Consider the following 129204-nt stretch of genomic DNA (forward strand, 5'->3'; position numbering starts at 1 on the left):
TAAGGGTGTGGTCACTTTCAATGACTGTTCAAAATGAGCCAGACTTGCACATATTCGATCATGGATGATCAGTGCACCATGCGTGCTGTTTAGATTTTTGTCTGACTCGATTCTGACTTGATCTGATATCACAATGTCATAAGCAATGTAACATTGTGAGATCAAGGCGGCTGCAGATATTGGAGACAGTCGCACAGTTGCTCTCCAGCGACTGCTTGGCCTCAGGGCATGATGGGAAACGTATGGCTCTCACCTGATCTAACGGCTAATCAGTTTACATGTTGGCTTAACAATATGGCTTTGATATAAAGCCTTCATTTTAGTTGAATTGGAAGAATTTAGATTTTAAACTTGTTTTTGAAGGTGTAGTCTGGTTACGGAATAAATCTTCAAAAATATATCTAAAATCTAAATCCCTGTCAAGCAATATTTAACACTCAGAGACTAAATACATTTGTACCATAAACTGTAGACAATATATCAGTTTTTCTCTATTGCGTATTAATGTTGGAAACACCAGAAGTTCCGACAAGGAATGTGAGGATTTTTAAAATAACATCTGCAGTGATATGAAGCCATGACAATTTGAAAATCTTGCAGATCCATAATGAAAGTTATTGTTTTCTATGTTTTTTCCTCTGTATGTGACTGTTTCTTAATGTTTAGTTTCTTTATGCAGTTTTAGAGACAGATCTGCTCAGCTGATTTCTATACACTGACAAACTGATAAAATGCAGATTTTCATGACAATTCATAAATTGGAAAATGGATTGTGAACCATGAACAGAGAGCACAGATCACCCGTATGGCATTTTACAAGGCTGCCTTGTCAAAATCAAAACTGTCATAGACTTTTACAGACTGATTTATCTCCACTCATGCTCCACCTTTGTGGTCATATTTCGATTGGGTTTTAAATTTTTGGTGTTAGGAGGAGCTAAGCATTGCTGACATGGTGAATACCCGAGCCACCACATTGAATTTTAAAACCTGCGGGGTGACGTTACTGAAGGTTAGCCCATTTTTTTGTATAAACAGTCAATGAGAAACATGGACGTAAGGAAGGAAATGCAGTCAGCATGATTGTTAAGTCTGAATGACGGACACAGTGCGGTTTGATGAGAAACAATGAAGGTAAACATTACTTTGTTAGTTCACACGAAACTTCCAAAGAGTACTTTAAACTTGGTTTTTAAATATGTAGGCTTCCCTTCCTTGACTGCTACTAGACATCTATTTACCAAAGAAACATTATACTGGAGGTTGCTGTACTTCAATTTATATGTTGAGGCATGTTTAAAAAAAAATGCATGCACCACTAATCTGACTATGTAAACCAGATAAATTCCCCTTTACAATTCATCAGCTGCCACTTGATAAACTCAAGTACCCCAGACTACACAATACTATAAGTTTGTTAGCAGAATTAAGGGCCCTTTACTTTTATCTCCTCAAATCCCCTTATTTGGGTTTATATAAAGCAAACTTAGAATCAGGCATTGCAGGGGGTTGTGGGAAGGGGTTGGTTGGTGGGTGGGGTGGGGGGATGGGAGGCACTTAAAGAACTTAGTATTTAAATCCCTCAACATATGTAGTCTGGACCTCAGATCTGTGTCAGAGTTTGTTTGAATGCATTTAACTGATTAGCTCTTTGGTAATGTTATTAGCTCAGCATTACCATGTTGGCGGCTACAGTAAAGAGGTTTGGGTGCCCTGGTGCACCCAAATGGTGCAGTACATTCTATCCATTTCCACCTAGAGCCTTCTGAGGTCAACCGACTGGGACGGATTTAGAGGAAAACCAGGACAAACACTTAAACAGAAAGACTTTTTAATTACAGTTCAGGTTTCACTGTACATCTGTCACTACAATATCAGGAAAAGCCTCTCTGGTGAACCAATATAGCGTGGTGCCTGTGAGGACGTGTGTTGGCATGTTATACTGTTGTTTGTTTCTTAATAGGAAGTCAGTGAAGTCAACTAAGGTACTTCGGTGACCTCACTTTACCCTGTTCCTGTTCCTAGTATTAATACAGGTAATTAGAGTCACTTAACCACAGTCTGACCACGTGGTTGCGGGGTATTATGCCGTACATGAAATAGGATTGCAGATTTAAGATTTGTCATCATGATTCTCACATTGAGCGCTAGAACAAAAATACTGATAAGGACGGATGTGGAAAACCGAAGAACAGCCACTCCAAATCTATAAATGACCTTGTCTGTGAGAGGAGAGAAGGTAATATTCAAATAGCGACGGGAAATGACAGAGTGGGAACAACAGGACATTTAAAGGAGAAACGAGATGGGGAAAAAGTCGGGGGGTGTAAAGGGTGTGAGAGAAAGGCTTGCTTATTATCCCAATCATTGAGCGGAATAATAGGACAACAAAAAGCCTGAGTGTGCCCAAACCTACCAGCCAGCCTGCCTGCCAGTCGGCCCTGATGTGGTTAAAAAGAGTTTGGCTAATCGACTAAGCTCTTGCCGTTCCCACCCCAGTGACCCAGAACAGCCATCTTCCTCTCCCCACGAGACCCCTACAGAGCAAACACTGCAGGGACATTAAACACTCATACACATTTTTAACCATTATCCTAAATGGCAAGGACTGTTCTTTTCTCCTTCCATAAGGTTTGAGCCATTGAATAAACTCAAATGATAATCCATCAATTTATTTCTACTTAGGTTGGTGAATAATGGCGCAATATCAGTCCTGGAAGGAGCATTGGGGAGTACAGATAAGTTCCTGAAAAATTGACATCATTTGTTTCAGTAGGATTTTCTTTTTTAAACCTTTATAGCTTAAAAAAAAAAGAAAAACCAAGGATCTTAAATACTGTCTGGTAGCTACTTCTGCACTCTGGTTGTGTGTTTTCCTGCAGCCCCATTTCGCCCTCCTATAAACACTCACACATGGCTGCGTGGCACTGACATGCACCATGCCAGACCCATTGTTAGAGTAAATACTCAAGGGCTAGTGTTTCCCCCAGAGGAATATCATTTGAATTGTAGCTATATCTTAACCACCTGTAACATGTGAACTAAGTTTGATCCCTCAAACACTTCCTGTCCCACAAGAGAACATAAGCCTCGGTGGTGAAAGGAGGGTAAAATCCCCGTGTGTGGATTTCCTTCAATTACAATAACACTTGCAGTTAATTATATACAAAGTATTTTAACAGCACAGGTTGCTCGACCTTCTGTGTCATAAATTATTTAAGGACATGGAGCAAGTTAGAATAGTACATGGAGATAAAACAGAGTTGAATACACTACAGTAAAAATAGATGTGAACATGAGGAAGTGAATCGAATAGGAAAGCCACCACAATGTTACATCTCCAAAAAATACCACTGTGAAGGTTTGCTTGAGTATTTTCATTTTCTACTCATGACGTACCACATTTCAGATGTAAGTACTGTGCTCTGTACCTCACTACAGTTATATTGTTATCCTACGCATTAAAATTTTAGCAATTAATCTTCCACTGGCTACAACAACATAACTCAGACACAAAATACCATTTTCTCTGTAATAAGTATTTTTTTTATATTGCAATATTGCTTAAGTTAAAGGGTACATTGTGGATATTTGACCTCTGGCAGTGTTGTTGAAGAATGTTTATTTAGTGGAGCCTTTGCATGTAAGAACTGATTCCTGTTACAAACATAATTACTATAACTTTGACTTGTTTATAATTTACAAAACAGACAGAAAAAACCCCTATGCATCGCTTACATAAAAAATCTGTCCGTCAACGACTGCATGTCAAGTTGAAGGTAAATGGTTTTATCAACCCTGTCTTGCCAAAATGAAGTTTCTGCGCAACTAAATTGCATTCTCAGTTACATTTTTGAAGGAGTGTATTTTCTGCAATATCACTTGCTGTATCTTACAATTCTTTCATTGCTGTATTATTGTTCTGTTTCAGTCAACTTATACAATAGATGGAGTGGGATTTGTTACCCTGATGGCCCAAGAAATGGATGAAAAGCTTTTGTGTCTTAACCCAACCTAAAGAATGAGTGAAAACAAGAATTAAATGAATGAATATGAAACTTGAGCATAAAACTAATTGTCCCGTGCAGGACAAGAATCGTAGTCGTTTATATGACAATATTGTGCCAGCTTATGCCTCCATCCTCACCTCCTGCCTGACTTTATGGATTTTGTGATGCTTTCAAACTGTCACGGATGAGAAAATATGTTTCAGAGCAAAAATTCTTTTCACATGTGAATAAGAATGCAGTTTAGTTGGATAAGAATGTCATTTTTGGAGACAGGGTTCCAATCCAGTAATCTCCTCCACGAGCTGATTGTTGTTGTGCAAGAAAAGTAAAATCGGTATTTCTTATCCATGGTAACTATCCACATTGGCTAACTAAATATTCTAACTAACTGAATATCCACGGTTCTTCTCCAAAATCTGAAATTCCACTTCAACAGCTGAATTATCTTGAACTTAAAAGTTCTACCAAGCAGCTAAGAAAGTGGCCCAATTTCATCAGATGCTCCTCTCATTCCCTATTGGCTCCAAGCATTGGGAGCGAGTTGGCATGCCGACATCCTCCATGCGTTTGTGTGAGAAAGACTGTGTGTGCGAACAAGTTGGTGATAGCGAGGTGATTGTTAATTTACATCCGTTCATTGCCATCCCCTGGTTTTAATTCTGCCATTAGAGCATTAAAAGCGCGGCTGCCAGAGGCCCCATTACTCCGTTGCGGCGGGATGTTGGAATGAAACAGTGTTATTATATAAATACCATTGCACTTTTGACTCCAGGAAGCTACTTCCTGAGGTGTAACCCTTAGTCATTCAGGGACCTGATTTACAGTAACTGGCCAGGGGTGGACATGCTTCTCCAACACTTTATTTCACCCCTCTGCACTCCTTCCCTCCTTCTCCCTCCATCTCCTTCCCACCCTTCACAGACACCCAGGTTTCTCATCTAATTTTAGGAGTGGAAGTCTCACTCTTTGACATGTCCTGGGGTTGATTTTCACCTCGACCACCGGCACAGCTGTCCATCCATGTGACATCCAGAGGCGAGATGTTCTGCTTTATTAAAAAGTGTGAATATAAAAAAAAAAGAAACCTAGAGCAAGAGGAAAGCGAGTGAGACATGCATGCACAAAAAGAGGTACGATGGCAGAGACTGTTAACATACATCTGTCCAATTTGTGCGTGCAGAGATGCAGCCTCGCACAGGCTGGGGCCGAGTTTTGTTTGTTTGAATTATAACTGGCCGGCATGCGTGTTCTGTAGCGTACAAATCCATAGAAGAAAGGGTGCTGTTGTGGAGCCATTCATCTGACAAACTTCTCAGGCAATTTGAGGTAAAAGACAATAACAATTTACATGACAGAGAGAGAGAGAGTGGAGGGAGAGAGAGAGAGCGAGTGGAGGGAGGGAAAAAAAAGGATGCAAACTCCCCGCCAATCAAACTTGCTTTTGTGTACAGCACAGCAGATAAAAAAAGAACCTGACTTTGGAATCAAAAGATTAAAACAAAAGCTCCCTTGTCGAGTGTCTGTAATAGCAGCAACTCTCTGGCTACTGATTATATAGAAAACAACTGCAATTACATTTCTGGGCTCGCAAGAGAGAGGCGAAGAAGCAAAACCAGGCCCAGGAGAGATGATTAATATTCTTACTTTTATTCAGACGCAGCCAATGCACTGACAGCCACACCGTCTCACCAGTTCCCTCATCAGCTAAGCATGGCTACCAGGAACACACAGGAAAAAAAAAAGGCTGTGTTTTTTCTTGAACACAATGTCTAAAAAACACATAGGCATCCCACTCTTTTCCGTCTAGTCTCACATTTGATGAGAGAGCAACAGTAGTGTTTTAATTTAAATGTGAAAATCCCAGTTCTCTGAAGGAGAATGATGCTATTTCCCCCCTAGTGAGTCTTTGGAGAAATCCTCAGCTCCCCTGCGCCTCTGTAACTCCTAATTTATTTCAAGAGTGTGTGTGATTAGAAAACCCACCCCCCCACCCCCCTAAATTACTGTATCGCATAAAACGGTATAATTAAATTAATATTGGATGTAATAATTACTTTGTGGATTCTCATTTTTCATACACACAGCTGCTTTGTTGCCTGAACCATTAGCATTTGTCTGCTGCAATTAACAAAGGCTCTAATGAGATTTCGGCGTATGCATGTGTGTGTACGTGAGCGTGACTTTATGGGGCCTTGTTTGAGTGTGTGTGCGTGTCTGAGTGCTTATGCATGCAGATTTGACTGTACAGTGTGCCGGCGCACGTGCAAATATATAACAGCTCTGCATTTCATGACACGTTAAAAGGGTTTTGTCATCGCAGGTTTTTTACGAGTATCTCAGGACGGAGTAATTTAGCTTCAATGAGAACATGAACTTTAAGGAAAAGGTGGAAAAGTTCCCACTTTTTAATGACTAAAGGTTGAAGAATCTCTGTGGTGCCAAGAAAGGTACATTACTCTCAATCTCAACTGTAATGTATTCCACTACTTGTGAAAAATAGCTACATTTGTCTAATGCATGTCATGGAACTGACTTAATTCTGAGTGATGACCCTGTCCACCGATTTCAGTCTCATTCTCACACTTACCAAGGACATGAGTCATTTTCTTTCAACTACGGAGCTAGAATTTTATATTAATGGCTACTTGTACAAAGAGTTTAACGCTGGTATTAAGGCTCAGTTTGGAGGATCAAATTCAGATACACTCTCAGAGTTTCAAGTCTGCAACAAATAAATTCCGTTACATTAATAAAACTTCTAAAAATGCCAGTTAGTCAATAACTGTCACATGCTGTTGGCAGGTTTGGGACCTGCTCAGTCTCCTCCAACGGTCTTTGAGATAACTCTGTCCATTTGTAATGACTACAGCGGGTGTCACAGTTGTCTCTGTGTATTCTGACTGGCAGGTGAACCTCTCTTTTCTTCAAACAGGACAACAGTCTCCTTCTCCCTCCCTGCGTCTCTCTCTCTCTCTCTCTCTCTTCTTCTGTCTACAACAGACACACTTCTGTGCCAGTACTGTCACCACGGATGAAAATGTCCCCTAGTTATCTGCCTGTGTAATTGCTGTCTTGTTTGGTTAGGAGATTAGAGGGCTGAAACTCTTTGTGTGGTCTTGCAGATTGAACAAACAGGCACCAGTAAGAACCCCTGTCCAAAAACCACAAGACAGACTCTTGTCTGTGTGACGATAGCGAGCCAGATGGACTGGCGCAGGTGATAATTGTGGTGGTTGGTGTGTTGATGGGCCATGTTAGGATTTGACGATGTAGCCTCATTTGAAAGCCATTCTGCTTCGTGCTATAATGTTTCCAGATGAGAGCTGAAGTTTTTTTGTTTTTTGTTTTGCCTGCAGGAGCGAGGAAGAGTATTTGGATTACTCTGCTCATGAAAGCATACACATTACACCTACTGATTTTGATCTATTTAGCAAAAGAGGAAGAAATTGTGGCATGGTTTAACCCTCGTTTTGTCCTGCGGGTCAAAATTGACCCATTTTAATGTTTGAATATGTAGAAAAAAATATTTTCACAGTGAAACTTCTGATGTCCACATTTTCAACATTTTTGGGAAATCTTTGAACATTTTTTGGTGGGAAAAAAAGAAATGTTAAAAATGTTTCTTAAGAACATTCATAAAAAAAATCGCTGAATTTTGGTGGATTTTTTGAGAATGTTCTTAAACAAAATATTAGAAGTTTTACTGATATGTATGAAATAATTTCAGATATTTATTAGGATTTTTTGGAAGATTTTTACTCATTTTTTGAAAATATTTATTAGAATTTTTTAAATAAAACTTTTAAGGGAAACTTTTAAGGAATTATTGAAATTTTCTTTCTGAAGGTTTTGCAAATTTTCAGAAATTTGGGGAATTTTTTTGCTGAATTTTTTGATTTTTTTTTTTTCCAAACAGAGAAACAATATTTTTTGGTGCCTCTTAATGAAGACAACAGGAGCGTTAAATTCGTCAAACCATCTTTTGAATTCCCACAGGGCCAAAGTGACACTTTTAGCTGCCCTGCTGTCTTTAGGGTACCGTATACAACTGGTGCACCTCTGCAAGTGGTGAAGTCTGGTTTGGTCTTTTGTGCGCCGTCGCTAGTCAGAAGTGACAGCTTATATTTCAGCAGCCTGCACTTTTCCTCTCTGTCTCTGAGGGTGGTATCCCATCACCAGCACAGCCTCAGCCTCAGCCCTGTACAATACTACACTCAGGTCGTCACTATTAAGGCAAATTTCCATCCCAAGCCCTCCAATCTTCTTTGGCCCGCACGCTTTTATTTCCCTCCGCTCGCTCCTTTTTTGCTTTTTCTTTTCGGCTGTCCTCCCTCCCATGAAAAGCGAAGGGAACGTCAGGCTCCTCTTGTCACGGTGGTTCCAATCAGTGGGGCAAAGCTCAGGGATCATGTTTGATACTGTCAGATGGCCTGGAAAATTAAAAACCCAATTAAAGTGGCAGTCCAGAGGTCAGCTCTTCTGCATATCAAAAGCTCTCCTCTGGCTATTCTGCACAAATTATATCCGTTAACAGCTCACTTTGCTTAGGCTGCAACAGCACAGCACTTAGGGAGTAATAAGTGCTTTCCCCTCTCGCTGTTCCATTTCAAATGTAAACCTCTGTGCCGGCACCACCAGAGGAAATAGAGATGAACAAATCATTACCAAATAATTTTTCAATTTTTTTTTATTCCCTTTTCTTTGAGCAAGACACAAAGGTCTGTCATGGGTGTGTTATTAATGTAGCCAGAGAAAGAGAACTACAAGCAGGAGTTTATTTTTAGATATGTTGCCACCTTACTCTTATTCTCCTCCTTCTCCTTTTGTCCACACATGACACGCTACGTTTCGGCTCATATTTATCTTTCACTTTTGAGAAATAGCCACCAAGCAAGCTCCCCATTTCTCTTTCACTTTCTCTATCTCTCTTGTTCTTTTGTGTACCCTGTTTTACCCACGATTCATTAATTCCTGTACAGTGGTAGGGAAAGGACAGAGAGAAATGGCCAACCAAGCTTAATGGCATGCGTCTCGGGCCAGGCCATTAATATTCAGCTTAATGTTTCTGATAACAGGGCTGGGGGCCATGAGGAGCTGCTGGCCCAGACAGCCTTATTAAGCAGCTGGAGTGGAATGATGCTCGCTCACGTCGGGGATCAAATGCAAGAGTAAACACAAATGCACGCACACATTCGTGCGCACACACACACCCACTCGCAGTCAAGACGGTTGTCTTTGGGACTTCAGACAGCATCAGGATCTTCCCACTAATCGCTCCCACCATCCGCCCTCTCTTTATCTGCGTGTCAGTCGCAGCCTCAAAGGTTTGGTAAGTTACTGTTTGTAAATGTATCACAGCATCATGTGACAGCGTTCTGGTTCATTGTCATAGGTTGGTCAGCTTATTAAATGTTTATGTTCCAACAAATGAACATAGCCTTGATAGCCTTGACATTTTTCTTCTTTTTTTTATCACGTTTTTTTTTCTTTCTCCCCCCCTCTTTTCTCTCTTTTTGTACAGCAAGCCACAAGTCCTCCGCATTGGGTCTTTTAGCTCCATCTCATTTACATTTAATGACATGATAATACACATTAGCAGACTATTTCAAATAATTACAGCCTTTCAATCGCTTTTTACCCTCACCTCTCTCCCCCAAATGTTCTTCTACATCCTACGTGATCTTTTCTCTTTTTTTCTCCTCTAAACTTTCATATTTCTAATGGAAATAAAAGGAAATGCTTTTGCTCAAAAACAATGTATAATAATATGTCACAGGGACAGGAGGAAAAAAGAAAGATTGGGCAATTTTCAAAGGGGTGCAGGGCAGAGGGGTGAATAGGACATTAAGTTCTTTTCTCTGCTGGGAGTCGTGGTGTTTCTTTTTTTTTTTTCCTTGTCATGGTGACGGCGTCTTGCATTGAAGCTAACAGCAGCCAGTTTGACAGGAAAGTATCAGCTCTCCTGTCAGGTTAGCAGTGGTCGATACTAAGTAAAATTACCTGTATTTCTGCCTTAAGTTGAAAGAAAACGTGCTAAAGATGCATTGTGTTGTGTCGTCTTATAGCTTTCCTTGTTTCATAGTTGTCCTTAATTTGGTCACATAGCGTACAGAAAGTCCTGCCTGCTTTGGACTCGTAGAGAGGCTGAAAAAAATAAAGAGTTGAGAGATGTATCTGATGAGATTCTGACTAACAAACATGTTCTGTGAATTTACGAAATAAATAAATGGATAATGGTAAAATCCCCATGTCATTAAAAGCTCAAAAACAATAAAGGAAAGCGTTTTTGGTTCAGTAAATACAATGTTGGACACTCGCTGTTCCGAGACATTAATGAATGAGACCCCAAACACAGTTTTTGTAACCCAAATTTTTTCCAGCTGAGATCCAAACACTCTCCTCTTCCTCGTGATAATAATCTGCTGCAGTAGCTACGATGACCCATGAGTTAAAGGTCAAGCACTCTTTTAATTGATAATTAACATTTGCAAGTTGTCCCGAATCACATTTTATTGGATACATTTAGCCTCGAGTTCAAGATGTGCCATTAAGTATATTGGAATATTCTGAAGACACAAAAGCGAGGCTCTTTGATATTGAAACAATGAAGAGATAACTGATTGAAGCTGAATCTCCTCTCATTGTTCCTAAATGTCCAGCGTTTTTCATCAAAAAACCCAAAATACCGGCATTCTTACATCCAGAAGTGTTAATCTTGAATGATGTTTTTCATCCTGGCATCGAAAAAGCTGACTTCAAATCCGTTAAGCTGGGTGTTTGAGGGCCTTATCGGTTCTGGAAACATAATGAGGGAATAGTGTTGGCACCCACCGTTCCCTCTAGTCCTGTAAAATGGCCTCCGATTCCTTTGCAGTTATGGTACCCTGCAGAGTGATCACCGAAGCTAATGACTCTGAAATGTTGGCTGACCATATCGTTCCACTCGTACACCCTGTTTAACAGATGACAACACTCATTGTGGGCCGAGCCACAAGTCCTTTGGATTTACATATAGTGCCTATAGACACAATACAGGTGGTTTCAGGCAATGTCACTTTTTGTTTTTGTTTGGCAGGTTTCGTCATCATTTCTCAGACTGCTGCTTGTCACAGTGGAGTTATTTTGCCGGCTTTTTTTGTGACTTGACGCATCAGCATTTTGCCATCAGGTGTGTTCAGTCTTTTGTTTCTTTGAAAGTGTGCAAATCAAAGTGATGATTGTCAGATGTTCTTGAGACACACGAATAACTGACATTCAGCTTAATGCGACCCATCTGTGAAAGTGCCTTTGTGATTGGGGAAGATTTTTTCATTTAACATGCACTGTTGTGTGCACCATCTCTGTAAATGTTCCAGCACCACATGTCACTGTGACCCGAAGACTTTCCAAACTACAAATCTGTACTTGCAGCATGTCTGGTTGTTGATATTTTAATGCAAACCGGAGTCTGAACTCTCAACTTTATGTAGAACTACATCATCAAATAGATTCATGTGAGCGTCTTTGTAGTAATGTGCGCCGGAGTGGGGATGAAGAGAATGAAATCACGTTTTCTATACGTAGTGTCTCTATTGTTTTTTCCCATAATATTGTGTGAAGGAATTAGCCATGTGGAAGAACAAGCAGAGCTCCCTCGTGGTGCCTGTATGAATCTATTCCTCGCACTGTACTGGTCAAAAAAATTAAATTACTACACCAGTATGTAAGTAATTTTATGTAAATTATGATGTTAATGTTCTGTATCGTGCTGCTGCTGATGGGCTGGTGTGTTCCTTGACTGGTGGCTCTTGTCTACAGGCCTGGCTGGAAATGAACATATACATTTGCGAGGAAGAGTCAACAGTCTGCCCTATATATATATATATATATATATATGTATATGTGTATGTATATATGTATATATATATTTTTTTTTTTCCTTTCGGCGCTTGCAAAAGAATTTAACATATCTTAGTTGGCTGGAGGCTAGAGCAGAAGTAGTTCTTTTTAAAATATAACTGGCTGGGTGGAGATGATGCACATGCAGGCCTGTTGTTATTAAAGGATGTGTGCATTTTGATATTATTTTTTATAATATAGATGAACGTTTGTGTAGATACACATACGTTGTCGTCATCCATCATATTGTAGATGTTTGTGCACAATAAATATTACATATAACGCGTCATAATATAAAGCAGCATATCTTAATACCACATGTTTTTAAGACTGAACTTTCAACACATTTTTGGACTTTTCAAGCTGAGGGTGCACCTAAACTCCATCTCCGTTCTACCTCTACTCAAGTTCCTTCCTGCTGGCAACCACCCGCCTCCTCTCCCTCCCTCCCTCACGTTTCCTCTCCTGGCTGCTACAATTTATGCAGCTGCAGAGGAGTGCAGGATTTACACTGGATTTTTGTTTCAGCCATCTATGGAATTAAGAAGTGTATCCTTGCATTTCATTAAATCCTGCCTAATGAGATGACTGTCTCTCCCCAAAGAGCAGATGATAAAGTACCCTATGCCATGGTGCATAAATTAGTATGGTGAGGTTAAATGCTGGAACTGACTCATGTTTCACAAGAGGACCCTATCCAGCAGTTAAATCAACTCGCATAAATACTGCCAACTGCAGGCTGAATTCACTTGCCTGCTCAGAGCTTCCATCCAAACTAATGGATCATTTGTTGGGTCATAATGAAATGAAAATGCAAAAGAATGAAGTTAAGTAGAAATTAGTAGCTTTCCCTGTGCAGTACTTTGGAAACCCGCATAGTATTGTGTATTTTGTTAAGTAGATGTGTACTGCAAGGCGTAGTAACACATCTGCAACCTTATTAAGCATTTTTGTTAGATGCAGAATGAAAAAAAAACAAGTCTAACATCAGACACAATGTCTAATATTGTAAGAAACTAATTTTAACCACACGAAAAAAGTGCATTCAGGCAGAATTTGCAAATAGTTTTCACCTCAAACTTGATATCTTGAGAACTGCTCTTCTAGTATCCCGAAACTGACACTTTGGCAGTTGTTTTTTGTTGGAAAATGATTTGACATGATCTCAGTGCACTGGCAGATTTTGTCACCTCTTTGAAAAAAAAAATTGACTCATAACTCCACATTAAGAATTGCTCGCTGAGGTTGATAATTTTGCAGCATGTGCAGTTTTTTAAGTCTTAATGTGGCAAATAGTTTCCATAGCTGCCAGTTAAAAGCATAAAGAAGTAATTTCTCTTGTGTAGCATAAAATGGGAATTCCTCAATAAAGCACCTGAAAATTTCACTGATTACGCTAAAGTGTTCCTATAGGATGTAATATAAATATTATGCTAGTTCAATTTATTGCATTTTCCACTGTTCCATCCCCTCTGCTTTTTCTGTGTACATGGCCTTGAGAATACAGAATGAGTGGTGATAATCACTTTGATATATTTCAGCCTAAATTGTATTACTGTAATGAGGTGCCACACATGGCTCATGCACTTTGATGGAGGCATTTCGGATGTATTAGTATAATTACCAGTGATGAGAAAACTAACCAAATTTCCTTTCATGAGTTCATCTGAGCTGCAGCTACACGGCACACACACTCGTTCATTCACGCTCGGGTTTAAGGCAGAGGGAGGAAAACAGGGAGAACTGTTGGAGGAACTCAAGAGTGGTGCTCGTGTCTGATTTGATCATCACGTCTAATTGGAGGATAATTTTCATAAAGCCTTTCAAATAGCTGACAGCTTGTGCCCTCCGTTCCCGTCTATCTCTACAACTCTTTCACCACATTTTTCCATGCCTTCGGCGGAGGGAGAGTGATTTGAGGGGATGCTGGGAGTTTGCTGATATTCCAGGTATTTTAAGCTTTTGGGTCCACATGGGTGTAATGGACTTATTCTCAAGCAGTTCTTGTCTCTCTAATTAGTGGTCCCCCCTCGAGCCGTAACAAGGGCACTGACGAGAGAGGCTTTTTCCCAATGATAATGTGAATGGATACCTGCAGGGGGAGATTTCTGCACTGTTCCTCATCCTGTCAGCCACTCTGGGTAACACTGGGGCTTAATGAACCTGAAAACAAGACACTGTGTGTGGTGAGGGGAGTGTGTGTGTGTGTCTGCGAGTGTGTGTGTGTGTGCGCGTAAATCCACATGGGTACAGAATAGTACCTTAGAGTTGCTCTGGTACAGTGTATTTTTTAAAATTCAGGTGCATTTGTGGTGAGATACGGGCCGTCTGTGTTACGACGATGAAGTCAATTATTTGTCTGTGTGTTTTGGATTTAGGTCAGCTGAAAAGGTGAAGCAGGCACTGGCAGCTCGCCACCCTCGCAGAGACACAGTTTACCTTGTACGAAAGTGCAAGAATCTGAGTCCGACCGCACCGCAACACCAGAGCTGCTGAACATGTATTGTGATATGTATGTCCTGCCTGTGAGATGGCCTGACTGATAAGTTGACACCGCGGAGATGCATATCTGGGATGCATGCGATGTCACAAATGTCACGTGTGATCGATCGGACGGCGCACTTGTCTGAGTGAGAGGTCATTGCTCTCCATATACAGCCGGGGGGGAGGAACAGGACAGAGTGCCTGGTCAGCACATGGTCACATTTTGGATGCACCATTTTCCCCTCCGTGCCCTCCTGGGTGTGTAATGAGCTGAGTTGTTGTTGGTGGAGCACACGTCACTCTGTGTGACATTAGGCTCAGTCAGGGCTGCCAGAGCGGACCCTGATGCTTTATCGCGGACACTCGGCCCTTCCAATGAGGGGCTGCGACTACCCTCTCAAGCTTGCTGACATTGAATGATGTGTTTGTTTATTATGGCAGATAGGTGTCATGTTAGACATGCATTAAGTCCCTGCAAAGTCAGCTTTGCAATTTTTTTTCTCCGGTAATAGCGCCGTCGACCAAAGTGAGAATGAAGTGATTGGGAAAGTCTGTGACAGACTATAGACAATGTAAAAAAAAACTGTATGGAATAAAGGATGAGCAAGAGAATCATAGACAGGTTGCATGTGAAGGAGGTAGAAAAACAGAAAAGAGGGAAAGACGGAGAGACAGAGATGGAGGAAGGGAGCCACAGATGTGGCGGGGCCTCGGGCAATACAAGTCATTATGGTGTAAACTGCTCCAGTGGTGATGTTGTGGAGAGAGCACGGAGGTCACCATCTCGGGGTGTGTCAGAAAATACATGCATACACATAAGTAGACATACACACACTTGCACACAGAGGAAATTGAGAGAACATCTGGATATGTGCCACCTGCCTAGAGGAAGTCATCTAGTTTACACGCAGTACAGGAGGGGGTTTGTCCCTTCCTGGATGTGCAACCTTCATGCTATCCTGCACCACTGGGAGAGGATGGAGGACAAAGTGGAGAGTGAAGAGCGTGCAAACCGAGTGACACACTTTGCAGGGATTAAGTGTTAAAGTAAACACGGATATCGTGAGTTTGGACAGGAAACGGGGAGAAATGCACACCGCCGTCTCCTCTGCAGACACGTATCATGTCACCGTAGTTGCTTGTTTTACTCAGCTGCAAATCCCTGGTCAGTGGTGCCGGATGGATGCTTACTGACAGGTGACCACATCCACCGGCATATCAATGCAGAAATATGTTGAGGAAATTATTTAACAAAACAGAAAAGGTAAAATTGCAATTAGAATATGATTTTGTTTGAAGGTTTTTCTTTACTTCTGGAGCATAAATTCACGAAAGAAAAGTAAGACAAGAGCCACAAAATCCAAAGCACTAAGTATTGACCATCTGGCTCCAACCCAAGCTAGCGTGCCACAAAACAATTGCATTCATTAGCTTAATTTATCATGGTGGTAAGCTCAATTTACTTTTGCTTGCGCGAGTGTGGCTCATTAAGATTCAGTCTGCCGTTTCCTCGGGCCGTCTTGTGATCATTCACACAGGGTTCACGCATTTTGGACCAGATAGGAAGCACTCCGGGGTTATCTGCCAGACCTAAACTGTTTAAATAAAGGCAGCAAAAGAAGAGGTGGAGAGAGGGATTATGGTGGCAAATGAGAGAATGAGAAAGGGATGGGGGGGGAGTGTCAGCGGAGGAGTGATCTGACGAAGAATGCCGTTGAAGAGAAGTGGGGAGAAAGAAAGGCTCAGCTCTCAGTTGACAGAATGGATGTTGCAGGGCCGTGATGGAAGAGGAATGGAGAAAGAGCGAGGGAAGGGAGGCACGTGACTAAATGTATTCTGATAACTGAACAGCAGATGTCTCGCATGGAGCTCCTTTGTTGCCTGAACAGCAGGACCCTGCACTTCAGTGGGCTCACTTCACACCGCATTCATTTGCCTGCCAGCTGCCAATTTGGGGTAGAGAGAGTGAAAAAGAAGGAGAAAGAGGGCGAGAGAGAGAGAGAAGGGAGGGTGGCTCACACCAGTCCGTCCCTCCCCTCCCTCGGCATGTCTTGCAGAGAGGCTGCCATTCCGTTCTCTCTTTCCCCGGTGGCCTGTACAATTAGTGATCTGCATAACCACCCACACCTCCACGCACCGCTCTCACAGAGCAGAGGGGGAGCTGCCTTTGTCTTTTGGCTGCTCTACAATGGGTCGCTTTGGACTTGGCTGGAAGCCAGAAGCCGTGGCACAAAACTGCATGTTCTTGATGGATGACGAATACTCCCGGAGTCTTGTTTCCTCGCGCAGCTGATTTGGCAGGTCAGAGATGAACTGCAGCAGTGGCAACAGCCCTTTTGTTAAGACACCATCCAAGCTGTGGCGAGGGAGAAGTTTGTGAATTGTGAGCTCTTATTATACTCCCAGGTACCTTTTCTCAATAGAAGCACACTCTCATTAAGCTCGCAAAGCCCACAGTTCATTAACGCCTCGGTGAAAACAAATTCACACCCCTCTGCTAAGTGCTGCTGGCCAAGGCGTGATGGCACCTCCATTTAAAAAGTCTACTCTTGATCCAGGTGTTTTAGCCACCTCTACACTTATATTCAACCTCGCCTTTACTTCTCCAGTCCTTGCAAAAGCTGTCACAAATCTAATATGTGACCATTTGCACAGGAATGCTTTGTTTGCAGAGTTTCAGTCAGGAATTAGAAACATGAAAGCAGCTCTGGTGAAAGTCACCAACAATATTCAAAGACTCCTCTCCATCTCCACATGTTTTGCTAGATCTCAATGCTTCATCACAACATTTGTCATTGAGGCTGAAGTATGTCAGAGGGATTAAAGGAAACACATTGGTCCAAAATCATATTTCTCAAATAGACCCCAGTTTGTTTCTTTCTGGGATGAATTTTCAAGTTCACAAAAGTTAATTGCGAGGTTTCTCAGGCTTCTCTGCTGAGCGATGCTTTTCACTTTTTGCATTCTTCTACTAAAAATGTGAGGAACCTTGATTTTTGACCCGAGTATGTCCTTTTAGGGTGCTTTCACATATACGCCTTTTGGTCCGCTTAAAGCGGACTGGAGTCCGCAACACCAGCAAGTACGGTTCGTTTGGGCTGGTGTGAAAGCAGACCAGATGTTTTTGGTGCGGACTAAAGAACCGGACCTATGTGAGCTTCTATGTGAACTCCAGTTCGGTTCGCTCCTGATGAGAACACAAACCTGTCTCCATTCGGACTGGCTTGATGGCGCAGCAGACTTTTTGGTCTACGGGAGTTTCCATAGCCAAAAACGACTGTGTAATGTTCTCGTACCGAATGCGAGCTTCATGCTGGAACAACAGCAGTATTTGTGCTTGTTGCATAAAGCAATGATACGAATATATGGCAACAAGAACGAACAGGAGAGCATAGTTCATTGTTTACGAATAAACCTCGATCCATGGAATGTTTTCTTCCGGGATTTTTCCCTCTTCACATGCTGCGCCAATCAGCGTTCACCTCCGTCATCTAAAACACCTTATTTTGTGAACAGCGCCGCCAAACGACTAGGGGGAGATATAACATTCATCGTAGTTGGTTCAACTATGAAAACACTGGTGTGAATGCGAATCGAACCAGTTGAAATTAGCAACATTGTAACAACCTTTGGGTCCAAACGAACTACTCTAACGGACTAACAGGTGTGAAAGCACCCTAAGTCACACATACAAGCCACTGCTTTGTTTGACTAGTGCATGCGTTTTGTGGCTCTAATATTGTAATGCCTTATTATTGGGAAATCCAAATAACTCTCTGCAAAGCCTCCAGTTGATCCACAATGTTGCAGCCAGAGCACTGACAGGCACTAGCAAGGGAGATCATGTTTCTCCCTTATTATCTTCTTTTCATTGGTTCCTTGTAAAATCCAGAATAAAATTTTAAATCCTTGTACTTACATGCAAAGCCCTTAATGACCAATCTTCGTCATATCTCAAAGACCTTGTAGCACCATTTTATCCCAACAGAAAACTTCTCTCTGAGAGTGCAGGCTTACTTGTGGTTCCTAGAGTTTCCAGAAGTAGAACTGGAGGCAGAACTTTTAGCTGTGAGGCTTCTCTGTGTCACCAGCTCCTCGTTTGGGTTCAGGAGGCAGCGTCCTCTCTACTCTAAAGATTAGGTGACCCTGTACCGTCCCACAGGTATGCAGCTCTAGCCTAAGGCTGCTGGGGACTTCATAGGATGCACTGAGCACCTTTTCCTCTCCTCTCTTTCTGTCATCATGCATTTATATGCCACTATTTCATGTCATTAAGTTTGTGTCTTCGCTCTCCTGTAGTTTGTAATTCTTTCTTTCTGTCCTTTTTCTACCTTTTTGAAGTTATTTTTGGCTCGGAGCTGTATAATCCTGATCTGCATTTACTTGCCCCATCAACCTCTCACTGTTTGTTGTTACTCATCTTTTACCCTCTGCTCCCCCACCCCCACCCCCCCCACCCCAGCTGGTTCAGGCAGATTGCCACCCACCCTGAGCCTGGTTCTGTATACTCTGCTTTTTTCTTTTTCTTTTCCCCACTGTCACCAAGTGTTGTTTCTCTCTATTATACTATTAGGTCTTAACCTTAACATGTGAAGTGCCCCTAGATGACCTATGTTATGATTTGACAGTACGTAAACAGACTTGAATTGAATTTAATGGAATTAGGGCTTTGGTGATCCTGGATTTGTTAGGCGTGACTCAAGAGATTACAACTTCACAGCTCACCTGATGCTTGTGATCCCACTGAGAGCCAAATTACATCTCACTTTGCGCTTCATATTTCCACCTTATGAGCAAGAGTAATAAAAGCAGTGTGAAGTTATGTTTAGGTAAAATAATCAGTTCTGGACACCTGAGCCACAAAGCCTTATTTTCTACAAACTCCACTTACACTGCAGGACCATGAACTTCTGCTCTGTTCGATGCTTACCGTGTTATTACCTTAATTTTAAAGGCCATTCAGAGATAAGGATGCAATGAGAGCTTTGTAGGGATTGCTAACCCCATTATTAAGCCTTGTGTGTTGCCCCATATATGAGATAATACATGTATTGATCGACGACCACCAGCTCATCTAAATTGTACTCAGTTGTTACAGTACAAAAGACAGCAAGAGCAGATCCCTCTCATCACCCACCTCAATGTCAATTCGCAGGACGAGCAATGGAAAGAGCATTATCCCCACTTCCTGAGTTGGAGGGGGGAGATGATAAAAACTTTTTGATTAAGGGAAGAGAATCTTCTATTTCATTCTGATTCAGGAAGCAGGAAAAAGAGCGGAGGATTAATCTTAAGGCCGTCGTTTTACTGCCTATCCCCACTCCTGTCTCGGAGCTGAAGAAGCACGAGTGAATAATGGGGTGTCCATCAGCCGTGGGCTCAAGCCCAGATTGGGATTTTCTCTGGGGATAATACAAAGCAGGGCGACAATTGATGATTCATAATGTACAGTTTTAGCCTGGCGATAGCGCCAGCTATTGTGGTGGGGCTGGCATTAGTATTACAGTATCTACCAGTGAGGTGTTCCCGTCTGACAGCAATCTTTGCAAGTGTTCTTCTGCTGAGGATGGGAGAATCGTGAGTTTATAAATATGGATAGAGAAAATCATGTATTCTGTAATTCAGATGACAGATTGCACTTTTAAGTTGTCTGAAGAAACATCCTCATTCAGTCACACATGCACAGTGTAATATTTAAGAATCCTTTGAAAGAAAGGGAGGATCCAGCTATGGCAGGAACCAGTGACGAATAATGGAGCCTTGTTGCGTTCACTTGCTTTCTTCCCTCATTTTGTACACAGCAGCTTTTACACGGAACCAAGAATAATCCTGCTAACAAAGTTGTCTGGCTCTCCAGTCATGTGAGCAGCACCTGTCGTGTCAGGGAGTGGAGGCTGAGGCGGTGCTGGGGATCCATGGAAGGGACGCTATCCATCAGTGGTTCCATTTGATATTTAATTTAGACTTTTATGAGCCTTAGAGGATGGGCCATGTCATTTTTCTCTCCCAGCCTCTCTCTATAGGGATGGAGGATAAATTCCTTCCATCCGTGCAGCAGCCTAACCAAGGCTCCTACAGATTTATAACTGTATGTGGTGCTGGTGATGTGGGTGGCGGACAATGAGTGGCCTACATACAGCACCTAGCACACGGGTCTCTGTCCATGTCATACCTGCTCTAACTCCTGGAAAATCTGCTCCAACGTGAATAGAAAGTCTGCAAAAGGTGAGCTGATTCATAGAACAGTTTAATAGTTGCCATAAAAGTTGAGCATAGACATTATTACATTGGCATTATATTAGTAAGAAGGAGCTGTTATGATGATGTCATATCTGGCATCTTGAGAAGAACAATATTCCCATTTTAAAGCAGCAGAACAAAATCAATCAATTAATTTAGCATTAATCAACTCAGTTAGTGATATTATGCATACATGTTTTTGCCATGAGTTATGGATGAGGAAAAATAGTCGCTATTCTGAGAGGGTAATTTTACGGAGCAGCAACGAGTTTTATAAACTAATTCTCCCCTAATGGTCTGTTTTAGTGTAATTTATAGCTTCATTCATTACCCCTTTTGTATTAGTAATTATTTCTAAAATACCAAAGAGCCATCTTTTCATTCCTGCTTCTTCTCGGGCTCTGATTTATCGCCACAGCTCTGGCCTGATGCTGTCTTCCCAAGGTGTGACATTTCAAAATATTTATAGCTCTGGCACATTAAAGGCCTTCCTTTGAAGGTGACCGACCGCTCTTCCACACCAGTGTAATTAATAGAATCCCAGCTTGTTCGCCTTGTGTTATTTATCCACTGCATTCTGTTGAAACACTATGGAAAACGCCAAGCTGTTGGCTCAGCTACTTCAGCTCATAAACAGGCATTTTATACCCGCCGGTACCAGGATGCATTGCACCGGGGGCGACAGGGAGATCATTCCACGTCAAAGCCCCAAAAGTTTAATATTTTATTGATTAGATCTAAACCCTCTGTCCAAAGCGGCAATTAAAATTCAATTAAACTGACTGAAAGCATCATATTAAATTTCATCTCTTTATGAGCTCCAAGATAATGCTGGAGGACAAGACTTGGAATATAATCACACCTTTTTAGATTATATTAGCCTGTTCGTTCACTATAAAAGTGACATTTTTAGGTATACTTTCAATATTTCTTAACTATAACCTTCTAATGAACACTTTTTATAGCCATTAAATCAACTATTATTGGGCGTTGCAATAAAGAGAGATGGCTGATTTTTGTTCTTCACTCCGCATTAGAAATGAGTGAATTGCGCCCACTTCTTGCATAGGTAAATTAAATGTCAACCAACCTGTAAAATCTACACAATTTGATTTAGCTCATTTATTAAAACTTCCATAATGCTTACTACCATTGCACACAGTGGTAATCAAGTACATTTAATATCGGTGTTCGTAGATCAATAATCAGTGTTGTTTTATTCTAATGCACACATCAATATTATAAATAATATGCTTTGCTTCAAGTCCGCTGTCACAGAATTGTTTCATTTTTACACGCAAATTACTGTGCAAATGCACCTGTGCTAGCAGCTATATAAAGTCCTACTTAAACTAAATCCAGCATGATAACGTGCTCATAGCAAAGCCCCAACTTGCTGATTTTTAATGTTGGCAAAGTCTGACTTTTGTGTGTTAGCATGTTAACATTTGCTATTTTAGCACAAAATACGTATTTTAAAAAGTCATTACTGTTGCTGGTGTCAAAGTGTTGTCAAGTGGTGGCACTGGAATTCACAGGAAAACCAAAATAGTTGCAGTATTTACCCCAAGGAAATATATTTTAACCTCTTGGTGCCTATTGTCGCAAATTCGCAACATACTACTTTCATTACACTACGGTCGAGATAGCTTATCCATTCCCCCAATGCTGGTTTCTGCATATTCAATACATACCTCAAAATCTTTTGCAAGCACCGGTTTCTTGTAGGACCGGTCAGAGTGGGACCTAATTATTATCTTATTGTTATTATACATCTGTTCTATGTGTAATAGACAAATTAGCAATCTCCACTTATTTTAGCATCAACTGAAAAGCAAAAACACATACAAAAAAATGTGTTTAATTTTAAATAAATTCAGTCATCAAGGGGTTAAAAATGTGTACAGCAGTTTTTATGGCAGTACATCTAGTAGTTGTTGAATTATTTCACTCTAAGACAAAAATGTCAACCTCATCGCTGCACAAGAGGAAGAGTCAAAGTATCACCCAAATCATATTTGCAATCCATGCAGTTATCGTTGAGGTATTTCACTTCAAAAAGGAGAAAAGGCAACTTCATTGTGATACGAAAAGACAAATCAGGGTACTACAAATGTCATAGGATGTTTGTACCAAATTTTATTGTAATCTCTCCAGTAGTTCTTGAAGTATTTCTTTCTGAACCAAAATGACAGACTCAAGCTGCTAATTGTAACAAAAAACATTTACACTTGTGTTTTATTTGTTGATCAAAAATCATTTCAGGGCTCTTGTCATCACTTCACTACATCCCTTCTCCTGTGTTCTCACCAAAGGTCTCAGGTCAGCAGTAAGCCACAGCAAAGCCATTGATCCCGCAGCATCCACCGCAGTAAGCAGGCTATTTAGATGTACACAGAGAGCAGTGTGAGAGACTGAGAGAGGTTGTTATTACTGAGTGCCTCTCTGTTTCCCCCAAGACTGTTTGCTCTGTGTGATTATTCTCTCCAGCTCCCCGAGCATCCCGGCTCCTGCCTCTGTGATAAAGATATTCATTTACCTGATATGAAAATCTTGTATATGCCGATCCCAAATGACTCTCGATAGAAGAGGAGGAAAGTGGGGAGGTGAGAGACAGCGGAGGTGGATGGAGGAGGTGATAGGCTGGGAGGGAGGGTGGCTCAAAAGAATGACATAAAATATTAATATAATACGAGCCGATGTGACACCCAGAGCTTGCGTGATAACAAAAATAACGGTTTGCCTCAAATGTGGACGTTGATTTGTGGAGAAACTATTGCCAAGTCATGCAAGTCGGTTAAAGTGGATGTCTGTTAGTGATTCTGGAAAATGCATGAATGAATGGTGGCAGTGTGTAGATGCGTGTTTGCACAGGCTTATATTTTAGGTGTGAATGTGCATTTCTGTGTGTTGCGTGTTCTTGATAATGCCGAGGAGCGTCTCGGATTGCCTCCCCTTTGTGCTAACGATGAGATTCATCTGAATGAGGATTCTTTGCATGCAGTGAGAGGCTAGATATTACAGTGAGAGAAAACTAAATGCGTCCTCATGGTTAAAAGGGTAAAAATGAGATGTCGGGGTGTGATAGTCACTTCCCCCTCATCATGTTGCCAGCCCATCTTCCCTTCCTTTATTTTGTTTGAGTATATGGCTCTCTCATCTCGGGTTTTATTGTCTCTATCTCGGGAGTGCTGCTTTTCCCTATAACACGGTCACCATCCGCAGCACATCAGGCAAGTTCTTGATTCTGTACTCAGTAATTTAAAGCCTTTATGGAATTGCAATTTCAGGGCTCAGTGCTTGTTTTTCTAAAATGTACTCAAGGAATTAGCTACTCCAGCCACAAATCAGTTGAATTTATGCCCAGTTGTAATACACTTTATGGGCTCATGGTACATTGCTTCAAAAACAGCAGATGTGAAATTATGATAAATATAATGAGGGTTTTTTTTCCTCCTCTCTCGCTTCTTTCTGTCCCTCACCCTCCTTCCTTCACTCTCTCCTTCCACTGCGAGAGAAGGATGTGAAGCGTGTTTACTTACCCCATACAATACATTTAATGTCTTAGTAAGGGCCGCCAACAAAACCTGATTAATGTCCTCATCTCTTTTATTAAAGATAAGAGTGGCACTGCAGTCAGGAGATAGAGAGAGTGCCATAAATCTCAGGCAAAATGAGCAGTCAAATAATCACTCATCAGAAATGAAATCTACATACATTAACACTCGCAGACATTCTGCTGTGAATATAAACACGGGGCTACGGGCGATGAAGCCGCCTCCATTTATCCACATACTCGCAGTTAGGGGGAGGTAAAGGTGTCTGAAGAGGGTAAGCTCTCAGCTGGTGATGATGTTGAAGGGGGTCCTGTCCTGCTAAGCTACAGTCCGCCAGACTAACCATGTGTCCACGGAAGCAGACACACAATCATTAGGGCAATGGATGAGGTGGATGGCGGAGGCAATTAAGCATCTCCCTGAATAGGACATAATGTTGATCCATCCCTGCGATTAATCAAGGCATGCATTAGACAGTGATGGGCGACCCTGTGCCTTTGTGACAAAATGATTCTTCATCCCGTGTTTGGGGATTGGGATCCTGAGGTCCCTAATGCGCCTTAGAGGTGCCCCAATGAAATCCCATCATCTATTTTGTTTCTGTCCCTGACAGCTATCAACCTGTCTTCTGCCAGCCAAGGAACATTATCTGAACTCCCAAGGCGGTTAGCGACAGGGACTAAGCTTATGAGTGGTGCTAGCAGACGGGCAGATATGTAAAGCAGTGATAATGCTACCTTGCTTTTGTCCTATCAGCATCAACCCAGGTACATGTCCCCATACGTACCGCCAACAGGAATAAAGACCTCATATACATACACGCATGTATTCACATACACACATGCACACATGTGCAGGCGGCTGTATGCACACATGCACAAAGTCATATATAAACTCGTTGTTTTGCATCCATCACAAACAGAGCCACATGTGCGTTTTCCATCTGACTCATATCACAGAGGCCTCCCTGTGACAGATGTCACATGTTGTGATTAAAAACTTGCGGAAAATTAAAAACAAATGCACAATGCACTATGACTGCGCTTTGTTTTGGTGTCAATCATATCTTAATAATCAAAATGAGTTCTTTTTTTCCCTCTTCACTCATTCGCCACTACAGTGGCATCTGCTAGGGACAGGCTGACAAGGTGTCTTTACAGTGGAAATTACAAGAAATGGATTTTCAGTGCCTGATAAAAGTCACACACAATTAGTGGGAGTGTCAAACCACTTCATATGGAGTTGTGCAAAGTACTGAAGCTCCACTCAAAATATTGACAGGGATGCGTAACAGCGTCAGTGGTCTTACTGTGATAATGACTTGCTTGCAAGCTGATACTGTACATGTGCCTCATAGACACAATGAGAAAGCACATTTATGATAGTTAATTACTTGCTATTAGTCACTCCTGATCTAAATATCACATCTTATGTGTTTTTTTGTTAACATTGTAGTTTCTGTTTAACTGTGCACCCTTTAAAATATTTACCATATAAAAATCTTGTGTCATTTAATGCAATTTAGGACTATATCACTTAATTCCAATCAAAATGCACCTTTGCACATTATTTGAATGCATTAATTGTTCAATTGTTCTGCTGTGCATATTTTTTGCCCTCGTCTTCCCTCTTTGCCCATATGGCTACCTATTCACCTGTATTGCTGGATCATGAGATCATTACCTCCGTCATTGAGCCCAGGCATCTGAGAGCCTGTTAACCTGGAACAGGCCTGGCTGTGCAGCCCTGCGCTGATGATACAATATGCTCCTTGTTATTCTAGGATCATTGACGCTAAATCCCTGGCAATCAAGTCAGTTTTGTTGAAGCTCATTGGCTCAGTGGGGTCTCATCTCATCTGCGAGCTTGGAATGAAGAAAGGAGTGTTCGGGCTGGTTGGGTCGTTAGGTAGAAATTCTTTGATAATGGCGCATGTTACATTAGACCCTTACAAACCAAGGATAAGTGTTTCCGAGTCTGTGTAATGTAATTTACGGAATGGTTATGGTAGATAAGAAATACTCCTGAGGTGTGAAGTGTGGAGATGAATAGTTCCTTATTAATCTAAACTCATCACATGCCATACGGTCAATACACACTAGTTGTAGATTAATCTGAGGCACTTTTATTGAAGATGATACACAGCTTTAAATGTCTTTTTAAACTTCAGATCCAACACAGTTAGGAGGCGGCTGTGCTTGTCGGTGCTATCATCTTGTGGGTTTATAACAATAGTCTAAATAAATGGCCAATTTCATGTAGCATTAATAAGACATTCATAAATGGCCATTAGTTGTGAGCAATCTTTCAGCATTAACAGCCTGATGAAATTTACACCCGTGATGAAATGGAAACAGCTGAAGCAGCCACGAGATTCTCCTCAGATGAAACAATGTGTCATGCGACAGTTTTTCATTTGTGCTCAGTCAGACCAACATCATGGGAAGCTGTTTTGTGCAACTTCCTGCAGCCAAAGTTGCACTGTAATATAATGCTATTACAAGGATGCAATCACACATTGCAATATTTCTGTTGTAATTTATATTTAGACGTACATATTTACAATATTTATATAATAATGGCATTAATGTTTTTGTTACATTCAATTTTTTTTTAAATTTGTGAATACTTGCTTTTCATACTACCCTGAAAAGTTAAAGATATAGATATTTTCCGCAATATAGATATTATTTTAAAGCCTCTATAGTATGCATTTGACTGTCTGTATTTTCCACTCCTACTTTTAGATTACCTTAAATGTTACATGCATCTTATTTTTTCCATATTCAGAGTTACCATATTCTTCCCACAATGGCACATATTAAATTACTCCAATATAATTTTATATAAATATGCATTTTTGTTATACTTCACATTTTAAATGATTCCCAAATGAACCACATCTTTAAATTCCTGCATGTAACATTTACAGTGAAAGACAAGAAAAAAAACAAACTACAGTAAAGAGAACACTTATCTTAGCCTACATAAAAGTGTTGTTTTTAGTGTTATCCTACTTGAAATTGAATGTTTATTGCACATCAGCTTCAAACATCAGCTAACCACCACCATCAGGTTGTTATACAATGTTACCTTCTAACTACAGCATATTATCAGCTCCATGCCATGTCGCTCAGACTGTAATTGCGAGGAACTGAGTTGGAAAAGTGTTCGCGCCAGCTTCTGAGTTGCAATTCTGGGCCAGAGATATGTGGAATTTCTGACAGCGATGATGATATCTCCCACTTGGTGAGAAGAATTTGCAGAAGTGTCAACAAACCTGTAGCAAAAATGGCTGCAAAGTCACAATCGCTGGCCAGTAATCTAAATAAAATCCAACATTACCACCAATGTAATGGATTCAGCCAATCTGAAAGAAGGTGTGCATAGTTGGGTTTTGTCTGCTTTCACTTGCTAATGAACTGCTTGAAATGTAGCACAGCAAAAGTAGCTAATTTACAGAAATGATACACGAGAACAAACGCTGGATATGCTCACAAATCATAACTTCTACAAGTAAAATAAGGTCAGTACTCTACAATGATTATTAGTATTCAGTGCTGGGCTGCCCTGAACTCTTGATCTTGCACAATTTCCCCTCAGAAGATTCTCAGAAGCATCTCCAGTTTATCCCTCTCCCTTTGGGATGTCAGCCTTTCAGAGGAAGAGCAGGCCATCTTTGAGGAGGTGGCGTCACACATCTGCCATAGCCCAGCAAAGCTCCTCGAGGAAAGACACGTTGTCAGTGCGCATTAATCATCGCGGCCCACCATCGGAAACAGATTCCCCTCATAAGCAATTTCACTCATTAGAGTTACGGTGCTGATTTGCTGATTGGAGTTACGCTGAGGCTACTGCACTGCGAGGGAAAGGAGAGGAGAGGGAAGGGGAGGAGGGGAGAGAGGGAGAGAGGGTCTGACACATTTACAGTGATGTGAAAGCTGAGATGTTGATTAATGTGCATTGTTCCTGTCACATAAACTGAATAAATAAATATCAAACAAAAGCAGAGGGAGAGACTCATTTACAAACCAGGAAATGAAAGTTCCATTTAGTTAGGGAGCGAGACAGACTGGGCTGACAGTCTGTAGACAGGACTGTAAACAAGAAATCACCACAGTGCAAGTCAAGGCTGCACACATAGTCAGAGCACCTGGTGTGGCTGCTCCAAGCATTCCTTCAACCGATGCAGTTCACGTCTTGTGTCATAGACAAAACATTAGGAGGAGAGCCCCACAGCCCTGCCAGCTCCTCTGAAGTCCACCCCTGTGATAAGTGGCCTTCCTGGTTAGCATTACACGCTGCTCTCGAAAGCCCCTCAGGCCGTGATTGGTCTCAAAACAATCTAACGGCTCGCAGTTGTAGCGGGGTATAAAATAAATACATTTTACAGAATTTAAAAGCCCATCCTACACGCTGCAAGTGATGCATGATGATAACAGAATATTCCGCGGCAGCACATCCCTGTTTAGGTCATTTAGGAGAGGCTGTTTATATTGATCTCCATATCCCATCCACAAACATCCTTGTTTACATAAATAAACAATATTATGTTTGCTGCCATGGAAACGGAGTTTGCGCAGGCCACAAAATCATCATTTAATGGAGTAAGATGTTTACATGCCTGGGAATGCCGGCTAATAATGGCATATCTCAGCTGTCGTATCCTGGTCTCTCATAACTGGGTATATCCAAGCCGTTCAGAGTGGATTTTCAAGCAGGAACTCTTAAACTTAACACTAAGAATTTTCAGCATATTAATGTAAGCATCACTTCTCTGTTAATCTCCTTGCAGGATTAAATTTAGATTTTAGAAGACTGCATTTTTCATTTTTATTCTAAATTCTATTTCAGTTTATTTGGAGCAATATGTAGATACAACAGCTGCAGAGACGAATTAATGCAAACTTTTTGAGACCCGGCGACAGACTGGATTCATTGTTAAACGTTGCCAACGCTGCGGCGAGTTTTGATTTGATCCCATCCATTACATCTTCTCAGTCAGCTCTCTGCGTGACCCATTTACCAGTCATTAGATCATTACTTCGTTTTAGGGAGCAGCAAACATCCGAGGCCGTCTGAACTTTTCCCATGGAGCCGAGCCAAGAACCACACGGCTTAATAAACGGTGACAAACATAAGCCAGTGCTCACATCACCAACAATACTTTATAAAAGAGACATGAGGCGAGTTCAGCCAAATCAAGTCACTGCAGGTTGTGTGTGTGTGTGTGTGTGTGTGTGTGTGTGTGTGTGTGTGTGTGTGTGTGTGTGTGTGTGTGTGTGTGTGTGTGTGTGTGTGTGTGTGTGTGGATATTAGCTCCTTCCTTTAAACTCAGCGTCATATTTGCACTTTATTAAATTTCAAGTCATCTTTGACACATGATTCTCCTCTGAACGTGTGCCGATGCGCTCTCGGTGCTAATTAGCAATTATTTTTGTCAGGTCAATGACGGCTACTGAAACACCCCTCCGTCATTTTCTTCATGAGAAAACGCAGTCATGCAGGAATTCCTCCGCTTGCTTCCCTCAGCTCCTTTTTCTCCTTGCTTTTGCAGATTCCTCCCTTCTTCCCAGGCATCTTGGGAGAAGTCGTTTTACAGTTCAATCAGGAATTCTAATAAACTGACCTGTGCTTTAATGACTAATTCATTGTCTCCTTTACTACCTTCATGGATATAAAGCAGATTAATGACTTGAGCAAGGTTAAAAACAGTACCACTGTGCTTTTCCTTCAACTGTTATCAATCATCCTTTAGATTCTTAAGTGAGCAACGGAAATTGAAGGAAAATTAGTAATCCTTTTGATGGATGATCGCATAGGTAGGAGTGTACACGTAAGATATAAGCATGGCTATAGCATTAAATGAAAATCGGCTGAGAAGTCGCATCAAACGAGGAGCTTGCATTTCAGGATATGCCATATATATATATATGGAACAAACTGTAATGCTGTATGACAGGAGAATTATCATTCTGTGACAACAAAGCCACCACAGTTTTAGTTTAACCCAAGCCACGAGAAGAAAGCATATTTTTTGATTATCCTCTCAACAGTGGGCTCCTAAATACCTGTTATCAAAATGGTCCAGAGGCTTAATCTCATATATTGCACCGCACATTTCCTTCCCAATGTTTACAACAAAGGGCTTTTAGGAAAAACTCCAAGGAAAAACTCCACGGCTGTTTGGAGAGTGAAGGCTGAGAATTTCACGTGAGTTGCTAAACTTCTTTGACAGTTTCTTTACTTTTACCTCATACTGTACTTATTTTTTGTTCAGAAATCCCATGGAAGAGGAAAGAAGTGAGGGGGAAAAAAACAAAAACTAAACAAAGAGGAGGCAAAGGGGAATGGCAAGGAAAAGGGAAGACCGGGTATAAGGCTGCGTCTTTGTTTACCATTCTATATTCCCATCACACGTACGTACGCCTCTGCTGCATCTCTGGGCTCTTCCCACTCTTGGCCCAGTCATTTCTGACAATGTTAATGATTTAGTGGAGAGCCCTCCACAACGGATGATTTGTGACATGTAGGAAGGCTGGAAACGGGGGAGGACTAGGCAGGTTTCTGTGGGGAGTGTTTGGGATCCAGGGATGCCTTGAAGATAGTGATTCATTATATTTAAGACAAGTGTGACATCCTACTTCAAGGAAGCAGCACACATATGTATGGAGGGGGAGATTTTCGGGTGGCCAAAGTGGGGAGGGGTAGGTAAGTACAAAGGAATGCCTTAGTGTTTTTGGAGATGACATAGGAATAGGAGGCAGGCATATGGAGACGGCAGACTGGAAAATAATGGGTAATGGAGGAATTTAGCCTCAGGCTATATGCCTGCTTTGCCTACTTCTGTATAACTAGTATATTTATAATTCAAATACATACCTTTAATAATTAACCACCAGTGAATATTAAAGGAGAATGTGGGATATCTTTTCTACGGGTGGAGTCAGGTGAAAACAGTATTAAATTTCAGATTTGACAACAACACAGAACAAAGGACCGGAGAGCGAAAACAAAAAAAAGTTGTCTGCCATTTTTGGGCCAATTTCTTATTTTGCAGGTTCACGCAAATAAACAAAAAGCAATCTTGTATAAGTGCGACTTTTATTTTTTATGCATGTTGCTGGGGTTCTGTGTACATGATTTATATTGGTGTTTCTGGGTTAAAAAAATACTTTATTCACCACGCTTACATTTTAGTTAAAGGGCTCTCAGTCGCCGTCTGCTTGTACAGCACAGTAGGCTTATTGTTTCTTGGTTTCGTACTGTAAGTTAGCCGAAGGGCAACTCCCTGGAAACATAAGTGTACAATTACACAAGCAAACATCGCACTGATTTTCCTGGAGTGTGTCATTCAGTGTTTGATTGTTGTCTGTAGTCGCTGTGAACTTTTGCTCTGCTCTAATCATCGACATAGCAGCGCCAGAAGTGTTGACACCCTTTTGTCTGGGCAAAATATGAAACTGCAGCCTGACAAACACACGTCGCATATGACATCCATGTGACTGAGTGATAATCATTGCCTCGCGTTAAACACGCACCCTGCTTTACATACAATTACGTAATTTCACACACATTTCAGCTGCTGCAATTTGGAAATGAGGAGTGCGTTGCCGAGTGCGTTGAAATTCGGCGTATTTATGCGGAGCTCTGAGTGTGCCTTTTAAAATAAAATATCCCAAAGGACAGTGTGTTTTGTAGTCTGTACACAAGTGGCACAGAAAAGCTCTCATAGACTGTGTCAACCGATGTTATGCAAACACCAGAGTTCAACAAGAACCGGCGCATTTGCATATTCTGGATCTTAAATGTGTTCCGCTTTTGTGCAAGGCCCCATTTCTATCTCTGCTCTTTGATGTAAGCTCATACATATTGACGAAGGCGCCGAAGAAACCAGCCACGTTAACTAAAGCAAGAACTCAATTTGTGCATCCACTTTAAAAAGGGGTGCATTATTTTGTCCCATTTATATTTCCAGGGTTAATTAGCAAGTGAGAGATTGGACAATTAGTTCATCCATGCTAATTGATTATAATACTACAACTTGATGATGATAGGATGAACATAGAGTCTCCGTTCCATATTCCTCCGAGGGATTTGATAATATATACAATGCTTTTGTGTAATGAGGGTTTTAAAAGAGCACATCAGCTAGGGAAATTGTTAATTCAGTTCCACTCAGATGATACAGAGTTTTTCAGGGCACAAATGAATTGAATGGCAGGGATGTGGGGATCTTACAGAATGCCAGTGTCCTTTTTGATTTTGATGATACGGATCACTGGTTAATTTCTGTCAATGACGCAGTAGGATATGAACTCTCAAAGATTTGATCGTATCGAGGTCATTTCTTTTTCTCCTGCTCATTATTGAAAAGCCGTGCGTTTCATATCTGCAGCGGAAATGTATTCCTCATGCTAGATTTTTCTTTATGCAACTAAATGTTTTCCTACAGAAGCAAATGTGGTGTCTGTGGTGTGTGTAGAGTTACTGTTTCTTTACTTCCTGTGTCCCTTCCCCAACCTGGCAGTCATACAGGACCGGCTCCCTCCTTAGTTGTCAAATGTCTGCAGTGTGGAGCTCAGGTATGGACCTCTAACCGCCTCTCGTTGGTGGCCCCACTCGAGCTCCATCACAGTGTGACAGTCTGTCATGAGCCGCAGGCCGCAAAGCCGTGCAGAAGGGGGACAAGGAAAAAAAAAAAAGGGCTGCAGGAATGTGTGCCGATGTAGTTCACCTGGAAAGTTACACAGGAAGCGCTCAAACTTCCACGATATTCATGAAATGCCAAATGGAAGTAACATTTAAATTTTTTTTTAGCCATTACTTTTGATATAAGCTTTTGTGCTCTGCTGCGACCATCAACTTCCCTTGCCTTTTAGCTCTCATCTTAATTATGCATATTCTTGCATATTGCTCACGCTCGAGTCGATAATTATTACTCGATTTTTTAAAAGTCATCATTGAGCTCATTTTTCAGCCTCGCCCTCCCAACCATTTTTCACCTCAAAATGTTCATCCTCAGGTGCGGCAAATAAAAAACAAGATTCATGCCTTAATGCTGAAGTATTCCACTTCTTTACTGTGCTTAATAATTAATAGCCCATCCCATCACTCTATGAATATTTACATGCAAAGTGTCCCTGGGAGCCATCCATATGCCAGAGGGAGGGAAGTCTGTGTGTTTATAGCATTAAACACTCAAATATCGTCGCAGACCCCATTTCGCCTCCAACCATGAAAAACACTCACTAAAGCGTTGCGAGCATTTTATTTGTTGTTGCACAATGTAACCTATTCAACTTCCATTTAGACGTGGCAAGTCAAATTACAGGTACTCCTTCTGTGCTCAACTGAAGTCCCAGGACGCCGCTTGTCTAGTTGGAACATGAAGGGATCAGAAATGAGGGCTTTTTTTTTTTCTTTGCTTTTGGGTGTTGTTTCCAGAGCAATGACACTGTTCATTGAGATCACCGTCCACTTACTGTGTCAAGGTGTCAAAGGTCTTGCTGTCAGTGGCGCTTGAATCAAGGCGTCATTACGCAGGAGGAGAAGAAACTACCCAGTGGATTAAATTATGTCAGAGGAAGCCGAGTAGCACAAGTGAAGCAGGAGGAAAAGAATGCGTTCTGATTTCAAAAGTTTATTCGAGACTGCACTTTAAGCAAGTGGAAAATCACATGCAAACGCCGCACGTTATAAATGATCGTGTGGTTTGTGCAGCTAATTTGGCTAAAGACTTGAGCTGCCAAACATTAATGCGCCACTCAATTCTAATCCTAGCTTCTCTTTATTCCTGCCTTTGTGTTTCATCTACGAATATAGCATAAACGCTGCAGGAGGAGACTCAAAACGCTGCCTGCGACTGCTCCGGGCTGCAGTCACATTCATAAATTTCCAACCTTTGACCTTTGAGAGAGACTCAGCAGGAAGCACATCAGGAGGGTCCGGGAATCTAGCAAAAAAATCCTTCTTGTTAAAGTTGCACTGTGGCCACTTTAAAGGATGCACAAGCTAATAACGGATAAGTTCGGATGTGTAATACAAATAAATATGTTGTTACTAGTGAACCTGGGCATGTTTGGCTCTGTTGCTCCCATTGGTGATATTTATCTAGGAAGGGAAGGCTGAGTGTTGTTGTTGCCTCCCTGCAGGTCTCCGAGCTCTCAGATCTCCCTCTCTGTCTCCTGTGTGGATAAGTAGTGGCTGCAAAGGCAGTGCTGGTCTTTGATATTTCACTCCTCATTTGAATCAGTGGTCGCTTTATTTGACAATGCAACGTAATTACCTGGGTACCTTGCTTGATCATGTGAACTCCTGCAGAACCAGAGCGGAGGGAGGGAGAGAGGGAGGGAGTAAAAAAAAAAAAATTGAGGGGGAGGGAGGAGAGAGAGTGAGTTGGGCTGTGGGTATCGGAGAGAAGATGGAAATGGGAACACATAAACAGCAAAAAAAAGAAAAGAAAAGCAGAGGGATGCAAACAAAACACACAAACAAAACCATCTACATTTGTTTACCTGCTTTGTTTCCTGAGAGTATTTCAAACATGGGGTGGGGGGGACTCGTGAGGAGCAGGAGTGTTGTGTCGGTGTGTTTTTAAAATGCTCTGTGGTGGTTTTTCTGCTGGGACTGTCCCATGCTGTGGAGGGAGTAAAGCATGAGGTCACACAGTGAAGGTTAGCACAGAAATACATGGCCGGGAAAGGAGATACACTAAAGTGCACGTTTATTATAATTCAAATGAATAGCTTTTGTCTCTCGGGTTGAGTCATTTGATTAACTTATAGTCACTGGTGTGTGTGTGTGTGTGTGTATGTGAGGAGAGAGAGAGAAATGCTTCAATGAAACCTTCCTCATGAGTTTGTGTGTGTGTGTTTCACTAGTGCCGGAAGAAGAAATAAATGAAAGAGAAGAAACCAAAAGACAGTTTTAAATTATTTTTAATGCATTTACATTCAAGGATTACTCAATATTACAGTAAATTTTCAGAATTAAAAAATGGAATTTTTTACAACATCCTCATGGTGCGGATTCTCTTCACTTTATGTTTAAACAGGCAAGAATAAAAACTTCTCTTCTTTTACACATATTTTGTTTAAAATCAAAAGAAAGTGCTGGTCCTCGGTGGGGTTAGGTTCAGTATTTCTAATGACTGGATATGTTTCCTTATCAATGATGTTTATTGAATAGGAGAGCAGTGTTTGCTCTGTTGTGTGACTAGAATATCAAAATCCGTCGCTCCACGTGAATGCAGCTGCGTTCAGGCTGACTAACTGAGCTCTCCTTGGAGGAAACCAGCAGACAACTGAGGCATGGACCTGAAGTTTAACTGAAACACTGTGCCAGCATTTCTAAAAAAAAAAAAATAATTATTCATCGTCTGTAGCCAAAAATAAAGCAGAATTTTACCATTAAACTTACTTATAAACGCATTTTTACGCACAAAAAAAACAACTTGAAACACTGACCTAATTAACACAGCAGATGATTTAATAGTCTGCCTATAAAGGAAGTGTATTAATTAATTAAAGTCAATCTATAAATAAAAAAGAAGTCACGTTTGATGAGCTAAATATATCTTCAAATCTTCGCAGGGTAAGTTTTGTCTCTTCCTCACCTTTGATTAAAAATTTCCCCACACTTAAAAAGCTTCCACTTGCACACATAGTTTGCGTGATATCCTCAGCATAAGTTGGGATTAGATTATAAAAAAAAGATCTATTTTTACAGCCTCCCTGAACGCCTCTGACACTTTGAGTTTTAACGCTGCGTGCATTATTCCGGATCTGGACAAGTGTGCAGGCACTCGGCGGCAGCGTTCTTTAACTATGCGCAATTTTTACTCCCTTTTTCTAATAACATTGGAAACCATGAAGACCTCCGCACTTCGATTCCTGCGGCCTTTTCGCGATGGACAAACAACGGAAGTGCAGAATTTATATTCAAAGTGGAGCGGGGGAATTAAGGCAGTTTAATAAAGGCTTAAAACCGCTGGGGTTGTCTCCGCAGCGCCTAAAGACATATTTCCTCTGATCAGCGGAGGAGGGCGACTTTATTGGACATGTTTCTATTTCCAAATCCGCATAACAGGCAACGATGCATGTATTTCCTATAATGTAGATAAGGGGAGAGAGGGTTTGATATGTAATAAAAGGTGGGTCTGTGCTGCCTGTTTAAGCCCCTTAAGCCTGATAAATGATGAGCGACAGAGGCACAGCAAGAGGGTCACTGCTATTAACTCCTCGGTTTCCCGGCCTCCACTTAAACTTCTCTCAATTACATCTGGTAATGTGGCTGGATACGGGCCTTATAGGCTTCGACCTGTTCAATCTAACCGGAATAAAAAAGAAGAAGAAGAAGAAAAAAAGAAACCATAGTTAAAATCTGCGCAGTGCTTCAGGCTGTCCCTAAAGCCACGTGTTAAGGGGGAACACAGGGATTATAGTGTGTGGCGTTCCTAACGCATGCACACCAGGTATTCTGGGACAAACACCCAATGCAAGCTCATTAAATCAGCATTTGGTGTATCTGAGCAGGCGTTAACGACGGGCTGTAATCTCGGCGGTGACCTCAAACTGTGTCACACAGCCGAGCAGCGCTGAGAGTCCGCGGAGAGCCAAGCAGGAAAAGTTTAACACCACCAGTTCGAGATTTTTGGTTCTTTCAGGCGCTAGAAAAATCCACCGGATGTTGGAATTAAATCGGAGAAAAATGCAGCAGCATGTAGTTTTACATCAGAGAGGATTTAATCGATATTTAGAGCAATGTGAAATTAGATTTCCACGCTTTAATTTATTGTAATTTTGTTGCATACTTTTACGCGCTGATTTTCGAAAATATAAATTAAATCAATGTAATGTTGTTTTATTGATTTAGGCTCCGTTTGTATTAAAACTGTAAAGGATTTAATTCCAAAACGCTTCTGATAGACAATAAAACATTTTCACATTACATCAATATTAAAATAATCATATTAACAGGAGCACATTTTGGATTCGATACATAGCTGCTTATTAATTTTAAACAGATCTTTTTAAATGCCGATTTATATTCAGAATAAAGTTAAAAAATTCGCACAAATTACCGAATTCAAAATGCATCTTGTACACTTAAATTAAAGACAAGCTACCACTAATAAAGGCCACGTTTTTCTCGTTTGTGTGACACACTCACAGTCTTGTAGCAACATCAGCTGTGAAGGGTGTAAACAGTTAAAGCGAATTTATGGCCCAAACACCGCCAGCAAATAAATTAAAAATGATAAGAAACAAATGAGAGAGATTCATTAAAAAAAAACTAAATCTGCATTTTTAGAATAAAATCACTTTTTAGATTTGTATTTCTAGGTTGGAAAAAAACGAAACAATTTGATTGGGAGGCCTTTCATCTTAATTTTCGGGCACGTTTTTGTTGTTTTTTATGAATATGTTTCGTGTGAATTTAGGTTTATTGTATTTTTGCAGGCCTTTTCTTTATCTGTGCCAAAGCTCTCCACAGCTCGGCTTCTGCTGCGGCCGCCAGGTGTCGCTAGAGGGCCGCATATTCCCCAACGAGTGCATGAAAGGAAGGAAAAAAGCCACAGTTACATTTTCTGTTGGCCTCCCCTCTCCTCTCTCTCTCTCTCTCTCTCTCTCTCTGTCTCCCTCCTCCCTTTACTAACCCTCTGACACCAGACTCTGAGAATCGGTGGAGGGGAAAATGAGGCTTTGGAGCTGAAGAATTTACAGTTAGTCGCGAAACTTTTACAAGTATTTGAGTTGCTCACTCCACTTTCTGAAACCCTATAGTCACATTTCACTCAGGGGTCAAAAAGAGTTCAGATGCAGGGGACTGGGGTAATGCTTTCTGCGAGAGGAGAAAACAGAAAAAGTCAAATTCTTAAAACAAATCTCGAATAAAATAATCTAAAATTTTGTCAAGAAATAAAGAAGTTAATTTGTGGAGCTGGAGAATAGGAATGGATTGGTTTTCTTCTTTGGCTGCATTACCTTTTCTGTGCTTAAAACTAAGAATTTAAGCGAAATTACGCACCAACGCTGATTTTATTTTACATTTGCTGCGAAAAAATGTAGAAAAAAATGAACAAGCTGCAAGGTTTTTTACTTCCAACGCCTCTCTCCTGCAGTCAGTCTATGATCCAGTCTTATCTCAGCCTCTCCATACATTAGCTTTGCTAATTTACATAATCTCAAATACTGAAGAGGGCCAAAGAAGAACAAAGTTACAAACAAGATTAGGGCGATTTTATTTGTTCCTGCGGTTGAGCGCCAATTGTTTCTCCAGGAGTGTTTAAGGTCACTAAGAGGATTTGAAGCTCGTTTCATATCAGTGATCTTTTTGAGGGAATTAAATCAACAATGCATTTCTCTCCATATTTAGCAACAGGCTTGTGTGTGTGAACAACCGAGCCCTGGAGGGCAACGGAGGGAGAGAGATGGGGGGGGAGAGCAGAAGAAGGGGATTGTAAGTCCTGCAAAGAGTAAACAGAGGAGTGGGGAGTTCAGTCGCTGGTTGCTCATGCAGGCGGTCCTGGTGCACCTTTAGGATGCGACATGCTGTGGATCTTTAAGCCTGGTGACTGTCCCAGTAGTGTTTTCCTTGAAATGGATCCACTCTCCCTCCCCTAATGAATCCAAACGCAGCTGGCCATGTCCCACACGGACACCGAGAGCTTTAACCCTAAACTGACCTCAATTTGACACCACCAGATGAAATTTTACCGCCTGTTAATGCCATCTACTGATTTTTTCCCCCTTCTTCATACGCGCAAGAGTTGCACCTGAAAAGAGCCGCTATACGTGAAGAAATATAAAACTACTTTCAAAAATTCTCTCTGATAGGTGTCCCTCCTGGAATTGTCTTCCCTTGTAAACGCGGTCAGGTTATAAGCAGAGGGAGTTTAAGTTGGCACACGTCTTGTTTATGAGGAAAATTAATTTTAATTAACTATTGAGTGAGTGATGATTAAAATGAAATTAGAAAATTAAAAACCGACTTGTGTAATGTCACATAAAAAAAGGCGGATTTAACCTAAATATTGTCACTCGTGAAGCCTCGTGTTTATTGCTCCCATTAATTACTCAAATAAATAGTTCACAAAAGAAAAAGAAATCACGTCGTTAGGAGTCGTTGCTGGAAGTTTTATAGGGAAGGATATGTTTCTGTGGAGCCGTACATTGGACACGCATAATTAGCCTCTCCTATTTTCACATGCTCCTCTGGTGTTTACATCACTCTCCTCCGGGGCAAATCGCACATTTCCATCATAAAATGCTGGAAAAAATGTCGCTAATAATCGTTAAGATCTAGAAGTACATCAAATTAAAAAATTCGCTCGATCATCTGGATTTTTTAGGACACTTCACTGTGCGCTGTAACGGAAGATTAACAATGCGTATGAAAACATTTTCTTCTTTTATTACAGACCAGCCCCAAAACTTTCCCCTCAGTGCGCAATGGAAGGACGCGCGTTCACAACAAAAGCGGTAGATACAGTATAAGGTTTATGCTACTTACCATGGTTGTCCAAAAGGAGGAGGATGAAAAAAAAAGTCAAGCGTTAGTGCACAAATCAATGGGAACGACAGTATTTAGCTTATGAAAATATCAGTCTTCAATAGCAGAGTCTGCCGGGCTGGTTGTGTTTACAGAGTGTAAGAGAGACTTGGAGACGGTGAATGCCTTGGCTCTCTGCGCACAGCTCTGCAGCTCCTTCCCGGGGTATTGCACGTTGAAATGTCCACACAGCCGTTTGTCAAACCCTGCAGTCCTACACTTCCCACCCCCCTTTATGCCAACAAACATAACTGTTGTCACGGTTTCATTTATTAAATCTATTTTTCCCACCTTTAAAAAAAACAATAACAAAACCCTCTCTGCTGTTTCTGTAATCGACCCCCTTAGCAACTCTGCTTAGTATTTTGTTTGTTGGGGGAGTTTATTGACCCTCCAACGGTAGCCACAGCCCATCTCCCTGAGCGTGTGTCTACCTTAATCCTAACCTGTGAATAATTAATTTCCACCATCAAAAATGTCACGGAGCTATAAATGGAGCCTTTATGTGAGCACCTATCAATACAGCCATGATGCCATATTAGCACTGATGGAGCTAAATATTAGAGGGGATAGATGGCCTTGCTTCTGTTTTTGTGCGTAAAAATGCTCAGGCTCCAAAAAGGGCTTCACTGCAATCGATGGCCGGAGCGTTGCTCCTCCTCTAAACTTCAATCTCCTCACATGATTGATGATCTTGGGGAGCTTTGATAATTGACTACTCTGAGGTAAGGTACGGGTTTCTATCAAGAGAGGGGATTGGACGAAAGAAACATACAAAATTACTTTCTCCACAAAAGCTTTTTTTCCCCTTGGAAAAGTTCATTCTGGGCTGTAGAGGGGTGCTGCGCGCCGTTTAATTTGCTAAAAAGACGAGAGCAATAATCAGCGGCGAGATTAGAAGGTATTACTGAGATATTAAGTATGCACACCGGCTTATAACCACAAACAGATAACAAGTAAGCGCCATGCTGACATATTAAACTCAGCATTCATAAGATGTCTTGTTATTTTTTGCTGAAGATGACTTATAATCTCTTGTTTTTCTAAGGATACGGTGCAAGTTAAAATATTCAGACATATTTATCGCAAACATTTCCCGTGCGTAAAAGTTTGGATGCGTAATGCGTAAAACTGCGTTCAAATGCACTTTTTACTCTAAATCATAATTCGTGCAGTTTACTTCAGTGCGGTGTTGTGTTTAATTCAACTCGGAGCGGTTGCAGCCGAAGTGTCCGCTCCGGTAAAACCTCGCTCATTCAACCTTTTCTGCTTTTTTTTTTCTCCTTTAGGACTCTGCTCGGCGAAAAGGAATTGGGTGGGAGTTGGAGCTGCGTTGCTTAGGCTTTTTACCCCCAGTGTGGAGTTGAAGCCGTCCCTGTGCCTCGCATATACTCTGCATATCACAAGATTTGGTCTCTCCTCTCTCTTTTCTGGAGCTGCTGTAGGACTGGCTATGGCCACCACTACTTCCGGGATCCGTCATTTCATTCGCCCACCGCTCAGCGCTGCGAACTGACTCTGTTTCTATAAGCAAGCTAGCAGCCAACCTGCCAACACTCGCTGACACTCACTCATCTCAGTCTCGCCAGATAGACGAAATACCTACGGGGGAAAGAAAGGAAAGATCCGAATCGCAATCTCTTAATTTCTACTGCTTTTTTTCTCTTTTTTTTTACAGTGATAATAAAACAAGATAGCGATCTGGAGGCATTAAAGGAGACGCGGACTTGCGGGATGAAAACGGACTAAAAAGATTCGCCCTTCTCTTGAACATCATCACCAACCGTCATTCATTCATTACCTTGACAACCTCTGGCTTTGATTGACAGCTGGAGTGGCAAAAAGCCATGAGACACGACAGTTTAGTTACATGCAGGTTGTTGATGGGCCGATTGTAACCTTCACTTTGGCGCATTTTTTTCTTTTTTTTCCGTGGAAAGAGGGAAAACAAGAAAAATTGCAAAACTCCCTGATGCTACGATTTCAACTGAACCACACTGGCGAATAGGAGAATTCGCAAAGTTGGTTGAAACAGGAATCTTTGCCACTAAATCACTTTCTAACCGGGACTGGGATATTAAATATACGACAGATTCAGGAGTTTATTGGAGCGCAGCCTGATGGCGCAAAGGGTAGGTTTTAAATCTCCTACTCTTACCTGTTCAAATCCACTGTGTAGGGAGGCCCTCGTATCGCTAACCTCTTGTCGGGTGGTGGCAAATTTACAAAGTATTCCTATCAAAGCCGCTGTATTTGACATTTTTGCAGCGCTCTCACTCTTCAAGCAAAGTGACAGCCTCTGCTTTTACCGACAAGCCTCCTCGACAGTCGTGGAGCAGTTTCACAGGAGACTCCAAACTAATTCGCTCTTTTCAGCCACCAAACTCTTCTGTCGGGGAGCAGCCAAGTTATAATGTTTTTGGTAATGTCAAACCGTGTAGCAAATATAATATATGGCACTTTTCTGCTCTGGCTGCGACGTATTTCCACAGCAGCAACAGCTTATTAGTTTCTCCTTTGCGTGTGTTCAGAATGAGACGGCATGCTTCTTCTTCTTCTTTTTTTTGTACTTTTCACATTTGTTTAAAAAAAAATAACCGGGAATTCCGCTCACTTTTGCTCTAATCTTATTCCCAGTACGATGAGCTGGCCCATTACGGTGGGATGGACGGAGTCCCGGCGTCGATGTACGGGGACCCGCATGCTCCCCGGCCGCTTCCCCAGGTCCACCACCTGAACCACGGACCGCCGCTGCACGCCAGCCAGCACTACGGAGCCCACGCTCCTCATCCAAACGTTATGCCCACCAGCATGGGCTCTGCTGTCAACGACGTTTTAAAGAGGGATAAAGATCAAATTTATGGGTAAGCTTTTGCATGAACCAAATACGCGCTCAAGTAGTTTTAAATTTTTCTAAGTTTTGTCCAGCTTTTCTCCACAGTGTGTTTTGTTGGAGTTTCTCTCCCACCACTTAATTTAAATAGTGTTTTGTGCAGGTTTGACCGCACTTTAGGAGTTCTATTGTAGGTTAGGGGAGTTTTGTTGACGTGTAATTTTACACTCATTGTACGAGGCATAGTCAAGCCTGCAGTAAGTAAGAGTATGAGGCTGAAATAGAAGCTCTAAAATAATATGGAAGCTCGCTGTTCACAGCTCAGCCTCCAACGATACAGACTACAAGGAAGTATAATTTAAAAAAATAGATTTTCAACGTCATAACAATTCTTCCGTGTTGTCAAGCTTGTCTTAAAATACTTCCTACTCTTATTTATCCAGCTTTAAAAATAGCCTTGACCCATTTAAACGCTCTTCTTCTTGCCTTCAAAAACTTCTGAAATGTTTTCCAAAAAATTGCTCTAACACACACACACACACTCACATATATACCAGGCAGAGCGCGTTAAAACGCACTGTGTCGTCATTATTGTAGCTTTATTTTATTATTCTCAAAAAACATGAGAAAACGTATGATCTCGGTGATGAGTGCCAAACTAAAAATATAATTACGCAGATTGCGCACTAATACGCACAGAGAAAGTGCTATAATCCACGCATATAATCTGGGATGTGGTGCAGAGTAAATCCATCTCATCTCTTTTCCTCACGTTTTCATATGGACTGAAGAGTTTCACCTCATTTTTAAACTGACACAAATCAAAATGTTACAAATAAAGACCCTAATGCCAGTTTTATGAAGTGATCGCTTGGGATAGAAATAAACGTTTTTCTGAAATTGTAATCCACTTTTAAAAATTATTTTAATGATTGTCTCGTGTTGTTGAGAGTTTACTTATTTGATTCCTCTCTGATTTACTGTTAAAGCAGTAGGGCCTATTAAAGAAGAAATCTAAAACTCCTCGGTGCCTCAGTCTGTGGTGTAAATCTGCAAAATAATTTATTTCATATTTTTTTTCGCCGTCTGGATAATTTCTAAAATTCCTGTGACATGTATCGGCTGTGTCACTTTTGTTTTTTGCTCGAGTTTTGTTGACTTCTCACTCGGGTTTTTTTGTTTGCACTATAAGAAATGTCAGTCTCAACAAATCGATTTATATCATATTAAGCTTGAAATGTTAAAACACCGGGATAAATAAGCAAAATATCCCCATGATCTTACTTTTAAACTAAAAAAACAGCTGCTAAAAAGAAAGAGCTTGACGTAAAAAATATAGCTTAGTTGCTGTCTGGATTTTAAGAAGCTGCACGTTGATAAAACAGACGTGCGTAAAAACTACCCAGCGTCAGGAAAAGCAGAATTCTCTCGTGTGGGTATGTTTGATTTTTTTAGTTGCATTAAGAGAAGAGTGATTTTAGGAGCAGGGTGCCGACAGATATGCAGGTTGATTGGACATTTTTTGCAGTGGGCATTGTGGAGCCGGTGTGCTGCTTGTACTCAGGCTGTGTTTCCCCTCTTGCAGTCACCCTTTATTCCCACTGCTCGCACTGGTTTTTGAGAAGTGCGAGTTGGCGACGTGTACTCCGAGGGAGCCCGGCGTAGCAGGCGGCGATGTCTGCTCCTCTGACTCCTTCAATGAGGACATTGCAGTCTTTGCCAAACAGGTCAATTTTGCCATTTCAAAAAAAAAAAAAAAAAATCAAATAGATATTTTGGATGTTGTGGCTGCGTCATGACGCATAGTTTTCTGCTTGCTTCATACTTTTTTTGCAATAAGAAAAGTTCTTCCTGATATGATTTTTTAAAAACAAATACCACTGTTCACTGTAGATTTGACACAGATATTAGAAGTTGTGTTATCCAGGATGAAAACAGACGGACATTCCACACATTTCATGCCAAACTAACTTTGACATTTGGTGTATTATTTTAGGTCCGAGCAGAAAAACCTTTATTTTCATCAAATCCAGAGTTGGACAATTTGGTAAGCGCACCTCTCTGTCTCTCAAATAATTCCTCGGTGCGGTTTTAGCCTCCGCCGATGCTCTCAAGTGTCCACAGCATCACTCAGTAAATATGTGAACATATGATTTAAACCTCCGCACAGATGTCAGATCAGTTTTGTAGTGAAGCTGTGCGACCACATTCGCCGCTGTCATTGTGCAGTCCTCCCGTCTAACTGACCCAACTGACCAGTGTGTAATTACTTATTAGATTGTGCAACTTTCTTTCTTTTTTTTAGAGTTAAAACCTACACCTATTTGTTTTCGCTCTTGCTGGCTTTAGTGCACTGATGACGGGTGGATTTTAATTTTGACAACCCTGCACACATGTAAAGAAGATAAATCCTGTCATTTTATATATTTTTTTTGCCATGTGAATTGTGCTTACTTTTGCTCTCTCTCTCTTTTCTTTTTTTTGCAGATGATACAAGCCATACAAGTATTACGGTTTCACCTCTTGGAATTAGAAAAGGTACATGTTATGAATTCTCTTTTCAAATCATGGCACCTGCACAAAAAGCAATGCATGTTACTGATATTACTAAACGTGCTGTGCTGGAGCTGTTTCCTTGAAACTGAGCCAGAATCAGCTAAGGATTTTCATAAAAATCTGCTATTTTGCTTGATGCAGGTGAAGTGACTAGTGGTAAAACAGGGGGCTTTTCAGCCTCCTTTTTTGCGCATTGTTATTGATCCGCAGATTTACTTTCAGCCGCTCATTACTTCGCCAGCTTACGGCATGCTGTTTATTTTTTTGTCGTTCAACTTGTTGCTCCGGTCTCAGGAGAATAATAAGCTCTGCAACAATTTCACTATTGTTTCCTCGCCGCCGATAATGCCTCTTAATTGAAGTTATTCTTGGACTGACTGAAGCGTTTCTTCGCCCCCCCCCCCCTCCACCACCGCCACCTTTCCATCCTGAAATAAAGGTGTTTTCTTCCTGCCTTTTTTTTTTTATTTCTCCTATAGGTGCACGAGCTCTGCGACAATTTTTGCCACCGGTACATCAGTTGTTTGAAAGGAAAAATGCCAATAGATCTAGTTATTGACGAGCGGGATGGCAGCTCAAAATCAGATCACGAAGAGCTCTCGGGATCGTCGACTAACCTCGCAGATCACGTAAGTAACTTCTTCCGTTTGCTTTGGTTTGCCTGTGTATTAAAAAAAAAGACAATGCATGTAAAAGAAAAAACAGAGAGTGCTAGGAGTGGGACTCCAAGCAATCCCACTGTTGGATGTTTCTCCCAACTTTTGGGCTCATTAGTGTGCGTGTGTGACCCTGTTGTGCCATCAGTAAATAGAGCATGCTCTGTTCTGCAAGGAAAATCTGCCGATCGATGTTCTAAGGTCAAAAGCTACATGTGATACAATAGACTGAGTTATTGTTTTAGTCTTTTGATTAGGGGCAGTCATGTGTGCATAATGCGTCCCTGCTTGCTGGGGGTTTGAGTGGGTGTGTATGTGCGTGTATTAGTGCGTGCGCGTGTGCGTAAAATCGCTGCCCTGCATTATGGAGCGCTTGGAAAGAGAGAGAGAGAAAAAAGGAGGAAAAAAAACGTGAGGCAATTATCTGTTACGCAGGTTTAACGTTAAAGCAGGGTATCAGCGGTAAGCTTTAGCTTTAGGCCAATATTTAAAAAGAAAAGGGCTTTATATTTGGGGGCTGTGGGAGCTGGATATGGCCTGTGCGTAAAGCTGTGGATTTTTATTTTTTTATTTTGCTGCAGAGGTGGAGAAAGTGGTAGCGCGCTGAAAAGAGATCTCAGAGCTAAAGGCTTACCATCAATGTCAAGTTCACAAGGCATATGATGGTTCGTCTGGAGGCCTTCTATTGCTGTTGATGTTAATGTGTTTAATTGTTTCGTATTGATTGCCATGTGGTTTGCTCTGCAGTTGCTTTCTCTCCGCTGCTTCTCCCCGCTTTATGGCTGCAGGCTCCATAACGCTGAATTCAATTATATGCACCTGAAGTACAGTAGCTTTAAATTCGAAGATCGATTCTCCGGTTTAAATCGTGCATTTTCGGCGTAATAAACACGGAATCTCTCCTCCTCCCCTTCCTCTCCTCCCTCCCCACACGCTATGGATTGAGCTGACAGTGTAGTATTGAGTTGATATCTGTGAATTACTGCGTCTTGCATGCCTGAGATAAAGCTAATGTTTTGGGTAGGGGGGGACGAGACAGAGAGAGAGAGAAATGAGCGGCTAGCCTAACAAAGTGACTAGTTAATATCAGTGCAGCACAAGGCCAAGCCTATTAGGAATTAAAGCAGATTTAAGTGTTATGCAAAGTCTCTGCGCTACATCTGTTGGGTCTGGCTATTGGCCTAATAGCAGTGGATTCCCTTTGAAAGCCCGTCGCTTTTTTTTTTTCTCTTCTGAGAGCCACGCAGCGCGCAGTACAAAGTGAACCGGTGCGTAATTTGAGCAAAAAAAAAAAATAGATCGCCGATTGTTGGTCTCAGGAAACGGTCAAAACGGCAATATTGTGGTGCTTCAACACAAGTGCAGAAATGAGGCATGCTGTTGTTTATATTGTGGAGATTAGATAAACTAGCCTGTTTAGTTTCATGGCAGATGGTTGACACTCAAGCCAATTTCCAATGGTGCCTCCAGTGCTCAGACACCAGCTTTGTCATCAAGTCCACTTGTCAGAAATATTTTGATAATTAGAAAATTAAATATGCCAATAAAGCAAATCAGGAACAGCAATAAACAAAGAAGGTTGCACGACAAGCCATTTATCTTGGATTCCTTTGGAGTGACCACCTCATTAGGCATTTAACTTTTGAGGGATTTATTTCACCTTTGTGGCACCAGTGAGCTTTTTATTATACCTAACTGCTGGGCTGAATTTCACCAAAGCAGAAGAGAGTTTTTTTTTCCCCCCTCCCTTGTTTGCTTTCAGTTGTGCTTTTGAGCTGAGAAGGGATTTTAATAATGTCTACACTTTACATGCTGCAGTTTATAGCTACATTTTAATAAATAAAAGTGTGTGAGAGCATGTGTGAGCACCTCCGGATGCTTGAGTGGAAATAATATTTGCAGAAAGGGAAACTGTTGAGGTGAAAATGTGCACAGTGCAGTCGTGATCTTTATAAATAGTTAACCAGTAATTTCCATATCTATATATAAAGAGTCCAGCTTCCCATGCCGACAAATCAGTTTGGAATATGGAAAAGAATACACAGAAATTGCAGTTGGCCTCAAAACTGCGCTGCTCGACGGAAAAAGCAAATTGTGTCCTACTTGTCTTGATTTATTTATGTCATTTATTCACTTGTATTTGGCTTTATTTTATTATTCATTTCTGTCCTCGCGTCTCATTGAGGAGAGGAAGGCGGTTTGATAGTTAGATATGCTAATTTATTTAGTTAGAATCTCTCACGTCCATTTTTCTTTGCTTTGATATGCATTTTTAATATATAGCCCTGGGCTACATCTCATTTGGTGAAAGTTGGTTTTTCTGGAGATGATGAGGCTCTTCACTGAGAAGGAGGCAGCCCGTTGAGCTTGTTTTTTCATATGTGTGTGTGTGTGTGTCTTCTTCCTTTTTTACCTCTTTCTTTGACCCTCCTCTCCCCCTCCTCTTACCTGACAGTGGAGCATAATAAGCGCAGTTTTATTTACACTTGAATGCAGCATTGTCTTAGAGATGATTGGATTATAGAATAGTGAGAGCAGGATGAGGCCTTGCTGACACTGTTGATTTCCCTTATTTGCTTGCAGTGACTATTTCAACCATGTAGCCCACCCAAGGCTTCCTTACTCATTGCTCCTCCGCACATCAACTCCATCCTATTTTAAAGAAAGGGAAAAAAGCACAGATATTGTGTTACACACAGAGGCAGATAAGGAAAGACAGAGCTGTGTAGTTTTTGCAAATGGCTGGTGTGTGTGTACTTGTCAATGGTTCGCTCTCTTGTCTTTTAATTAATGAATAAAATTTCTGTCTCTTCTGTGCTACATCCAATTAGGGAGACAAATAGAATTAACAGTGTCTGAGTATTATCTGTTCTAATGAATTAGCCTTTGTGTCTTCTTGTGCCATTGTGCCGCTTCTTCAGTCAAGCTTGCATATTAGCAGAAGGCTTTTTCATTTTCTTTATGCATATGTATAACATTGCCGGAACTGTCTTTGAATTTCTGCGTAGTTGTACAGAATGGTTATAGAAGAATTCTGTAGGATTTGCAGGTCCCGCTGCTTTGTTTTGGAGAGCTTTCCTCAGGGAGTGATAGTAGTTCCCATAGTTATGGTGCAGCTTATCTTGACTCTGCATGGCTGGAAAGAGGGAAAATAAAGGGAAACCAGCCTTTTCTGTTCAGATCTGATTCTCGTGTACAGGCTCTGGGCGCTGTAGACCACTGGTCAGATATGGTGATGTCACAGGTTCAATCAAGTAATGCAATAGTTCAGCTTGAGCCTACGCAGTGATTTAGTGTGTATTAGCGACGATGGGTGCTCGGTAATGCCCTGTCCTTTTTCTGTACATCGCTATGCACAGTGCAGGCCTCTGCCTGTGGACAGCGAGCCCTCGGGGCCGAGCTGGCCTGCTGAACCGTGGAATTTCTCAGTTTTGGAGGTGTTCTAATTCTACTAGCTTTGCTCTCCTCAGGGACCGACTACGTTTGGGTCTCATGAAAACACTGCATTGTTGACTTGGGCCGTTCTGTCTGTTCCACACAATTGTTTTGTGATGGTGGGATGTCTGGCCTTACATTTCCTATTTGATTAGTGCTCAGAGACAGGGCCCTGTTGGCAGGCATGTCTAATCATCGCTGCTGTGGCTCAAGAGAGGCCACGCTCACTTGTTGCATCTCCCACTCTCCCGTTTCTTTAACTGTGCTGTAAATGACTGCAATAAACAGTTGCTCATCAGCCCTTTTCAGCCCATGTGTGTTTACTTGCACTGAAATGCAACACACACAGGTAATGATAGTACAGACATGTAACTAAATACTGTTTTTAAAGTTAGTTATTTGTTATGAGGAATAAATACAAGCTGACTTATCCATATTGAACTGTCAGTTTTATATTGTCATTTATATGCCAAAGCCATGAATCACAAGTTTTTAATTTGAGCTTTTTCTTTCTGAAGACACATTTGCGAATATAATGTGGCATCAATGCAGTGAGTAAGATTGTTTTTGCCTCGGAGAAAGTTTTCAGGCATAAATACAATCAGTCAGTCCCGCTTGTCTGTTAAAACATGCTGTGGTGAATTATTAGCTGCTAAATTAAGGACTCTTTATATTCAGGATAATTGAGGGTGTTGTAAATACTCAGCTGTTCAATAGAGGTGCACCTACACTTTTCTAAAGGGGCTGTATATAATTACGAGCTCGACGTGACAAAAAAAAAAAACGTGCGGGGAGTTTTTCCTCTTTCTCTGTTTATGCCATGTGGCAAGATGTGTCTTGAAATGTCAGCTTGCCTTATGATTTACGGCCCTGTGTTTCTGGCGTGTCAGCGATTCTGTACATGCTCTGCACAGGATCCCTGTAGCTGCTCTTCGCAGTCGTAGTACAACACACACACAGTCATTCGCAGCCTCACCTTACACTGCTACTACACCGACAGATTTCTTCCCTTCCCTCCAGGTTTCAAGGGAATTTGAGGGAAATTCAATGATGCTGCTAAATCAATTTTATTTGAAATTCCTAGGGATGTAGGCAGAGTGCAGGGAAGGAAGTGAGATTGTGCCAGGCAGGTGTTTGTAAATGAGAAACAGGGGACAGGAGCAAAGGAGATGGCGGCATTCTCCTGCTCTCCTGTGGCCTGGCTGCACTACAAGCCTTCCTTCCCATATTGTCTCCTGCTTTTATATTAATTACAACTTGTGTTATCAGCCGCCAGTTGCTAACCCCAGCAAATAGAAAAGGCTGCCCCTAGAGATCACACTTCTTTTGTATCTTATTCTCTATCTAGTCCTATTGTGTGCATTTGTGTGTGTGTGTGTGTGCTCCCGCCTGCACATGTATGTGTATTTGCTTGCTGGCATTCTCCTCCTCCTCCTGGTAACACTGCTCTTTAACACAATTAGTGAAGAGCATGGAGTGAACCATGTTTGACTCCTAATTATGCTCAGCTTTAGGGAATAGTCACATGGGCCAGAGGCCTTTTTTTCCCTTTTGCTTCTTCCTCAATTTTTTTTCCCGAAGTCTCCTTGTGTATGTTGAAGAAGACTGTTTGGGTGACATGATTTTTTTTTACAACTTGTTTGAACTTTATCACACCCACGGGGGTTGTGACAAAATGGTTGTGTGTGTTTGTGTTGCGCAGTGCAGTGTCTGATGATGCACCCTCCATAGCTCAGAGAGGCCCACTAAATTATTCATAGGGAGGAAAGGCTGTTGCTTTTGTCGCCTTGTTGAGCGTGGAAAGTTAACACTGTTGTTTTGATATTCGTTGTCTTGTTTTGCAGACATGATTATGAATGAGTGCTGACTAACAGGTATTAAAGCAGGAGTGTGTACGCCCTTGCATATGCACTGCTCCTACTATCCACTGTAGTATTGTTATTATTATTAGGCTACATAAATTGCTGCAGCCTTATTTTTCTTCTGTAAGGGCCAAACTAACAAAGCTTTATCTATATCCTTGCATACAGGTCCATTAAATCTACAGGGTAGCAAATCACAGCAAAATATCATTCCCTTTAACACCATTAGCTGAGGTGTCTTTGAATTTAATTTAGTACCAGCACCATTAAAAATGACACATTACTCTGCAATGATAGCTAAATTAAGTCCTATCGATTCCGCTGTTGCATTAAAACCATGCTGTGGCCATAGCTGGCAAGTGTTGGAGAGAGAGATAGAATAAGAGAGCAAATGTGTGTGAGAGCAGCATAGTTTTTCAGGCCTGTCTTGCGTCTCGTCGGCAGTGGGTGTCTCATTGTGAGGAAGCAGAACCCAGTCATTTTCTTCTCTTGGAACAACAACAGCCAGTACTGAGAGTGCAGAGCCCAGCTTTGCTTAAGTACATTATACACTCTGGGCGTCTGGGTTTTTTACCTTCTCTTTCTTTCTCAGCCCCATGTGGCATATGGCAACAACAAAATTAGACTGTTTTCAGCGGGTTGATGGGCTTTTCCCACATTAGTGATTTTACTCAGCCTGTGCCGTGTTGACAATAACAGAAAATTACTATAACAACAGACCTTGTTCCCATGAAGTGTACCATGTGTTGATCAGTGGCGCAGGGAGTGAACACATCACATTCATCCATCCCTCTCAGAGCAGGGACACTTTTCCCTCCGCTCACTCAGGAGGGCTAAAACCCACGCATGGGCTATTGTTCGCCCTGTCTTCTTACCCCTCTTCTGAGTAATTCTCCGAGCTCTTTATCTGATTGCCATCCGGTGAACAGCTGACGCTGAGAGGGCCTTGAGTGGAGTGCAGGGTCTGAAGGGTCTTGTGTGTTTCTGTCTGCTGTTTTCAGCTCCGAGCTGTTTGAGAAAACAGCCCGCCTTCCCCAAAAAACTTAGCAGATAAAAGGGCCTCGCTCACAGGCATAGCAACAGCCTCGCCTCCGCAGCAGAACAAGCAGCAGCACATCAGGACTGTGTGCCCAGGGGAGCTCGGCAGCGGCTTGTCTTATAGCCTCCGTTTCCCTGCAAACCTCCATTAGTCTCCAGGCTCTATCCTGTCTGTCCTCCTCGAGTACAGCTCACTCTGACTGGGGCACCAAAGCAGGCAGGCAGGCTCCTCTGTGGCGGGAGCTGAGGGAAAAGAAGTTCATCCGGAACTCTCCTCAAGTTGGACAAAATGGTAAAAATGGTCTATTTCTTGGAATATTCTGCGGCGTGTACATTTTCCCCTCTGCTTTCGTATGTATGTATATGTGTTTATGTGTGTTTGAGGGAGAAAGAAAAAACACATAGCGGGAACTGAGAAGTGGGTTGAGGTTTGTGGGAAGCCTTGGTGCAGGCCTGTGTTTGTTTGGCTTGGGCTCTGCTCAAGGGGGCTGCTTCTCTCTGGGCCCCAGACAACGTTGGGGCTTAAGTTTGCCAACATTTTGTCATCGTGCTCAGGTGACATGTTAAATTGGGAAAGACTAGCTCGGCCTGTGTGAGCTATGACACTGTATCAACTCGGGCTGTGTGTTTGATTGAGCCTGTGTGTTTGCAGGCACAAGTGTAGTAAATGACGTGATCAGTCTGTCCCTGTATTGCCTGAATGGCAGAGGAAATTCCACCTCTAGCCTGCCTTCATGTGGCACTGATAAAGCCTTTCCTGTACAGTAGAAAATCCTGTTTCCCCGTGTGCACTGACAGGGCAGGGGGAATGACCAGGAAAGAGAGGAGGAGGAGGAGAGAGAATGAGCTGTAGGGAGGGCAGCAGAGAAGCAAGTCGCCTTAAAAGCTACAAATTTGTTTATGGGTATTTCTTTGAAGCTAGCCAGTAGAGATTTAACACTTTTTTTTCGGCATGTCTTTGTATACATGAAAATGAGCGTGTGCGCATATGTGTTTATGCTTCTTGCTCGATTATGTCATTAGCATGTGTGCACTAGTGTATTTCTGCAAGCCTCTGTGGGCGTGTGTGTGTGTCAGTGTGGGCGTGGACACATTTTTGGCAGATTAGCAGGAGAATCACTGTCATATCTTATTTTCATTTCTGACAGTGGTAATGATTAATGGTGGCTGTGGTGTGTTTGGACTTTTTACCTCTGTATTGCTCACTTGACACGGAAGTCTCAATTGGTTATGGTATGAATGAACTCCACTGGGCTCTGCCATATGTGTTTAGACGATTATTCACAAGTGCTCCACTACAGAATCAAACACCACATTAACAGTGCTGTGTCTCGCCGTCATGCATTAATGAAACATTTTGATTACAGTGTTTTGACTTATCGCCAGCTGCATTAGTGCTTTGGTTTCTTTCTATTCATCCACGGTTACTGTAGCTTCTTTGACTGTCTGCTAGCTAGATATAAGGGGCTCTCTGCCTTGCCAGGAGTCCATAAGCAGGCCAAGGACCCTCACAGTGTGTGTAGACTCTTACAGATGTCACGCTCTCGTTTTTCTACATACTCATATGTACTCTTTCTGTGTTTCTCCCTCTCTACCTTCTTCTTCTTCTTCTCCTCCCCCTTCCTGCTCTCTCTGCTCCTGGTTTGTGGTTTGGATGGGGAATGTGGTTGGATGCACGGATGGATGGATGGATCCCACGCTCGCTTTCTCCCTTTTCAAACCTCAGAACCCAGCTTCCTGGAGAGACCACGATGACGCCACATCCACACACTCGGCCGGCACACCGGGGCCCTCCAGCGGGGGACACGCTTCACAGAGCGGCGACAACAGCAGCGAACAAGGTAAGCAAGTACAGAAACGGGTGTGCACGTGCAGTCAGACACTCGTATAAACGGGTGCGCTCAAGCACCGACACATAAACATACAGAGATCCATGCAGGACATATTAATCATCACGCATGGATAGAGTTGCCAACACATCACTTTAACGCTGTCTAATGTGAGATATACAGTGAATGGGTGGCACATCTCCCCTCACACATGTCCCAGTCCTTCTTTTTTGCACTTTGGATTATCCTGTTTTTTGACTGGCGTCCATGTAAACACGGTCACACCTAAAAATGAACACGCTTATCCACTGTTACACTCACGCACAAATGCAAGCAACAAGCCACTGTAATGCACCAGCCCGGTAAAAGGCTTTCCAGAATGCTGCTATTTGGAGCACGGAACAAAAGCTGGTGATTAATAGTATATTTCTGCCAGTTCTTGCTTGAAATTTAAAACCATATTAACTTTGCCTGCACAACAGCCCCTAATTATGTCTCACTGAGCCTTGTGTTATCTAGCACACGACCTGCCAAACCCTAATAATGCATTTCAAAACAAATGTATTTAAATTTATTACAGATAGTGTGTTTAAGTCACAGCTATCTGCCTTATATTTTTGTCACGGTTAGTATCCATTTTGACATATACATTTTCAGAAGCACAATCCGCTAAGTAGATGTAAAACCAAACATTAACATACTGTGAGATAAAAGTTGGTTATGAAGTGAACTAAGAGAACAGATGATGAGCTCCTTTACTTATTTCTTGTCCTCTGCTTATTTTCAATGCACCAAGTTCTCTTTTTACTCGCGGCTGTGTGTGTGTGTGTTTCTTTCTGTATCCATATGTGCCCTCTGGCAGCGTCCAGAGTTTTTCACGAAATTTCATCACACTGTCTACACACACACAGAAATGCACTCGGTGCACGCTTCCGCCGGCTCGCTCGTAGACCGAAGCTGCTTGTTGTGTCTGTTCGAAGCTATCGTTTTGCCAATAAGCGATCAAATGTATCAATGGGATGTGTGCTCTGTGGTGGGGCTGTTTAAATCATCCTCGCATCTTTAGACCGAAGCAGCAGTTGCAGCTTCCCAACCATTACTGACCACAGACTGAGGGCCACAGCCGACCTCTGTGGTTAGCTGTCTCAGGACTAGTTGTATCGCAGGCTGTTGTCAGGGTAGTCGGAGAGAGAGGAAGACAATGACAGCTAAGAATTGGTTAAGCAACATGTACGTCTGATTGTATAAGAATAAAGGAGGAATGGTGTGACACTTAATAGCTCTTGATAGAGATAGTTCTCCTTTCTGTTTTCCCACTTTAGTGTAGCAGAGTGCAGTGCAGATGACATGTAGCTTACTCTCACACAGACTATATGCAGGGCATTTCTGTCAAATCCAAGGCATTAACGGTGAACAAGAATCACAAAAGTTTACAAAAGAAGAATCTGAGAAATTGCATGTGGATTTTTTCTGCTTTGAAGTAATCGGTTTAGTCAAAAACACAGCATAACAGCAGATCAGAAGACAAAGCACAGGTAGAGTGTTTGCACGCTTCCTTTGCGGCTGCAAGTAGCATGCCAGATGAAGAGCAACAGAAAGAGGAGGGGGGATGAGAGAAAAGAAATGCACTGCCTATTGATTATCTTACACACATAAGTACAAGTGACCTGTAATCCACAGAGCACTTATCGACTCCTTTCCCCACCGTATCCAGTAACAGCGGATCAATACGGGCCAAAGACAGTTACGGTACAGCACCATGCACTGGGCCAAGACAAACCTCAACTAGATCAGGGCCAGAGCCTGACCTACAATGAGGAGCGCTAAATGCAAGATCTACAAGCTCAGAACATTTCATGCTAAAAACAAAGTAAGCAGCTTAGAGCAGAAGCGGAGATTTACAAGAAGGTGAAGGAAGAGCCATTGAAGTACGAGAGGTGAAAGAGTGGAGAAGGTGAAAAAGTAGGCACAGCGAGAAAAAGGAGAGAGAGGGAGAAAAGGGAAAGAGACCAAGGGCAGCTGATTTAATGGTCTAATGAGGCCGTCCTCTAGCCAGTTGTTTTGTGTGAGGCATGCTCTGACCTTTCGCTTCGCTCGGGAGCCCTGCCGCCTCATTTTTCACATTCTTGCAATTACGTTAACGCTTGAAGCGCTCACTGACTCCCGACTCTGGCCCTTCCATTCTGACAGAGCCTTCTCTCGCCAACCTCTCCACCTTTTCCCTCCTCTCCTCCACTCCACTCCACTCCACGCATGAACTCGCCTCCTATCTCAATACATTTCAACATAAAATTTGTAGTCCGCACTCTGGAGTCCACAGAGAAAATGTGAAATGTGCGCTTCACTTCAGTAATGGGGTCTTTAACAGCTTGGCCCCTGTTAAAAGGGGTGACAATGTGGATCAGTTGAGGAAGACGGAATAGATGGCAGAGAGGTAGAGAGGGAGAGAGCGGGAGAGTGCATGAGACCCATGCTGATTTTTGGCCTTAGCTGCCAAGAAAAACATCAACTTTTTTCTGAAAGGTGCATTGCACCTGTGGCTTGAAAAACATTTAGCTCAAATAATGACCCAGAAGCACCCTGTGTTAAATATATGCCTCTCTCAGAAACACTGAAGCCTTACTGACAGTGACCAAGTCCAGTGTTCTTTGAGAGTAACTTTGGCTGATGTTAGGGGATGTACAAGCAACTGAATTTCATTACACCTCGTGACTTTTTTTTTCAAAAAGTTTTGTATGTGCAGTCATACAGGACTCAAGATGGTCGCTGTGCACATAGTTCACTCCAACAATCTCTGGCTTGTATCTCTGCGCCGAGCATTGTTCTGAACGTGTGCCAAAAAACAATTTAACAAGAGCGCAAATATGTGTTATCCCTCTTGTGGAATAATTTATTGTCATGCAGTCAACTAAGGTGATGCATGTTCATAGATGTCAGTAAAGATTGCCAGTCAAAGTTCTGACAAATAGGAAAAAGGTTTCACTATAATAACCAGATCTATAACCTCTCCCTCATCCCTGTTCTTAACAGACAACTTTTTTCAGAATTTCCCTCTGAAAAGAAAATATGAATTATCACCTTCAGGGCAAATTCTGCGCTCTCACTTACTGGCTCTTAGAGAGTGACTCCCTATGTTCTGACTAGATAAACAAACATCAGTGGTTAGGGGAAGACGGTTCAGAAGGTAACACACAATAACTTCGTTGGCTCTGCGTGCACATCATTTTGATTAACAGTCCTTTGGAGCTCCTCCAAGCTTATCTAGAAACATCAGAGACATCAGTTGCAGGGAGTTAAACTTGATGAATGTGCATGCCTTAAGATAGCACTCGTTTCCAAGCAGGTGTCTGTAATATGTTAAGCACCCAAAGTGTGATGGAGCAGTGTGATGAAATACTCTGCTCGTTTGCCCACACCAAACACAGTAAAGTCAAATGCACTCAGTCATGAACTGTAAATCCCCAACACTGATTCAGCATGGTAGGTAATGTTCCCCTTCTCTTGCTGTATGTGTATATGTGTGACTCTGAGTGAGTGTGTGCATGCCTCAGCTCCAGTCCACACTTGTAATTATTAGCTATGCATGAAGACCAAATCCACGTTGACATCTAGAGTGCCGAGCAAAGGGGGTTTTCTGTACAATTCTACTGTAGATGGAAAAGGCTCAACAGAAGAGAGGAGAAAGCATTTTGTACATTTTCTCAGCAATTGAACAATCCCCACACTCTGCGGATAGACAGCCTCCCTAGAGAGACCGAGAGAGGCAGAGATGGAGAGAAAGGGAGGAAGAGAGGGAGAGCTTGAGTGTTCGGCTCCAAGGGAGCATGCTGCGCTTGATGGTGTTGTGGTACATTTGTGTGCATGTGTGTGTGCATGTGTTTGTGTGGGGAGTGTGGTGGTGAGCTCCCTTGGCCCCGGCTTGGGGCCCCACTCAGCAAGGTCTTTGTGGTTGAGCTCACTGGAGGGGGTCATTCCTGTTGGGGACACGACTCCTGGTGTCCCAGCATGAACAAGGTCTGATGTATCCTGCAATTTCAGGACCGTTGGGAATGCTTTTTTTTAATTTATATTTTTACAGCTATGCTTAGCACTCGAGAAGACCCAAAAAAAAACATGTCGAGAACGAAAGAAACAAACAAACTTACAACCACAATAGACAGGAGACCACAATCTCTGCTAAACACAAGATGGAAGCCTTGTTGCATTTTAGTAGCCTATACTCCAGCTCTGGAGTGATCGGTGAGGTGTGCCTGTGTATATAAAATATACGGTTTGTGTGTGTGTGGGGGCACGCACATGCATGTGTTAGCTGGTTCCCTCTAAGTGCCTGTTAGAGTTTAATTTAGTGTAGTAATTAAAGCTGAACACTGGCCCATAAACAACAGATAAACAATAAAGCAGACCCAAGCCCTGCTGTTTCATGGCTCTCACTCCCAGCTGTTGGAGCGCTGATAATTTTTACACAGTGCCCCCACCTCACCTCACCACAACACAATACAGAAGCAACAAGGCTGTGCGTGTGTGTGTGTGTTGTAAAAGTGTGCATGGGTGTATTCTAGTGTGTGATGGCAGAGGCTGAACAAAAAAAGGCCAAAAAAACACATAAACACACAGGATATGTCCACTTCCCTTCTTTAAAGAAAACACAGAGAGCCACAGTGGAGTGATCAGAAGGTGTAAGCGGACCCTCAGCAGCCACTTCCAACTCAGAAATCACATAAACATTAAACAAAGTGTGGCTGCGATGTGCATTCAACTTATAACTCGCAATATCTTGCTCAGTAGCAGCAAGTGGAATCGCAGTTAACAGAAGACGAGCTTAGATTTTACCTGCTTAATGAGGATAACAACGCGACAGGGTTTCTCAATAAGCCACCGGGTGCAACTTTAGCATTGCCACTACATGTCAGGCCCATGTTAGTCAGGTGTCTGTTGTGGAAACAGTGCAGTATGTCTGTCTGATGGTTTGTTGGGAAGGGGCAGGGCCATTGTTGAAAGCCGAGAAGAGTTGCTGTGGAGGGGGAGAAAACATGGTACGGAGGGGATACTTTCATGATCCCATTAGCATAAAAGAGGCTAAATTATTCATGTGGAGTGCTTAATCTATGGGGAAAAGTATAGTTAATGCACATAGTTTTAAAATGGATTTCTCCCTGCCTCTGCTCTAACACCAGATTCTTGCTGGATTCAGCATTCGCGGACATTTACGGGAACGGCTGTCACTCTGGCTCGCGTACACGCCCACACACGAGTACGTGCAGGCATATGTGCACACTTGCTTGAGCACTGCTGCAAATTCAAGCTGTTTCAAGGGGCTCTGCTCTCAGGCTCATCCCCTCTCTCCCACTCTCCGTAAGTCCCTTTTCCCATCCTCTCTCTCTCTCTCTCTCTCTTTCGCTCTCCATTCATTCCTCCATCTCTCTCTTCTTCTCTCTCTCTCACCCCCCTTCCTCTGTTACCGTCTCCCTCACACTCCTCTCCTCACTCACCCCTCTCCGTCTCGCTCTCAGTACCGCAGACTACCTGGCCCTCGTCCAAAATGTGATTAAAGAGAATGATCAGCTCCCTCAGCTCCCTCTTTCCTTCCTCCCTTCCGCTCTCTCTTCCTTTTTTTTTTGGTCTCTCTGTCTTTCTTCTGACCCCGTGTTACAGCTTGAAAACAGCAAAAAGAATAGGTGCTGTAAAGGGATGAAGGCTGCCGATATATTCGACCCCACTTCCAGTAACATGGTCTCCCCACAACATCGCCACCACCCCTCACTCTTCATCCATCCAGAGTGCAGCTCAAGGTTTCCCACTTTTACTCTTATCGTCTCCTTTCCACTCCTTCTGTCTCCCCCCTCTTCTCCCTCTCTGCCTCAGCTCTTGATGGGGCCTGGTCCCTCTGGTCCATAATCATGAACAGGCCCCTGCCGCGACCTGGCCCAACCCAGCCTGGCCTAGCTTGGCCAGGAACTGGGCCCTACACAGCAGGAAAAGCACATTAACTGGGTCAGCCTAATGTGCAAACTAATGTTTGGAGAACATAGGGAAAAAATTACCCAGATTATTCTGACAGCAGCTGAGGAGAATGTCTGTTTTGCGCCATTATGGGAAAGCTTGGGGGAAATGTTTTTTTCTCCCTTTTCTTCGCTTTCTGTCGTTCTCTGAGAAGTAGATGAAGACCAGCTTATCTGGGAGGGAGTTGAGTATAGTTAAGCACAGAGGAAACGGTGTTGCAGGGAAGTAATCAGGATTGAACTACAATGAAGGGAGGCAAGTGACTTTTTCTTGCTTTTACCCAAAGGCTTCGGCCAAAAACAAAGACAGAGTGCAGTGCTGCTGTATCAGTTCATTATACGGTGGGTTTACACACCCATGTTCCACTGCTGATTACACCAGTGCATGTGTTGATGATGTGGAGTGCACAGGGGTCTGATGTAATATGGCTAAAAGGGATTTGAGCGCATGCCCCAAAGGGCATTTCCATGTCCATTAATGCTGCCGCCGCTGCATTTTCACAAGGATGACAGTGCTTCAGTTCTTTAAAGAGAGAGAGTGTTTTCCCAGGAAATTTTCTGTCTTGTTTCAGCGGCCTAGCCTGAAGGGGGTCAGCCAAGAAGTCACCCTTAAGAGGTGATAATCCAATTGCTCTAGTCCTCACCAGATTTGTTTTCCCCTCGTCTGGCAGTGTGTTGGTGTGTGTGTTTATAGGGAATGTAAGCATGCGTGTGTGTGTGTGTGTGTGTGTGTGTATATGTGTGTGTAATAGACATAGAATGGGAGGCAGAGACAGCAAGATGCCACTGGTTTCTGTGTCTAACCCCGGGCCCCATTCTAGATCAGAGAGAGGTTATGCAGGCCAAGTCTGTCAAAGGCACACCTGCAGGGAAACTCCAAAAAACCCCGACTGCCAGCTTACACAGGCCCGTTTAAGGTGTGCTTATTTGGAGTTTAACCCTGACTTCAAATGTCCTTTCCCTCTCTTCCCTTTTGTGTTTGACCAATGGGCCTTGTGCTCTTTTACTTTCTTTTCTTTCCTCTGCCTCCCTTGGCTCTTTAATCTCTTCCACCACCCCCACCCTCCCAATTCTCCTCCCTCTAATGTCCGAACCCCACATCACAGCAAAGGTCCCTCCGAAAGACAGCACGCGGTTGAGTTGGAGTGGCTTAGCAAAGCTAGCTGTAGCTTGTTCACTTGCTGTGTGGTTTTTTTCTCTTGTGTAAACCAGGGTTTACACACTGAAGCATATTTGGAACTGAGCAAAGCAGCTATACCCTACAGGTAGTGCTTTAACCATGCTGCCACCGTCCAAGAGAGTGGGAGGATGATAAAGGAAGTGTGTTACGATCCGAGTTCTTCCTCTCTGCTGCTGATTTTCACGCGCACATCTTTCACGTTTATGCAAAGCTTTTGAGGGCATTATGCAAGATAAGCTCATTTTCTAGTCTGATTCCCACTCTAGTACATGCTTTAATGACTCTTAAAGCCAAAGGCTGCTTTTTTAGGCATAATAGCAGTCCCGCGGTCTCTCAGTTTCCACGTAGCCAGGGTGCTTTTTCCACACCTGATCACTTTTGTTCACCCATTTTATGGCTATTGGGGAGCAGGCGGAGGTGAGCGATTTGACAGTGGTTAGTGCCATGAGCCCTAATGTTTATTGGAAGCAAGCGTCTAATAATTTTTGATTACCCCAGAGGAGGTATTAGCCATGTTAGTCAGCAAGGATAATTTCTTATTTACATGCCCCAAGCAGTGAACACTCTGAAGGAACACTGGGGCTAAATGCGCAACAAAACGAATCAAACATGCCAAACGAGATGCTCCATCCTGGCTGGCTGCAGGGCTGAAGCTGAGAAAACCTTTATTATGCATTTACCATAATTCATTTAGAGGGTTATCAATTTGCAGAATACAGAAGAGATGTTTGGAGGGGGAAGCAAGAGCACCATATCAAACGGAGGAAGAGAAAAAAGAACAAGGGAAAGCGAGATGAAAAGGAGGAAGATATTCAAGGATAGCTCAGCGCCCGGGTTTTTAAAATGTTGTTCCAATTACACACTTTCCCATGTTCTGAGGCAGAACTTGCATGTTAAATGGTGCAATCTCTTCTCTTTTACCACTGTCACGCTCCGCCCCCTAAAAAAGGCAGAAGCTGATTTCCCTTTAATGAAAGCTGTTTGGCTCAGGAATCCTCATGCTCTATGATTTTTGTTGAGATTGAGGCTGCACAGAGATGTTCTAGTTCAAATATTGCCTTTCTGTTCATTTAGGGTCGCTCTTTGTTTGGCTCCGACCCTGCTTACTCAAGGGTTTTTTGTATCTGTCTCTGTGTGGATTTCAGGACAGTTACTACATGTTTTCATTTTTCTCTCCTGGCAACACATACCGAGAGAAGAAAAAGACCTTTAAAAGCATCTTTCCCTTTGCCATCAGGCAAGGATGACTAAGGCCCCATTAGAACAATTGGAGGAAACTTTGGGAGACGGGGAGTGTTTAAAGGAATGAAAGCAGCAAGAAAACACCACTATCTTGTGATAACCAGTGCTTTCTTTCATTATCTCAACACAAAAACCTCCACCTCGGAAAAATTGCAGTCACTCTATTGCTTCATTCAAAAATAAAACAATGAAAACAGAAAGGTAGGAAAAAAGCGAGACAAGAAAGAAGGAAAAAAAAACATTTAACATTTTCCAAAGTGAGGGGGAAACGCTGCATTGTTTAGTACGAATGCTTACTCCCAGGGATGCAGTCCTTAGACAACTGTGTGTCTGCAGGAGACATCTGTGAAGCCTGACCTTGTGACCCCGGAAAGAATGTTCTTAAGGTGGGGGGAAAACTGCCTTTTCCACTGCATCATGGCCTACAGGACGGCCCAGCAGCAGCACAACAAACACAACCACTACAGAAAATAACAACACAACAGACAGTCAATGAAAAAAAAAGAGAATGAGCCAGAAAAAAAAGCAGTTATATTAAGGCCAGCAAACAAGTGAGGAAGTGATAAATGTAGAGAGGGGGAGAATTTAAGGGTAAGGGAAGGGTGATTATAACAAAGCAATAGAGAGAGACGAAAAAGAAGGAGTGAAAGAAAAAGGAGGCAACACACAACAGAAAACACAGACGGACTTGGTCTGAGTTTTGCCTCACAGGCCTGGCTGTCTCTTACTCCTTTGGCCTCCCATGAGATCATTTTCATCCTTTATGAGTCAAAAGGAAGCCTGGTTGAAAATGAAAGGTTACACAAGCCAGAGCCCAAGCCCTCGGAGTGAGAGAGGAGAAGATCCCTGCTGCAAGGGCCCTGCTGCTATTCAAAGCACCTGCCATTGTGTGGGCGCTCATCCAGGCCCATTGTTGTGCAGAAATTAGTCGTGCTCCCTTTGGCTCCCTTCGGCTCCAGAGGCATGCGGCAGACCCCCTTGTTGTTTCGGGTTCAGATACGTGGTTGGATAGATGCGTGGCCCTGGCTACCATCACCACTGGCTGTGGCCCTTTGCCCTCTCTCCCACAGCACAGTATCGTTCTGTTTTTCTTCTCATCCGCTCTCTGTTGTTCACCTCTCAAGAACACTTTTGGGCCAGCATTCCTATAGTTTTCTCTCTCGTCCTTTTGTACTCCTACTCTCCTTTCTCCTTTGGTGTATATGCTTATTGTTCTTTGGAGCACCCTCATTATACCCATGGTTATATTTTAAGGGCCTCTCTCTTTGATTTTGGTCTCGTGGGGAGTGAGTGGTGGGCTGGTGGGAGCTGTAGGGCTGGCCCAGCTCTCAGGGCTCCCCAGCCAGCGTCTCGGAGAGTGGGCTTGGGGGTATTGTTGTTGGGCTGGGTACCACTGTAGAAGCACTGGTGCTACCGCTAGTGCAGGGGGTGGATGTGAGGGGAAAATTGAAAAGTCAATAGCAAAGGCCGCACAAAAAAAAGAAAAGAGAGGGTGAAACAAAAGGAGATGGAGAGCTTCAAAAAGCTGAGAGCTATAGAGCGCTGCTAATTAATGGCATCAGAAGAAGAGCTGTTTTTTTTCTTGCTTCTGGAACTTTAATGCTGCATGTTAACTTGCAAGGCAGGGTGATTAGGAACTCGTACTGTGAGTTAGGTCCATCTCGCTGCCAGACCAACTTAAAGTAACTATGGTATATATGGGGAAGGACTGGTAATTTCAGCTTTAGAAAAAAAATAGACAAAGAAAATACATTGTTCAATTAAATGGAAGCACAACTTCTTACTTAAAATCACCATAAAATTAAAATGAAAAGCAAAATAGTTGATGTGTTTCTATTCTTTGGTCTCTTAGAGTAAAACTACACCACTAGTGTGTTTACATTTATTTCTTCCCATTTGTTTGGCTTTTTTTTCCACAATGGATTGCTGTTTATTCTCACTCCTTGTTTTCATGCAGCTAATCAAAAGTAAAGGTTTGAGGGCGTGATGAAATATGACTGATGGTGGGTCAGTGAGGCAGATTGGCAGTAATTTGAACCAAGGCTTTGCAATTTGTGTTTTTCACAGCAGTAATAGGCTCCTCTCTCACTGATCCTGCCATCGCAATTTCCACTGCCAACAGCTGTCAAGCCCCTAAAATCAAAATTAGTGCCATGGAATTGGGCTTTAATGAAATGACCTGCTGGATTTACCTTAAGGAGCGGGGCGGACAGTCAATACTAGCCTCGTCAAAACCCTCTCTCTGCATGCTGCAGTCCCATTAACGAAAGGAAATAGTCTCGAGTAAATGTATTAAGCACTACTTCCACCTTCTAATTATATTTTTCCCCTCTCCCTTCATAATTCATTCACTCTTTCATTAGTTCTTAATACTGAAAAAGGCTTTTAACTGTCTCTTTTGTCTTCATGGGGTCACCGATTATTTGTCACGTTGTATTACAGGAATGTCAGAGGAGGCCTTGTTATACACTGGGAATAAATGTAGCTGAGGATAGGGAAATTATATTTCTGCGTGTGTTGGGTTTTTACAGAAGAAAATGCAGCATTATTCCCCTAATAACATGTAAAATAATGTAGGATCAAGGGTGAAACAGTGGATCCAAACGCTGGGCTTACCCTTCTTCGGCCTCATATAGGAAGAGGTAAATATGTGCCAAGGCCCAGTGGAGGACACTGGTCCATGGTTATTGACTTGTAAAGGAGCGGGTAGGTGAGGGGTCTTGACAAGACAAGAGCGGCTGACTCTCTTGTAAAGCTGTATCTGATTTCTCTGCTAGTTGGCTCCCCGGAGAGACCCACTCTACCCTCTGTTGATCAGACTCGCACTCACAGCTGTATGGAAAAACGGCAGTGATAAAAAGAATGAAAGAGTAGTTTTGTGAAGAGAGACGCTCTCGTTCTGTACGGCGTGATTCCCTGTTAGGGTGAGAATGAGAGCGAGCAAAGAGGGCGAAGGAAGCAAAAGGAGTCAGCAGCTTAGGTGAAGGAGCTGCATCCATGAGTGCATGTCGTATCTCGAACAAAACAAATTAATGTTTTAGCGGGTTGTGAAATGCGAACTTGTCAATAAGGGGCATCTGCATTTGTGTAGGCACGACTGTGTAAAAATAGCAGCGAAATACACCAGCAAGAGGGCAGACAAAGCAAGTATCAGCTAAGCAAGATCCTCACTCCACACAGATCTGACTAATTTATGAGGGTAAACTGCACTGACAGAGAGAGAGCGAGAGATGCAGGTGAAGGGAGGAAGTTTTCATTGACTCTCGAGAGCAGGCCAGCCCAAAGCCCTGGAGGGATCTCTCTCAGTTTGAACTTTATCAGGGGCTACGCTTAATCAATACGCTATCGGAAAAAGAATTAATTACTAAAGCAGAATAAAACAGCTGCATTTTAAACCAAGGATTCATCAATTCTGTAATCTCTTGGTTACAGCTCAGGTGTCAGGAGGATCATTTCAGCTCCATGTAATGAGGAACTGTGGGAGTTTACCCCAACCCTCTGCTGTCCTCCTCCGCCTCTCTATCTCTGACCCCTCCTTCCAACCTTCTTTTTTCAGTCTCATTTCCTACCTTCTCAGCTGTTTGTCATATACCTATAACATATATATTTTTTCTTTCTCTTGCCCCGTTCTTAATACACCAACAGTATTCCACTCCTTTAACCCCCCGGCCCCCCGCTACATTCCCTTCCCACCAAATTCCTGTCTTTGCAGGGATGGGACGAAAGGGTATTAAACTTGAAATCTCTGGTGCGAAAGCTGACTAGAACGGGACATTCCCGCTGCTGCAGCCATCAAGCCGGACATTCCTCCGCTCAGGCTGGGACACCGCTGGTATTGCAAAATTAGGGGGGCATAGGAGACAGGGGGAGGCTGGTGTAAGACTTAGAAAACAACCCGCCATGCTCAAGTAATAAATACAAATGAATTTTTTGGTGCATAAAACCAATGGAGTGTGACAATCAAAGGATAGCATTAGTTGGAATGGAATGAGTGGTGTATGGTGAACGCATTTCTGCACTTGGGGACAGACGAGCCACGTCGGAAGGATCCCTCGTGTCAAAATAACCTTGTTGTCACGGCCACTGCCATCCACAGCCCTTGACCCCAGCCCAAAGTCTGTAAACGGACTGTCCTTGACTCCCCATAATGGGGGATTTCAAGGCAGGTTGAGAAGGGGTTATGGGTGATGAATTGGGTTTTTAGTGAGCTCATTAGGAAGCCAAACAGAGTTTAGACTGGCGGAGCGGAGCAACAGTGCAGTAATCAGTTCTGCTCGCTTTGTTCCCTGCCTCCAGGACATTTGTGTGAAAAAAAAAAAAAGAGAGCGAGGAGGAAAAAAAAAAACTTCATGGCATTTGGCTGATGAGAGGGCTGCTGAGCAGAGGCTACAATCTGATGGTTGACTTGTTGATTTATAAACCTTTTAATTCATTTACTCTAACAACCCTCCAGGTCTGTGTAGAAACCCCCAAACTCCTCTTTGATGCCACTGTCCATCAGGTGTGGCAAAGATGTCTGTAATAAATCCAAGTTGTCCTCCGCTCTCAGTAGAAAAACAGCAAGTTTGTTTGTTTGGTTTTAAATTGTAATTGAGGGTAGAGAATAACTGCTCATGCTGTTATCATACATTGCCTCAAACATTGTAAGCTGTTCTGAATCAAGAAACCGCGCTTGGTTAGAACTGGCAACCAGCATACAGCTGCTCTTTCTAGTGGTTTAGGTGGAAGACTTTGATATACAATAGTTCCTAGCGGGGATTATAAAGCCATTTTCTTGACAGATCCATATGATGCATCCACACAGTTTCCATCTCTGTATTTTCTTTCGCTCTGTCTCATCTCTTTATTCCCGGCTTTCGCAGCATTATCATTCTAAAGTAGAACAACTTCTCTCGGAAACATGTAATATGGAAGCAGCTTGTTTTCCTAATGATCATCCTCAATTCAACATAGCCCCAATTACTTTGGGAAATACCTGCTCTTTAATATTTAATGCAGAATCAAACCTCAAGATTTAGGCAATGCTTCTGTGGAAGTACCCAGCCCTGTTTTTTTTCCTTTTTTTATTCTAACAGTTATAAATTATGGAATGAGCATTGTCAATATTTGCAATTTTAACCACTAAGAATAGCTGCTTGTACTACATTAAAGGAAAAAAGAAGGGTGAAGTCATGGTAGACAGAAGTAAAAGGTTTGGACTGCTACCCTGGTAGATTTGTAAATTTGTTTATGAAGAAACACAGTGATGAAACGAGATTACCTGTGAGACCAATTAGCCCCATTCGATTGTGAATGTAAAGGATGAGCAGCAGCAGTTTCTTCTACAGTGTTCAAGTGCAGGGGGAGCAGGGTGGAGTTGTCAGGGAGGCAGAGAGTGTGAAATGTCTGGTGGAGACCCAAAGCCCTTCATTAGCCACTGATCCCTGTCTGCTGAGTGAGGGGCAGTCATGGGCATCACAACTCCCTTTTAGTTTCCCTCCACCCTCCAAAAAAAAAAAAAAAAAAAAAAAAAAAGCGGGGTGAGGGAGTGGAGGGTAGCTCCCCCAACCCCTGCAATTTAGCCCTTTGCCATTCATGCAAATTGGGTCCTGACATCTGCAACAGCCTGCCTCCTTTCTTTTATACATCTTTATTCCATCTCTTTTCTTCGGATCTTTTAACCTCCTCAAATAAAGCCCCCTTTAGATGGCAAGGCCTTGTTGCAGCTGCATTCTTTTATATGTATAATCCACATCTGTGTAAAAGCAGCACTTTTCTGCATTTTAATCTACACACATATATGTGTTATAAAACTGCAGGGAAGTATTAGAAAAATAAAGATCCCAGGAGGCAAAAGTAATCATTGTATGATCCTCAAACTCCCAATTTATAATGTAGTAAAGTAATTGTTGTTGCAGGTTGCAGGTTAATTGCGCTCGTATTTTCAGTTCTTGGCAGATTATAATCTTATGAAAAGATCAAGAGAGGTGTAAGCACTGACTCTGGAGAAAAGGCAGTAACCAGCCAGCTCACTCCCCTTCCTTCCTCCCTCTTGCTTCTGGACGAACTACTCTTCTTTGGCTCCAGGGAGAAGCTGAAAGGGGAGAGTGGCTTTGCTCCAGCCCATATTTTGGGTTAAAAGGTAAAATAGTCTAACTGGCTGTTAAAAAACAAGTTTTACCTCCAACCCTATGCCATCACCCCTCCCCTCTCTTTCTCTTCCCTCCACTCCAACCTCGCCCTCTATGGTAGGGATGTGCACAGTGGGGTCAGCACTGTGCCTGTGAGTGGAGAGAGGCCTTGTATCGGCGGAGAGGCGATAGTTATCTCCAGCATTCCAGGGATGACAGAGAGATATCTGCCTGATGGCAGGGTTAGGGGGCTTAGAGAAGGGGCGGAGAAGGGAGGGAGGAGAAGAGGTACAGGAGTTGTTGAGCAACTGCCCCCCTCCCCTCCCACGCCTCCCTCCTTCCTTCCCTTCATGCCTTTCTTGCTGCCTGACTGCCTCGCTTCCCCACACATAGAAAAAACCCATCTAATTAGAAGCTCTTATTCCACTTCATTTAAGGGAACACTTAATGATGTGTTTTTGGGGGGAGACAACTACACATTATTTCTCATGCAAAAGGAACCACTCAGTTGTAGCCCCCAGGATGCAGATACAGCTGTGTTTGAGATGGAGGTTTGTCCTCATTTCTCTGGGGTGTCATGGCTATTGGAGGAGAGAGGGGAGAAATGGTAGTTTTCTCATTCACCTTTAGCCAGTGTCCTGGTTGTAAGGAGGGGGTGGCGGTAAAGAGGAGGCGGGTAGTGACATCTGAGTTTGGCAGAGAGACTTGCTGAAGGAGAGAGTTTGTTGTAATTGCTCTGACAGGTTTTAAGGCTGTTAATGACTCCGGCCTGAACGCTACCAATTTGTCAGCATGCTTGCTGTTTACTAAGCTGTTGTTTTATGGTCCACTGCAAGGGGCTGCTGCTTGTTTAAGCACAGATCAGGAAATAATCAGCGTAAAACACTGGCTGCAGTGGTGCAGCCACACTAAAACAGTTCCGTTTAGAGCCCTCATCTACTGTATGGATCTGAATGAGTGCAGTAAACCATATGGCGTGTGGTCACACGGAGACTTACAAACACACTGATGGCTTACTTACTCTTAGAATTTGGATGCTCAAGTGTGTGTTTTATCATTAAAGGGATTATGTTCTACTCGTTAGCACTTTGCCTGTGTTGTATGTTATGGGAGTGTGAAGCATATTGCTAGCATGCGGTTATACCAAGAAGACCTGTAATCCCCAGTCGGCACAGAGCAACACAGGACTAGTCGTCCCACTAGTGTGAATAGAGCCTCTGCGTGTTTGTGTATGTGTGTATGTGAGAGAGATTGTGTGTGTGTCAAGAGCATGTGGTCCCAGAGCCGGCAAAGACCCCTTCGTAAATCCAGAGTAAATAAAAGGGGTAACCAGACGGACAAAAGAGGAGCCCCCACTGCTTCTCTCATTCGCTGCCATTTGGGGGACTGAATGTGCTAAACGCCGCTTATGTTGGCTGAAAAGTTGAGGAGAAAAAGAGGGAAAAGGGAGGCTCTAAATCCCCCCTCTTCTTTTCTCTTCATTCTCTGCGGCCAAGCCTGCAGGGATAGAGGTGGTGTAATAGGAGGGTGTTGGAGGGAGAGGTGGAGGGCCCGGTCACTATGGTGTGCTAAGGTAGAGAGAGGGCCAAAGAAGCTCTTGCAACTTCTGTTCTCCATCTATCCCCCCTTTTTTCCTTCTAACTCTCCTCACGAGTTTTTCTCTTCTCCCTTTTTTTGGGTGAGCTTGGTTGAACATGCCTGAGTAGTTTGGGCTGACAGGGGGCGTGGGGGGTCTGTTGTAATTAGTCACTTTAACCACAGCTTCCATAAGCCACTGCTTCTACACTCTTGCTTCATTACCCTGAAACAAACGCTGGGGCCTCCCAGTGCAAAATCACTGCACAGCCTTTAGAATAATACACACAATATCTAAAGCTTGTCTAGAGGCTCTTCAGTATATGTATTAAGAGTATAGGGACCAGTCTGGAGTGTTATTTGATAACTAACCATGACTGCGTTTGAATGTGTTTTCCAGCTATTGACAAGTCATTATTTATTCACGCTTGAGTATATGAGAATGGTAGAGCAGCAGAGGGAGGGCATTCTTGGTGTACTGATAGCTGTAATATGTGTTACTCGTGGTCATATCCATAATACTTCCCGGGCTGACTAGACCTTAGTGGCTCCCTTAGGGGCAGGGTACCTCCTAGACATAAAGCATGAGCTCTGGAGTCATTAAGACTCCCCTCAAGTCTCCCATACTCTCAGCAGAGACTGTAGGACACCTTGTACTAAACAATTTTTTTGTGCAAGAAATCCTGGAGCGACCCTGAATGTGCCGACATTAGATAAGCAGAGTTGCAATGTGTTTACAGTCCTATCCCAACCCGTTAATGAGCTCAGCCCTGAGACCAATTTACTCACAAGGAGATATATCTGAATGCATTTTTAATAACCACCCACTGGTGATGAGAGAGGGAATGTATGTGAGCGTAATGTGCTCTCGGACTTGTGCTTGTTTGTTTGCTAGTGCGCTCATTCACTCTCTCTCACCCTCATTGCGTTCGGTCATTGTCTTCCATCTTGCCTGATTACACCTTCTCGACTTCTGTGCATATGAAAATTTGTGCAGAAACTTTCATTGCAAGCACTTTAAGTCAAGATCGTGATAGAGTGAACGGGGAAGGAGGAGGAAAGGTTGAGGGAAGACAGAAAGAGAGTGGGGAGAGTGGGAGAGAGGAGGGGGGCTGTCTTTTTTCCGTCTCCAAGGGCGCTGCTTTTCCAAAAGTGCCTGGGGCTACACTCCAGCACCTCGGCTCCCCTAGGCCTTTAGACTGCCTCCTAATAGCCAACCCCCATCTGTGTCACATGGCCAGATGATGGGACGCTTCCCCCTGCTCTGCCCTGCACTTTTTTTCTTTCTCAATTTTTTTTTCAGAGTGCACATCCACACAGGTTAGAATGGCAGAGTTGCCAGGGAACAGTCAGAAGCCATTAGCGTTTGGGACAATTTGCCCTGCAGCGTTCCTTCTCTCGCTCATAAGAAAGGAGTGGGGGTGGATGCAAAGCACCAGCTCTCCTTTAGATGTAATGAGGTTGTGCAAGTTGGATCTTCTTTATTCTATTTCTACTCCTTCTTTATTGGCTCTGCTTCGCCTTGTTTCTGTTCTTTCTTTCTTTGTTTCTCTCTTTCTTTTCATGTTCTGTCCACATTTCATTTATCTTTTTTCTCTATTTAGAATATGTCTGCTTATATGTGCATGTATATATATATAGAGCAAATTTCAAACAATTATTAAACTTGTACACAGAATTAATGCTCAAATGCCCCACATGTCTGTTCTGTGGACACATGTCAGTATCCATGTGCATGTTAGAGCAAGAGGAGCTGAAAAGCACTGGAGTCTGGTTTCATCCTTGCGGGCTAGGGCAGGAGGCAGCGAGCATGCTGGGTAATGAAGTGACAGGTCAGTCTGTAAATACGCACGGGTCGCTCTGGCCCTGGCCAGGGGGAAGGCTATCGCATTGCAGTGAAAATGGAAACGTCAATAAAATTAATCTGCCAGCCTTTTGGCCACTGTGTGGTTCTATTGGATGAGCCTGACTGCTCACAGCAGGAGAGGGATTTGGAGACTAGCTTGAAAATCAACACAAAACCTAGCGGCATACAAACAAACACCAAACTGTGTATCAACATTATTCAGCGAAGCTCAAAAGCAGAGAAACAAAGGGGGGGTGGTTAAAATTCACAGCTCACTAGTTGTGTTTTTATTGAAGTTTGGAAGCAAACTGAGGGAGTTAGACTCAGCTTCCGTCTGGGTCGCATTTCTCAGGAAGCCCCTCACAGTCAGGGTAGGGCTACAGCCAGACCAAAGTTTATTGTTTTAGGCTTTCCTGAACAAGGATTCGTACTTAGCCTGGGATTTATGGCATTTGCCACTAATGAATGCCCATTCTACAATTACAACATCCCTAGTCTGTGTCCCCATTCCCATATGTCCTTCAGAAGGGCTGTTGCTTCTTTAACTTCACACAGGGAGCGCAAAGTCGGCACTTCTCTGTTTTCCTCTTTCGTGTGGCTCCGCACTAATGATGTGGAAGGAAAACACTGTGCACAGACAGAAAAGAAAGACAGAGAAGAAAAAGAGAGGGAAAAACAAGGGGGAGGAAAAAAGAAAGTGGGAAAAGTAGTTAGAAGTGCGGGCCCCTGCTGTCCTTGTATTCTTCATTTATTTTGCATTTGATTACGCCACCAGTCGGATCCTTTTTCTTTCCCCCTTTTTAATGTTATTAGTTCAAATATTTATGCGAGATTAAGGCTTGTATAGGTGGTTGTGATTGATGCCTCCCTAAAAACAGGAGGACATGCGAGTCTGAATTTTGAGAATGTCAGGGTCCTTCTCTTCCTTAGTGGAGGAGTTTTTCAGATACATAATTTAGATGCCCTCAAGGAAGGCTTTCAAGGCATTTGTGCCCGGGGGCAAGAAAAAATAACTATGACTGTTAAAAGTAAATCATTTTTGCTAATGCACAATTAATGCCGGGGAAGAGGAACAAGAAAAAGGCAAGGGACAAAGATGGAAACTTCAATTTAAAGGAGAAATCATGCCAGGGCATGTGCATGTTTTCCTCATGAAATCAAACGCTGATGGACATTAATGCAGGCAAAGCCGCCGCTTCCCTGTCATGCTAATTTTGTGGCGGAATGGGGGGGTGAGGGGGATGGACCGGGGGGGTGAGTGTTCAGGGTTTTGTTGAAGGGGGGGAGCAGACGACGAGTCCATTATGTGCATCGAAGTGCAACAATGAACCACCCCAAATCACATATCTGCTCTAACACTCGTGCACCTCAAACTGGATGTTGTGAATTCATGAATGTCTGTGTATTACTATACATATCTGCATAACTCTGTCCTGTCCCCTTTGGCTCTCTTCAAAAGATGAAAATATGCTCTACATTATGTCAAGCATGCAAATTTAATTGAATTAATGACATGAGTCCTTGTCTCTACTGTACTTGAAGGCTCCTTGTCCATTTTTTTCTTTCCTCCTCCTCCTAATGTAGAAATGGAATGAGGAACCTAGTGTTTCAGCGTCCAACCATAACATTAGAGTCATTAACCCCTATTCCCCTCTCTCGTGCTCTGGGGTATAAAGCAGCTCCACTCGGCCTCTTTGTAAACCCCTCACTCTGTGTACAGGCCTTCGTTTAAGGCCATCTAAATCCCCCTACCTCCACATCTTCCCTTCACAAAACTGGCTTTGCTGTAGTAGTTCTTTTGGCCTAAGTCCTGCACTTTTAAATTCCTCCATAGGTATCTGTGGTATTTGTCCATTTATCCATCTTTCATGAGCCCTAAGCTTAGCTTTGACTGTCTGTGCTCCTGTTTCAGCTTTGAGAATTTTTTACATCATTTTTCTATTGTATTCTGAGCCGGTGGTGTGGTCTGGGATGTTATTTAACCCTGGGTTTGGTTTCCGTCCAGGAGATGGCTTAGACAACAGCGTTGCATCGCCTGGCACAGGGGATGATGATGATCCAGACAAGGATAAGAAGAGGCAGAAAAAGCGTGGCATTTTCCCTAAGGTGGCCACTAACATCATGAGGGCGTGGCTGTTCCAGCATCTCACGGTAAGCTAATTTTGATGATATGCATGTACTGAAACCACCCAACATACATTATTGCACGTACACCTGACAAATAGTAAGTACTGAGGGAGCAAGTGAAGGCAGCGCTGTGATGCTCACCTGTCAGCCACCTGTCAGAGGGACACAGTGACTAGGTCAATCTAATCAGTCTGGACTGTTTACTCTGCTCAGCACACTCTGGGTAAGAAGCAAATGGCCCAACAATCCCTGATATTTACTCCAGTGTGAGCCGCTCTGTTTGTCTGGCCTGGCTTTTCAGCAGATTAGGAGAGGGAGTGATAGTTACTGGAGAATGATTGTGAGGTGTGTAAAGATTTAGGGTGCAGAAGTGGAGGCCTGCAGCTATGTCATGCGAAGACAAAATCGATTCATCTCCTGATCAGTTTCACAGTTTTAAATTCAATTGACTTGGTGCTATTCTAGCTTGAGTTTGAGGTTGAGATGGCATAATGCATATTTATTTCTGCTCCATAGCTGGGGGGAAATTGCTTGTTTGCCAAACAGCTCATTCAAGACAACTCTGACACTGGTTCATTCACTTCACTAAACACAGCGATGCTACACGACTTGGATTAAGCATTCAAATGCCACGGTAATGTTTGTGTCAGTCTGCTTCTCTGTCTGTGTGTGTGTGTCTGAGTTAAAAGGGGGTGGTCTGCATGTCCCCTCACCCTCGCTAATGTCAGGACATTATCAGAACATCAGGCCGTATTGATTTTGCAACACGGGTCAGATTTCAGAAGGAGGTGGACACGCCGGGACACATAAGCTGCCTGAGCTTGTGGCTCCCCGTCCCAAAGATGGAGGGACAATGCAGGGGGAAGGGTGAAGTGAAAGAAGAGAGAGAAAGTAGAAGAGTCTTAACTTCGAGCTCCAGTATTATAGATTGTCCACACATTTAAGAGGGTCAGGTGCCCCCTGTGCACCCTGTAGCCCCCACCGCCACCACAGTGCCCGCTCCCTGCTCAAAGCCCCCGTACCCTGATTACCTAACCAAAAGCCCAAGTAATAAGCGGCCAGCAAATACAGCCTAATTGAAAGGGCTGTAAATCCATTACATATTGGTCAGGGATAATCAGGAGTGCTTTAATCACTTTTATCTATTCAGGAGCAGTGAAGCTGCAACAGCAAAGCCCTGAGCCTCGCAGGCCTTAGCGGCTCCACCACGCCAGTCTGCACGCTTATTATTCTCATCATTATCAAAATGACTTCACAGCTGTTCACAACTCCATCGCTCCCTGACTGGAGACCTCTCACCAAACCAGACCAAGCCTCATTCAGAGGCTTAGGGCAGGAGGGAGGCCAAACGTTTCTTTTTTTATTATTATGAATTTCAGAGAACATTTTTTTCCTGCTTTTTCCTGCCCTGAGCCTAAAGAATGCTTGGTAGAATGCCTTGTTTGTTTATGAGTGGGACAAACAAAGAAGCCAAATGGTTTTATTGAAGTGGAATTTACTGTATGTTCATGCACGCGTGCACAAACTACATAAACACACCTTATGTTTAGACTAGAAATTTCCTCATGATTTGGCATTTTTCCTGGCAAAAGCCCCACACAGCTCCAGCTCTCCTTTCTGTGCAGACCTGTGGGGCGAGTTGCCAGCAATTTTCTTTAGAATTGTTTTAAAATTGAATTGAAAGACTGGTAAGGAGAGGAGAGGAGGAGGGAAAAGCCCAAAGTTGGGTGCATTTTTTCAGAGAACTGGTTAATTCAGACAGAGCAGAGCTTTCAAGGCCCTCTCTTTCTCTATCCCGCTCTCCTTTATTACATCCCTTGCTTGTAGATGTTCTCCAATCTTTATTTGTTTCTTTTGTGTAAAGCCCTGGCCAGTCTTGTACAAATAATAATCCCTCCCTTTTAACCTGCCTTCATTTCTTTGCTGAGGAAGAGGACTAATTGAATTATCCCCCTTCTCTTCTCACCATCCAGTTCTCCCACCCATAAACTCTCTCTCTCTGTCTCTCTCACACACACACACCCATTAACCATTCTCCTTTCTTTTAATTTGTTAAGCAAATGTATTTGCCATAGCTGGATGCGTTTGTGCAAGGGTGAATTCTTGGGGACTTTGGCCCCTGAATGGCCTATAGCGGCATTCTGCCATTCACGCATTCATTAACTGAGGGGTGAGGAGTGAAAGGAGCGGCCTTGTATTTTCTCAAACTGAGGGGCCAGCATGGAGCTCCTCTTCCATGAGCCACAGGGGTCTCTCTACATATGTTCTCAACATCCAGCCATTGTCACATCTTCTGAAAAGCTCAAAAGGACAGGACCCCCCTTCACACACAAAAAAAACAACACAGGCCAATGGTAACAACTGTTGGCTTTTAGATTCAGTATAACAAAATTGCCCTCTCCCCTCCCATCCTCTCTTGCTTTACTCTGACCTCACACTCTCTTGGGAGAAATCACAAGATTGTTTTTGTCGTGATTGTCACATACCGAAAGTAGCCTCACTTCAACCCATATTTACCAACCAATCCTATCACGTCGACGTTCCAGCCGAAGGGGGGAAATAGTGTTTTTTGCGCCATATTGATCTCAGCAACAACATGAAAAGACTCCACCGTGGCTCTGCGGGGAGGCTGTGATAACCCTGACCTCTTTTATGTCAGGGCCATATGCACATGCACTGGAGAGCACGTGAGCTGGCAACCTTAAATGTCCCATATGTAGTTGCCAAACGGTTAGACAGATCAGCTGGTGTTAGCTGGCAGAAGAGGGTCAGACTGTCTCTGCACTCCCGTCTTCTATCCTCACTCAAACCCCTTTCTCTCTAACACCCCCACTGCCGCCGCCACATCACCTCCCCTCCACCCCTCGCCATGAGTTTCTGGATGTCTTCCAGCCACATTAGGGGAAGGGAAATCCCAGACTGTTGGTATAAGCTTTTCAATACTACAGGGAGATTATGTTATCAGAAAGGTAAACTTCACTGTTAGGGGTAAAATGTTCTGCTGCACTTCAAAAGCATTGGAATTCAGGATAAGAGGACAGAGCAGGATAGGTAGATAGCGGAAATGTGAGTTAACGAAATAAAAAAACGACACTGATGGGAGTTTTTTTTATTTTTTGTTAGTGTGGCAAAAGAGGTGCCCTTTTGTGTTGGCCAAAAGCAAACTCTAAAATTTACAATTAGCCCCTCGGTGCCCCTGGCCTTCCTTCCCTCTCACCCCTTGCTAGCCCCCTGCTAGCCCTTACTCACCCCTGTAAAGACAAGGGTCGGCCTCGCAATGAAAACAGGAAGCACTTGGATACAAAGATACCACTCTGGGCTCATGGCCTTGTTTTTTGACTAGTGTAAACCCTCAAACACCTATGAAAATAAATAGGGGACCTCAGGAGCAAACCGGGGCCGGTTGAAGGTTTGCATAAGTGTGCGCGGGTGAGCCCGAAGGAGGGAGAGAAGGATTGTGTGCGAGAGGGAGAGTGGTCAGTCAGATGAGTAAGTAGGTAGCCTTCTCAAGCATCAAGCGTCTCAGGTTCTGTGCCGGGCCACCCTTTGGCCTGGGTGTTTGGGGAAATGCTGTTAAGCTGCTAAGCCAGGTGTATTGGTCCCCTGGGCTCCTTGAAAGGGAAGTGATATATCCTTTGGTCATTTAGAGAGTCCTTGGACTGTGAAGTAGAACTGAATGTTCAGATGAGAAATGTTTACGCGTGATTACGTGGTATTTAAATGTAGTTAATTGTATGATCAACAACTGGCTCCACTGCTTTTTGACTGGTAAGAAAATGACTGTGCACCTCATGTGTACCTGAGAGAACATGTCGCAACAGAGCTCAGAAAAGCGTCAATATGAACCCGGCTAATAAAGGCGTTCACCAACTAAAGTGAGAACCTTTGTGAGGAATTGAGTGCATTGTGTTGCAAACATCATTAGATACACGAGTGACAGTGCCTACCCCCCCAACTCCACTCACACACACATACACACACTCCCAATCCAAGCCCAACATAGCATTAGTCTCCATGACAACAGGGTGTCATCGTCAGGTCGAGCCCTCCTATGGGAGCTGCTCTCTCCACCACTCTTTATAGACGCACATAAAAGAGCCAGCTCGGGTCATTCACAAGACATGGGCGCAGGCAAGGCCAAACGCTGGCAACGGATGTTTGTTCCATATGATAAACAAGTGTACAAGTCCGTCCCTCAAAAAGAGAGGGCATGTTGTTTGAGTAGACTAAACAGTCAGCCCTGTAGTATCCCCAGTTTTGTTTAAGCTCCTCTAGTCCTTCTAATCCTTGTGTGTTGTTCCAGTACAAGCAGCATTTAACTGGTGGAGACACACATCTGCAAACAGTTTGAAATACCCAGGCCCTTCCTCCTTTTACACTCAGCTGCCGAAAGCTGTTTATTCCATATTTGTTGGTTGTGTACTTTTTCTTTCCAGTATGACACAATAGTTTTTGTTTTTTTTAAATAAATACATACTTTACTTACTTGTTCATCTGTAGATTAAAAAAAAAAGTATTTGTTTGGAAATAATTTACATTTAAAAGAAACTTTTAAAGCCAGAAACAGCATACAAAAAGTTACTTTATTCAGTGTTTCAACAAGAATTAGTTTGTTTTTTAATTTCCTTAAGTTGTTGTGAGTTCGGCTAAAGGGAGGGTAAAGACAAAGGGGGAGGCAGGGGAATGGGTTTAGGGCTACGAGCAAGGGTGAGGAGGGGGTAAACAGGGGGCTCCTAAGGGTCATAGAGGTGGAAGCCTGGAGGAGGCCCACACACTAATCTGTCATGTGCTTGTTTGCTTCAGGAGCCCAAAAGTCAGTTCTCCAGTCACCCGTAGCAACCCAGGCGACAGTTTGGTTCACTGCCGCTGCCCAAATGTGTGGCTATCAGAGAGAAGACAGGAAAAAAAGAGTCATCATGTTGCATCCGTGACAATACCTGCTGCTTTGTGACTGTTTGCGAAGCAGATGTTGGTGACAATATGACAGGATAGTTCTGTGAAATTTAGCACAGGAGTCATTGAAAGTCACTGGTAATGAGTGCAGAGGAGACCTTTGAGGGGGGTTGAGATTTGGTGCCTAGCTATTGTCTAGTCTCTGTGTTCTAACGTGGGCTGCTCAGCGACCCTGGAAAACAGAGACACAAGCCACCTCAGTCTGCCATCTGTTCCCCCCCCAGCCAGGTCACCACGGAGGGGCTACCACAGCAATGTCAGATCCTCAAAGGGAAAGACACTAAGAAAAATACACTACAGTGAAATGGCACTCCAGAAATAAAAATATTTCACGTTCCTTGTCAGAATTCATTAACAAATTACCCTTACATAGTCAGCAAGATGTTTTTTTCCTAAAAGACAATGCAGAATATTTCGAAGACGGATCCAGTGACTTCCCATTTTCACAGGCTGTATAGTTATGAGCTGCACCATCTCAATGCAGAGTAATGTTGTACTTTCCAAGTGTTAGTGTGTTACAGCTCTGACTGACAAAAAGCCTTGTTTACAGTGTGCTTTGGCATAGATGGTAGCTGTTCCAGAGATTTAGTGCTGTATTAGAATGTAATAAGCCCTAATTCGTTTCATGCTCCGACATCAGACCTTTACACTTTGCCCCCTAATCCAGATCTGTCACAGTTCCACTTCAAAGCCAACAAACCCCACGTGGAATCCAGTGACATATAAAGCATGGCACATTAACCTTGTGTACACTATGTAAAGTATGTGCAAAAACTGCTGGTGTGTTGGGTGTTTTTTTTTTTTTTTTTTTTTTTTACTGTTTATACTAATGGGCTTGTTTATCCTATGAGCATCATATTATTGTGCATTTGAAAATGCAAGGATACCTGCACAAGCCCACCATTTCTCCACCACCTTCATGTTTCCTCTCGTTCATCCCTCCCTGTTAATTTTCATCCCTGCTGTTTGCATCTTAATGCAGGTTGTTTAATGAAGTAGCAGAAATGAGTGCTTTCGCTAAGGGACTGTTTACGGCACATTCCCACTGCATGGAGGTGATTAAGCTGTGTGAAACTCAACACTGTTTGCCAAAGAGAGAGGAAAAAAAAGAGCTACCCACAACATATCCTCCACTAAGACAACAATGCATGAAAAATGAAAGAGGGGAGTTTTCCTGACGCAGTGTGCATTACTTTAAATAATGGTTTTACAATGAGGGTGTCCTCGTGGAAGACCAGGAGTGCAGCGTGAGTTTGACTGCCCCCTGCAGAGGTGACTGCACATGCCCTGACCACAGCAGACTACAAACAGAGCTGGGCCTGTGAGGGGCAGCCAGATTTATAAACTCCCAGCTCTGAGCGGTGAGAGACTCTTACAAGAACACACATGCACAAAGCTGAGGAAACTTGTTTAGGGCCCACTGAGAATACGCCCTGCCTTCAGCACTGTCCATTGCTTCTGTAGTCATAACACTGATCAAGGCTGGGACCTGACTGTATGGGAAATAGGACTTAATGACGTCATTTGTAATAAGAGACCCCATGTGGCAGTCTGTGATAGCATACTTGCCCCTGGTGAAAAAAAAAAACAGGGTTATTAAGATGATGGTAGCTGATGCTGTGCCGTTTTCCGTTTTCTACACTTTTGGGGTTATCTTACTCACAACAAAATGTGTAAGAGGATTTCGGTTTCACATCTTTGAGCTAGTTCCCTTAAATTACCCCTTACCCTTCCAGGGGTTCCACCCTGCAGGCTAGTCTCATTGCCCCCTAGGTTGATTGCAGGGTTGTGGCAAGAGCTGTTAGAACGGTGGCTGCTGCTGCTGCTTGCCGGGGACCAGGGAGGCCAATGAGATTCCGCTGCAGGCCTCCGAGCTGCCCCAGCATTGCTTTGATATTCATCTCACACCAAGAGAAGAAAATGCAAAAGGGAAAAGGAGCAGCACAAGCGTGGAAATGGCAAACCAGGCTAAAAGAAGGGAGGGAGGCAAAGGAAAGAGAAAAGGTTGAGGGATGGAAGCACTGAGTAGAAATCAAAAACAGACTACATGTTTCACTGTTTGGTTTGTCATGGGACCCAAGCTGCACCAAATCCCACTCCTGCCATTTTGTGTGATTTTTCTCCCCTCCCTTCCTACTCTTCTCAAATGCGTGCTTTTGTTTTGCTGAGCGCTCAGTCCAGGGGCAGGCAGTGGGATTCCTGCACAGTGGGGTCCTTATAACTGGGAGCCATGTCTCTTGTTCTCACCTCTCCCCCCTCACTTCCTCACCTTTTCATTTTTTCCCTATTGATATCCTCTCTCTTTCCATCCCTGAACATATGGACTGGTTTTTAAGAGAGAGCCCAGTCCACATCAAAGACTGTGGCTGAGCGGGTCAATTTGTTGCTCCTTTCCCCGACTCTTCCCCCTCTGCAAGCCACAGTGGACCCTCCCTGCACCGCAGCCATTTACCCAGAATGCTTCATTGCTCAAGCATTTCAGCCGAGTGTATATATTGAGCCATGTGTTGTCGGTGTCAGTTCTCCGCAGAGCAGACCTAGTTCAGTTCAGACCTCTGGATTTCTCCGTAGCCACATCCCCTTAAGATCATGTAAGGCTATACAAATGAGCATGTGTGAGTGATAGAAATCTCGGTTTCAAAAATAGCCGCACCACACAGTGATAAGAAAAAGCAGATGGATAGAGGAAGAGAAGAGAACCAATGAAAATCAAATGAAAAGAAAAAAAAAATATAAATCCAAATCTGAGCAGAGCAGGTCTTGGCTCCAGATGTGAATCTCTCTGAATATTGATCGTAGGGAAAGCTAGTCCCCCATATCCCCAGGGCTGCAGCGGCTGACACACAAAGCACCTCTCTAAAGCCCATAAACCGGCTTGTACAATTATTTAGATAAAGAGGGCGACAACAGCAGTGTATGCCTCCCAACCCAGAACCTCCTCTTTGGCTCTCATCCTCCTACTACCACTCCTGCTCCTCCTTTTCCTCTTTTACAGACAGCACGAAGATGAAGAAATGTAAAAGGGGGGCAAATGTGTAATTAGCCACACATTTCTGAATCCTCCTTAATGTTCATTACTGAAACCAGGGGCAATTACAAGTTCAAAGGGGTTTAGGGCACCCGCAGCCCGCATAATCAGTCACAAATTAAGCACTGCTCATTTGTCATAGCACAGCATGCACTCTGCTATATGCACACAGCAACACACATGCATGCATATTGTCAGAGTTGAGTCATAGACAGGCTGACAGGCATCAATTTCCATACAGGCACAAATCTCTGCTACCCCAAGGCACCGGGTTAGAACGCCCAATCCGCTTATGCTCTGATGCTTTGTTTTCGCTAGACAAACAGCAAACACCGCTGACACCTTCACCTTGGCTTGCTCAACATTATACTGTATCCAGCTTGCATTCATCCTCTTATAAGTGTCCTGTTTGCACTTACAATCCCTGCTACCACCTGTCTCATCCTGTCTCCATTTTACAGCTTCTATCTTTTTAAACCTCTATCTTCCTCTGTGTCTGTCTCCCCACCTGGCTGTGTCTCTGCAACACGTGACAGTGTGTGTTTCATGTCTGTCCCCGGAGGTGTATCTCAGTTACCTCTGGGGCTGGGTCACAATGGCTAATCCTGTCTTCAGGTGGCTGTTTAGCACACTGAGAGGAGAGCTTGCAGAACCGGAGGTGAGCTCCTGTTACAGGACTCCCTGACCAGGGGTCACCTCCGACACTGTCAGGATACACACAGTCACACACACAGAAACATGTACAGATAGGCCACAATGCTTGTGCATACATACATACACTCTGGTATACACACACCAGAGTTTTCACACACAAAGCCTGCTTATCTACCTCAGGTGGCTCAGCCTTCATCTCCCTCCATCCGTGTTCCTCTTTATCTGTCTACTGTACTGCTGCTCATCTAGTCTTTCTGTGTCTTCTCTCATTCCCAGATCAGTCTGAGTCTTGTTCACATTAGGATTCACTGATATGATCTCGATGAAGACTTGCTCCAGTGGCCATGCGTTGCCTGTCCTGCCCGCCACCTTTATTGTTTAAGCTGCTCTCACACAGGGACACAGTCAGGTCTCTAGTGAATTGAATGGAGCCCTATCATGTGTGGCTCTGCCTCAGCATAGTGGGAAAGAGAACTCATTTTTCACTGGGGGAACGACATCCATCTCAGCAGCCAAATGCTGGCTGTTTCATTAAGTAGCCCATCCAGGCAGACAGATGTGTTCACCACACAGCCATGTTTGCCTATGCAAGAGCGTGTATTAACCCACAATCCTTTGGGGGAGATTAATAGGCTACCAGCCCCTTTCCATTGATTATCTCCATGCCATTTTCCCCTCCTTTCCTTGGCTAGATATTAAAAACTAATGAAGCCTATTGAAAACGGGAACCGCAAGTCTCTTCACGGATCATTTTAGGTTATTTGGACTCAAACAGAGAGGGATCTCTTTAAGGCACAGTTTGAGTCGAATTAAGAAAATAAATGTGGAGAGCAGTGTTGAAGAAACAGGAGGAAAGAAGAAGAGAGAGTGTGAGACTGTAAAAAGATGTGTGTTTAAGAAACGACAACTCTACTCTGACACATGGAGCGGAGACACGGCAGATGTTAGCAATTCCAGAACATAGCAGAGCATTCCTAGTGTTGGAACCATGTCCTAATTGCCATAATGGAGGTGGTAAGCGCTGACAGTAATGGAGTCGTGGGGATCCATCCCCAGCAACCTGAATTAGGGGCCGCTTGGCAGATCCACTTCAAGATGGCCTGTGCTTTCTTGCCAAGAATGACTTGTTTTCACTATTCTGCAAACCTTTTTAATCTTGCTTTTTCTGAAAGAATTGTCTCACTTTCTCACCCCTTCCATGGTGTTAGAAGTAGGGAGCTCAGGGATCTCAGCTGGATGGAGAAGGTGGTGTGGAGTTGAGGTGCGGTGGATGGGTCCGAGAGACCTGGGCGGCGGGTGAGCAAAGAGTTAAAAGCGTCCATGTGATGGGCTCACCTCTGCACCAGGCCTGGTGAAAGGCGGCGGGGTGCTGTCGGGGAAAATGACTTCCTGAGACATTACCATCAATCACCAGACAGGTCAGGCCCCCCAATCCCGCCATGAGGATGGAGGAGAGAAGAGGGGGATGGGAATGGAGGATTAGACTAGAGGGGTCGAAAACAGAGAGGAAGACTGTTGGGGAATCGACTATTAACAATCTCTTCCTCTCACTGTCTGACTGTTTTATGTCCTTCTCTTCCCCTGCCTATCTTTCTCTTCGTGTCTTTCGCTGTTTCTATTTTCCGGTCCTCCATAAAACGGCTACCCAGGCATTCAGGAATGGCCCATGCTGGTCAGAGTCCTCTCCTCGGCTCAATTGCATCATTAATTATTCCGCAGGCAGTGGGCTAGAAGAAAATCTAAAGAGAAGAAGAGAAATAAAGAGGGAGCAAGAGTTAGATGGGGAGACGGGGGACAGCTGTCTAACACCCCCAGTTGGTCTTGCTCTCACTCTCTGTCTCTCTTTCTCTTTCTGTAAATGAAGGATGGGATAGGGGAGGGGCTTGGGTTACCTCAGTGAGCGGTTGTGTTACATTCCTGAGAAGGGACGGGGTAGGGGGGGTGGTTCAACGAGTTGTTGAAAAGAACACAGACGCTTGTCAACAGCCTCAGAGTCAGGGAGCCATCATGCCTTGCGTTAGGCCCGTAGGTCAATGACCTTCTGTTGCACCCAGACAGGGAGAGGTAGAGGGAAACAGTGCAGGACAGAAACCTAAAAAAAATAAAAAATAACTCTACCATATGGTGTGTGTCACCACTTGTCTGTGTCAAAGGTCGGTCAAAAGTCTGAAAAATCTCCGAAGCCTTTTCTTTCTCTCTTCACCCATATAACAGTGTACGTGAGCGGCAGTTGAGTGTCTGTAGACTATCTTTCTCGAGAGGCAGACGGAGAGAGAGAAAGAGAAAACGGCAAACGCTGGCAGTCGTGCTAAAATGGCCCATTAGATTTAAGGAGTAAAAGTTCATCAGCTTTATTAATGGGAAGGTATATAAATGAAGTATGAATTACCTGACTTTTATGGAGTGGCGAGAGTGAAACTGGAGTGTCTTATGATATAATGTTTTAGTGAGCTGTTCTGAGCGCTCTGATGAGCAGGCTGCAGAGAGGAGGAGGAGGAGGAGGATAGAAAGAGTGGATAGAGAGAGAGAGAGACTGAAGTGTGCTGGGGTCCCATGAGTCCAGTGGCTGGAAGGTTGCCTGATTGTTGCTAACATGCGTAGCTGATCTGGTTAGCTTGGAGACAGGGACGTTTGTAGCTTCCAGGCTTATTCTTTGCGTGTCATTAGCTAGCATAGTAAAAATTGCCAGCACCAAAAAAAAAGGGTCAGTCACATTTTTGATGTCACTTCTTTTTACACATGCAGCCACGCTCGACTCAAACATGTCTGCAGATGTACAAACACATTTATAAACGTACATGCATGCAGACATACAGTAGGTGCATAAGCGCAAACACAGAGTACAGACAGACACACACACACAAACACATGCTCCCCACCATCCTGTAATAAGCGGTAAGCTGAGCTAGCTGATGGTCATCCTCCCATGGGGCTGCTGGGTGGCTGCCAACTTCCTGCCTGCTTTGTCAGTGGATAAAGCGCCTAACAAACGAGAGGGCTGTAGCTAGGCAGGCCAGCCAGGTCAAAGGTCATGTCGGCCCCCGGGCAGGATTGAGCCTAAGAGCACTACAAGGAGAGAGAAAGAGAGAATGGAAGAATGCACTTAAAGATTGCTATTAACCAGGTCTAAAAGCTACGTAAGCCATACCAATTCTACCTCTTCTCTTCTCTTCTCTTCTCTTCTCTTCTCTTCTCTTCTCTTCTCTTCTCTTCTCTTCTCTTCTCTCTTCTCTTCTCTTCTCTTCTTCTCTTCTCTTCTCTTCTCTTCTCCTTTTCCCTTCTTCTTGGCAGCACTTCATAAAGGCATTTTAACTCCCGTCACATGCCGACTCTCCTTTGAGGAACATTAAGAAAGTGAAAGATCCTGAGGGCATTTGCCAGTCCACACAGCCCCATGCAGCTAGCTGCCCCTGGGTGTTGAGCAATGACAGGAGATATCTCCTTGACTCGTGCACTCCCAGATGAAAGGGGAGCTCAGAAGACTTGCATTTCTGAGAGGCAAAAACTGTATTTAGTTAAAGAGAAAAGAAACAACAGGTAGGGACCGGGTGGTGACTGATCAGAGCTAGGTTGGCTTTGTTCCATGAAAGTACTTGTGATCTCACATGAATGCACCTATGGTTACATACAGCCATGCTCCTCTGTCTCACTGACAGGGACATGATCTGAAGTGCCTGTCTGTCATGGACCCTAAGAGCTTCTCTCACTGGCAGAGAAAAGGGGAGATGGTGGAGGAGAGGAGAGAAAATGTTTCTTTCCACCCCAGCTGTCCATTCACAGGGGGAGAAAATTTGACATGGTTGACTTGAACACATTTAGCATCATTAGCAAACAGGAAGTGTCCCCTGCAGCTGTTTTTTAGCAGAGGAGGGGGGTGTTCCTGCCTGCGATGTAATGGACAAATGTTACCGACTGTGTTTGCCTTTGATTTTTGACCTGAAAAACAAAAAATTGACATTACAAATGTCCTATGATATCTTTCAAATTGGCTTGACATTCCATAGTTGGCCTTGGGGGCTTCTTGTTTGTCCTCTGTAAGTGGTTGTGCTCTTGTTGTTGTGTCCTGAGGCTCACTATTAGAACGTACTGGCCTTTCTCTCGAGAATGTAAAGTCTTAAAGAGACAGGGGGGAGAGACTGGAAAGAGAGAGGGAGAGAGCTAAAAGAGGTGCTGCTTGTGTATTTGAATACTTATTCTCATTAAGTTAGTGCACAATGAAAGGGAGAACCGTCAAGTGGAAACTCTCAGAAGCTTCTATTTGAAGAGCGAACAACCCCCCTTTTTCTCTTGCTCAGTCTGTCCATCTCTGCACAAATGAATCTGTTTCTATTTCAATTGAAGATCAGCCCCACTTTACTTTGACTTAGGAAGTTAAACAAAGTCGAAGGAACACAATAGAGAAAGAGGATAAACTTAGAGAGACTCTGTATGTTAATATTAAGTACTTTTTCCAACAGACTTTATCAACAGGCTCTTGGTTGTAAGTGCTTTACTGTCTTGTCATTGGTCCCCTGTGCTTCCCCAGCATTTAGAGCCGTTTGTAAGCTTCCGTATGCCTGAATAGTGCCTAATCCCCTATTTAGTACAAAAAATATCAAATTATTTGAGTAAGTATACATTTTCCAGGAAATGGAAACAATAACAAATAAAAAAGGGATTAAAAATCATGGAAAAATGTTATTTTGCTCTTTGTATTCTATTCTCTCAACTCATGTCAAAGGTTTTCTTAGGTAAAGTCTCTCAGTTTAACTTAGAAAACCACTGCTTTTTTACAATGTGTACATACGTCATTAAACCAGTGCTGCTGTTTATTCAAAGGCTTAGTTTGTTCACTACAGTTTAGCTACAGAGTGAGCTCCCAATGACTTTATGGCTGACAACAGTGACAAGTGGTGTGGCAATGCGATTGTCCCATGCAGGCAAAGTGGGTGGATCCTCTGCTTTGACAGGCCCACCAGGCCTCTAATTATTTGCTTATAGGTCTTAAAAGTAGCTCGCAAAGGCAAGACACCAATTACTTCACACTTCCAACAAGCAAAGTCGTTTTAGACAATTATTTTTTTAAAAAGGATAATGAAATCTACTCAAGACTAACTGAAATTTAATATGAACAAAGCCCTTTGTAGGAAGATGATCCCTTTTTGCCTCAGCTGTAGTTATTGCAACAAGATGTTTTAAAGAGTTCTTGAAAGCAAGTAGTGAGCGTGGCTGTGTGTTGACATCAGGCGAGTTAGAAAGGGGAGCAGAACAGAGCTGGGTGCCCCTGAGCAGGCAGTTACCACAACAAAGCCAGCAGACTGGTCTGAAAAACCAGGCCAAATTCCTGCCCTCTAGGACCTGGCTTAAAGCTTGAGCGGAAACTTTGAAAAAGGGGGACGAGATGAGATGAGAAGAGAGGAGAAGGGAAGAGGTGGAGTGAGGAGGATACGAGACGAGGGCAGAGGGGTTAGTGAGCAGTGAGAAAGGGATGGCTGCTGGGGCCTATAGAGTATGGCGGGAGAAGGAAAGATCAGCGGAAACGAGAGGGAGAGCGAGAGAGAGGAGACCAGGCCCCCACTGTAAGGATGGAGGGATCGTGTTCCTCCTCTTGAAAGCGGCGGGGCAGCCATGTGGTGAAAAAAGAAGCCATGAACTTGATCTGACGATTAAATAGGCACATCTCTATGGCTGCAGGCCACAAACGGGACCAGGTCCGCAGCACAGCACTTTTTGTAGATATAACTGTTGGCAAACTCCAATAAATCTCTAGGTTGAGCTCAACTGATACTCATTTGGGAGTCTTTTGTGGATTTCTATGTATATAATGAACAGGGTTCTTACAGTTTTATTTTCTTTATTGGATAAAAGTGATTTCTTATCATTTCATTATGCATGATAGCATTTGGAAATGTTCCCCTAAAACATCTCTCTCTTTTTGTTAGTCGATCGCTAAGTCTGGAGGTGCATTGGGATTGTGTGGGAGTGATTGCTATTTAGCCTCATGGAGCTTGGTACAATCAGATGCCTATATCTTGCACATCCTCCAGGGCTCCTTCCTCACCCTCTCCTTCCATTCATTCCTCCCTCCTTCTGACTCCCCTCACCCACTTTCCTCTTGCTGTAGCTTGGCAGGCAAGCGGGGCAGTTATGCCGTAGAGCTTCTCTACAACCTTGCACTGTCTCCAGTGAACATAAATTAATGGTGTAGAGCAAACAGGCTGCTGGCTGGGGTCCAGGAGCTAGCTTCAGGAGCCCAGCCAGCGATTGTTGTGGGGGGCCGTGGCAGCAACAGCAGTAGTAGTACTGATGCACTGCCAACCAGCCAACCAGCCAGCCAGTCAGAGAGGCAGACAGACAGACTGGGGGCCCTTTTGCTCTATAATAGATGCCGCAGGCCTCGCCAGTCCGCCTTGTATTTGCAATCATCACTGTTTTACTGTCAGAGGGCAGTCCACTGAGAGCCCTTATACTTAGTGTGGAAGCTTTGGAGTTTGGAGTGAGAGAGACAGAAGTGTAGTGGTATGTTCTGAATGCAGATCGTATGAGGTGTAGATATGGATGTGCTTTCATTTGCTGTTATCAGAGGTTGGCATGCAGTGCGTGCGGTTTGTTGTTTGGCATCATGTGAGCTCTGTTTATAAGTTGGCTGTATCCACTGTGTGTGCAATCAAGAGAGGGAGTAAAAGAGAAAAGGGGAGCAGCAGGGTTGAGTCATTGAGTCATGTGGCATTCTTGCCTGTTTTCAGACTGTTGTCAGGAAGCAATGTAGTTCCCAGTAAAATAAAACAAACAGCCAAATAACCTTGTGCTACCTCCAACCTCCACCCAACAAAAAAATCACTGAAAGAGTAGGAAAAAGACAGAGCACTGCAAAGGGAGAAAAAAGTTGAACATAGATGAAAATACAGAGATGGATAAGAATTTAGTAAAGCGATGACAATAGCATTTTTATGCAACTTTAAGTATTTTAACTCCATCCAATTTAATCGTATTTGCCATCCTTAGTTTGGGCCCAGTTAAAAGCCAAACATTAGGTAACAATCGATTAAATACAAAGCTCATCATAGCTCTAATGCAACATAGACATTTCTTTGCGGTTCATATTGATGATTTCGAAAAATTGTAGTTTGAAATAAGAAGCTTTTCTTTTTTTAATTGTCAAGTGTCAGTCTTTTTGATGTTTTGAAATGGAAGTAATTAACTGCATTCTTCAATTTAAATGACAAGATCTGTCAGAAAACCTGCAGCTAAAAAGCCAAGCATTAGGTAGGCTCTGTGCATAGTAAACACTCGTGATTGATTCAAAAACTCCAACTGGATTTATTTGTCATATCTGTTTGATCTCTCGGTAATGCCGATGTGCATCCAATCTCATTGTCATTTGTCAAAGAAGCCAATTGTAACGTTATTAGCAACGGCAACTTGATATTTAAAATGTGCCAATCTTACCCTCAGCTCAATGCAGAATCCATATTAAAATGTCATTCCTATATTTGATTGCGTTTATTCCTGACAGTGAATATTATTATCATCCTGCAGTCACTTTGATTAAAAACAAATACGATTCCAATCAATGTGTGGAAGGCGTATATGAAAGGAAATACTGGGATACAATATTTCTGTAAAATTAGTCACAAAAAAGTCACAATAAAGCCCATCACTGCTGCCAACACATAAAAGCATCACGATGAAACAAATGTTTAGCAATTTTTTTTTAAATTAAGTTTAGTATTTAAAAATGAACAAACATTCCACCTGATTGAAAAAATTGAGACAGATTGTCTAAAATCCCTATCCAAGAAACAAAATAACTAGGTCCGAATCGCACCAGTCATCCTGAGCAAATCCTTTGTGTTGCCATGGCGCTGGGGGTAAACAGCCAATGCCCTGTGATTTCCTGGGAGTCATTAGCATGGAATAGGTTTGCAAGCCACTGCAACCTTGTGACCTAGCTCTATAACTCATGTCACACACTGATGATGTAATTCATCAATGGGGTCCACCGGCAGCTTGGGCAAAAGGGGCTGCAGGTTCAGTGGGTGGAGAGGAAGCGGCAGAGCGGGAAAAAGCGGTGGGGGGATGCATGGAACAGCCGGGATAATGATCGGGCTGTGGGATTTGATGACGGCTGCAAATAGGTGTCAGGAGAGTACGAAAGTGATATATTGCAAACTGGATGTTGAATGAGTAGATAGGAGTCGGTGTGGGCGAAAGGTGTGGTGTGAAGTAAGACTGGTCCACCAGTAGTTGTGGTTATTGTGCGTGGTGAAATGCCAAGCTGGGCTCAGGGGGGGTTTAAGGACCATACGCAGCAGATGATGGAGCTACCTCAGCTTGTAATGTTCAGCCACCACAGGGGCCATTACATCCAGCGCTATCAGAGAGCAAAGAGCACATCAAACCCTGTAATTTAGCCAGCAGTCGCTCACACACACACACATGCACGCTGAGCTCGATTCCCGATAAATGGCAGAATCAAATCCACCTGTGTTTGTGTTGATGTTTGGCAGAGCTTTTTTAGGTCAGATTGTAGGAACTGGACAACACGTGTGCATCAGAATAGCGCGCCCTTCTGCCATTAACGGGTTTCACCATAATTAACGGAGCTGTTTCGATCGGGGACCGGTGCTGCCCAGACGACAAATTGAAACTGCTCATTTCGGGCTCTAATTATTTATAGACTGTTTTACGTTTTGCGGTCAATCCTCTTTTAAGGATATTGGCCTCGGTGTTTGTAACTGAACATATTGAGTGAATCCAAAGCTAGTGGGGGAGATTATCAATACCATCTTTGATCTTGGGTTGTGTTTGTGTTTCATCCATTAAATAACCATGTCGTACTGCCTCCCGAGGGCACAGAAGGACATCTCCAGGAAGAAACGCATTAGAACAACCTCAGACTGTGTGATTTTTGTTTAATATTTATTCACTTTCCCTCTTTTCATGTCAGATTTTTTGGCTGATTTACCAACATGTATGTTTTTTTTTCTTTACTGTGGCAATTAACATTAAGAGGTTACTCAGAGGTCTAAACACCCATTCTCCAATTTCACGGCTGCTGCAGCCTTGTAACCACTAGGCCCACCATGTCGGCTCACTTCTCATGTCCGTGTGTGCGGTTGTGTGTGTGGTTGTGTGTGTGTGTGTCACTATGGCCACCACACACCATTTTCTGGAGCTGGAATTTCAGAGTGCCATGCTTTTGAGAAAACTGCCACAACTTAAATTGTGGGTGGCCTACAGTCGTAGTCATAAAAAAACATGCGTGTATGTCTGGGGACGGAGGGTCAGCAAGAGAAAGAGTTGAGAACAAGGAAAGGTTATATACAGTGTATGCGTGCTTGGCTGTGCATGTGTGCAAATGCATCCTGAGGTTGCAGGGGGTGATCATCTGACACAGGGAGGCAGGGCGTAGGGGGAATGAGCGAGGGCTAGAAGAGGTATGAGCTGCACAAAATAGGATTTTTTTTAGTGTCGTGTCTATGTGGTCAGAGTAAATCTCCTTACTCAGGGGTTTTGTGTGCGAGGGGGGCTTTAACGTCCCCACTCTCCTTGATGAGACATCTTTCTTGTTTGTTCAAACCATTCATTACGTGGTGGCTGTTGGACGAGCTGTGCCGCTGGCCGGCGTATTTATCACCGGGCTAGAGCGCGCTTTGGCTGACAGTAGGCGATTGATGACCGGGTCCGGGCCTGAGAGGCTGAGGAAGCCTTAATACAATGTAAATGACCCACTCCCATTTCCAATCTAGGCTGCTCCTATCCCCACACTTCCATACCACATCATCTTCAGCCAAGTCTCTGTTTGTGTATGTTGCTGGCCTGTGTGCATGGGTTTGTGTAGTATGTGTACATGAAGAAAAAAAAAGAGTGGGAGGCAGTGTGTGTTCTGTTAAATTTGCAAGTGTGTTTTGATGGTGACCGAGGTCACGTGAAAACACAAAGGAAGCCCAGGAGTGTAAGGGGGAGGGAATGAGAGGTTTGCACTCTTACTACATGTTGTTGTCCAGAGAACATACACAAACCCACATATACACGAAGATGTAGATATGCATGCATTTTCCTTTAGACATTGTGCACACTGTGCCTTTACTGGGGCATATTTCTACACACATTCATATCTGTGTACACACACACACACACACACACACACACACACACACACACACACACACACACACACACACACACACACACACACACACACACAGAGTAACTCTGTAACTCTGTCTTCTCCAGCCAAGGAAATGTCAGCACCTGGCAATCAAAAAATGTATTTCTATGCAAGCATTATCATCTTTCCTTTGTTAATGATTTTAGCATATTAAAAGGGACTAAGTACACAAGTACAAATCTGATTAATCCTTCTCTGCAGCCGGGAGTCATTATTTGTCCAATCCTAGCCTTGTTTGTTATTAATTGTGCACATTCCTCAAACCATTTTTTCATCTCTCCTTTAATTAAAACGGACTACATTTAAACAGGCAGGCTACCTGAAAGGAGAAATCCTCCTCTCTGCTGATATGAATTCTCAATTACACCAATTATTTCAGCAGTAAATGAGAAAATGCTTCTTGAGCAACTGTTATCATTTCAAGTTAAAACTGAATTCAATTAACACAAGCCAGACGTGCATTACCAGCTATGAAATTTGCTCGCTCAATAAGTATAGGTAAGGGAAGGAGCTGAAAGCAAAAGTTTTTGAAGACTGAAGGCATTTTCCTCAGGGTGCAATGTGCTTTAACGGAGCTTGAAACCACCTGAAATAGAGGAGGATTTAACCATCGCCTTTAAAAAGGGATTTTTCTGTGTTTTGATTCACAGGTGTCACGTCTATGAATATTTCTTTACTCTGTGTGCATTTCTGTTTGCACATGCTCACAAGCATGTGCAGCTCCGTGTGCACGCATGCTCTCTGTTTTCAGCGGCTGAATGAAACACATAGTGTCTCATTTGTTTCGTTTGCGTGCGCCCCGACTCCTAATCTGGCCCTTAAAGACATCTGTCACCAGCGATCACTGTTGTTTTGTCATGCTTCATAGCAGGCCCAGGGGGAGCAAGGCAGCCCAAGGTCTGCCATTTATATCAGCCAATGTTGTCTAGATTGAACCTGACACAAATAGTATCATTGCAGTCCTTGTTGGAGAATTACATTTTAAAGGTAAAAATCTTGGCGAAGCCGCGGACGAGATTTCACAGCATTCTGTTCTTTTAGCATTAGTCTGTATTCAGCTGCTCTCTATGAAAGAGCCACCACCAGGATACATGTCAGACATTCAAGGAAAGATAAATGTATTCACTGCAAATCTGCACCCACTCATTCTGTTGCTTGGCATTATAAAAGGATTCGCAGACACCACAGTATCTGCGTTAGGCCTACTGGAAAGTCTTGTTGTCAAAGTGTACGTGATCTTAAGTGTCTTTTCTTTTCTTTTTGTGCCGCATATGCTCAGTAGGAACACTATATGCTGTTTTTGTGTGGGCGGGGTGGGGCTAGGGATGGGGGTTTTCACAGTTGACAGTTTTGACAAACTTGTTTGGCCAGCTCCGACAGGTTTAGCATTGAATTGTGTGTGTGTGTGTGGGTGGGTGGGTGGACACGTGTATGCTATGAGTGTCTATACTGTGCAAGGGAGAGGCAGGGTTGGGTGGAGGTCAGGAGAAGGTGCAGTCTTGGGTTACACAATGTAACAAACACAGGAACATATTGAATGCATACAGTAACAGGCAACAGCCAAGAACCTGACTCATAGCATGTGCTCCCTTTCCAGCGCTTCTCTTTATGAGCGTTTACACGCGTGAATATTTATGTTAATCTGCGTGTCCAAGAGTCTCATGTGTTTCTCTCTCTGTTTGCTCCTGCAGCACCCATACCCTTCTGAAGAGCAGAAGAAGCAGCTAGCCCAAGACACAGGCCTCACCATCTTACAAGTAAACAACTGGTGAGTCAAGATTTCCGCTTGCCCTATCTCAACCACCAGCATCGCTCTGCCTTTTATTTTCAAAAGCCTTCGCCTCCCTCTCCCCACCAGCCAAGACGGCTAATACTCCTAAACTGTGAAAACCGTTTATGTGCATCCCTCCCTGTCGCGTATAGACACACACGGCGGTGCACGCGTGGATGTACACACAGACAACCTTTGTAACATTATTATATGTAAGCTACCAGGATGTTCCGGTGTTATCGGTAGAGTGTTCTGCGGCTAAGTCAGTGGTCTTTGTGGTTTGATGCACATGTATTCAGTGGGATATATTTAAGGAAGACAGGCAGATATCATAAGCTACCCCTACAGCCCCCGTGCTCACCCCACCCCTTCATCCAAAAACCATACCTACTACCGCCACTGGTGTCCCCACAAAAAGCAAAAACTGCCTTCCACCCCCTCCCCGTTCTACACAAGCTATATGGTGGATTAAGGTTTCGGTGGCCTGGCCAGCAGGGCCTTTGTAGATGGCTTAGCACATAACTGGGGGTGGTGGATTAAATAAAATGATCACAGAAGCAAAGAAATGATACAGGAATTACTTATCAAAATACTAGCCCAGGTTTTATCTGCAGCTTAATTTTGTTCAGTACATTCTCAGGGTGATGTTCAGATTAATTGAACTGACAGCTTCCTTTCAAAATTCTGGGAAGGTATTTGCACGGATTTCAGGTCTTACACAAACTTAATTATATGGAACCCCATTTTATCATTCTAATTCCATGTAGCGGGGTTTCTATTTACAAATGACAAGTCTGTGCCTTTTATTCACAGCTTTCCTTAATATATTTATCAAAGCGGGTTCATTTACAAAGTGCTCTATCTGTTGGGTACAGGCAGGCCGACATTAACGAAGCTTTTAGGTTTATCAGACTCGCAGCCTGACAAGCCACCCGAGGGTCAATTGATTTTTTGGTTCTGTGATTCATTTTTTTCTCATTTTTCCTGGATCACAATGAGAAACATGCCTGGAGAATTAGCCTGGTTTGTCGGCCTTATCTATCAGCCCCCTCCCTCGTCCTCGTCCCCCCCCCCCCCCCCCCCCCCTTCCAACCTGACATACTCTGTCTCTTTCTGTCTCTCTCGCTCTCCCTCTTTCTCACCCTTTGCTTTATTCCCTTCTAGCCAGGGGAAGTCAAGCTACTTAAATTGGCCACAGGAACCGCTGTTATCAGACTTTAATGCACCCTACAGTGTGGATAGCATTTCAATTACACCAGTAACCAAAGATTAGCCCCCGCTTGCCTGTTTCATGCCTCGTGCCACCGTTTCGGGACGCCATGCACCTTACCTACAGGAGCAGAAAATTGAGTTGCCTTGCCTGTGTCATGGTGATTAATGCAGAAATACCCTGCTAACCTGGGAGGAGAGGGAGAGAGAAATAGACAGAGACATAGACAGAGATAGATATAGGAAGAGTCCCTAGTCTTCTCATTGGCCGTGAAATACAAACCCGGCACTGAAATGCCTCTGATCCATTTGGACTGAAAGAATCTTGCACTGGATGTGTAACATCCTCACGAGCCTTGTTTTCCATCCACACATGCAGCACATGCACATAAACAGAGATGGTCATGGAGCTGTGTATAACCATTACACCCGCCATGTCAACAAAAACTCACCGGGAATCAGTTTTCGCAAATAAAGTCATTGAAGAGGCTTGGACTGTGCGAGTCTATCTGTGGTATGTTTTGGATGTTGTCAACACGCCCAGAAGATGCTGCCATGTTATTGGCTACATTACAGTGAGGGAAAGATGAGAAGGCGAGGGGATGCAGAAGTCTTCCACTTTTCACTCTCCGAATAGGACAGCTAAATGTATCTTTGTTTGCTTTTTCGCTTTGATTTGTGGATTTGAGTGGCTGCTGACACAGTCCACCCCGCATATGACAGAACTCTGAAATTCCTGATATAAATAAAAAAAAAACAGCTCTTCAAATTCCTGGCTGGCCCCTTGCATTGTTCTGTAGCTCCCTTTGATGCATGGTCGCTGCCATGTTACCGGCCAAAGAGAGGGAGAGAGAGATAGAGACAGACGGAGGGAGAGACAGAAGCAGAGGATGAGTGAGGGGGGGTGAGGAAAGGGAGGGGACGGCTGCCGTCTTCGGTTTCCAGAGCTCTCCCTCGGGGAAAGGATGTGCTGAATCAGGGCTTTGTCCGCCGGCACAATCGCAGCCCAGCGAGGGCACAACGGTGCTCTGTGTGATAGTCAATAGACAGTGCATCTTGCTCTCTCCCCTTTTGCCCAATCGACCCTCCCCGAGCCGAACCCTCCAACTGACACCTCCCTTAACGTCTACCTGCAGCTCACCTATACGCACAGAAAAAACAAAGCTCATCCGGTTCGCCTCAGAACCTCAGACATGGGCGCTCCACCTGGTTGTACGTGTCGTCTATATCATTAGCCGACAGCCTCACCTGTTTGTAGCCCACACCCCATTAGCTGGCTGATGTTAATAGGGAGCAAAGGAAAAGGTTAAAGTCCACAATCTCAGTGCACTGGTGTTGAGCAGATGAGGTGGAGGACTTGATTATCCTGTTAATAGTATCCCCTGTGTTCGAAAGTGTGTGTACATGTGCACGCTTTGCACATTATTACTAATGGGAGACCGTGCACTCTCGCTATGTACAGAGATGTCATGTGTGTACAGTGTGTCAGGACGCCATTAGTTGACCATTAGGTAGCGCGGAGCTTTGTTTGCTCTGCTTACATTTGAGACGGCGGGCGTCATGCTAACGGAATCGGGGAGTGGTCTGGCATGTAATTGCATTTGTTTGAGATTGCAGGTAAAGGTGAGGGCCGTGTCACACATGGCATTGTGGGAAAGTGAAGTAGGTGAAACGGCAGACTCAGGTGTTCATACGCCGAAGAAGCGTTTATAGTTTACAGTATCTAGCGGGATATTTGCCTGCCTCAGCAGCTCCTGGTGTCCTGCTATCAGTCTGGGCTAAATGGAGCCTGACCGAATCCTTTTATGTCTCAGCGTCAGACCCAGCACGATGTGCCCTCACTCACTGCCATAAACACACACAGCAACTATCCTGCCGTTATTTACCACTGCAGCAATGCTTACACACATGCTCATACATGCATATAACCGCACACACAGGGTTATTACATGGGCCGGGGAGATGACGCCGATGACAGATGACTGAGAGAAACAGCATCTAAAAAAGGGAAGGAAATCGTCCCGTCATTATTCCCTCATCTCACAGGCAGCCAGTTGGTCATTTCCATGGCAGAGAGAGAGGAGCAAGGCAGAACAAGTCGGAGAACGAATATGTCAGTTCTTGGCATCTATGATGACTGACTGCTGTGCCACTGGAGCACTAATAACAATAAAGAGGGCACTAAGCCACACTCTATTTTTACTTCTCTGCCTCCTCTCTACAGCCCATTGGAAGCTACATGCACAGACCCATGCACACACATACACAGACACACACTGGGGAGAGGCTCTAATTAGCGGCAGAAAGGAATACAATGAGTGAGTTATTAAGACACAGGGGCGGATCGCAGCCAACCTTTGCCCTGTGTCAGAGCACAGGTCACATGATAAGGGAAGGATATCCGCCAGACGACGGCGCCAAGCAGCCTGTGCCCACTGAGGAGATGAAATAGGCTCAATCTCTGCGGCCGCTCAGAGCAGGGCATGGCGCATTGATTGTTTTCTTTTTTCTGTTCGGCTTCTTTTTTCTTTTTTCTTTGGATCTGTCCTCACTAGGAGGACAAACTCCACTTTGAGTTACAGTCCTCATATCACTTCATAGACGTTTAGATAGAGCTCTAGTAAATGCAACCGGTCTGTGTCCAGTAAGTGTCCAGTAAGACGGCAGCTATATTGGGGAAATGAGACCAAAACAGAGATGTTAAAAGGATATTACAGCTAAAAAATGTGTTTCAACAGTCATTACTTTCATATGCCTTTCTCACTTCCATCTATGTAGAATCCTGCCTCTCCTTCAGATTGTGCCCTGCTCAGCATGCAGATAAACTGCATTTAGATAACTTTAAACTGACTGCTCTGTAGCTCTCTTCACAGCAGGTTCCCCATTCCCATTCAGATCTTCTCTTTCCCCTCTCACGTTCCTTTGCATGGAGTTTTACAACAGAGGTACAAAGAAGCCGTGCTGCAGGTTCACGTGCAAACGATAATGCACATTTGTTTGTAGCTGGTATCTGAGAACAAGAAAGAAGAAAAAAAACAACGCCAAATTTGTTCCTCCACTTAGAAAAGCATTTTCCACTCCCTTTCTCAGTCCAATGAGACACTTAGGAACACAGGCTTTTATGATTTTTTTATGATTCTCTGGTTTGGCAGACAAGTCCATTATGAAATGCAAAATAATAACTAATATTTTCCAAATGTAACATAAAGTTATGAGACTGGCCTAGCCGCCCGCTTTTTTTCCCCCCACATTCTTTATAAGTATTTAAATCTCATGAATCTCGTGCAGAGGCTTTTGAGGTCCTTTTTCCCTCTCCATACTCTGCTCCATATCTCCCTCACTTTTTCTGTCTCGTCCTTTCTGCCACATTGGTGGGCTAGTTGACTGAGTTGCTGGTTATCAGTCTAACTTTGACCCAGATGGAAATGTCATGCCTTTTTTTGGCTGCAACCAGGGACTCCCAGCGGTGGCCATCTCGTGCCCCTAGCATTCTAAATATACAGCTGGAGTGTGGAGAGGTTGCGACTGTGTGTGCGCGTCTGTGTGTGCGCCTCTCTGGTGTGTCTGTGCGCGAGCTTGAGTGTATATGTGTGTCTAACTAAAAAGAGAGACTATCAGGGCGCTGCCAACACAGGCATCATGATCCCTCTCATTTAGGGACCGCTAATTGGCAGTTAATTAGCAGAATTGACTCTGTTGTCAGATCCCAAGTGCCAGCCCCCCTACCAACACCCTCCACCCGCTAAGTTCATTTGATCTGGCTGCTTTCTTGATGCTGTAATAATAATCCCATTTTATCTGTTTTGGAGGGAGAAACCCATTTGGAAAAAAAACATATTCTCATTATTGGCACAGTAGAATAGAACAGACTCCCCGTTGTAGCAGGTTTCATTTTGTTTTTCATTTTGTTCGGCACTTGTTACGGATCCAAATATCTGTTCACGGCGCAATCCAGACACATGCTTTACTCACAGGATAAGCCATGGGAGTCTTAAACAGCTGATGCTAATGTGTGCCACTGTGTTTATGTGCGCTCTCACAGTATATGTGCTGTGTGTGAGTACATGAGCCCCGTAGAAATGCTCGGTGTGATTAACAGGGCCCACTCCCACTTTATCAGGCACTGGGGGCACATTGGGTCATATCGTGGCATGGACACCCACCGAGGCTATAGAGCAACCCGGTGCCCACCTCTGTGCGAGTCTGGAGTTATGAAAAACAGGTGGTGCTTTAATAAAACTGGCAATGTTTGGCGATCATGCACAAAAACGAATGCCTTTTTACTTGTTTTCCCATTACAAGCTCAAGACTCTCCAAGGCTGTGGAATTCTCCCAGCAAAGACGGCATGGAAGGAGAACGAAGCCAGACGAGGCAAGATAGAGAGGCAAGGAGCTGAAAGAGGCATTACAGAGAGAGCATTAGAGAGAGATGGAGAGAGATGGGAGGAGGGAGGTCTTTGTACTTCTCTGCTCCTTTTGGCTCTTTTATTCCTCAACGGCTTGGTTTTATTGGTGGGTCGTTTAATAACAAGGGCTCTGCGTTTGAAATGAAGTCGAGCTGCGTTTGCAGGGGCGAGCCTCCTTTTTTTTTATTTTAAGATGGTAATTTCTGTACTAGGGGTGAGAACTGGAGGGAGATCGAGAGAGAACGGGAAGGAGAATACACCAGAGAGAGAAAGGAGAGAGAGAGCAAGAGGGTGAGAGTGTGGGAGAGGGAGAATTCAAGGAGAATACAAGGGAGGAAAGTAGGTTAATTTATTTCATTTGTAGGAAGAGAGAGAACTTAAAAAGAGGAAAAAAAAGGTTGGTGATAGTGAGAAAGAAAGTGTAGGATGCTGTTTTCATGAACAAGCAGCTTAATGCACACGGGCAGCCACAGTAAGCCTGCTAGAATCTCCCTGTGCCTGAGGCCATCTGTGAGCAGAATAGCAATTTTATTACTTTGTCATTAAACCAATTTCACAGCAGTATTGTTTGTTAATGAGCAGCCGCAAACGAGCGAAGATGTCACGTACAAGAATAGCAGCAAGATTTGTGACCCCGGTACTCCTCTATCTCATTCTCCCAACCTGTACCTCATTCTTATTCTTCTGCTCTTTCTGCCATCATCTTCTTTCTTAACATCCTTACTGTCATCCTTTCTCTCTGCCATCCTCCCATCTTGCTCATCCCTCCCTTCCTCCCCCCGTTATAGAGGTCCCTGGCTCGTAAAAGGGGGGGAAACTGCTGAAAGATAAAATGCAAAGTCTATACAGTCAAGTCTCTGTTTATGAGCTTCCATTTGCCTTTAGAGCTCATTGGGACGAATGGTTTCTCCACAGGCTTTCAGGGTGTGCAGTTGGAAAGCCCAGCATATTGGCCTGTTATTTAGCTCTAAAACCTGACATGGGTGCCAACGGCAAGTGCCAACAGAGGGACTAAGCATCTGAATAGGTGCATAAGTCCTCTGGATTGTATGCTCGATGATGTCATGCATTTTTGGGGGATTTTTCAAAGTTGTTTAGAATGGTGGGCTTCATCGCTGTTTTTTTAAAAGTGTATTTGATTAGTGATGTAGTCATGCACTTTAAAAAAAAAAATCTAGCTTCGGTCTGGAATTTTCTGTTTTCACAAAGAAAGTCAGCTGCCATGACGTTATAGGTGTCTTTAGAGCTAGTCGCTCTGTTTATGCTTTTACTCTGGAGGTCAGTTAGCGCAGATTCTTGGTCTTTTTGTGGTTTATGACTGAGAGAGAAGCCGTGACAGAGAAAGAGAGGTAGAGAGAGGGGGAGAATTAAACTGAGGCCCCAGAGGATCAGACAACCTGACAGAGTAGATTTGGAATAATTAGTTTTATCTGCTGAGGGAGATAGCCAGGAGCTGTGCGTTAGCCACAGGGTGCTGCTATGTGTGTGTCTTGGTGGTGATGTGAATCGGGTGACTGGATGTTGTGTGTGTGTGTTTTTGTGCATGGTTTTGGAAGGAGGGGTGGGGTGTGGAGGACTAAAAGGGATAAAGGTGACCAGGTGTAACTGAATGGCCTTGAGGCTATGTATGTGTGTGTTTGTGTGTATGTTGGAAGCAGAGAGGACAGGAGCTCCTTCTTTGGCTGAGCTCTTTAAACTCTGTGAACCTCCACAAGGTATTTTCTCTCTGTCCAGGCATGCTCATTCTCTCACTCTTTGTGTTTCTCTCTGTTTCCCTTTACCTCCGTCTTACACACTTCACGTTCCCTCAGTCTGCATGTTTGGATATACAGTAACACCATGTAAAAAGGCTTCTGTCTTTGCTTTGTTTGCGTGGTGTCACATTCAAAAGAACCTCCAATGACACCCCCCCCCCTCCCCCTCCTCCAAGACACCATGAAAGTGAGTGTTTTGGGATATAAAAGGAGAGAGAGTTGTAATCACATCCTTAACAACACTACAGTGTATTATTATTACCTGTTGTGTGTGTGTTTTCTGAAGCTGTGATTCATGGCCCCGTGCCCTCTGTGGCTTTGAGGTGTAGGCCAATAAGCCCATCATGGAAGACCCTATAAATCAATATAGTCCTTTGTTGGTTTAAGCCACGCTATGCCCCAGTTCAGGCCTGTTATGGATGAGATATCAGTGGAGCTGGTGCCAAGCAAAGAAAGAACAGGGAAGGGAGGGAGTCACAGGGCCTCTCCACAAAAACAATCCAATCTTAATTGGAACGTGGCCCGAAATCTTGCACATATCAAACCCGGTAATTCGCAATTTGGGAGAGGTGAGAAACAAGCGGTGCAGCTTGGTGCCATGTTCCCTGCATGCAGATGGAAACATGCACTTTGATGAAGTAATCAGAGGTAGCTGGAGGAATTAGCCACCATTAGCCAGCAGTATAACATGCATAACAAGATGAAGAGATACAGGAGGAAAAGCTGGAGAAAGGAAGGAGGGGAGAACAATGAGGAGTATATTACCCTAATCTAGGGTTTCTTTATTCCCAGCCTTATGAATATTTATTCCTCCCATTACTGATGATGATGTTTCAATTGGGAGTCTCTCTGAGCATGTGAGTTAGGAGGGAGGGCGGCAGGAATGCCTTTTCCCCAGTGGGGGTATAGAGTGTGTCAGCCTGTAGCCATGGAAGATATATCTGCTTTATCATCCTCTTGTTAGACTGTTTCAGAGACTCTCAAAGTAGGAGGGGAAGAACATAGAAAGTCTGTGCCATTTCATAAAAAGTTATGCTTTGTTCGAAAACAATGTCAGATGTCTATATAAAAGTCATCTGGATTATTTAATCCTAACAAAATGAAACCTTTTGGAGAATTGGGTCTTCTGTATTTTGGGGTTTACTGCTAGACCCTTCGCACGAGGAATAAGTCATGACAGTTCACAGACTCAAATTCAAGGACCATATGACATTCTGCAGTGTGGGCTGAATTGAACATAGCCTTTCTGTATTTGTTTAAGGCTGTCACATATGAAGGAGGCCAGTCAAAGCTGTACACAGTCAGTGGTAGAGCTGATCTGAGAGGCAGAATGCTCGCTTCAGGCCACCAGGCACATCAGAGTCCCTGTGGTCTCCTCCACAGTGTCAGTGCTGTTTCTGCCAGCAGTCCCCTCCACAAACAACAGCTATTTATATCACTAGCCTGCTGCTGGGCTTTTTAGCCCTAAACCCTGCTTCTGACCATGCTGGCACATGTGTGTTTGTGTGCCTGTGTGCTCACGCGTATGTATTTCAAAGCAATTATGTGCAATTGAAGCTCAGATTAATTATTCAATAGGGAAGTCAGAGGCAAGCTGACAGCATTTAACCGATGACTCTCGTGGTCACTAATATGTGTGAGACACAAACTCACTCATTCAGACACATCATGGAAATGTGCTTGATGGAAACACTCACTCACACGCCAGAGACACAGTGATGAGAAGATGATGACATCCCAGTGGGAGGGAGAATCCCTTTCCAAACACACACACACACACACACACACACACACACATGCACACTTGCACAAACACACACACTGAGTCCTGTACTCCCCAGGAGTCTGGTTTTAAAAGACTCCAAGTGCAGCATCACCTAAACCCAGGCATTAGAGAACCTCTGCAGTCTATCCACTAGATTTAGGTGTCACTTTTTAATTGCTCAAACTGCTGTGCATTTTTACTGCTCTAAATTCATGGTTAATAGCACACTAGCATAAGGAGGAAATAGGAAGGTGGCAACAGAAGGGAGAGCATGTGCATGTATACATACTGTGTGTTTTGGGCAGGGTGGCGCCTTTTGTGCGGCCTCTCATTGGCTCCTGTTTTCTAACTTCTGCTACTGAATTTTTAGATTCAGGAGCTTAAACTGTTAGAAAATGTGTGTGTACATGTACAGCACATGCGTGCTCACAAATGTACCCAAGCATGTATGTGTGTTGCGTAAGGATGTAACTGTTGCTCTTGGCAGGCCCCCTCTTCTTCTCTTTGAGCTGAACCCATTACAGTCTTATAAAGGAGGGAGAAGAGAGACGTTTGATATGAAGCAAAGGAAATAGATTGGCCTTATTTCCTGCCTGGCTGCTGCAACGCAGACACTTGTGTTGCATAGACGATGCAGGCAATTGACACTCAATTTTGTTTGAAATATCACGCCTCTATCATGTCATTATCAGCTTCCCCTGGTAATCCACAAAGCCGCCCTGTTTGATATCTGACAATAAGAGGGAGTCACAGAGTCACAGAATCTCTCACTCGATTACCAGGCAGACAGAAAAAGGGTTGAGAATGAAAGGGAGCAGAAGACGATCGAGCAGGAGACAAAAAGAGGGTGAAAGGAATAGAGATGGAAAGATAAAGCAGGAGGGAGATGGGGAAGCTAAAAAAGCTGCACATTTGTATGATAGCAGTGAGAAGTGGATGGAAACTGAGATTATACCTGCCCTCACCACAAAGACATACAAGAGGAGCCCAGCAGGTCTGGCATTGAGGGGGGAAAAAGTAAATCTGGGCAATAGGGGTGGCACTCTTCACTGCTGAGAAATTGGGGTGATCATGTAAGCACACCCACTCATCTCAGGAGGGCTGATGGGTAGGCTGGGGTAATGATAGTGCTGGATTTATACTCGTGCTCTCCTCTGTGAGTTGCTTGAGTATCTCTCTCTGTGTGTGTGTGTGTGTGTGTGTGTGTGTGTGTGTGTGTGTGTGTGTGTGTGTGTGTGTGTGTGTGTGTGTGTGTGTGTGTGTGTGTGTGTGTGTGTGTGTGTGTGTGTGTGTGTGTGTGAGAGAGAGAGAGAGAGCCAGCCTGCCTGCCTGTATGTCTCTGTTCTATTTCTTGCTGGCCCTGCATGAAAGCAGGAAGCCCTCACCCACCCATAGGTGAGAAGCTGGCTTATGAGGAATGAGCATTACCTTCCAGCGCTGACGGCCTCTGTCATGCGCTATGTGCTGGAGCCTTTGACGGGGGCTAATATTGACCTACGTTTGTTGGTTGTTTTCAGGCACTCTTCAAACAACGGTAAACACAGCTGTTGGTCCCCTGACTCCTGGGCAGACAGAAAATACCTTTTGTGCACCTATGCACATTAATAAGGTGTTGTCTTAAGGGAGGAGGTGCAAGAGTAAGAGAAAAGGGCCTTGCTAACAAGGGAGGTGTGGATCCACTCTTTCTGTAAATCCCCCTGTCTAGTGGAGATGCTCAAAAACAATAATATAATGATAAAAACAATCGAGGGTAGGGGGGCCGACCTCTGAGGAAAGGGAGGTTAATGAAGGGAAATATTGCAGGATTGTCTGGGAGAAAGAGAAAGAAAAACAAAGAAGAGATGATTCCTTCTTTCCTCAGAACATCAGAAAACTGGTAGAGCTGGGGCAGGTTAGCCATGCTGGGTTGCTACAATAAGGTCTCTTTCATACAGGTGTGTTGACGCCTGGGGCAGGCTTGGCCTCAGTCCATTCCATTCACCCTGGCTGATTTGAACAATAACTATCATATCTCTTAAAAGAGAAGGGTGGGTGAAGCGTCAAGAAGGAGATGCCTGAGAGCTGTGTCGGGGCCAAGAAAAACCCCCGCTGCCGTTGTCAGAGCTTGTTGATGTTGTAGGGAGGAAATTTTTTATTTTTTTTTTTAACCCCCACCCTCATAACCCCCACTTTTTTTTAAAAAACTCTTCTTCTTTCTCTCCCTTCACATCGGTAACTAGGTTCAGTGTTTTTGTGCCGTAGGACAGAGTATGGTGAGGAGACAGAGGAACAAAGTGCTGCTGTGTGGAGCAGCAGCTGCTGCTTGCCGGATCAAAGGGGCAACAAGCGTGGTCTTCCTGGCCCAACGCTGCTCTGGAGGTGTTTGACGGACAGTCAGCAGCTGGGGCCGCACAGCCCGCCCTGTAGGGGTCAGGCTGCTGGACTGTGAGGCCCAGAGGTGACATGCCCTCACTGGACAGGGGGAAGAGGGGAGAAGGTGTTAGATGGGAGGGTAAATAGTGGATGAGATGTCTATGTTTGTTTCTTTTGTTGTTTGTCTCGCTGTTGTAGTTTGGAGACTTTCCTCTGGAATTATTTCTCTGCATTTATAACAGATGTTTACTCTTTGGGGATGAAAGCATGAGTGAACTCTCACTTACTTATCATAATGCATACTTTGTAGTCGAAGCTTTTAAGATTTTCAGGCTAAACCATCACTAGCCTGGCATTGCGATCCACACTGCAGTATTCCACCTCTTTGGTGCCGACAGAGAATCAGAGCGAGGGAAAGAGAGAGAGCAAGCATGCCGCAGTGCTATTGATTTATTTTAATTAGCTGCTCGTTAAATCTTGTCAGTTTGCAACACAAATATATAATTCTTTGTCTGATTTTCCACTGGAGTCTTAATGACTCGCACTCCACGGGTTTCAGAGAGAAATGACTTCTGCAGCTAGACTGACAGAGCAATGCAAATGTTAGTCATATAGGGCTGAGGGGGGGATGCCACAAATGGGCAATGAGTGGAGTAATAAAATGGGAAAGAAAAACAGGTCAGTGAAAGTCCATGGAGGAGAGGTGAAACAGTCCCCCTTTCAGAGGCAGACAAAAGAGTGTGTGTAGGGGGGGTTATGGAGGCACTGTGGATGAGAGAAAGAGAGGGAGAGATAGACAGAGGTAAAACTATGTAAACACAGTGGCTGCCCTAAACGTGGGCCCTCTCTGACGTTCCTTAAAAAACGATCCTGCCTTGCTCCGCTTCACATCTGCACTAAATCAAACACGGGGGTGAGGTAATGTTCGCCCAGCGTATGTCTCTTGACTCCTGTTTTAACTTAAAGAAGGCAAAGAAAATGGCAATGCTCTGTCTTCGATAGGATGAGCTTGAGGAAGTTTCCTTGTTCCTTCCATATCGCTTTGTTCTTTATCTCCATCCTGGAGGAGTGGAGCCCGTGAAAAGCTCCATTGTGATAGTTTATGATAAATCCACAGATACAGTAAGTTCGGTCTGGTGGCAAAACTATGTATAAACTGTTACACGGGGGCCTGCCTGGACCACGTGAGCTGATTAAATCACTGTTGTTGACACTACAGTAGATCAGTGTTGGAGGTTCAGTAGCTCCAGACTGCCCCACTGTCTGACCGGACCATAATTAGTGTTTGCTTATACTAAACACACCCTACTCATGGGGTTAATTTGCATGCACTTCCTGGTCAAAGGACATGGAGTGTTTTTGCTCAACTCTCTGTCTTTCTTTTTCAGAGGAGAGGATCAAACTAAAGCTTTCCTCCACTGATTCCAGTGAAGTTGTGACTCAGTTGCTGGGGGTTTGGAATCTTTATTTCTGTCTGAAGCGGAAGTATGGAAGCAATGAGCTTTAATAGGAACCAGAGGACAGTCATGTTTGCAAGCAGTGATCGTGGACTGAGTTCAGCACGTTCTTGTTCAGATTGTGTTGCATCTAATCTTCCGACAAAGACAGACAGACAGGGGCCCAGGAATTGGACTGACAAACGGAAACTTGCCCCCTTCTCCTTGGCATATGAGCTTCCTAAATGGGCATGTGCACGTCAGCCATGAAGGCAATAAACTGTCAATGATTTCTATGTCACAATTCTAAAGCCACCTCCTCTGTTTTTTTGCACACTCTGCGGAGCTACATTTGGAGCAGCCTGGTGCTTATTTCTTGGAGAGGACATGTTTAGTGTTTCTCTGTTTCTCTCTGCTGTCTCGCTCGGGCTCGGTTTCTTTCTTTCATCACAAACTCGTCAAACAAGTGACCCCACTCCTGATTGGCTGGGTTTCCTCCGATCTCTGCAGCGATTGGCTGGCCAAGTAGCGAGTCTCTCTCCATCTCATCTCCCTCCCTCTCACTCTCTCTCTCTCGCTCTCTCTCTTTCTCTTTCTCTCTCTGTCTCTTGGCCGTGCTCCAGGGTAGGGTGGTTTGGCATGACAATTTCTCAGGGAAGGAATGCTGACAACAGGAGTGAGTTACCAGGTGTGGCTGCAAGTCAGTTAACCAGAAACAAGGCCTTTCTGACAGATTGAGATGAGGAAGTCGGGGGGAAAAAAATGAATAAAGACAAGCACTGAGTCAGACAGACTGGTTTGCTGTGATTACATCTACAAACTTCCAGTAACCTTCCATAGAATCTGTCAACATATGTCGCTGTTTCTTTCATCATGTCTATGCAGCTGCATAGTTGTTTCATTAAAGGGAAATCTTACAAAAGTAAGACACGTCTTAAAATAGAAGCACTTGGTATGTTTCGGGATTATCCAAGTTCCTTATTAAATCTGCAGAGTCTTCTTCTGTGTCTGACCACCTCTCTTAACCCCAGTTCCCCCCAACACTCACATATATAGTAGGTATAGCATAACATCATATGCCAGCCAGGGTATTTAACACCAAAGAGTCACTCTATGAAGCTACCTCCCTTGTGTGAGAGTTGATATTAGTAACCTGGGATGCTGTGTTGATCCAGCCTAGTGGAGACCCGATGTCAAGTGGACTCCTGCTGCCCTGGCTCCATCATTCATATCTGCCTGTTATTTTGCTCTGCGACCTGCACAGCCACAACACCCCGACCTCCAGTAAACTTACCGCTTTTTGTCATGGAGGAGCTGGATTCTCAGTCTTCCATCGGAGATGCATTTTATATCTGCACATGTGTTTGTACACATGCGTCCCTCACACCATTTCAAGGCATGTCAGTGGGAAGTGCTACTGTGGGCCAGTTGGCAGTGGTGTGTGAAGAATGTGCTGACATGCACAATACACACATATTGACTGACACGTGCATACATATTCACATGCATGCTCCAAAGCGTACTTAGCACCGTGAGTGTAGTTTTTGATACGCCACTTGAAAATGTGTTTAAGGTTTATTGGCTGGACAAAGCCAGTTGTGCACATTAAACAGCAGTGGACTGCTGCCCCCAGCAGCCCACTTTTTCTCCAGGGGTATTGTACACATTCTGCGCCGTATCCCAACAGATGACCTCCACACGACCCCCTAACCTTGCCTTTAATTATTTGTTTGAAGACAGCATGGAGTTCCCATGCTGAGAGGTACTCTGTGTACTGTGTGTGTGTGTGCATGTGTGTGTGTGTGTGTTGGTGTTTCTGTGCTCTAACATTGAGCAGAGGCAGGCCATAATAAGCTAGACCACCAGATGTAGATAATAAAACATGGGCTTTGGGTTGGAGGTTTTTTAGCTAGTGTCCCCTGTGAGCCTCCTGTGTTCTGGTTAGCCTACGGACACACTGGCGGTGGTTGTGGTCATGTCCGTGGTGTCGATGTGTAGATTTACAGCATGCATGTATGTTTTAGCAAGCCGTTTAGGAATTCGGAGTCCCTGTGGTCAACTTCTATGTCTCTCCCAGGGCTTCGGGTCCTCAGATCCATCCGTCTGACTGTCCATCCAAGTTGACTGGCCTTCATCTCTGGAGGATTCCTTTTTGTGTTGTTCCAAGCACACTCCATTAGCAGCTCACGGGTCGAGGGAAAACACTGTTATCAGTCCTGGCTCTGATAATCTCAATTGGCTTTACTCAGACTGATAAAAGGTGCTCTGAGGCCACAAGAGGGGCGTTTGGTCACCCCCCCCTACTCTTTCCAGTATACCTCATCGTCTGCCTGTTACTGTGGCAACTTGTTTAGCGTGCAAAAACAGAGCTTATGTGAGTATGTGGTGTGACATGATGGTAGTTAGCCAAATGGGAATCCTGACAAGAAGCAGACCCATCTCAGAAGCAGCCTGTAGATAGATATTAGAATATCCATGTTTGCCTTCACAGCAATAAGCTGTTTTTATACTGTTAAAAAATATTACCATTTCAATGAGCGTAAACACTCTGTTAACTCAAATGTTTCCTGTCTACTTTAATCGTTCAAGAAATTGGAACAAAAAAAACACTAGACGAAGAACATGGTTTTTAAATGAACTTGCAGAGTGAAAAAAGAGAAACCGAAAATGACACTTTGATCAGGCAGCAGTACTCCAGTAAGTTAGAGTATTTCCTTGGCAGCCACTAGAAACCGTATGGTCAAATTTAGCACCTGGGAAGAACATTCCTAATATTATGTGTTTATGGTTATGACCCAGAATAGGTAAGAATGCACATGGTTGTGATTTTGAGCCCCTTGGTGCACCTAGAAGGGGAGAAAGCAGGACATATATTTTGGCAAGACATGCACTCAGCGCTTAAAGAGGGAGTGTAGTACCAGGAATGTCTTGCTGTTTACTTGCTCAGCTGGTTTTGATGCTGGAACTGTCTATCTCTCTTAAGCACTGAAGGCATTTCTAGCAGCATAGCTTTACAACAATGCTTTGCCCCCTTTGTTCTATCAAAAAATGCTTTCACAGTTAATAAAACCTAAGCCTCATTCCTCCCTTAAATCACAAATCATGCATTACAATCATATAATTTCCAATCCAACTCTCTCGTTCAGGCACTCACCTCTTTTCCTCCTCTTTGGTGCGCTCTTATTCTCATATGGATGTGTTTCATCTGTTCCTCTCGGGGGCCCGTAGCACCCCTGCGTACCTGCACTCTAGATGCCCCCTGGCAAATGAGCACCACGTCTCTCTTTTCCCAACCGTGCATTTTGTACGTTTAACCATGTCACTTTGAGCCGGGCAGATTACAGGCATTTAAGTTCATTGGAGAAGGTAAGGGCAGGTATCAGGGCTTCATGGGGGATTAGGAGCCCAAATTGGTTCCAGCTCTCCCTTCCTTCTAATGACCAGTTCTTTAGCCGTATTGATGGTGCCATGGTCCGTATGTTAAGAGAGGGCGGTGAGGCCTTTTTTGTTCTCCTCCTTTGCTTTTTTGGAACCAGCAAAAGGACTCCATGCTGGACAGCTCCAACGTGATTTGAAACCCCTCTTTAATATCAACCACATGGTGGTACACGTAGCGCTATGTCCACGCTACATTTTTAAGTTTATGAAAGTGAACGAGGCAACGCCAGAAAGGGTGGGGGTAAAAGGGAAAGGTGGGGCGCTCGCTTGGCCTGAGTGGCCAGCTTGCGTTTGACACAGCCCAAGGCATGCCATTCTGAGTTAAAAAGGTTGCCCCTGGCTGGCAGTCACCTCCAGCTGACCTCCGGCACTACACTGGAAAAGCCACAGGAGCAAGGCTGGCTGGGGAGGCTTTGTGGAGCTGCACTTATTCGCTGCTGTGGCGGTGATAAAACTTCAGACAGCCTAATTGATGGGCTCACTGACATAACAATACCTTGTGAAAGGACGGAGTGGCCCATGCCTGGTCCTCATTTCTAGACAGCTGGAAGGGGAGCAGAACCCCCTACAATGCGAGCCAGAGTGGGGGTCCCACAGAGGGAGGAGGGTGGAGGTGGGGCCGGAGAGGTGGGGTGCAATGAAAGGAACCGTTTGTATGCTGCGTTTTGCTAACTTACAGCCCGCTTTGAGGCATCAGTGCATGATAACCCTGCAAAATAGTCATGCTTCGGTGTGAGACAGGATACTGTACACAATGTATAGAGTTGCTGAGTGCCGCTGACTGCAGGAGTAACTAAGGCAGGGAGGAAGGGATGTGCCATGTCGAGGGTTCTTCTGTGCCCAAGCTGCACTTAATACTTGAGGAATGTCTCCCTGGTGCCCATAGCAACCAAACGTAATCAAAAGCTTTATTAAAAGAGGGGGGAATAGATCATAAGGAACATTAAAAGTATCCCTCACTGGGTTCCCAAGTCACCACACAATTGCCCTTTTGTTTGTTGCTGTTTTGTTGTGTGCGCCTCTCTCAAGGACTCGGTGGCTAATGTTGCCATTAAGTCATGCAAAACTGTTTTGTCTTTGTGGTGGCTTGTGATGAATCTCTCTATGTGTGAATGCAGAGTGATTTAACGTTTGTTTTTCTCCTCTCTCTGTTTTTTTTTCTCTCTTTCTCTCCCTCTGCCAGGTTTATTAACGCCAGGAGAAGAATAGTACAACCCATGATTGACCAGTCGAATCGAGCAGGTAAAAAAAAGAAAAAGAAAAAGCAAAATAAAGCAGACCAGTCATGCCAATTTCCCATAAAGTGCCGCTTCTTTGCCCCGCATTATGGCACCCTTTCCAGAAGCTCATCATGCTTGGCACCCAGATTTTTTATTTTTTTGAAAGGGCATCCCACACCTACTGCTCCCCAAAATCCCTTCTGCTCCCTCCTCTCCCTCTCTTCATTCCCTTTTCCATTTTCTCAATGAGATGTGTTCAGCAGTGGTGCGGGCCGTTTGCTGATTGACTCTAATTGGAGATTTCCCAGTCTAAGTGGAGAGAGAGGTATATTAGCACTCTCTCTGTGAATTACTAATTGGACACAAGAGGAGTGCGAGAAATGCTAGCAGCAATTTATGAGTTATCTCCTTTTTTACTGTTTTGTTTTTTCTTTTTTTTTTCCCCCCAGTCCGGGGGTTGGGGGGCTTGGTTCCCCTCACTTGTTTCCTGCTGCATTTTTATTTCATCCCCTCTAGAGTCACTCCTCTGAATTTGAATCTTAAATAGTCATTCAGCACACTTCAATATCAAGACCTCTGCAAGCTGCTTCATCAAATTTTTGGTTTGAAAGCATCAATTTTTGGCTGTGAAAGCAACACTTAGGAGGGCGAATGAGTTTTGTACGATTTCTTGATTAAATCAGATCTTGTGTTTTGATTTAACATCAATGCAGTGAGAGATTTACATCTGTTTAAAACAGATTATGGAAAGCTCCATACTGCCTGCTGATAACACTCTAATTTTCCATATCTTTTGTGGTCAGATTACAAAAACCACAAACTGAGTAGTAAACACGCCACTCTGTGATCTTGTGGAATGATTCAGTCACCCTAAGCTTCATTGACTGGGGCATTACCAAAAAGAAGCCAAGTAATTTGTCTCAGGGAGGGAAAAGCTGTTTTTGTTGATTAGCGAGCTCACCGTCTTATAAAGATCCCTACGCACTGGGGTGGAGATTGTTCAAACAAACATGAGCCGTGATTAAAATGAGATGCACTTACAAATGTGGGCGACTCCTGCTGCAAGTTATTGAGCTTTTGTGTGGAATATTTGACAGCACACATCTAATGTGTGCCAATCAAGCATCTCTACAAACACAGCATGACTAACATCTCCTCCTAATCTTTAAGAATTACAGATTATCCAAGATAATACTGTTACAGTCCCAGAATGCACTGATTTCGACTGTTTCCAAAGAGCATTTGTTCATTTAGGGCTAATATTAAAGAGAACAAGATACAACTAAACAAATTGATTGCTCCTGTGTCTTCTGAATCATGATGGATAATCACGTAAATCATTCATAACATGGAATGATTTGGCAATTTTGGGATTATCTCCATGTCTAGAATTGTATGTTAAGAGCAGAAACATATTGATACGAGCTATGTTTATCTCCGAGCACTGACTCTGGGTGAATTGCCTACTCTGGCAGAAATTCTTCTCATCCTGTCAAACTGCATGCTTTTTTCTCTCTCAGCCAGAGAACAATGTATCTCCTGTGAGCGTGGTTTTGAATGACACTGGCTGCGTGTACGCACAAATGTGTATGTGTGTGTGCTTGCATGCAAAAGGACCTACTGTATGCGTGTTTGCATGCCACGCGTCAGTCATTGCGGTCCACAAACATGAGCACAATGTCTTACAGTATGTTTGGGCTGGAGCTGGGACAATTGCTGATTGTCTGGTGTGTTTTCTCTTCTTCTCCCCCCCTCCCTTTTTCATGTCCACGTTTTGACTACAATCAGGTTTTCTTCTTGATCCTTCAGTGAGCCAAGGAGCAGCGTACAGTCCAGAGGGCCAGCCAATGGGCAGCTTCGTACTGGATGGTCAGCAACACATGGGGATCCGACCAGCTGGTGAGTCCGTCCACCTCTCCTCCTCCATCCCTCTGCCCCTCCATCATGCCTGCTTTACCAGACGCCAGTTTCATGCCTGGTTATCGCAGAGCTGATCGACACTGATCCTCCTGTCTGTCGCATGAGATTTAGTCACCTCAGCACGGAGCAGGTCCCGAAGTCAATCTGACACTAACAGTGCAGCATCACTACAATAACACGTCTCCTTTAAAGTCCCTTTATCACTTTCCAAACGATCTCCTGCCTGACTTGCTTGTTTGTTTGTTTTTTCCTCTAACACATCTGGGACGATCCCTTATGAATGATCACTACAAAGGGATCTGTTGGATGCAATGCAAAATCTTAAGCCACGTCTTCACATTTTTCTCTTTCCCATCTGAAGCTAACCAACCTCATCTTATCTGTCAGTGGCTCTTCTCTCACCTCTCTGTGATTCAAGCTCCTGCTGACCCTTTTTCCTGGCATTTATCTCCTCTTTCTAGGGCCTATGAGTGGAATGGGGATGAATATGGGCATGGATGGGCAATGGCACTACATGTAACCTCCATCTTGTAACGCAAAACGCAAAGAAAAAGGGGGAAGTAAGTACTGGGCTCTTTTCCTTGTTTTTTTTACATTATAGGGCGGTGGGTTTTATTTTTCTTTTTCACCCACAATTCCCTTTCACTTCACCTGCACAACCTCTTCTTACCCTGGCTATAATTTTACAACAGCTCTCCTACTCCCCAGCAACAACTGTAAGCTAGCCTGCAGGGCTGTTTTAGCGAGATGCTTTAAGAGTAGAAGAGGGGGGGGCCCGAGGATGAATTGAAGACTTGAGAAAAGAGGGAACCATCCTGGGACAGAGAGGACCCGACTTGTGGCGCCAGACAACAGGAACGAAAACAGAAAGAAGGGGGGGGGGGAGAAACAACGCGGCATGGCATGCACAAATTTATTTATCACAACAGCACCATCGCTCTCCCCATCTTGGACAGCCAATGCAAATGTTGGACATTTAGGGAAAAAATAACATCTCCTGGGGAAGGGGCTGACAGGGAGAAATTAAGCAGGCTCCAGTGAAGCGATAAAGAAGGAGAAGTGAAACTGTCCTCCGAGTGACATAAATCTGTCTAGGGAAGGATTGATGCCCAAATTATCTTATATGCAAAGACGGGAACACCGCAGTACATTACGGTCCCTGAGCGAGATATACGGGCCGTGGGTGACACGACCGATCCTTCACTGGGGGTTTGGTTTGAGCTGTGTAAAGGGAGGAATGAGTGTGTGGGGGGGCTGTGTGTTTTGATTATTTTTTACTGGATGGAGACGATTTAAGGGGGGGCGGGGGCCAGAGACTAGCCTGACCTGAGACTCGCAGACAAGAGCGGGGAGACACCGAGATAAATTTATAAGGTTGTAGACACAAGCATGCACACTGTGTCTAAAGGAGGGGATCTCTTTCACACATACAGGCACAGCCTCTGTGTGTGTCGCTGTTTTTGCTGCCTCTCTCTCTCTCTCACACACACACACACACACTCACACACAATCCCTGTACAGCTAAATGGCGGCAGTCTGATTAAGCTGGCCATTCTGCCACAGTGCTGACATTTGAAAAATCAAGACATATCACATCCCAAAGCCGGCAGGGCAGACGAGATTTTATTTAACACCTAAACTCCCTTGCCCAATGAGGCACAATATAATAACACTTACCTTGATTAAAAGAACCCTTTATATGTAAATGGAGACTGGATTTTCCAAAGGGTCACAGCGGCAATTCTGCCGACAGAGATCATTTCACCCCTCTAGTCTTTGCTTCCTCTCTCTCTCTCTCTCTCTCTCTCTCTCTCTCTCTCTCTCTCTCTCTCTCTCTCTCTCTCTCTCTCCCCATCTCTTCCTCTGTTTCTCTCTGTCTCTCGTACGTTTTCTCTCATCCCCTCCTGTCTTTGCTAATGGCAGCAGAGAGGAGGAAAAAAAAAGGAAAATCAGGAAGCAATGTTCCCTAAAACAGCCACACAGAGACAACATTTGCTCAGGTTGGCTAATTCTTAATATAGGGCTATATAATTTTGAGACTATTTAATTACGTAACATACTTTATGCTTCATGACCAATTACATTAATAGCTTAATACAGAGGAATATTATCCTCTGTTGATTTGATTACACAGCCACACAATATGGTATATTTGGTACTTAATTATGGCCAGCCATTGAGCAGGACTGCTGTGCCATAACAGAAGTAGCTAGGGAGGCAGGCATGCAGAGATGGCAAGAGAGAGAGAAAGAGAGGCCCAGTCTGTCCCCAGTTATTGTCTTCAGATGGTTTTACCACTCTTGTTAATAAAGGAGGGGGGTCTCAGATCTACTTAACGGAATGACTGCAGCTTACAAGACTAGAGATTACCAGCTTACAGTGTCAAAAACATCTGCTGGGCCTTTTAACAGGAGCTGCTCTAGGTTATAGGGAGGTGAGGGCACCCATCATACCCGAACACCCGGCATGATTTATTTGTTTTATGACCCCAGTAGTGAGGTTTTAAGAGACCTGCTCTGACAAACACTTGCATTTCAAATGAACTGACATGGAAAGGCAGTATTAGAAAATGGCACAGCTTTCAACCAGTGAGACTGGTCATTAATCTTGGCCTTTGCTGTCCCTCTCTCCTTTCTGTCCTCCTCCTCTTCCCCTCACCGGGGCCCTCCAGTGTAATTTCTTAATTGCAGTGTACTAAGGTGGAGGAATGCAGAGAGTGAGCATGCCTAGTGACCTTGCAGCGACCTCTCCCCTCCTATTACAGCTTCTAATCCCCCAGGGGTTCACATTACAAAGCAGGCCAGCCCAGACCCAATCCCAGACCCAGGCCCCCTGGCTCCAGCGGGACCTCCTGCTCACTCCTCTCTCCCCAAGGTCCAGGCCCCGAGACCAGCCATGTTCCCATACTCCAGTCCCAGGCTCCAGGAACAACCCCCTCCCCACACATCTTCCTCTTTTCTTTCTGATTACAACAAACAGCCATGTGAAAAGCCAAACAGTGGCACTGCTGAGCCAGCTCTGTGTCCTGGGTCCCGTCACAGTGTGAGAGATGCCAACATGCTGAGGTCTCTACACATATGAAGCGGAGTCCATCTTAAGGGACATCAACATACCCCACCTCCTTTTCCTTTCCTTTCTCTCTCTGCTTCCTTTTATCTTTGTTGCTCTGTCTTGCTGCTGCTCCTGTTTCCTCCTCCTTTTTCTTCCTCCCAAAAACCTACACTCCATCCATGAGCGGTGCTTTGTTTTGCTTAAAATGCTCTCATTCAGGGGTGGAAACAAGCCTTTCATGTTCACTGGCTTGGTGGTAGAACTAACCGAGTCCTAAATTATTTAACAACTTCTTTAAGAGATTCTAAATCAAATATGTTCACAGAGGCACGGCCCCATGAGAGAATGCCTGTTCGGTTTGTCACTACGTTCAGCTGGGGAATTGACTGTTCCACTTGTAAAAGTATTAGCACTTCTCCACATCAATACGCCTGCTTGGTTTTCCTCACATCCTCCAGGAGTACAGTGTCTCTGGATGACTCGGGATCATTTTCCAACCTGAGACCCGACCACAACGCTATTGGGCATTGTAAACCACTCACCATGGCCTAAAATAGCCGAGCGCAATAATGTCTCTCTTTACTTGTAGAAGCTAAAAGCTCTGTAGTCACAAACGCAGTGTCATAAAATCTGATAAGCTCTTTGTTGGTGAAGCTGAGTTTAAATTGAATTAAGGCCTGTTAATGGAGAGGCAGCATGTCAAAGCTGCAGCGAGAAAACGGTTTTATTGACTGTGTAAATACATTTCGCTGTTTTTCTGTCTTTCTCCCAGGTCTGCCAGGCATGCCAGGGGAGTACGTACCTCAGAGCGGTCCTATGGGCATGAGCATGGCCCCACCCACCTACACCAACCCTCATCAGATGACTCCTCACCCTTCCCAGCTCAGACACGGACCCCCGCTCCACGCCTACCTCCCCGACCATCCCCACCCTCACCACCACCCGCACCATGCCATGCTGATGCACGGAGGACCCTCGTCGCACCCAGGAATGACCATGTCTGCACAGAGACCCCCTTTGCTCACTCCCATTGACCCCAGTACTGGAGGACAAGGCCTGGACATCCATGCCCAATAGTATAAGGGAACTTTGCTACCATGACAACAGCAGCTACTACAAGAAAACACTCGGAAAAAAAAGAAAAAGAAAGCAGCAGCCCACGATAAATCCTATTTTGAGACTATTTTTAAGAATAAAAAGCGAAACCCTTTTGACCAGAATTTGACACTAAAGAACCAGAATTCCAGATGAGCTGTGATAATTCTTCTTTTTTTTTTTTAAGAACTTGTCAATTTTGTTACTTTCATCCAAAACGGAGGACCAAGCTGACAAGAACACTTTGTAAAGTCTTGGGCTTTTGGTAAAGATCAACAGAGGATGTTTTGACGTACACGTGTGCGAAGAACGGACAGATGCACACACTCGAAAAACACACACTTTTTTTTCGCACACCCACTCACACACCACCATAAACATGTTCAGTACACTTTCATGTGACGCGCGCAAACGCTTCGAAAATAATATCACTCTGGAAGGTTTAAAAAAGAAACAACAGAAAGACTCCAAGAGTTATAACTACTGTAGTATAAAAAGTATAGATAAATAAGTTAAAACTTGTGCATTTTTTGTTGATCACATGGTTTATGTTTCCTGAGCTAGTTTTAGAATTAAAGGTTAACCTTTTCTCTCTCACACTGTGTGTGCTCCTTCCTGGAGGAGAAACTGTCTCGCAGCACAGCACTATAAAAGAAAAAAGAAAAAAAAACAATAAGAAGATGGAACATCTCAAAAAGGCTCCAAACCACAGAGGGCAATCAGGTCCTGTCCCCCATAAGAACAGGGCATGATGGGAAAAGGCTGCTAAATGACACCGGATCTCTCCAGAAGATTCAGTTTGAACATTTGTCATGCCCCTCTTTTTTCTTTTTTTTTTTTTGGTTCATGAATGAATGTTGCCCTGTAGGTTTTCAAGGAAAAAAAAAGTTCTTTGTTTGAATTGCCCAAGCACTGGATTGTGTTGGTTTTCTACATTTTCATTTTAATATTATTTTATTTTTTTGTACCCTGGACTCTCGTTGGTAAGAGCCTATTGAAGGAAGCTTAATAGTGGAAAAGCAACACCCTACGGCGCTTCTTCATCTGCGGATCAACATTCTTGCCATAAGGACAATACTGACACAAACGTTGATTCTGCGGCGCTGGAGAAGCATTTGACGGTTGATGCACCAAAAAACCTAAAACTAAAAAAAAGAAAAAAAAGGAAAAAAAAAACTTAAATTATGAACTCAATGCTTTTGGGGGGGAAAAAGCTGAGAGAATATTGTAACAAACTTCGTACAGAGTTCAGTCTATTAATTGTTTCATGTTAGATATTCTATGTGTTTACCTCAATTGAAAAAGAATGTTTTTGCTAGTTTCAGATCTGCTGTGGCATTGATATTGTATGTCCATGAATTCCTTCCTTTTTCAGCACGTGTTCCTCACTAGATGATAAGATGCCGTCTCCCTTAAGCTTTGTCAAAAATACATTAAATACTTGTATGAGGACTGTGACGTAATGTTTAAAAGGTGTTCAGTCACAAATGCTGTAATAAATATTTCATTTTTGATTTTTGTTAGATTTTTGTGTGATTAACTGTGTTACGTACACAATCTTAACTCACATTCCCATTTGGAAAAAAAACCACACAATTAATTGATTCTTTATCATCATTAACCGGAAAACTAATTTTGAGCTAAATTGTTGAGTGTTCAATTTATTTTTGCAAAAGAAAAAAAAATACAGTTCTCACTTTTGTCCAGCACTCTGTTTGAAATGACTCATTTTAACCAACATTTAAGTGTTGAGTGCCCCCCACCCCCTTAAAATGACACTAACAAATGACGGCTGAAATTCATCTTGCCATGGCAATTCATTTAGACACACAAATATACCCTCTAAATGATAAAGAACTGCCAAATGCAAATTAAGGGTGCAATTTACACAGAAAATTCACCACTAGAGCAGCTTTAGACCAAAAAGATAAACAGATAGAAGGAGTTAACGGCTACCTGTGGTAAATGATGGACAAAAATGACAGAATAAATAAAAATACTTTACTCCTAATTTTACCTCAAATACCCTATTTCAAGAAAACAAACATGGATCAAGGCAAAGAATTTGACTAATTTATATTCTGCATGTGCAAAAATACTAATTAACCAGAATTTAAATGTAAAAATTAAAAAAAAAAAAAACCTTTAAATGCTTTAGGTGCATCTGTGGTGGTTCAGACACCACAGCAATGATTTGTCCCCACAGTAATTGCTCCTGCAGTCAGAACCGGTTGCTGGCCCTCTCCGTGGCTGCTCTCTGCTGCTTTCTGCCGTTTTGCAGCGCCGCCTGTCGGCCGGATGCGGCAGCGTCGTCCAGGAGAACACAGATGGGCTTTGATAGGCTATCTCCTCTCTCTTTTCTCTATCTCTTTGCCTGTGTTTGCCCGCGGCCATCCAAGTCATAGCCTTAAACCAGAAATGACAACATCACTCTGGCTGAAATATATTTCTGTCCTTCACACACACAAGTTCAAACTTTTGCTCTGTTGGATTTAAGGCTTTAAATGCATTTTTTTTCCCTTCAGTTTTTTTGTTCTTTACAATTTTTTATTACAAACACTGTTTATCACTGAATTATCCTTCTGTGTGTGCATCGACAAATAATGATGATGATAATAATAATAATAATAATAATAATAATAATTAATAAATACACATAATTAATTAATACTATTTCAAGCGGAATTCATTTTTTAAATTTAGTGCATTACATCTGAAACTTAGTTAAACTGTCCTGACTGATTTTTCTTCATCTGTAAATTCGCTTTTCTTTTATTTCTTTTTTTTTTTTTAAATCTCACGTGGTCTTTTCTTTATTTTTTTTTTGGTTGTTTGTTTGTTTGATTGATTTAATTGCAACGTGGGCTTTAAACACGGCCCCATCCTTTATTTTATATTTATGAATCTGCAGTTATTTTTAGCAGTCGTAAAACTACTTTTATTACTTTAATATTCAATTTCCTTCGAGCGCAGGTTTGTTTGGAAAGCAGCTGAAGGCCTAATCGTGTGTTTGACTGTTGGTTTTTGTGTGTTTCTGTTTTTAAAAATTGCGATTTAATTGTGCTATTTAATGTGGAATATTTCCAGCACCATCATCCGCCTTTTTTCAAAAAGAGAAAACTCTAAACTAACATGAACATTTTAATATATGTTTATTTAAGAATCCGTCCTTTTAGCCTGGATGATCTGCCTCCATGGGTCCTTGGGTTATTTGGTGTAAATGTTCCCCAGGTTGACTGTGGCCCATTGATTGCTTTAAAAAAAAAAAAAAAAAAAGGAAAATCCAACCTGCAAATTTCATCTTTGTTTAACTTTTTTATTTGCATATTAAAGCTGCAGAAGGATATCGGGGCCTTAAACATTTTTATCACTGGTTTTACACCAGAGTCTAGTTAACGGTGTATTTTCTCCTCCTCAACTATTTAAAACCTAAAAGAGCTGCTTCTTTTTTTGGGGTTGTTTTTCTAGTGGTCTATTATTCCGCGGATAAAACGGAAGGAAGAAGCCCTCCGTTTTGTGCGGAGATTATCAGATGAAAAAGAGAGAAAACGTGAGGATTACTGTGGATGGAGAGGATTTTAATATTAATAGTTTTTTTTCTTTTCTTTTTTCCCCCCTCCTTTCTTCCACCTCCCTCTCTCCCTCTCTCCCTCCTCCTCCTCCTCCTCCCCCCTTTCCTCCCCCCGATGAGACAGAAGGTAGATTGCCTCTGCTGCTTTCCTTTTGCCGATTCGGTGTGACAGGGATGATGGATGATCCAGCCGAGCTAAACAACTCCTCCCCTTCATCTCCTCCCTGTCAAAGCCAGTCCGGGCTGCTGCTGCAGGAATAAAATAAGGAATATATTCCCTCTGCACTGCTGCACAATGCAGCCCCGTTCCTCTGGAAAGACACTCTCCTCCCGTGCAACAATATTAAAAGTCCACACACACACAGAGTCGAGATGTGTGTGTGCGCATGTTAATAATGCTTACGTTATTGGATCTCTGTTTTCTTTCTTTTCTGCGAAGCATCTGATAAAAAAGAAAGACAAAAGTGGGGTTTATGATGCGAGAGAGAAGAGAGAGAGGATTGCAAATGTATATATTTTTAGCCTCAAATGGGGGACGTTGCAGAAAGTTTGGTTTTGCTTTCAGATTGCTGATTTGGACGGTGGTCATAAAAACGGACGCAGGGGCTGAGCGTCCTTCGCTGTGCAGCTGGCTCTCCCCAAAATGGTTTGCTCTGGGGGACAGTTTTTTCTTTTTTTGTAAGGTTTTGTGTATGTAGGCCTGTGTGAGTGTGTTGCCCTCCTTTTTTTCTTTTCTTTTTTAAACATTTCAGCAGTTTTCTCTCCTCTTGCCATAAGGTGTTTCTATGACTACGTCCTGTAGGCCTGTGTGGAGCGGGTCAGAGGCGGGGGTCCCTGGGAGAAAAGGGCCGCATTTGGCTGATCATTTATCAATGTCAACCGCATAATGATTCTCCCTGCAGTCCCCCTATTGATGAGGATAATTACATTAGCTCAGAGTGACTGATCAATAAAGCCCAGGGAAAATGGTTTATTATAGCCCCGCCGAAAAGGCTTTCTGGAAGAGGGGATGGCTGCCTTTTTCTTTTTTTCTTTTTTTTAAGAGAAGGCAGGGTTGATGTGTGCAATCCAAACTCTACAAAGACAATCGTGTGAGAGGCCAAACTTCATCTGGACGCAGTTTTCATGTTGTGAATTGTTTTATTGTCTTCTAGCTATTTTCCTCCCACTTTAATCCTCTTTTGTTTTTCACTGCTTTTAAGCGAAGCGTTTATTTCTATTTTTTAGTGTGGAATCCAAAATACATCATCTATATGGCTTTTTATCACGCCGGGAAATAGCTGATCCTTTTTGGGGGGGCTGTTTTAAAGCCAGAAAGCAAAGTGAAAACGACATACAAGGCACAGCAATTCACGTTTTGTATGATTTTTTTTATTTTTTCGAAAGTCAAAGTGGAATACGCAGGAAACCAACCGCCTTCTGGTGGAGCTGTGATTTCAGATATCTCCTTCTCACGTCTATTTTGACTGTAAACAAAAAAGAAAATTGCAGCAACACCTGGTGCAGTGTCAGACTAGAGGCGCTCAAATGGAAAGCAAAATAAAAAAAATCTAAATTACGCATCGAAATAAACAAACAAAAAAATAACCCACAAACACGACCAGTAAACGCATTTCTGACCCCTCTCCCTCTCTCTCCTTCCTCCCCATCTCTTCGTCTCGTGTGTGTGTGTGTGTGTGTGTGTTCTGTAATTGTCAACAACTTATCCCCTGCAGGAATGTTGCAAACTCTTTCGCCTTTAATTCTCCGTGGTGCTCTGCGCCAGCTCCCATTTACCGCTGATGAACGTGTCTGCAGGAGACAGCTCCATTATCTATTTATCATTTATGATAGTATTTCCTCAGACAATGGAGCAAGAAGCGCGCCTACAGATAGTCCTCCCCACTCCAGACTCCTCGCTGCCCTTTAACAAACGCTCATTTATTCGATGGCATTTTGATAAATACGGGGATTAGGATTTTTTTTTTTAATCTCCCAAATAAACCGCTCCGATATTGGGATCGTATCCAAACGCGTAAAATCAGCCTCCAAATTAATTACATTTTTACGCGGAGGAGAAACCTTTAATAAAACTCCACGTATAAAGAAAACATGCGTTCTGGTGTATATTCCAGGCACAAAATGTAAAGGAAAATAAAAATAAATTCCAACCACACGGCTGATATTGCAGGTCTGTTTGCGCTTCGACTCGAATTAGCCAAGAGGCGATTTCTTCTCTTTTTTCTTTTTTTTTTCACACTTCAGCGCTACTTGTCTTCTTAAAAATGAGTGACTGTCGCACCCTCCACCCCCTCCTTCCCCAGCACACACTCACCCCCCTCCCCCCCCCCAAAAAAAAAAAAAACAAGGGGAAAAATAATAAATCTTAATGATGTTAAAAAATTATAATTAGTCAAATAACATAGCTACAGGGGTTTGGAAATGAAGCAGAAGCTGAAAATTGCAGTGGCCAGTCGCGAAGCCGCAGAAAGGAAGGAGGGCATGTGAGTGCAGAATAAATAAAGCGCAATAAAAAGGGAAATAGCCGGAGTTTAGTCAAGCCTTGAGGTGCTCAAACCTTTATTTCAATCAGTTAAGATTTAATTAGGGAAGCCTCAGGCCCGGCCGTCTCTTTTTTTTCCTCCTCATTATATTGCCTTCTTTTCTTTTTTTTTTGAAACTCCAGCTCTGTGTTACAATGGCCCCAAGGTTGTCAACATTTGACCAGTTTTTTTTTCCAGTGAAATAATCACGCTCTATGGCTCAAGATGAGCAAATAAATCCGGCTTTATTTCATTATGATACGGAGGTCCGAACAGAGAGCGGCGAAACGAAAAAAAACCATCGATTCCTCTTTAATTTATGGCTCCTTTAAGTTGATTTTTAAAAAATTCTTTCAGTTATTTTGAGAGCTTGAAGAAAGAAGAAGAAGAAGAAGAAGAAAAGGGGAGGCTAGAAATATCTTGCGGGTAGCCGAGGGCAGCAAAGTGAGACATTTCACAAGAACTGTAAATAACAGAAGAGTGTCTGAGGAGGAGGAGAAGGCTTGGAGAGGCGCAGGACGCACGGAGAGAGAGAGAAAGTGGATTTTTCGACAATATGAGGTTTCTTCGGGTTATTGATTCATGTGCACATTTCTAAAGGGAGCATGCAAATCCATTAATTAATAACTCCAATACAGTGTAGATGTTCGTGGAGGGGAGAGGGGCAGAGAGCTGGAGACTGCCCTCCCTCCCCACCGCACCCTCGGGCGCACTGTTATTACATGATGGCGACCCCTTCTGGAGGCCAGAGTAAACGTGTTTGTGGAGACGCGGTTCTTTCTTCTGGTGACATCAGCTGCGGAGGAGCTTTCATTCTCATTTCTTGCCTTAAATATTAAGAAAAGCGCCCAACCCTGCGCTCATTTCCTCCACTCTCTCGTATGTGTTTTTTTTCTACCCCCAAAAAGTTCAAATGAAAAGGCTCCCACAATTCTAACCCCTTTTTCCAACCTCTGAGATGATAAGAAGCCGACCTTCTGCAGTAAACGTGACCTCCAGAGACTCCCATCTCATATTTACTCACAGGTATAAAGCTCCTTATGCATGTATTAGGAGGCCACGTTGATGGTAAAATCAATAAAGATGGATTGTAGGGTCAATACCATGCTCTGCACCTGGGGACTTGTTGCCTGGCTCCCCTTCCTGAGCGTGGGTGTGACAGAGGAGAGGGGGAAGAAATGAGCAATTTATAATTTGGACTGCAACATCTCTGCTCCAGTCTGCGTGCATGTATGTTTAAAGTAAAAGGGAGAGGGGATAAAGGAAGAAGGAGCTAGAAGGAGGGCTGAAGTCATCAAGCCAGGGGCCTGGAGGACCCCGGCTCACGCTGCCATCATTAATCACGACCCACTTGAAGATTATGACTGAAAGTATAGAATCGGTGACCATTATCGTCTCGGATGGCAGTTAAAACCTCTCCTTATTTTTCAAAACAGTGTAATGGCAAAGAGGTCTATACGAGGGGGGGGGGGGGGAAAAGAGAGAAAGAAAGAGGACCGAAGCCAAGAAGAGGAGATGTAGACTGGTGTCACTGGGATGGAGTTTCAGACTAACGTTTCAAGGAGAGACAGAGGTGGTCCATTTCATTAGCCTGCACTGCTTTAGTAATGATTAGAAAGAAACAATAATACACTGGAAACCAACAGGAATCACCGACCACTGCTTTAATGTAGTCTAATGAATATAACATTACATTTATATCAACAAATAACACCAATAATATTAATATTAGTAACAATAACACATGATAATAATTATATATAATATGTAGCAATTCATGTTTTAGTTATTATTACTGATATAAAACTATATTTGCTCCAACATAGTTTTCAATTAGAATTTGTGATCCATTAAAAAAAAACATGAGTTCCGATTTTTTTTATATGAAAAGGAAGAATTACAAATAATTTCGTTTGGACATTAAATGAAACGCGTGTTTTTGTCAAAACGCGTGCAAAAGAAAAATCGGCTTCTGATGCCGAAATCGATTTTTAAAAAGGGGAAAAAATACATATGTCCTCCATTTGTCTAAAAATAAAACGGCCTTGTCACTATTTCAATATTTTCCACACATTTTCGACAAGTTGTGATCATCTCCACTGCACAAAGGCAACTTCGGGGAATTACCTGTTTCACTTTTGCTTCTAACCCGAAAGTTTTTAATTTTCTATTTGTTATTTTAATAATCACAATTGTATTTTCCTTTTTTTTTAAATTTATCATTAAAAAAATAGTCATCGACATCGTGCGGTTTTCCAAACACAAACCCCTATTAAAAGGTTTAAAAAGGCAAAAATAAAATGAGCTGAAACGATCGATGCGGTTCTTTATAAAATATAGTGTATCAAAGGCATCAACAGTGCTGCTTAAAGAATAAACGTTTTTACATCAGAGTGATTTTATTTTTTTGGTCACGCTTTCTCTTTTTGGTTTGGCATTTACGCACAACACCTCAATGGCTCACGGGTCCTAAAAACAAGCCCTATTTTATGCAGATCTTGTAATATGTTTGTGATAAATTTGGCGTGTGTGAGTATTTTCACCTGTGCACAGCGTGTGAAGGGAGAGAGCCAGGGTCGGTCCCTGTTAGCAGTCGGAAGCTTCAGTGATGAAAAGCAATAGCTGGTGTCAAGAACTTTTTTAGCACGTCACTACAGCTGGTGGGAATAAATAGTAGCCAACTGAAGAGGAGCAGGAGGGGAGGATGAAGTGGGGAGGGGGTGCAGAGGGCTGTGACATAAGGCTATTTGGGTGTGTGACCACGGGGAACCTGGGTTTTCATATCTCCCCGGCACAATAAAATCCCTGTGTGCGACTGTCTCACAAGTCCAACTTTGTTTCTCAACAAGGAGTGTAAACTGTTGTCAATATTCAGATAGCCTTCATCTGCCAATAATGACAGGCAGCCGGCTTCCTATCTTATCTCCGGGCCAGGTAGCGCCATACCTGGGGGGAATAACTGCTGCGATAAAGAGTGTCTGGGCCAATAGAAAGGCTCTTGTCTGTCTGTGAGGAGTTAATGGAGAACGCCACTGGAGACAGGAAGTCCTCAGAAAGTGAAAAGCACTTTATTGCGCACCTGAATGGCCCGGCATAGGGTTTCTCTCAAACCCAATGGGAAAACCACATTACAGGTCCTTACACAGGGTCATTACAACAGGGCAATGGAGTTCAAGTGATCCATTGCATTTGAATGACAACATCACGTCGCTCCATTCATTCCTCCCTCTTGTGTGACCTGATGATGATCCCTGCGGGATTGGGATGTTGTCAGAGGAGTGATGTGCTGAAGTTACAGTAAAGAGTGCGTGAGATTCGGCCCACTCAAGTTTCTCTCAAAGTGTGTGTAAAAACCTCACTCCGGCTCACATGTTGCTTCATCCGTTTGTCACTAACTCCCAGTCAAGTAGTAATCTTTGCTTTCTTGAATCAACAGGTTCTTGGAGCCGTAACCCACAGTACACTGCAACGTGACATCATCAGGCCTCTAAAAATGAACTGCAACATCGATCCCTCGCAGGCTGACCTCCCATAATTCAAATGTAGACAATGTGGGACATATGTTTGGATTGAAGTGTATATTTACCTGTCACCAGGAACTCAAGGACATGGCAGCAGCAAGGTTGTATCCCGCCTCATACTGGACTGTTTTGGGGTGAAAATGAGTAGTAAAAATGACAAATGGCCCACATTTCTCTAGCTGGAGGAGCACTGGAGCTGGCATCGTGCTTTCAGCCAAACAGTTAATTGCTCAGCACAATGAAGGCCCAACAAAATAGCTATAAAGCATCTACAAAAAAAAAAAAAAAAAGAAGTAAAGTCCAGACAGCCTCTTCCTCTCTTCTCCCTCTCTGCTTCTTCCTTTTCTTGACTCCAGCAACTAAACTACTGCTTCCATCCCTGCTCCTCACAATTTCCCGGCACAAAAATATTATGTTGCCAGTGGCAACAATTCCATAAAATACCCAATCACATCTGCTCTTTCAAATATTTCCAAAATTAAGCTGAGTCTGTACATAATGGAGATGTCGTCTCATCTGTGCATTAGGATTTCAAAGCAGGATTTATTGCAGCGTGATAAATGATCAGAAGGCTTGTTTTGACAAATGCAAGGGTACTTCTGAATGAGTGCAGGGCTGGCACAGTGTGCACGGCCAGAGCCACTGTTATCAGCCGGATTAGTGGCTCTGATTGTGCCTTGGATTCAAGCTTTGCTCTCAGCACCAATCAAAGCCTGTGGTCCATGCATCCCATAATAGTTACACTCATCACCATGGCTGCCGCCAGCCGTGTACAGTAGCCCCACCTCCTCCCGAGCGCACTTATTTCATAATAACAAGCTTGCGACAGCTCTCATCAGGCCGTCATGCTCACAAATGGAGGACAAGGGAAAGGGTGAGCCAGGGTTTGTTTTGACTGAAGCAAATTTTGTCTCCAGCCTCTTGCAACTAACCTTTTTCCCCTGCCTACCTCCTCCCGTCACATTTCCTACCGCACAGCTCTAATCTTTTAGAATGCTGCTGGTGATCATAAGCCCTTCTGCTGTCTCTTCCTCCTCTAGCTCTCCTCTACCCTGCTGTTCTACTCACCCCTGCCCATCACCATGCTGGCCTGTACCTGATTCTGTGGAAGTTACCAGGCCTCCTCTGGACCCCTGCTGTGAACAGGAGATGGCACCGTTTCTGGGTCATTTCTGTCACAGACCAAATGCCACTCAGGGTGGGCTGACCTTTCCAGTGGCCGATGCTGGAGCAGGCAGCCTCCATGCAGGTTGTCACCCCTGTGGTTCCACCATAAAAAACTCAACTGCAGTATTCCTCTCCTTCTTATTTAATGACAATACATATTAAAACAACAGGGATAAATTAAAGTGGAGCAAAAACACCCAGCGTAA

The 129204-nt window shown here is 43.5% G+C and overlaps 1 protein-coding gene and 1 long non-coding RNA gene across 8 annotated transcripts; one reads left to right on the forward strand and one right to left on the reverse strand.

Moving 5' to 3' along the window:
* Positions 1 to 35091: 35091 nt before the first annotated feature.
* On the reverse strand, positions 35092 to 40376 carry LOC110965754 (uncharacterized). The gene is made up of 2 exons (XR_002596691.2): positions 39686 to 40376; positions 35092 to 35520 (listed from the first exon to the last, which is right to left on the reverse strand). It is a non-coding gene; the product is annotated as an uncharacterized LOC110965754 (long non-coding RNA).
* A 123-nt stretch (positions 40377 to 40499) lies between these two features.
* Positions 40500 to 119731, forward strand: meis2a (Meis homeobox 2a). 7 transcript variants are annotated; one of them, XM_022214862.2, is made up of 14 exons: positions 40501 to 40625; positions 41014 to 41856; positions 42362 to 42588; positions 44143 to 44284; positions 44554 to 44604; positions 45045 to 45095; positions 45593 to 45742; positions 53831 to 53945; positions 73891 to 74036; positions 94492 to 94568; positions 112115 to 112173; positions 113940 to 114050; positions 114533 to 114631; positions 117895 to 118041. In XM_022214862.2, exons 2-13 carry the CDS (start codon positions 41845 to 41847, stop codon positions 114589 to 114591), a joined length of 1200 nt encoding a protein of 399 aa, XP_022070554.1. In that variant the 5' UTR covers positions 40501 to 40625; positions 41014 to 41844; the 3' UTR covers positions 114592 to 114631; positions 117895 to 118041. The 7 variants fall into 7 exon arrangements, with proteins under 7 accessions (XP_022070593.1, XP_022070554.1, XP_022070578.1 ...); XM_022214886.2 differs by having other exon boundaries at positions 113961 to 114050; XM_022214877.2 differs by having other exon boundaries at positions 73894 to 74036.
* The last annotated feature ends 9473 nt before the right edge of the window (positions 119732 to 129204 follow it).

This window comes from Acanthochromis polyacanthus, chromosome 1 (assembly GCF_021347895.1).
Source record: "Acanthochromis polyacanthus isolate Apoly-LR-REF ecotype Palm Island chromosome 1, KAUST_Apoly_ChrSc, whole genome shotgun sequence".
Taxonomy (NCBI): domain Eukaryota; kingdom Metazoa; phylum Chordata; class Actinopteri; family Pomacentridae; genus Acanthochromis; species Acanthochromis polyacanthus.

What these genes read in the sequence shown, in the direction of transcription:
- meis2a (XM_022214901.2), top strand. An exon ending in TTGCAGTCTTTGCCAAACAG is followed by an intron (nt 44,285 to 44,553) that starts GTCAATTTTGCC and finishes GTATTATTTTAG; the next exon opens with GTCCGAGCAGAAAAACCTTT. An exon ending in ATCCAGAGTTGGACAATTTG is followed by an intron (nt 44,605 to 45,044) that starts GTAAGCGCACCT and finishes TTTTTTTTGCAG; the next exon opens with ATGATACAAGCCATACAAGT.